Source organism: Saccostrea cucullata, unplaced genomic scaffold (assembly GCF_032062105.1).
Source record: "Saccostrea cucullata isolate Sc308-1 unplaced genomic scaffold, CSIRO_AGI_Scuc_v1 ctg2240, whole genome shotgun sequence".
In the NCBI taxonomy this organism is placed as follows: domain Eukaryota; kingdom Metazoa; phylum Mollusca; class Bivalvia; order Ostreida; family Ostreidae; genus Saccostrea; species Saccostrea cuccullata.
Window position 1 is genome coordinate 6,635 of NW_026918848.1, and position 142,809 is coordinate 149,443.

The 142,809-nt window shown below is 33.4% G+C and overlaps 4 protein-coding genes, 1 long non-coding RNA gene and 1 other non-coding gene across 6 annotated transcripts in view; 2 read left to right on the forward strand and 4 right to left on the reverse strand.

Moving 5' to 3' along the window:
- The window catches only part of LOC134272377 (E3 ubiquitin-protein ligase DCST1-like), a 19,039-nt gene extending 5,980 nt beyond the window's left edge, over nt 1–13,059 (forward strand). The window contains exons 9-17 of the mRNA XM_062754625.1: nt 1,269–1,423; nt 1,782–1,881; nt 1,973–2,068; nt 2,313–2,439; nt 5,516–5,632; nt 11,073–11,215; nt 11,534–11,647; nt 11,879–12,064; nt 12,970–13,059. Of these exons, the coding sequence (XP_062610609.1) occupies nt 1,269–1,423; nt 1,782–1,881; nt 1,973–2,068; nt 2,313–2,439; nt 5,516–5,632; nt 11,073–11,215; nt 11,534–11,647; nt 11,879–12,064; nt 12,970–13,059 (1,128 nt within the window). The remainder of the gene's footprint in view (nt 1–1,268; nt 1,424–1,781; nt 1,882–1,972; nt 2,069–2,312; nt 2,440–5,515; nt 5,633–11,072; nt 11,216–11,533; nt 11,648–11,878; nt 12,065–12,969) is intronic.
- On the reverse strand, nt 7,118–9,961 carry LOC134272389 (uncharacterized). Its single transcript, XR_009993178.1, has 4 exons — nt 9,770–9,961; nt 9,395–9,506; nt 8,908–9,070; nt 7,118–7,651 (listed from the first exon to the last, which is right to left on the reverse strand). It is a non-coding gene; the product is annotated as an uncharacterized LOC134272389 (long non-coding RNA).
- Nucleotides 13,060–51,374: 38,315 nt separating the features above from the next.
- LOC134272398 (uncharacterized) lies at nt 51,375–65,647 on the reverse strand. Its single transcript, XM_062754636.1, has 4 exons — nt 65,511–65,647; nt 56,220–56,403; nt 54,046–54,153; nt 51,375–51,448 (listed from the first exon to the last, which is right to left on the reverse strand). Exons 1-4 carry the CDS (start codon nt 65,568–65,570, stop codon nt 51,375–51,377), a joined length of 426 nt encoding a protein of 141 aa, XP_062610620.1. The 5' UTR covers nt 65,571–65,647.
- Nucleotides 65,648–84,113: 18,466 nt separating this feature from the next.
- LOC134272409 (uncharacterized) lies at nt 84,114–109,925 on the reverse strand. The gene is made up of 15 exons (XM_062754645.1): nt 109,818–109,925; nt 104,990–105,173; nt 98,333–98,440; nt 97,543–97,612; nt 96,814–96,959; nt 96,166–96,216; nt 93,493–93,762; nt 91,731–92,009; nt 90,364–90,642; nt 89,520–89,999; nt 89,088–89,327; nt 88,177–88,843; nt 87,070–87,209; nt 85,252–86,391; nt 84,114–84,209 (listed from the first exon to the last, which is right to left on the reverse strand). The coding sequence occupies exons 1-12, from the start codon at nt 109,923–109,925 to the stop codon at nt 88,287–88,289; spliced, it is 2,772 nt and encodes a 923-aa protein (XP_062610629.1). The 3' UTR covers nt 84,114–84,209; nt 85,252–86,391; nt 87,070–87,209; nt 88,177–88,286.
- An 11,099-nt stretch (nt 109,926–121,024) lies between these two features.
- On the reverse strand, nt 121,025–121,096 carry Trnaa-ugc (transfer RNA alanine (anticodon UGC)). The gene has a single exon. It is a non-coding gene; the product is annotated as a tRNA-Ala (tRNA).
- Nucleotides 121,097–123,078: 1,982 nt separating this feature from the next.
- LOC134272420 (mothers against decapentaplegic homolog 6-like) lies at nt 123,079–137,236 on the forward strand. Its single transcript, XM_062754657.1, has 5 exons — nt 123,079–123,398; nt 123,574–124,309; nt 128,272–128,313; nt 130,779–130,874; nt 135,870–137,236. Exons 2-5 carry the CDS (start codon nt 123,916–123,918, stop codon nt 136,415–136,417), a joined length of 1,080 nt encoding a protein of 359 aa, XP_062610641.1. The 5' UTR covers nt 123,079–123,398; nt 123,574–123,915; the 3' UTR covers nt 136,418–137,236.
- Nucleotides 137,237–142,809: the final 5,573 nt, after the last annotated feature.

Genomic DNA, 142,809 nt, shown 5'->3' on the forward strand with positions numbered 1-142,809 from the left:
ATGTGTGAATTGAACATAAAGGTTTAGACCAGGAAATGTTAACTTTAAATAGTAATAGGAACGGAATGGGGGGGGGGGGGGGGGTTAAATGGTGCACCCGTAAACTTTTGGTGATTTGTAGTGTAACGTGTCGGACCTGAGCAGTTAGTAGGTCCGTGCTCGGATTACCGAGTTTTACTGGGGTATGATTGAATGCAAAATATACAGAAAATATATGACACTTGCCTAGTGTGTTGAAATCAAGTGACCTAACTGCCTTTATGTCAAATATATATACAATGATACTGGCACCTTCCTGGTGCCTTATGACAATTGTCTGAATAAACAACTACCTAATCAAACAACTACCTGCTTAGCGTCTGCTGACAACTGGTCTTCTATGTTGACACCTGCCTGGTGTCTTCTGCAAACCAGTTGGTAAGTACACTGTACAGCCAAGTGGCTCTAACACAATACAACTTTGCTATCCTTGCCACAGGGTACACTTTCTTCTACCCTCTATCACACTTCAAATAACTTCGTTCGCGACTTATTCAAATTGCCCACATTAAATGGCAATCGGTTAATTAACCAAGGCAGGTATTACACGACAAGATGCACCTTCCAAGTCGTTTATACCAAATTGCAGACGCCAAGTGGTAGATGTAACAGACTGGTTGGCGTACTACCCTTTGTGCTCCAACTTGGTCAATGTTCACAAGTTTCCCAGTCTCATATTTACAAAATATACCAAACTACCTTTCTATTAACAAGACAATTCTTATAATCTGACAAAACATCATTTATCAATATTACTTGTATATTTCTTATGTCAATTGACCAATTAATTACAATATTTACATTGATTAACTATTATTAATTTATTATATACACAGTAACGGGAGATAATTCCTCCAACCACTTCAGTAGTAAATCAAAAGAAAGGTATTTTATGATTTTTTATTTCAACAAAATCAGTGACTATTAAGGGAAGATATACTTTTTTTCTCCTAAAGTAATTTTTCTTGGCAAGTGCCCCTCCCCCGTCTCTAAGCCGAAAATGTTTGGTTGTAATCTTTGACTGCTACGGGCCTGCTTTATGCTGGAAGTTTGAATCTACAGGAAAATTGTGACTTTTATAGATAATTTTATATTAATTGTTAATACTATTTTACCGTTTTGATAACCATTGATTTTTTCTCTTGATGGTAAAGCTTATACATGTACAAGATCCTTATTATATCACAAATTAAAAAAAAAATACAATTTTTGTGTTAATGCTTTAACAGATGATACAAACTCCTGAAGACATCGACTATACAATGGCAGAGGAAGTTCGGAAGGGAACGATGCACGAGTTTGATAAGAAGCAAGCTTGGGTGGACTTCTTCACGTCGATTCTCGCGAGATTTATGGCATTTACTTTTATAGTGGTGATCGTGAGGTGTGTAATTAATAACTTTTTCCGTTATACACACAATAAAAATTAAATTACTTTCAGGAGTAAAAGGTCAGTAGATCGACCTCTTAAACCGTATTTAACATGTTTGTTTTTTTCTTTGTATGTTTGTTGTTTAAAATCTCTCTCGAGAATTTTTCACTCATATAGATCGAGACACCATATCACTAACCGGTGGATAGCTTCATTTTTTTTTACCTATATACGGCTCCCAGGGCCATTTAGCATGCAGAGAGGGGTCTTTTTCCTTTTCGAAAAATTTAATAGCTACTGGTTTTTTGTTTTTTTTTTAGAATATCTGATACAAATATGCTGAATATCCACAGTGTTTGTTTTTTAACAGCTCCTATAAATACAACAAGAAGTATTTAACAGACTTTAAGTTCGATAACAACTACATCTCTAAGTACTTCCGCCATATTGATGCAAGACGCCATTACCAAGTATGTTTATCTAATATTTAAACAGAACGAACAGTTTATACAAATTAATGGAAAAACACCAACTTGTTCTTTACAAATTTTAATATTTCAGAATAAGCGTACATTATTACCCCTGAAGAATTTTGAAAAGGATAAAATGATTTATCCCGATACACTAAAAATGATGCGAGGGGAAAAAAGAAAGCTGGTACGTCTTATAATTGTATAAACATTAAAAAAAATAATTTCATATAATTTTATCTGTTTATTGACCTTCTATGAATAGAAATAGAAACAATGTTAATTTCTTTATGAGATTTGACGGATTTTATCGCAAAATTCCTGGATCCTGAAAAACCATAAACTCATTTTGAAATTCTGTAAAAGAAATAAAGGATAGTTAATTTTTTTCTGATAAAAAGAATAACATTTTAAATTTTTTCTTAAAACAGAGCAAAGGCACCTTCTTAATTTTAATGCGGGCGTTAATATCAGGACTGATCGTAATGTCCGCCAATCTACTGTATGATGTGATGGATATCATAGAGAAAAACAGTCACATAAGTTACAGACAAACAGGTAAGTCAACTTATTACAGACAGACAGGTAGATCAACTTATAACAGGCAGACAGGTAGGTCAGCTTATAACAGGCAGACAGGTAAATCAACTTATAACAGACAGACAGGTAACTCAACTTATTATGAACAGAATGGTAGGTCAACTTATTACAGTCAGACAGGTAACTCAACTTATAACAGACAGACAGGTAACTCAACTTATTATGAACAGAATGGTAGGTCAACTTATTACAGTCAGACAGGTAACTCAACTTATAACAGACAGACAGGTAACTCAACTTATTATAGACAGAATGGTAGGTCAACTTATTACAGTCAGACAGGTAACTCAACTTATAACAGACAGAAAGGTAACTCAACTTATTATAGACAGAATGGTAGGTCAACTTATTACAATCAGACAGGTAACTCAACTTATAACAGACAAACAGGTAACTCAACTTATTATAGACAGAATGGAAGGTCAACTTATTACAATCAGACAGGTAACTCAACTTATAACAGACAGACAGGTAACTCAACTTATTATAGACAGAATGGAAGGTCAACTTATTACAGTCAGACAGGTAACTCAACTTATAACAGACAGACAGGTAACTCAACTTATTATAGACAGAATGGAAGGTCAATTTATTACAGTCAGACAGGTAACTCAACTTATAACAGACAGACAGGTAACTCAACTTATTATAGACAGAATGGTAGGTCAACTTATTACAGTCAGACAGGTAACTCAACTTATAACAGACAGACAGGTAACTCAACTTATTATAGACAGAATGGTAGGTCAACTTATTACAGTCAGACAGGTAAGTCAAATTGTAACAGACAGACAGGTAACTCAACTTATTATAGACAGAATGGTAGGTCAACTTATTACAATCAGACAGGTAACTCAACTTATAACAGACAGACAGGTAACTCAACTTATTATAGACAGAATGGTAGGTCAACTTATTACAGTCAGACAGGTAAGTCAAATTGTAACAGACAGGTAAGATGTAGGTCAACTTTCTTCATACCTACCTACCTAGTCCTTGTTATGCCCGTGGGCACATAGGGCAAGGACTAGATTTCTCCACTTCTCTCTATCTTTAGCAATTTTTTCTAACTCTCCCCACGTTAGCCTGTGGTCCCTCATTTCCTTCTCAACTGTCCTTTGCCAGGTGGTTTTTGGCCGACCAGGTTTCCTCTTCCCCTCTGGTGTCCATCTAAGGGCTACTTTGGTGATGTTGTCGGCTGGCTTCCTCAACACATGCCCTATCCATCGCCATCTCCGTTTTGTTAACAATGTTCGTATATTTCTGTGTTGGCCTTCTCATGTAGTTCCACATTTGTAATTTTGTTTGGCCAGAAAATCCTCATGATCTTTCTGAGGCATCCATTGTGGAAACTAGATAGTTTGCATATGTCTCCTTCTGTCATTCTCCAGCATTCTGACCCATAGAGTAGGACAGACAGTACGCAGCTGTTATATATTCTTAATTTTGTCCTTCTACTTATGTCATTTGTTTTCCATATGCTCTTCAGGCTGATGAAGGCACCTCTAGCTTTACTTAGTCTGGCCTTTATATCTTTGTCTGCACCCCCATCCGATGTTACTATGCTGCCAAGATAGGTAAATGTTGTTGAGTTGTTCAGGTGGTTTCCATTAACCTGTATTCTTGCTGGTTGTTTGGTGTTTAATGACAAAAGGCCATGTAAAATTAATTCCTTTTTTCAAGAAATATGATGAGAGAGGGAGGCATTTTTTTTTCACTTTTTATTGCCCCCAAAACTGATGAGGCAGCTTTTTACATTGTACAAAACCTAAGAAAATGATGAGGGAGGTGATTTGTTGTTTTTATTTTATTGATTTAGCAATAAAAAGGGTCAATGAGGCACCCTTAAAAGAGATGAGGGAGGGCCTGCAAGATAATATTTTTTTATAGCCTAACTTCTGTTTTCCTGGTATTGATTTTTAATCCAATTTTTTCTGCATTTCTCTGTAATTTTTTTGTTTTACTTTGCATATGCTTTTCCAGATGTGATAGTAGGGCCAAGTCATCTGCATAGTCTAGGTCTTCAAGATTGGTAAAGAGTGTCCATCTTATTCCTGTGTTATTTCCATTTAGGGTTGATTTCATTACCCAGTCAATTGCTAGAATAAATAGGATAGCTGACATAACACATCCCTGGCTCACGCCAGATTTTACTATGAAGCATGCATCTGATGAGCTGCCTATAGAGCAATTAAACTCCACGTAAAAAGCTTTTATCAGTTCTACTATCTTTGATGGTATTCCATAATGTCTTAAGATCTTCCATAGACTTTCCCTATGGATACTGTCAAAGGCTTTTTCGAAATCTATAAAGTTTATTTTAAGCTGCCTTTGCCACTCTGTACATTGCTCTATAATATTTCGTAGGGTAAACACCTGGTCACAACAACTTTTCCTTTTCCTAACACCTGCTTGCTCTTGTCTTATTTTGTCATCTATTGCAGTTTTAATTCTGTCGATAATTATTTTGCTGAATATCTTACTAGGTATTGATAGTAATGTGATGCCCCTCCAGTTATCGCAGTTGGTAAGATCTCCTTTCTTTGGCACTTTAATGATTTTTGCTTTGGACCATGTCGTTGGTATTGTATTACTATTCCAGATCTTGGTGAATAATGAGTGTAATATGTCTGCTGCAAGGTTTGGATCTGCTTTGAATAGTTCTGCTGGCACTTGGTCATTTCCAGGTGCTTTGTTGTTCTTAAGGGCTGTTATTGCTTTGAGTATTTCAGCTTTAGATGGTACCTCTGTCTCAATTTCTAAATCAGCTTCAGCTTCCGGTATGTGTGCCAGTTCTTTAGGTTTCGGGCGATTCAACACTTCTTCAAAATGTTCTCTCCATCCAAGATGGAACTTTCTTCATACAGAGGATAAAACAACTTACTGCAGGTAAACAGGCAAGTCACTTTATTACAAACAAACAAGTAAGAAAACTTATTTAAAAAATAAAAGATAAAACATTTCGTCTTTACTACAGTATCAAGCAAAGATTGGAGCATGCTTAATTGCATGCTATATATTTTGAATTTTACAGGCTTGCATTACATTAATGTGAAGGTGGCTGGTGTGGGATTCATGAGTCAGATCATACGACTCTTTCTAAAGGCTTTCAACAGTGAACATTCTATTGATAACGTGACCACGAATTTTAGTAGGTGTCTCTTTTTAGTGAATATGTTTTACAATATTTTTATTTCCTTTTAATATACTCAAAAAAAAAAAAAAAGAAAAGAAAAACCCAAAATGCTGAAATATTAGGGATATAACGGTATATAACAATATTGTACATATTTTTCAGAGTACAAAAACGTATTTTTGTTATCAAAGCGTTCTATTTCATAATATTTGAACTCTTATCACTTTAGAATGATTGCAATGAGTAAGGACCTATCAAATATTGATTCTGAATTATACTTCTTTTTAGGGTTATTTTTACGCAATAATTTTACAAATCCCTTAAACCCCCTCCCCAATAAATGAAATGTTCTATCAAGTAAGATAAAGTATTCAAGATCTGTCAAAATATAACAATAAGTTCGATGTTATAATTTATTGAATATGCAAAATTGAGTTTTGGTAGTCTTAAAAAGAACATTAACCCCCTTCTATCTTTTTACCCCTTAACCCTTTCTCTTCCGGCGTATTTTACGTGATTTTGGAGGCCTTTTGACATGGCATTATTAAATTATTTCTAACTTTTTTATCCAAGGGGAAAGCTAGGCATAATGCATACCATTTTGTAGGAAATCTCTTACAGATGATATTTTATGACTGTTTAGGTACTCAACCACTGACCTTATTAGTAAAAATTGAGGTCAAAGGTCAATTAAGTGCAAAATTTTATGGGATTTTTTGATACTTTTTCATCTTTAAGGTAAATATTAAGTATGATGCATGTTGAAATAGGAAATTTGGGATATACCCACAAAAGAGCATTATACTGTACTACATGAAACACATAAACTTTTTTTTTCAATTCTGCATATAACTACTTAAAAGGGGTTGCTAAGCAACGCAGAATTCTTTAATTTTCGGGCAGAAATTTTCATTTTTTACTCATCCTAGACACATTTATGCATCCCAGCACATATAAAAGTTAGATGTGAGGTCATAAAATTACAAGGGACATACAACAGATAAATTGTCTTAAAGTTTGACCTCATTAGAACTATTTTTAGGAGGTCAAAGGTCAAATAAGTGCAAAAGTTTCATCAATTTTTTTCAACACTTTTCAATATTCTTGCCATAATTTTACACAATGGATGCTGAAATGGAAAATTCTGAATATACTCTCAAGAAGGGATTAGAACTGCAATATCCATGCATCATTTTAGTTCAAATATCTGTTTAATGACCTGTAAGTGGTTGCTTAGCAACATCATTTTAAAGTTTTTGGCTATATACATGTTTGTTATTTCACATTCTGGACACATTCTAGACACTTTTTGTATATTTCATGAAATTGTTTGTAAGATATATATGGGCCATAAAGATGAAAGAACATTTTTGTATTAAAAATTGACCTTGACACTCTTGTTCTTCAGGGGGTCAAGGTCATATCAGTACAGAATTCTGCTTTAAACTGTAAGTAAATATCAATTTTGAAATGCTTCAAACATGGATAAATCACCTAATAGCTGACGTAATAAAAATGGTGAATGACAAAATTTGCAAGCAAAGAATTCTGGTCTGCTTCTTACAAACCCCTAGCAAAACATGTATACAATCTTTTTGTTGAACAAGAAATCCATTCTCTTGATGCCATTAGATATAATCTTTATTTTCATGAATTTAATCTAACAAGAAAAAAAAACTAAATGATTTCATTACAAGATTTTTCTGGTATAACAGAGTTTAAGGGGTACAATAAAGACTTGACATTATCTTGGAGAGAAATAATAATAATAGATAGCATTGGCAATATTTAACCCAAAAATGTTTAGTCAATAAGTTGAAAAATTGACGCTTATATCCAAATATACAAATCCAGAAATATTGCAAGATGAATTCCAAATCAGACTGAAATCTTCAACAAAATGTTGAAGAGCACTTTTACTTTGTGTCCACCATTCTTTTATCAACTGTCGTTTCTCTGTAAGACTGGAGGAAGTTCTTTGACTTGTCCAAGACATTATTATTTGCTGTCAAGTACAAGTGATCAGCTTCTATCCTGTAAAAGATTTAAATATTTTGAAACAGATACATGTCATTGTGTATATGAATTTACATTTATAAATAAAATTAAGAGTGCTAAAATTACTACATTTATTTGATTTTCCTTTTAAAATTAAAATTGTATTATGTGATTCAAGTAGTTAAATGATATTGCTAAGTCAATGTATCAGGACTGTTAATTTAACAACCTTGTAGTAAACCATCATGGTAAAATTACTGAACTAAAACAAATAGCATATTTGGCAATCTAACTAAAGCCAGACCTCTGTTTATGCTATTGCAACATATAAATAAACCTGGCAGTGGATGGAAGATCTAATTTTAATTATGCTACGAAAGCCATGAAGGGACACGTCAATTTTTCAAAAAAGTAAAAAATGAGATCTCGAATTAGACAATCCAATCCCATGGATTACTAATTTGAAATCGTTCCCTCGATTTATAATTCGAGATCTCAAATTACACAATCCGATCTTACTGATTACTAAGTTTCCCCCTTAATTCATAATTTGAGATCTCGAATTACATAACGATAATTTTTTTTCACAGATTAATAATACGAGAACTCGATTTGTTACAACGTCAGTCTTATGATTTTGGCAATCTGTGCTCTTGAATTTCATTTGATATATGTACAGATAAATCCAACGATTTTAATCAATTAGTGCGTTCTGTTTATTTTGTTTCAGCAACCGGTTGTTACCAACCTCTTTCATAACTAATTCATCGTATATTTATTTTAGAAATATATTACACAGGACCCATATTCACTTTTACTATTGCGGACTTTTAATTATTCTAATATACACGTAACACAAAAACCCAAAAGATTTTTTGTTGTACAAATATCAGTATAAGCATATGAATTTGAAAATATTCATGTATTTTTCTCATTTTGGACCGTTATATGTAATAAAAGGTAGGATGTAATACTACATGTACAATATTCTATTCTTTAAACATGTATTACCATATCCGATATGTACGGATAAATAATTTTAATGAAACATGTGAAATCATGGGAAGGGTTTACATTCTGAGGGAACGAATCGTTTAAACTAGGAGAATGAATTATACAATCTGAGATAGCGTATTGTGTAATTTGAGGGAACAAATTGATAATCTGTGAGAATGAATTGGCAATCTGTTATAACATTGAGAGAGACCGGATTGCATAAATCAAGAACTTGGTTTACTTTTATTATTTTTTAAAAATTTTTTGTCCCTATATGGCTTTCATAGATTGCATACCTGCATGGCTGCCAAGGTTGTAAAAAGAAAGGAGACAATTGACTGCAAATGTTACTTCAGGGCAAAATTCCTGGGGCAAGGCTGTTCGTGAGAATGGGATTGTTGATAAACCATCCAATGAGTTTGACCACCCATGTATATGATGTACGATGACTGGAAAAGTCTAAAAAATTGAGAAAATGGAAATTCTAACCACATACTTTATGCAGATTGGAAATATAACATAAGTCTATAAAAACAGCTTGTTCCATATCTCGGCATTCATTCAAATAGATATTACATGTTTAAATAATGTGTTTGTTTGAATAATCAAGCATCATGAGTACACCGTATTATGTGTTTCAAACACTTATTTTTCAAAATATAAATCAAATGTTTATAAACTTGTATGAATGCAATATCATGAGAATGACACAAATGAAATTTGACTTTATTTTTTGAAATTTTAGAATATACAGAAATTTTCAACACCAAAACAAAAATTTACCTGTTCATTGGTGTCCTTACATATTAATTGGCCTTCGTAGTTCATGGTGGGCTTAGCAAGTGGGTATTCACAGATGAAAGTATTGTTGCATATGTTGCCTGCAGGCTGCACCCTAAAAATTCAATGTGAAAGTCGTACATGTACACACTGTTACACACATACTGAAAACAACTATCCATTATTATTGCAACTTTGATTTTACTTTGAACTTACGAGTGATTGTCAAAAACATCAAAGTTCAAAAGCAACACAAAATTGGTTGAACAATACGATATACGCACACTGAAACATGAAGGAAGATCTAGTATTTTCTTTTGAACGTGAACTAATGCGTTTTAAACTTAAACTATTCAGTCAATGTACACGTATTCTCACCTGCTAATACCAAAGGCATGTCCGTATTATTTGATTCATTGATGTGATGATCTTCGTCGTGAAATAATCATGAAAAATGACGTTCGGATTTCGGATCACCATCATGTTTACACCACAGCGGAAACACGTGGTTATTTCAATTCGTATCAACTCATACAGTGATGAGTCGTATTTATTTATAAATGCGATTTTTTGTATTGTGAACTTGCGTGCCAATATAGATCTAACTAAATTGCAAATTAAGTATACAGTATAATAAGATACAACAATATTAAAAATCTGATTTTTTTTAGTAAAGATCGACGATTAGGGAATCAACATTGTAACGTTATATCACTACATGAAATATATACATCATTACATGTAGATGAATAAATTAACATTTCTTATTCACAAAAGGCAGAACAATAGTATTTATTTGTTTTTTGAAATCTATTTTTTGTAGTATGAATTTATTTAAGTAAAAAATATATCTAAATGGTCAAAAAAGTCTTATAAAAGAATTTGTTGTTTCGAGTTAGACGCAACAATATCGACCTTGACGTTACATGTAAATATTGACTGATTTTTCCATAAAAACTAGGCGAAGGTCACAAATTCAAATTATCGTAATTAAGAAAATACTGAGCGTAAGAAGGCCTGTAAGGGCTTGTTGGAAAGGAAATTTTCTCTACTTTTACCAGCTTTATTTTGTTTTCCCTATTTCAATACAGAAATAAACGTAAAACTGAGCTTTGTTTAAACATTACGAATAAAATCGAGAAAAAACACATAAGTGCAAGAAAATTCTTGTTTTTAAAACATACTTTAAATTAATAACAATAATTTTTACATATTTTAAAAGCAGAGAAAATATGCTTTAAGAATATACCATGCTTTTTTTTATAAAGTTAATCAGGAAAAAAATGTCAATCGTCTGGAAAATGGGCAATTGCTTTGGAAAATTACGCCATTTTCAAAAAGTCACGTTTGTCTTCACAACGTAAAATCGATTATATACCGGCAATAAAGACAAAATCTTTTTAGATATTTTAAAAGTAGAGAAAATTTCCAAAAAGATGATATATAGTTTATATACCTTCGTGCTACCATAAAATAGATACGGAGATCTTATTTTCGCGAAGTCGTGTTTTAACGCGCCATCGGTCAATTTGACCGGTACGGAAGTGAAGGGGTTAAATAAAAATCAAAATCAAAATATGAGGTATTTTATATTCTTATAGTTTATGAAAACTGTGGAAAAACTATTGAAAAAAATAATTTATCATCATTTTATAAATTGGGTTCTACATTTTTATTTCAGAATGTTTACCTCATCCCACAAAACTAAGGTCATGGGAAGTCTACAGAATTTACGCTGTATATATTATTGTTTGGATTCTCATGTTATTTGAAGCATATGGCTTACGCATGCGCAGACTCATTTGTGCTTTCTTTTATCGAAAGGTGAAAATTAAATTCCCTTCTTTGCTTTCCTTTAAAAGCTATCATTCATGTGCTGTTTTAAATTTTTGTTGTTGTCAAACATATTATTCAGATGTCCACAAACATGCAATTCTATACACACTTTATCATATTTCTAGTGATCGATGTATAATTTGAGAACATTAAAAAACAAACTGAATGCTATTTTCACCCCCAAAAAAATACATGAGAAAAAAATAGACATTTCTCATTAAAAAAATGATGCTGAGCTGAAAAATAATTTTATCGAAAGGAAGTGATCCGTGGCCTACGTTAATTTCATTTAATCAATTTTATTAGAGGGAGAAATCACGGATATTGTTTATGTATAACGAACTATTGAAGAGGAGGAAAGGCTATCTTATTCATCTACGTAAAAAAGTTAGAAAACAGGCTAGGAAATTCCAGCTTTCTGTAAGTGTCTTTTTAATTCCTTTTATCAGAACTCAATTTTTAAGCGTTGGTCATTTCTGATCCCAGGCGAATCAAATGAGTTTAAATATATGTAAATAAAATTACCGTCATTTATGATAAAGATATAAGAAGGACAAGGGGAAGGTATATCCCCTCTGTTATTTACCACATAAATTTTTATAACATAGAATTAAATATTTGGTATTTCAGTGTGACATAATTCCATTTTAGCGGGATTCTGGTATTTTGATTGGAATAAGGCGTTCATGTCCACGTCTTGCCTCTATAGTGAAGCGTTTTAAGGCGTCTAAGACTCGGTGTCTGATTTGTGATGATCTGGAGACAGAAGGATTCGTTCTCTGTTCTACACCAGGATGTAATTTCTCTTACTGTGCCGACTGCTGGATCGATTGCAAGGTATGATCACAACCTTTCCCTTAGTTCTGAGAGAGAGGAAGCATGTATATACGGAGAGTTGATATCTAAGTACTATGCCACACTGAGCACTAACACACATGCTCTGCTGTACTCATCAGATCAGAGAGAGAAAAAAAAACCCTAGGCATATGAAGGAAACTAAGCTAATCAATTTAGTAAGAGTCCTTATCCATCGTCGGAAGAAAGGTGTTCCCTTGATAAATCATCAGGTTTATAAGAATTCATTATTTTTTTTTACAATCAGCATTAGCAAAATAAACATCAATATCTAGCTTGCATTAATATTGTCACTTGAAAAATAGCACTGCAAGGACCTGCATCAGCAAGCAAAGGATGGAACTAGCATTGACGTATTGACCTACAGGCACCGGGAAATCAAATAGTTTGTCTTCATTAAATGAAAACGGGGGAAAACTGATCAGATATTATTTACAATACTGATATATAATGAAATAATAAAATGATTATATGACACTTACTGCTTTCAGCTGCAAATCAGCATCGATATTTTAACGCAAAAAATTAGTTCCCTGCTTTGTATTTCTCGCTTATAAATGTACACAATTATGTTCAAAGTCCGAAGTTTATCAAAGTGAAATAAATATATATCACTGTTTCTGTATAATTTACACCATTATCAAATCCCCCTTTGACTAAAGGGTAAAGGAGACTTGCATGTAAAAAGTGGTGGGGCAAAAATTGCCTAATTACAGTAAATAAATACTTTTGAAAAACCAAATCGGAAGGAAAATTCAAATTGATATAAGAAAAGAAATTTAAAAAAATATATATTACTTTTTCCCTTTGAGGTAATGCTTTTTAAAGTTTTGATTAATATATAATACCATATTCGTGTACATGTATCATTATAATTTTTATTGTAGAAAAAGTGTTACGCATGCGTACCGCGTTCTACAGATTTCAGCGACAGTGACAATTCTGATGATGGGAGCACAGAAGATGATGACGTATAACATCACTTGGTATTGCTATTAATAGTTTGAACAGTAAATAGTATGATAATATCCAAGTCGTTCTTAATTTAATCCAAATTGTAATTTTACATGACTTAAAGGGGTGTATAATTATCAAGATTATGTTAACTTTTCCTTTGTTGTAATACATATTTGTATCTTGAGTAATTATTAATGGAATACAATAGAAATATGCTTATTCACCATAATATGTAAATTATTAAATTGAATGTTAAGAATTGAAAATTAAAAGGAGAATCACTTACGACAACATGTAAGCTGAAATATGAAAAAAAAAATGAAGTTACTTTTATATGTTATGTACATGTCAAATGAATAAAAAGAAAAATCCACACACATCTATTTTTTATTTATAACCCAGTTAATTTTTTTTTTATTTTTAAATTTAATCAAAACTACATGTTAATCACATTGTACATAATCTTAATCATAATGCCCTTTGAATAATACTTCGCAATACTGCTTAAAGGCTATTTCGTATCAATTGCCCCATCAAGGTTAAATTACAAAAGTTCCAATAAAGCTTAGTCACAAATGCCTCATCGAGGCTTAATTGCAACAGCCCCATTATTGTCAGCACTATAATACAATGCCCCATGACGACTAATTTACAATATTCTATTAAGGCTACAAAACAGTTCCCAGTCGAGACAAACTGCGCTGATAAAGCTGTTTCCATAATTTCCAATAAACTAAATCAACATCATGATCATTGTCTATGGATATTGATAATTACACCGTACTACTTCAAAAAAAATCATGACAGTCTGTGTAATTCACAATAATCTTCCCCTTAAACTGTGTCCCAGAAAAGAACTACTGGCTGTGTCATATTTTGTGAAATATTTCAAGCAAAATCTATATGGCAAAGAGTTCCTTGGTACAACTGATCATAGTTCCCTACGTTGGCTTATGCAGTTTAATAATCCCGAAGGACAATTTGCTCGCTAGATTGTTATGTTGTCCACAAATAACTTCCGAATTCAGCATCGTCCAGGATGGTTACATGCCAGTGCAGATGTCATGAGTAGACTACCTTTTAAGCAATGAGGGTTTGATGATAACTGGGGGTAGAAGCTATCACCCCCACTATTGGACAAATAGGTACCATCGAGTCATTCCAGTCTTCACAGAAAGGCGATGCCTACCTCCAAAAGCTGCTTTCATGGTTTGTTTCCAGATAGCGTTTCTGTTTTACGTGAGAGTTTTTATCTGAAGTCCCTGGTTTCTCTGTATAAAAATCACCTCATTTGTCGAAAATGGGAAGACATTCTACAAGTCAGATATTTATTCAATATGAAGTGCCAAATTCTGAGCGTCGTAGTGTGCAATATCATGATGAAATGTCTACAACGTGAAATACATTGCTGGTTGCGAACTATGTGCAAAGAGAAAAAGTTATTATGTTACAAAGAGTGCACCTATGAAAATAGTACGTACAGGATACCTAAGGAAAGAATAGCTACGGACATTTTGGGTGAGCTACTACTAACAAAAAATGGCAATAAATATATCTTAGTGGTTGATGATTATTTTACGAAATGGACGGAAAGTTTTGCCATGCCAAACCCGAAATCCCACAGAGTTGCAAAAATCCCGGTAGAAGATTTCTCGGTGGAAATGTGTTCTTTGTTGGGCATAACTAAAACACATACAACACCATAACATCCTCAATCTGATGGTATCTTAGAATGATTCAATCGAACATTGACAACGATGCTTAGTAATTTTTGTAACAAAAACCAAAGATTGGGACGAACATTTGCAATATGTCATGATGCCATATCGTTCTACCATACATGACCACACTGGTCTTTCACCCAATGCTTTGATGATGGGGAGGGAAGTCTATACTCCTTTTGATATGAAAACAACTAAAAAATTACAAAAGGTGACAGGGACATAGGGGAAATCTAGGACAAAAATACTCATTTTGTATTAATCATGAATGAGGGCTATTTTCAGAGATATTTAACACAGATAGTATTTTGTTTGTAAATACAGATGAAAATTATAAATGAAGAATAAGTAAAATCTTCTTATCATTCTGTTATATTTTATTCTATTTTAATCAAACGTTTACCTATTTATATTTGTCTCTGTGAAATGGAATGACATGACACCTGTTACAAGGCCACTTTGACAAATTACGCACTTTGAAAAAAAAAATTCTTTTCAAAGTGCGTTAATATAGACCATATAGACCAATTCAGGATGTGAAAGTGAGCGATTTTGATTTTTCCATATTTTGAAAATTCTGTAAATTGTAAATTATGTAAAATTGAATTTCAAAAGCTCAAAAGCTTCTCCAGATATCGCGCAGAAACAAAAGTATCATAATTACAAACAGACAGAACTACAGCTAGACGGACAACTAGACGGACTCGGACATATTGATCCATTAGATATCCCCAACTTTTAGTGGAACGAATGAATGCAATATTTAAGATTCAATTTGAAAATCGGTAAATGCATGTTTAAGCTATACCTGTGATAATTTAAAAATGATAAACATAGATACTTAAATTTATTAAATTGCTTCGAAAGTCTAAAACAAGAAGTCTTTGAAGAGACTGTAACTGTACTGGTTTATACCGGTACTAATGAAGGGAATAGAATAGTAGCAGTTTAAATAAAAACTTTGGAACATCAATATATCAAAAATGATTATTGATAACAGAAGGCCGGACGGACGAACAGACGGCGGACAATGGGTGATCAGAAAAGCTCACTTGGGCTTACAGCTCGATTGAGCTAAAACCACTTAAAAACTATTGAATAAAAGCTTTAATATCTTTGCAATTTATTGAAAACTAAGTTTGCTTAATTATACACCGAACATGCCGAAGGCAAGCGTCCCGTTGTAACAAAAAATATATACATATCGTCTGATCAACCTCTAAACATCTTAAGATATGTCACATATTGGCAGCCAGGTAAAATGTGGCTATTTCACACATCATTGAAATTATTTATAAATTATTTAGAAAATTAAGCCTCTGTAAAAACCTCGATAAGAAAAATCATAAGGGTCAATATGCAATAATGTTATATCGTATACTTCAAAGACAGATCTTGTACTGTTTTAATTTAAATAATGAACGAAAAAATCTCATTAATTTTAATATTTCTAATTAAAGTTATTTATATAAATTATCTGAAAAATGTTTTAGTTACAATGTATAAAAATGAAACATATTTTTGTGAATGTTGGTACTCATTGGCTGTACAAATTAACTCGCAAGTAAACTACGAGTATAATATTTCTCGATATAAGTTCAGTAGCATTGTGATAATTTTGTTTGAAAAAAAAAGCTCTAGATATAGGCAAACAGCAAATGTAAGTCATACAAAAATATACCGAATACAATCGCATAGGTATGTAACACGCTGTATTTTGGATGTTTTCACTCTTTATTTCATTACAGAAATTTAAACGCTGATGGCCTACAATATAATATGAAAACTTATAAAATCTAATAACAATTATCATTGTGAAAATTTCATTTACAATTTGCAATGCAAATGCACAAATAAATAAATAAATTTCATTATACTCAGGAATTTGTATAAATTGTTATTATGTCAATATTATATGTGGCAATATTATATACAAATGTACATGTATAACAATATGCATGATCTTATTCATGGATAAAAACATACCCTAAGTAAGGGAGTAAACAAAAATCCATGGATCTGGATCCGTCACATATATATAGCTATCTGTTATTAACCTAATATGATAATACAATACACCTTTAATGCATATTCTATATTACTGATCATTATTTTCCAAACTAAGTGTAACAATACATGTAACATAATTTGAAAAATATAAACTAGTTCATGGTTTATCAAGACTACACTATTGTTTTACTATTCTATAATGTGTGGTATAATAATTGTTTAACAGAAATAATAAATTTGATCACTCAGTCTGATTTCTTTTATAAGGAACAGTTTCATATGTAAACAATCACCTCGATCATTGAATATCCAGAATAAACTCTTAATATACTATAAATCAAACATGATTTTACAGGATACTGAATAGACAAATACTAACATACCTTGATACAACATCTATGGAGATAAACTTTAATTAATTTGAATTTCGATGCTTCTAGGTAGCTGTGCTTTTGATCGCAATGGCGTGTCTTATATTGAACAAAGGACGATTCAAACAAAGGAATTAAATTATTACATTAAAGAAACATTATTATTTCAATATTTTCTCATATTGAGATGGACATTTTAAATAAGGAACTTACATCAATTCAAGATTAATTTTAATATAAAATATTTATTGAAGTAATTTTTAATTAATATCATGGCTATTTAAATTATTTATGATCAATGGTCATATCACTCCGTCGTCCAGCTGATAGGCAGCTCGCCCCACAATCCAATGGACCACGGTTCAAATCAAATCATGACCACACTTTTTTAAACCAAATATAATTTGTCAGATACACATTAAATATATAAAATACATTAAAAACTATAACACCATATCACATGTATAATAGGAATGTGGGCATGTGTACACAAAATGCGACGATAATAATATGGGCTAGTTCTGTTAACAAGTTTTCCAACATTTTTTGATTCCGACGCACACTTATTTTGCTCCTTATAACCAATTTCTATGAATCATATTTGATTGAGAAAAACCTTTTACATTAGAAGGGGAAAGCACTTGCTGTGGAATTCAATTCAACATTGAAAATACATGTATATCGAAGAAGTTTTTTAACTTTAAGTATTTATTTTCATTCATATGTCAACTTGATCTATCCTTGAAAACTTGAAATGAAAGACACAGAGTCTGCCACATCTGTTTCATATTTGGATGTTTTACTGACTATAGAAAATAAGGGCCAACTAACAACTAAATTGTATGACAAAAGATGTTACATCAGATTGTCAACTTTCCATATTTATGTAGCAATATTCCATTATCACCTGCTTCTGGCGTGTCTCCGAACTTTTCGCTACTTGCTGTCGCCAACAAAGCGCAGTTGTTAGAACGTCTGCTCTAAAGTCGCAAATTAAAGAGTCAATCCTTATGTCGCAGGTTCGAATCCCATTGTGCCATGTGGAGAACGGTCCTTCGGATGAGACCGTATCCAGGCCTGATGTCGCAGTATTTGCTGACACGAAAAAGATCCCTCCCTGCCTAATTGCCGTACATGTAAGTGCCGAATATAGAAAAAAAATGAATCTCTCTACCGGCACGTGGTGGCATCTAAATACGAGTGAAAAATTCTCGAGAGGGGCGTTAAACAACAAACAAATAAACATGAGCTTGCTCTGAGTACAGTCAGTCTTTTAAGTGGGACACGCTACTCACTGATGAATTGATGTTACATGGATTTCAACAACTACTTTTAAAGTCGGCATTTCGTGAATACTATGATCGTAATAATGACTTTTTAGCATATATGTCCTATCACTTGATCAACGTTTGGATAACTTATTTCATATACCAGTTGTTAGGCCTTTGGTTTTACAATGAAATAGTTTATGGAAAGTTCCGTGTACCCGATCAATACATAGGGCTCACGGCGGATGTGATCGGTCAACATGGGATGCTTACTCCTCTTAGGCACCGAATCCCTCTTCAGGAATTTGCAGAGGTACGTGTTTTATACCCTATTCACATATTCGTGATGTCTATATATTTCTTTTGAGATTGATCACTGTTGTTATCTTCACCTTTTACACAGCAATCATTTATAGATTAAGGTAATTTATAAAACCTTCACAAAATGATATAAAAAATGACTACAAACGCAATGTTTAAAAAGAAGTGGCAAAAAATAACATGTATATATCAAAGCAAAGAATGTCAAGCGTATGCATGTTAAAAGTAAAATATATCTTATATTTATGTACGTGCGGTGTACAGTTTCTGAACAGCAAATTAAAAAAACTTTAAAAAATATATCTAACAAATAGCAAAGTATTTTTGATGAATATATATATTTATCGTTTCTGATCTTTCACAATATTCACCACAGTTGTAAAAAAAAAATGCTCTTCGTATAATAGGCCTACATATTTAATCATTTTAATCGAAAGGAATGATAGTTGCTGTGACCTCTAGGCTACTTGGATTGTAACCAGCAACCAAAGGGTAAAGCATTTCAGAACAGTCTACAGCCTCCACCACACAAATCTCCCTCTCTAACTTCCAGTCGAAGACTGTCCATTGACAAAACTCGGTGTCCAACAGAAAACCAAAATTCCTTTCCACGGAACTCCCAGCAACATTGGATGTAAGGACCTCGTGATACAACAAGTGGTTGTCATTGGCAATGTGTAAGCATATTGCATCACAATCCACGTGATGCGCACCGATCATCGACCATGCATACTTCTCTCCCTCCACAATCAGACTCTTTCCTATGACAGACTTTCTAGCGATTCCTAGTTCAAACACAAGGTTTTGCTTATCAATGGGTTTTTTGACATTGATTTCAATCTTTATAGCGTATTTATGTCTGCCAGGATACATGAAACCAGGTGAACAAATGGCACCTTTGTATTTTAACAGATGATTATTGCTTGGGAAAATAACCGTCTGCTCGAAAGGATTAATGCTCTTGAAAACCTTCCCATCGGAAGAAATGAAGACGTCTCTATGGCATGTGTTTTTATCAAACGTCAGGTCTGGTACTATATAAAAATAATAAAAATTTTACGTGAATTAAATTGCATTTTTTTGTTCAACAGCTCTAATGATATACATGTACATGTAGTACAGTCTCTGAAACGTTGTACTTTCCCACTAAAACGGTGAAAGAACGGTAAACGAACGCAGAGCGAACGGTGAGTAAACGATGTGCAAACGCTGAACGCAACTTGGTGAACGATGTGTGAACGGTGAACGGTGAGTGAACACAGAACGCGAACGCGAGCGCAAAGTGAACGGTGAACGCAAGATGAACGATTTATTCGGAATGCCTCCGATCTTTTCCTTGCATTGTAATTATTCTATTATTCTATAAATCTAATTTTATATATATGTGCTTTAATATAAATAAACAATAGATAAATACATAAATAATAAAAACATTTTTTCTGTACTTATAATTATGTACCTATGGTTTAAATCGATATTTTTATAACAGTTACACGATTTTAATTGCCGTAAAACATGTGTATTTCTTACCGAACGCGTGTAGTTTAAATATAAAAATCTATTTATATAGTAAATATGCTTTTTCTTTTCACTAATAAAATAATGTGGACTTCTGAAGATTAAACTACTACTTATAGAACGAATTAATTACATTGTACGCGGTTGAAACAACTATACATGACTACATGTATTTCCTTGCCAAGGATTCTGAGTAAAATAACGGATTTTTTTGAATTCACAATAGTCTGTTGCCGTATTGTATTAAAACTCTCGTTTTTTAAAATTCTAATGCAAAATTTTCTATATTTATGTGTCTTTTGTATTCTTTTATGATGATTATTTTAGCTAACTTCTACATGTATCTGTAGACAAGATGATGGAAAGAGGCATTCAAATTATTTGTAATAGATTAAAATTTCAAAACTAAATAAGTAATGTGCTGTCCTAATTTTTATTGAACAGAGAAATGTACGATAGAAAGAGAGAGAGAAAGAGAGATAGAGGGATACATCCTCAATTTTCAGATATTTGTTGTATCAAATAAAAATTCTTATTATTTTTCCAAAATATTCCAAGCAGTAAAGGTAATTAATTTTTTTAAAGATTAACAAATCCATTTGACAGTAATCATCGGCTTTTATTTTCTTTCATCAACTTCACACGGTTCAGAGGAAGTCCACGTGCTTGTCCTGTCAATCAAAATCATTCGACACAGTGAGGGTGTGGAAATCGCGTTTTACCGAAACCAATCGAGTTATGCCGAAGGCAAAGAGTCACTTAGTATTTTCAAGAAGTTTTATTATTTTCCCTATCATTTCTAGATCTGAATTTTTCATTCCTGCAGAAAAAATTGATAAATAATGGGAATATATACTTGGAAGGATTAAGTTTTAAATTGAATTTGAAACTTATTCCCTGCTTATGTAAAATACTACTGTCGGCACAAGTGTATTCTAAAATACTATTGTTAAATGACTGTTTGATGTTGGTTTTGAGACTGATTTTAAAGTATAAAGTAAATCAAAGTACAGAGGTTTTCACTATAGAAAATGTTTCTATAAAGATTTCATTAAGCTGCATAAATTTTAAAAAGTTTTAAGAATAGTTTTTTATTCACTTATTAAATTATTTTAATAGTTTTTGCCAATTTTATCAATTGTGGAGGGGGGAGGGGGGCTTGGATTTGTATATTTTATTTAGATTAGCTAAATAGTTAATCAAACGCAATATTTACAACTATAAATTGATTAAAAAAAAATACAAGTTTACTAAAATTAATGGAGCAGTATTTGGTTCTATATGACGAAATTCTAATTTTAATTCTAATTCATATTGTAATATTTTCCTTTCTAAATAATAATAATAAAAAACACTTTAACTATATCTTCAAAAAATAAAATGGATTTTAAAAAAATTTTGCTTATTTATAGGCGCAAGAAACAACCTTACATTAAAGAATATATTTTTTTTATGGGATGGGGTTGCATTTATAACAAGGGACCCAGGGGCCTCATCGCTCACCTGAACAACTACAGCCTACTCCGGATATATTGAAAATCAGGGGACCATGCAAATTATTTTAATATATCTGTAATTCAATACAAGCAAAATCGTGACGCCGCCATTTTTTAAGTTCAATCCCGATATAAAATAAAGAAGAACAAACCCGAACAAATTAATTTTGTCATCGTTTATCTTTTAACAGTAAACAGATTACATAGAATATAAGTCCTTGAAAGTTTAATTGAAATTATTTCTTTCTGTTACATTCAAAAGACAATCTTCCACCTCATTTTTATTCCACGATCGCTTTTATTTACGTTTTGGAGAAAAAATTACCAGACTTACACGATTGAGTACCGTCGTCAGTGTCATTCGCAGCTTGTATTTCATTGTAAGTGTACACGGGTTAATCCGTAAGCTATTTCGAATTTAGACTTATCAAGGGCCATTAACGTATTAATTTCAAAGTTCAGGTTTTTTTTTCTAGATCTTTGAGGGTTACTTCTTACATTTAGCCTCAATATCTCATTATCGTACGTGGAAACAAAGAATTTAACTGTGAATAATTTTATTTCACACAAGATGAAAATTTAATTATTCACACCTCTTATATCAACTGGTCAGTCAGGCATAATTTCTGTCGTCAACTGTAACGACAGCCACCAGGGTGTACTTCAATAGATATTGTTCTATCTGACGTATCCGTATAAGTATACGTATCCGTATCCGTATCGAGATATGAAAGGCATCTCGATCCCGATGTCTTAACCATTTAATACAATTTCCATCTCTGTTTGTTGTTAAATAAGTCACGGTCCATGCATTAGAAAATAGCAAATAGCAATTTTTGCATTAAAATTAATAAACTGCTGCACATCTGTATCATTTCGTAAAAAATATTTATTTAAAACAAGAAAGAAAATGAAATCAAGTATAAAATATTTTGTTTTAATTATATTGTTTTGAAATTAATTTCATTTTGCTTCAAAATATTTTTAGGAAATCCCCTTTCTCTTTTTCCTCTCGCTTATTATCTTTTATTGATATTGTCTGTATTTTTCATATGCCATGTAACGGCTTACCAATTACCCCCCCCCCCCCCCCCACACACACACACACATTGAAACACAAAATACGTTATCATCAACGCGATCGATAAAATGTTGTAGCCGTTTTTAAAGAGACTGTTCAAACTGATTTCATAATTAGCTTCAACAGCATTATAAGTATTGAGTATATGCATTGAAGAGCCTGTGTAACTCCCTCCTTTTCCCCTCCCCTCACTTTGGCGTCAGAATCAAATTAAAATTAGGGAGGGGGCTATTTGAAAGAGAAAAAAAATCAGCCCTGAGAAACCTTGAAAAACAAAAAAGTACTTAAATACTACTATGTGTATGTGTATATGTGTGTGTGTTGGGGGGGGTCGAACTTTTTTCATTGCCATTTTTTTTTCAAACAATAGTACTACCACTTACTCTTCTTTGACTGCAATACAACGTGCCTGTTGAAGGTGGGGAGGGGGGCATATCCTATACCCTCAATGTTCAATGCATATATTATGTCTATCTTTGCAAAAAAGTGGAGGGGGGCCCAAACCCAGTTCCGACGTCTGTCCCTCACTTCGTGCATGCCTTACCATGTACACACACAAAATTTGATAAGTTAAACGTCTTTTGACTTTCATTCATTAACATCATTTGTTGCTTGATATAAAAACTATTTCATAATACGGTATTCAACTTTCTTTTTATGCAAAGAATAAATAATTATGGCTCAAAATTTTCAAAATAATACATCTTATTTTGCTAAGCCTACATGTACTTGTCCATCGTGCTAATTTTCTTTGGCCGAGATCGAGATCAGTGTGCACAAATTATAGAATTGAAGAGAAGGAACTGCTTCAATGTAGCCAAGAAAAAAATCACACATTAAAGAAAAATTACAATGATAAAATATCAAAGTTTTTCAGAGCTATGTTCACTATAAACTTGATCATGTTCAATTCCCAAGCTCCTTGAAACAATGGATACGCAAAGGCGTCGGCGCCGAGGGGGGGGTGGGGTGTTAATCCCCCCTCCTACTTTTTTTTGCAAAGATAGACATAATATAGGCATCTAAAATTGGGGTTTAGCCCCCCCCTTTTCAATTAGCGCCCCTACTTTCTAATTGCTTTCGCCGCCCATGATACGGCTATCGACCTACAATTTAGGGAGTTTATTCAAATCGCCCCAGAATTACCAGCTATTCAATTTTTTTTTTGGGGGGGTGGGCTATGACCATCAAATATCTGATAATGAATGGCATAGAAGATGATAAAAAAGGAAAAGGGAAAAGAGGATGGACATTTTCAGTGAATCACCCATACACATTTGTTTTGCCCTACAATGTATGGTTAAAACTTTCCCAGTTAATGTACAACTATATGTATTTACAATTTACAAGTTTGAGTTTAAGATGTTTAACTGTATATATAATTATATATTATTAGAGATATGTCGTGTTGTTGTAAATGTTAATTCGAGAATGAACAATGAATACCCTAATATTGAGAAAGAGAGAGAGAGCGAGAAAGAATGAGCGAGCGAGAGAGAGAGGTGAATCTAGAAATATTTTCGAACTATTTTTTACAAATTTAAATTAAAAAAAAAACATACTTGTTTTTCGAATTTTATTTTTTAAACTTTTACCCACCCACTCCTCCCCATAAACAGGATGCATAAGGCGTGCACAGCAACTGATATGTTTTTATTAAAAATATCACACTACATATCATTTCTTAGTGAATGAGGTTAAAAACCAAACATGAAACGATGGAAATGTAACCAGATGGTTTAAGCATCGGGATCGAGATGCCTCTCATACCTCGATACGTATACGGATACGGATACTTATACGGATACGTCAGATAGAACAATCTCTAATATAACCGTTATGAAAAAAACTTATTATCACCTGTGGGGACCGATCAATGGCTTCAATATAAGCGAAATTTCAATATAGCCTATTTCAATATAACGGTTATTTTAATGCAAAGAATATAAAAGGCAAAAATTAGGGATTTATTTTCATTTCAAAATAAGGGAGTTCAATATAAGTGGAGTAAGCTGTAGCTAGGTAAAAGCAAAAATCAGTTCAGTATTGATATTTAAGCCCCTTTCACAATTGGCGCACGAGCAGAAGCGACAAAATATTCGTGCGACCGAGTAATTTTGTTTAGGATCGTAAACTGTTGCCAAAATAATCGCATATGAAAAAAGTGTTCGTACGGAATTCGCGCGATCTAGAGTGACTGTTGTGCATTAAATCCTGCGATATATCTTGCGTCTATATGCGACTGTTGTAGAATGAAAGCGAAAGTTGTAAGATAATGCGATAGGATTGCACGACTGATCAGCTAATCGGACGATTGAACGTGCGACAATACGATTGGACGTGCGGTGCTCGTGCGCTCATGCATTCCATAGTAGGAAAGTTCGTGCGAGTCAGAGGGCCTAGTATGTATACAACCCGTTTCCGACGTTCTTCAGTTGACATAGTTAACCCCCCGTTCACACAGAGCTGCGACTATACGGCGATCATCCCGACCAAGCCACGATCTGAATTTTTTTTGGATCGGGGCAGATCGCAGCCGATCGGCGTCTAAATAGAGTAATTTAGCAAATTATGGTCTTCGTTACGACCGCACTACGATGTCCGTACGTCAAACGCGCTGCTAACACGCTTCTACTACGATGTTACGCAGACCGTTGCCGACAAGCGGCCGTGTTTACTGCGTTTACGCTACGCTGCCACTAAGACATTGAAGACCATACTACGACGCTACACAGACCTAGACGACTATACTGCGATGTCGCTACGGTGGTGCCGATCATATTACGTTTGCATTACGCTTCTAGTACGATTTTGGCGATGATGTAAATATATCTTGCAACCGCAGATTTTTGTAATACAATTTTAGCGATGATGCATATCTTACGACCGCAGTTTGTTTTGGGCCTTTACCACATGGTTTAAGGACAATTTCAATTATACCTCTAACAAGATGTGAAAATGCTCAATTGTAAATGATCATCAAGTATAGTGTCCCCATTTATATGTAGTTTACAGATGATGATTGGTCAAATATCAGCGCTATAAGAACAAACTCCTGTCTGATAGGTCGTGATATGATCGGCGTAAGGTCATAATAGGTCTTCGTAGGATCATCAGGAGCGTAGAGAGATCGTAGTGAGAACGTAGTACGAACGCAGAGGGAGCGTTGTATAAGCGTGTTTGGTAAGTTCCTACGCTCTGACGGCGTTTTTACTACAATCATGAAGATCTCTCTACGATGCTTCTGCGCTGCTTGTACGATTACAGCGCTTCTACTACGCTCTTTTTACGACTTCACCCCGATTCTTGTTGGCCACGACCCCGCTACGCTTGTTTTGAACATGTTCAAAATAAGCGTGGTGAGAGCGTAGAGCTCTCCGATCATGAAGACCCTACTGCGATCATACTACGCTCATGACGACTCAACGACGTTTCTCTTGCGATTTGTCACGATCGGCCACGCTGTTGTCCACGCTTTGATCGTAGTAGAAGCGGCGTCTATGTGTGAACGGGGGGTAAGATGCTTATAATTATACACGGTATATATATACCTGTTGCAAAGCATGGCAATTGAAGGTGATTTATCAAGCAATGATAGTAAAACGTTGCAAGATTACATGAGACATGTTGAGCAACAGTCTCATGTTCGCAAAACACACGCAAAGACAGCTGCGATTCATCTTCCGATCTTTAAAAATCGTACATCACTCTTACGAGTACATAAAACGTTGTAAGACGTTCGTACTAATATTCGTGCGTTGAATTGCGATAATTTTGATCGCATTTGGTCGCGTCTGAATAGTGTGCATGTTGACTATTTTGAGGAGACTTGATGCAACCACTAAAACACATGCAATGAATGCGAGACATCGTGCAACATATGCGAGAACTCGTGCGAAGCCAAAATTTTCCGATCGCAAAGTGTTGTAAAGTGCTCGTGCACCAATTGTGAAAGGGCCTTTACATACATTATAAAAGTTGGGTCGAAGAAGGAGGGGGGATTTGAACAAACTTTTTACACTTCCTAAAACTGCTTTGAATTAAAATGACACATACTCACAGTGTATAGGCATAACGGACCCTTTTCGTTGAAACGGATACTTTCAGATGAAAGCAACGGACAATTTCCGTTGAAACTACCCTCGAACCAACACATGTTCAAGAATTCATGTGTTTTGAAACTTAAATCTTTGGCAAACCAGTAAATTAAACATTCCACGGAATGTGGCTGACGCTGATCTTGGACGTGAAATTCAGTTTTGGTTTCATTTTACGGAGATAGCCTCTAAATAACATTTTTTCTGTCGTACATTTTCAAGATATACAATTTGAAATAACACTATGAAAGGGTAGCTATATTAGAAAATAAATTAATATTTAGCGATACACCTTTGTCTCGCATTTCATGAAATAAAAGAGGACAAAAGACGGTATCAAATATTAAATTCACACTCGACACCCCCCCCCCCAAAAAAAAGGAAAACCAACTTAATTCACATGACTTCCAGTATGAAATGTTGTACATATGTTGATCCAAAGTAGACTTGGCATAATACATATAGTATGGGGTGGGAGTAGTTTCTGACATTTTACGTTAATATATTCAAAATTATTCGACACCCCCCCCCCCCTTAATTTTTTCAAAGACGCAAGTTTTTCAAGTTTTTTTTTCCCCTCGGTTATTATTTTTACTTTATCATCATTCTTTGTATGTATATCCTCCTCTTTATAGGTATCTTACATTATTAATCTATTTTTTATACCTCCCCCCCTCCCCCTTAAAAAACAATGCCACATACCCTAGCTGGATATCAAGTAGGACTGTACATAAAATAAAACCTGATATTGGAAAAATATTTTTCATCAATGTGTTCTTCATAAACAGGTCCTTATCAACGATTTTTTGAGTTGTGAAATTAAGGTACCTTTTTTTCTTTCATGTGTTCAAATTTACACGTGTATATCCCAGAGCAGCAAAAGTGAGAGGGGGAAGCATCCAGATGAAACTTTACATAATAAACAAATTTACAGTAAAAGACTATTCTCAGAAAAAAGGGGGCACTATGGTCTTATAAAGAAATTGATAAATTAAAAGCGCATGTTTCACTTCTCTCAAAGTTCAAACAACATGCAATGCAAGTATAGAAAGTATAGTTTGGTTCAAGAACTTCCTTCTCTGGATATGTAAGAGATTTTTGACAAGTCAAATAAAAGCAAATTAAAACCTTTAAAAAGGGAGTTTTAAATAAATAGTCTAAATAGTAATATGTGCGATAATTTTTCAAATGATAGCTTAACTTAATAGCATCTGAAAAGGTCCGGTGCCAGAAAATGCATATGTCAGAAAGAGGCCGTTTCCTGAACAAAAAATTCAAGACCCGCTTTTATTAAAATTACTTCAATGCTTCATGTTTCATAAGCATTGTTGGGTTTCTTATATTCACAAGAATAAATCAATATTCAATTTATATCATAATATAAACGATTTAACGCAAAAATCTACATTTGAAAGGGCCTTCGTCTGCGCGATGGCTTGTTTGATCAAATTAAAACGTTTCATGAGCTAAATTGGTAAATGCATGGCAATAAACAATAGGACTAGGACTAATCACTGGCCCCACCCTTGCCCCAGGGGTCAACATTTTAACGAACTTAAATCTTCAGTACCAGAGGATGCTTTGCTGTTCTTGAGAAGATTTTTAAATATTTTTCCTATGTGTCCCTATGTAATCTTTGATCCTCCATTGTGCCCTTACCCTCGAGCTCGAAGGTCATCAATTGAACAAACTTGATTCTACAATTTCTGAGGATGCTTCCATTTAACTATAACCAATCACGGCTTTGTTGTCTTTGAGCAAAAAGATTATTCAAGTTTTTTTCCTATGTATTCCTGTGTTAAATTGTGATATCCCATTGTGGCCCCACCCTATCCCCAGGGGTAATGATTTGAATAAACTTGAATCTTCACTTCCAAAGGATGCTTCTACATGAGTTTCATCTTTCCTGTCCCAGTGGTTCTTGAGAAGAAAATTTTGAAATAATTTTCCTATGTATTCCTATGTTAAAATTTAATACCCCATTGTGGCCCCACCCTACTGCCGTGGGTCATGATTTGAACAAACTTGAATCTTCACTACCTAGGATGCTTCTACAAGAGTTTCATCTTTCCCGGCACACTGGTTCTTGAGAAGATTTTTAAAAGTTACGATTAGTTCATTAATAATTCATAATTATCTCACCTTAGAAGAGGACGTGACCCTTTATCTCAACAAACTAAAACCCCCTTCTCTTAAGGATACTTTATGGTAAGTTTGGTTGAAATTGATCCAGTGGTTCTTGAGAACGAGATGAAAATGTGTAAAGTTTACAACAACGACGACGACAGACAACGGACAAATTTTGATCAGAAAAGATAACTTGAGCTCAGGTGTGCTAAAAAGTTCTTGAAGTTTTTATGAATTTTGCCGTGAAATATCATAATGTTTTTATTTAAAAAAAACCCGCAGGTTTTACTATCGGAAAACAAAGTATCAAAGTTTTACTATCGTAAAACAAAGTATCAAACTTTTACCATAGTAAATCAAAGTTTTAAAGTTTTGACTATAGTTTTTACTACAGTAAATCAAAGTTCCAAAGTTTTTACCATAGTCAATCAAAGTTCGAAGGTTTTCAATATAGTAAATCAATGTTCTAAAGTTTTTACTGTGATATAGTTATCTTTAGTAAATAATAGTTAACTGTACTTTCTACTGATTAAAAGCAAGAATTCCAGGGGAAATTGTTTGTCTCAGCACAATTTTTAAACACTAAGCGCATGCGCAAGCGCTTGTTTAAGGCGAGTCTTCAGATACCTGAAGTCTTCAAATCAACGACCCCTATTGGCAGTCTGTTCTATTCATGGCATCTCAAATTCCGATAGGTGCATTTTCTAAAAATAGCACAATTGAAGTGAACTAGCACAGGGCTAGATCACCGCTTAATTTTGTGAAGGATCTAGCGGTGAAGACCAGTAGACTCGCTCGCACTTCTTCCTTTAACCAGGTCTAGGCGGCCTCTATTTTTGGAGGATAGATTTTATCCTCTAAAAAGAGAGGATAGAGGTATCGCCACCTACCGGACTTTTCAAAACAAAGGGCAGTCTAAACCAAACAAATAACAGCAACTCTTGCATTTATCAGTTTATGAACTGTACTATTATAAATTTTGGAGAAATATTTCCCTTGCAATGTATAATGTCAAAATTTCTCTATCACCAAGTCTTTTTTAAAAAAAATATTTCACACAGAATCCACATGTTATATTTCGATCCAAACCATGAAAACGAAAATTCAAAGTTACGGAAAAAATCCTATGTTGGATAATTCCTGAAAACCTGTTTGCTTTCACTGCTTTTATTGTGTCCCCTTCCAAAAAGAAGTAAAGTCAATAGTTTTACGGATGCAGCATACAATAGATGAAATCCCCCACCTTTTTTCCTCTCTTCTCGTGCAAACTCATTCGAGTCCATTTTTTACCCTTTTTATAAAATTTCATGTTAAATCTTTATCGCTGACGACTGCCGTACATCTCTTTCACTTCGTTTTTAATGCCGCATTTTAATAACACAGTAAAAATTCGTGACATCAAAGGCCATTGAAGAACTGTCTTTATCGCCTGTATGTGTATCTAATTAATTAAACTGAGATTTTAAGACCCCGAAAATAAATTAGGATCAATCTCCATCTACAGACAGTGCAAGAGGTGAAGAGTTAAACCGTCCTCTTTATCAGTTAAATAACGTCTACCCGTTGTCAAACGACAAAACGAATCTGACTGAAACTTACGTTGTCCGTGGAAATATATATACTGCGGATGCATACTCCCCGTCGAGGCCTCATCTAGGAACTCTGGCGGAAGTTTGGATGCTGCATGTAGCTATAAGGAAAGTGGGCGGTGATTTTTCTTGATTTCTCTAAATAATACTTATTTTATCTTTAAATTGTTTTATTTGCTTTTAAGCTTTTAAAAATTATCAAGCTGAGTGGGTTTTTTTTTGTCTTTACAGTACATTTTCTTTTGTGTTTACTTTTTCTTTAATTCTGAATTAAAAGAAAGTATGAAAGTAATTTAATTTATTGTGCATTTAATTGCCTTTTTATTTGTCCCGATAGGGAAAAAAACATAAAAATTAAACAAAATGATGAGAAATGTTAAGTAGAAATGAAGCGCAAGAAGTGGCATCTTTGAAAGCATATTGTAAAAATTCTAGACATTGAATCTCAAATCGCCACATACAATCGATAGTTAAATGTTTGAACTTTTAATTAATTGTACTCTGGTGCTTGCACTTTTTGATTAAAGGTAGGCACGAGGCGTTTGAAAATTGACTGTGTTATCCTCTGAAATCAGAAGATAAACTATCCGACATTGCATTGCGATTTCCATATATGGTAAAAAATTTTGCCGCCATATTGAATTTAGCTATCCTCCAAAAACGGAGGCCGCCCAGACCTGTTAACAATGTTAATGAGAACGTGTGGGGTATGCTTTTCACAGAATTTTACGTGACAGAAACTCGAATTTCCAAGGACTAGTGACCTACGGCTAAGCAGATATATTATTTTATTTATTATATTAAAAAGACACTCTTTTTTCCGAAATGCGTGAAGCGTACAACTGATTAAATTTACTGACATATAGTCTGATATAGATTCGTGTAACAGTGTATATATAGATGGAATTTAATTCGAAACAGATTTGTGCATTATTATTTATTCAATAAATCTTTGAATATTTCAGAGAAGAGATGGATAGATCGAGTTTGATTAAATTCTAATATTTTATATACCAGTATATGTCTTAACTAAGTCCTAAAAACTGTATACTTTATGTTACGAAAACATTAGCTGCAGAACTGTAGCGTTATGACTTTATATATTAAGTCTTTGAACATAACCATGTGAAAAAAAAAGTACAATTTTCAGAGAAAGATTTTCTGTGCACGTTTGGGGAGAATTTCTCCACTTTCTAGCACCGTCCAATCAGCTACCATTCATTTCCTAATTCTAGATATATCTTGTAACCAACTTGTATACTTTCTCCATCTCCTAAGTTTATAGCCATTTTTACAGACCCATAAATTCGTCTGTCGTGCATTTGTTATTGGATGGCAGAAATTTCAGAACAAGCAATTTCATTGGTCTGCGGAGAAGGATAAAATATACAAGTTGATTACAAAATATATCTCGAAATAGGAAATGAAAGGTATTTGATTGAATAATGCTGGAAAGTAGAAAAAATCTCCCAAACCATGCGCAGAAAATCATGCGCCGTAAATTGCACAATTTTTTGCATTATATACGGGATCTGTAGCGTTATGTGCAAAGACTAAATATATAAAACCATAACGCTACCGTTCTGCAGCTTAGGAAAACATGATACATGTATGTTTATGCAATGTCTATATATATGACAATGGTTTGACTTAAGCTCATTTTTGTCGGCAAACTATAGACGCATGCTTCTGTGCTTCATGCAAAACATTAATAAATCAAACGTTGACTAATACTCAAAATACCTTTTTTCTTAAATTTTGTTTGATTGTTTTGGCTTTGACATTTATTTTTCCGGCTGCCTGTGTGCTTTTAAAATGGATCGAAGCGACTTTGTAAGAGGGTAAATGAAGAAATTAATTTTCTGGAACAATAGGTATTTATTTGGAAGGGTTTTTTTCATGTGACAGAAAGGTCACTTCTTATGACGTAAAGAACTTTAGAAAGTGTACGTATTAGCATTATCTTGCTCATCAGTGTACATAAATGTCCTAAAAAAGAGTGAGTATACATGAATAATGGTATAACAAAGCAATGCGCCATTCTGAACGTACTAATGTACATTTATATATTTTACTAGTATTTATTCTTGTTATCACTTAAGTACTGTATTCGATGATGGGCCAAGTCGATAGACATAAGAATTAGCGCGATAGAAACAAATTACTTACGTAGTTTGCATATTTACGCTCCAATGATCGTATCAATCTGCTCAAAGTCTGATTATGAAAATAACTCAGCAGTCGAACGTGTTTCTTAACATTAACAAAATTAACATTTTGAGACATATTAAATCGGCATTAGATTCTGAAAAAGTTTAAGTAGAACCGTGACAATTTTTAAATGAGGGCATACTTATCAAGATTGTACATGTATTAACCAGAATTATATCAAATAACTTTGCTTAGCGCTTTTCAGTACTGTCAGTACTCTGATTAAATCTGTTTACACGATTCCAAATTATATTTTATGAAGTAATAGTTACATGATTCATTTCTGCTTGTTGCACAAAGAACCAAAAGTTTTCCAAAACACGACTGACAGTGGGAATCATCATTGATTCTAACAGTCTCTGAAAAGTTCTACTTTCATTCATTTCAGATCACTGACCGTACAAAAACGTGAATCATAGACTCAATATTAACAGTTTTTCGCCCTCTGTGCAAATAATACTCGCGCTTAAAGCTCAGAAAGCGTTTAACGTTGGGTTGGCTTACCATGCAATCATCGGGCAATCAACATATTCTCACCTTAATTCAACATGTTCAATGTATACTTGTTCTTTCATTTCAATCGGATCTCGGTAGTTACAATAAAATGACTGTAATTTATATCACCCTTAATCTGTTTTTTTTTTCCATATCAAGCCACATTAATATCTTTCAGATTCAACTGAATAAAATCAAAATGTTGAAAAAAGAATTAGAGGGAACATATATAGTTAGAAATAACTATTTTATATACCGTATAACTGGATTTTTCTACGGGGTGCTATTTTTTGCGAAATTCTGCGATCAAGTCTTAATCGCAAAAAATTCAATCGCAAAAAATAAGTAAATAAAATCCGGAATTTTCAGTTGCGATCATCTAAGTTCTACTTTTACAGATACCGGAAGTATATGTAAATAATTTCATTGCACGTTTTCAATCGTATTTTACAGGTAATTTACTTGATATCAACAACAATAATTGTATTTCGAATAAATAAAACGAATTCCTTAAGATTCAATATTTATTTGTTCCTACATTGTATTTCATGACTTATTTATATGAAACCCGAATAGCAATTGTCGGTTTGGCTATTCCGCGGCTTGATCGGGTCCTTCACCAGTGTTTACAAGATTTTTCTTAATCGGTATTCTGTCCTTGAGAAAAGAATTTCTTGTGTAATATTTCCCCTACTGGGATTATATAAACTCTTTATAATCATAAATGAAAGTTCATAGTCTTTGGGAACTTACTGAAACGAACTTCTATAAATTAATTTCAAAGAATTATCGTCTCGGTTTCAATTCAAAATAATTGTGACTTTGTTTCTAATTTACCCTGTGAATAATAACCCATTAATTATAACAACACACGGACTACCTACAGGTATAGTGTCATCTATGTACACACCCAATTAACAGACCAAGGCCTTCCCTGTTTCAAGGTAAGTCCAGACTGCATCTATTTTACGCTTGATTGGCGTGTATACAAGTGCAATCAAAACTTCGAGAGATAGAGAGTAAAATTCAATGTAATATGTGTAACGGGACCCAGGTTTGGTTCGAGAGAATAAATAGTCTTTATTGTCAAAGTGAAATCGCAAAAATTAAAATCGCAAAAAATAAATATACCTATTTCAGGATCAAATAGCAAAAATTTGCACCCGCATTAATAACCAGTTATACGGTATTCTAGCGAATTATTTCTTCACGCGTTTCGTATATACATGTATTCCTTAATGCCTGTATTTACCTGTTGCTTCATCCCATATAATATCTTTGACATCCATTTTTCGTATAAATCCGCACTCAGAACAGTTGATATTGTCCTCTTCCATATGGGATTCTGCTATGAAATGGGAATGGGAGAGGTTTGATTTTCCAAAGACTTGGTTCTTGCACATGTATCCTATTTCGTATGCACAATGTACCAGTTTCTTTGTCAATCCATCAATTAGTCTTGTTATTTTTCTACGAATATCTAAAAAATCAGCTCTTAAGTGCCTAGGGAGATCAAGATATTGGATAAGTATCTTATCGTTACTGTGCATGCCTATTAAAACTTTGTTTCTTTCAACATAGAATACTGCCGCTGTTTGGTAAATACACAGACATTTCATTTTAAGTATTTTCCATTTTAACTTATTGCTACAAGCAGCAATTAAGCGATGAAATAAGTCTTTTGGGAGAAAAGTGAACTTGAAACACAGAAGAGATGAGTTCTGAAAATTTTCAAACTCTTCTGTAGGGAATGTTTGCTTGTTCATGCAAGGACAGTACCATTCATCTAGGATTGTTCTACCTGTAGATGGCGTTACCTCTGCAAGAACATTTAGTCTTATCATCATAGACACTATTTCCGTTTTCTTTGCATTGTACTTATCATTTTTTTCACACTTTTTCCAGATTGAGGATAACAAGGAACTAGTCAGAAGTCCATTATTATTAAACATCTTCCATTTCTCATACAAATCCTGTGGTATGTCCCGTTTTGCGTGATTTTCATCCGTGATAACATTTTTGAATGCGTCAACAAACCACTGAACATCTAGAATGATAAAATCTCTGAGATTCTCTTCGTCAAAAAATAGAACGACCCCCGTGTTATGCAAAAAGAGCAGGGGTGTTATAAGGTCTTCCTTCTTTTCAACTCCAACACCACTTGCACTACACCTTCGTAGTAATTCATCTGTGTTGATTATTTTGAAACTCGAAAGCTTTCTTACTAAAGTTTCTATGTAAAACCATGACAAAGGAATCCTTTTCCCCCAATTAGGAAGTGTCTTAACGATTTCTATTATGCCGTTTTTAATTTCCTCCAGGTTTGCATTTTGTCCCCAGTAACCAGTGCAAAATGCGTTGTTATAATCAATGTGGACACTCATTATCGGAATTCTGTCTCGGAGATCTCGAAAATAATCTTCCACATCCTAGAAAATATAGGTATATTTATTCAATTAATGATAGACTACCTTCACCAAGATTGGACGTCATATAAAGAGCGTCATCTAAAAATTGAAGGTTTTTTTTTTCAAAAGTGAATTTTGTCATGCTCCTTTTAACGTTCATAAAATTGTGTGAATAAAATTGTGTGTATATCCAATTTTTTATAGTGCATTTCTTATAATTTAATATTAATTACATTTTGTTTAACATAATCATGAAACGAAATCATATATTCTGGGAAACCCCGTGAATAAAAAGTATTTGACCACTTGTTAGATGCTCTATTGGCATTTACATGAAAGTACATATAATTGTTTATAGGTATGTTTAAATTGTAAAATCACTTAAAATATTTTTCCTACATTATAGTGTTTCTATGATCATATCCTTTTTTTGCCTAAAAAAATTAAACTTGATTTACTTTTTTAGTTTTTTCTTCTGCATGAGTGGCTACGAGAATAAGAGGTGCCGCTTTAGAAGGTTTGTTGTCATCTTCCATTGCTGTGGGCGTAATCCCAACGGAATATGATAAAATGGATTGAAGCCAATATTTTGTATACTCTACAATTAACAAGAGGCCCATGGGCCACATCACTCACCTGAGCACATCGGCCAGGAAAACACACAAATCAGATCAGAATTGAACAGTTTACTGAGTGGGTGGGATGGGGGTGGTTGGGGGAGGTGGCTTGAATTCTAATACTTCTTGAGAATGCCTCCATATCAATTCTGCATATAACTTCTTAAGAAAAAGATTTTTGTAGGTTTTTTAAAAACATTTTGGTTGTATATATTACTTTGTAATAATTTGAATATGACTCCCCATCATTCCCCTCCCTATCTCAAAGGGTATTCATGATTTGAACAAATTTTAATCTTCAATACATGAGGATACTTACATGTCATTATGACTTAACATAGCTTTTCTGTTATTGAGATTTCTCCCTCTATTTTCCTATGTAAAACTTTGATCCACCATTGAGACCCTAGCTTCCCTACCCTTAGAGGTCGTTATGATTTGAACAAAATTCCACACTACCTGAGGAAGCTTCCATATGAATATCACTAATCATGGCTTCGCTATTCTTTAGAGATTTTTAAAAATATATTATACACTTATCCACTGGGTGTGAGTGGGATAGCTCTTTCATCAAACCCGCGACAGAGAACTATTCCCCGAGGGCTTGCCCGAGGGAAATAGTTTCTGTCAAGGGTTTGATAAAAGATCTATCCCACTCACAAACAGTGGATAAGCGTTTTATTATACTGATGTATAATATAATTTCTGAGGTTTGAATTTTTTGGAGTAAGATAATACTGCAAGAATAATCTGAAATCCTGATGATGTCACAATGCTACTGAAGTCATTATGACATCATCAGTAAATAGATCTAGCGTTGGAAATCAAAATTGGAGGCAAAAATTGCATGAAAATTTTCCGAGGGTGGATAGCAAAAACTATACCCCGGGGTATAGCTTTGCTATGCGTGAACTATAAAAGATAGCTATTTTACCTTCTGAACTTTATATAGGAAACATTTTAACAGAAGTATAATAATTATTATTATAAAACTTGGATCTCCCATTGTGGCCCCACCCTATCCCTGGGGCTTATGATTTGAACAAACTAGAATCTACAGTATCTGAGGATGCTTCCATAAAAATATCACTAATCATGGCTTTGCTGTACTTAAGAAGATTCCCCAATATATTCCTACGTAAAACTTTGATCGGCCATTGTGGCCCCATCCTATCCACGGGGGCCATGATTTGAACAAATTTGAAAAATGTACACTACCTGAGGATGATTCAACATGAGTTTCATCTTTCCTGACTCAATGGTTATTGAGAAGAAGATTTTCAAAGATTTTCCCAAATATTCCTATGGAAAACTTTGATCAGCCATTGTGGCCTCACGCAACCCCCGGGGGTCATGATTTGAACAAACTTGTCTGTACACTATCTGAAGATGATTCAACATGAATCTCATTTTTCTGTCCTACTGGTTCTTGAGAAGAATATTTTTAAAGATTTTTTCTATACAGCTCAACGAACTTTTTAAGCTCACATGGTTTTTCGCACAAATTAAGGTCACATTGTTGTAATAAAAATTACCATTTTTGAACTGCAGTACAAAGACATAGCCCTTCGTTATATTACATATATAATGTCAAGCATAAATGTCTTTTAAAATCATTATCTTAAGTTTCCAAAGTTGATAAATAAATTGTAGGATGTTTTTACTTTAGGACTCTACCATAGGTTTTTACAAATTGTATAAAACGAGCTTTCCTTGATACCATGTAGTTGAAAGTTTGAAAGTTTATTCTACATGATGAGTATTTTTTAAAATCTTTGCTCATTTAACATAATCCTCTTGGTTTTGTCGAAATGTAGCGCCGAAAAGGGATAACATTGCAGAAGGAAACCACACTAAAGGGTAGGATAATGAAGTGGGATGAATCTCTCATGATTCTAGATTTTAGACGTTGATTCTGAAAAATTCCACCTTATTAACATAGAAAGCAGTCAAATAGATGAAAAATACTATTACCGCCCCGAGTTAAAGAGACAAAATGTACAGAAAATACAAGTTACAGTAGCTGTACTGTGCCCATCTCTATGCTTCTGCCAAGAGCTTTTGCTTTCAAAAGAACGAATAAAAAGACGGCTGCAATACGCGAGTTTCGAGATTGTAACTCTTCTACGATAGAGGCGCAAAAAGTATCCATTCAGCATGGAGGTGGGACAGTTTGATTATGTATACAAACGTGCATAAATAAATGAACGATGTTTATGGCGTTTAAAATTTATTTAATGATATAGAAAGATAAAAGTGTTAAGCAGTGATACATTTTATGATTTATCAAGCTCAACTTTGTATTTTTGCAAATCTACCTTCAATTATAGGGTATTTGAAAACGAAATAAACGTCGTGGTCTTTATTATAAGTAAAAGATTTTCTTGATTGTACAAACATTTTCTAAAAAGTTAGTGGGTTTTTTGAAGTTATAATAAGGAAAAAATCAACGTGTCATTCAGATTGCCGATATGTAAATATCAGATTTATGTTTACCGTATTTATTAGAGGTCCATATATCTCTTCCCTCGTCTGAAAAGTCTCACATCCACTATATTTTCTTTTTTGTTCCGATTTTTTTGCTTTAAAAAATGACACCTTTACTTTAATTTGGTTATTCTCGAGTTGAGCAGTGCATCCTGACAATTATGTAGTTGCGATAAACCAGTATATATCTATGATGCGATACATCCAATGTATAAATATCTGTCCCACCTGTTTGTTTACGCGGCAACCAAACTCCCCTCCTCAACGAAAGAGCGCACCAAGGGAGATAATCTCGAAACTTGCGTATTGGCAAGAACCAACATAAATTCAAATGAGGATAGTTGTTAGTCAGCCATGAATAAATCAAAGTTCTACCAATTGATTTGTGTGAATTATGCTTAAGTAAATGAAATAAAACTCAAATTATGTAAACAAATATGTTTAAAATGTATTATTTTGTCTCTATAAACAATATTATATCATAACAATGTGACTTCAATTTGTGCGAAAACCATGTGAGCTTAAAAAGTGTGTTGAGCTCTATATTCCTTAATAAAGCTTTGATCGGCCACTGTGACCCCATCCTACCCCTGGGGGTCATGATTTGAACAAACTTAAATCTACACTACCTAAGGATGATTCCCCATGAGTTTCATCTCTCCTGTCTCTTAGGATCTTGAGAAGATTTTTAAAGATTTTTCCTATATACACCTATGTGAAACTTTGATCGGCCATTTTGGCTTCTTCCTTGCCCCGGGGGTCAAGATTTGAACAAACTTGAATGAACACTACCTGAGGACGATTCAACATTAATTTCATCTATCCTGGCCCAATGGTTCTAGAGGAGATGATTTTTAAAGATTTTTCTTGCATATTCCTTTGTAAAACATCGATCGGCCATTTTGGCTTCTTCCTTGCCCCGGGGGTCATGATTTGAACAAACTTGAATCTACACTATCTGAAGATGATTCCACATGAGTTTCATCTATCCTGTCCCAATGGTTGAAAAGAATATTTCTAAAATTTTTCCTATATATTCCTATGTAAAACTTTGATCGGCCATTTTGGCTCCACCCTTGCCCCGGGGGTCTTGATTTGCACAAACTTGAATCTACACTAACGGAGGTTGATTCCACATGAGTTTCATCTTTCATGACCCAATGGTTCTTAAGAAGAAGATTTTTAAAGATTTTTCCTATATACTCCTATGTAAAACTTTGATTGGCTATTGTGGCCCCGCCCAAACCCCAAGGGTCATATTTTGAACAAACTTGAATCTACACTACCTGAGGATGGTTCCACATGAGTTTCATCTTTCCTGGCCCAGTGGTTCTTGACAAGATTTTTTTTATAATGCCATCAATTTTTCATTAATTAATAATTATCTCCCCTTGGAAGAAGGAGTGACCCTTCATTTGAACAAACTTAAATTCCCTTTACCCAAAGATACTCTGTAGCAATTTTGGTTGAAATCGGTCCAGTGGTTCTTGAGAAGAAGATGAAAATGTGAAAAGTTTACTACAACGACAACGACAGACAATGGATAAATTTTGATCAGAAAAGCTCACTTGAGCCTTCGGCTCAGGTGAGCTAAAATACATTTTAACATTGAGAACTTTAACACAACGTGATTAAATTGTAATGTATTCTGTTTCGTAGACTTCTAAAAAAAAATTGAGGTTCAATACTATGCAATTTAAGGGAATCCGACCCTCAGCCAGGAAGGACAACTCTTTAATTTATAATTTAATTCAAAAAGTCTTTAAATGAAGCTTGAAAATTAAATCTTTTCATGCAACAATTTTCATTATATGCATCTCAATGTGCTTCAAGGTTCTTTGAATTTCTCAGAAAGGCCTAATTAAAAGTAGAAATTTTTATCCCAAAAAAAGCATTTTTAGATACCAATGTTTATTAACATGATATGAAATTGGAAGTGATCTATGGAGCTTTGCAAAGAACCTTGGAGCACATTGAGAGGCATATAATGAAAATTGTTGCATGAAAATATTTAATTTTCAAGCTTCATTTAAAGACTTTTTGAATTAAATTATAAATTAAAGAGTTGTCCTTCCTGGCTGAGGGTCGGAGCCCCTTAAAATACATTTTACATTAAACAGTATTTTACATTTTACATTGGAAAAATCTGACACAGTTTGAATAAATCGTAATGCATTCTGTTTTGCTGACTTCAAAAAGCATTTGAGGCTCCTAGACTTAAGGGATTCTATTTTGACTGGAGCTGGTAAACGTGTTCTAGATATAATGCTAATGAGATTTTCTCATACGAAAAACGAATGTAATCAAATTACCTAAATAAGTCCAATTGTCATACATAGATCTTTCCATCTTAGACCGTCCATCACACATTTTTTGATGTAAATCCCCCTGTTTGAGTGTTTCAGCTGCTTTGTCTGTAATTACGCGATCATTCAAATTCTTTGTGATGTCCATTACTAAAATGTAGAAATCATTGGGAGAAAAATATAGGTGGTGACAGGCATAGTAAGCAAATTGTCCAGCAAAGTCAAAGATTGTTATAATTTTTCCATTTTCATCTACAAAAGACTCTGATAATGTTTGCGTGATAGAAAACTCAGTGGGGATATCTGTGTCAACCGATGTAGGGACATTTGAATCTACTGAAAGTATATCATCGGTCAATTTTTCGTCATCGTCTTCTTCATCCATGATGATATTTTTAAAAGTTTCCTCATTCACTCTGCTTTCTCTTTGATTTCTTATCTCTGCAACGTGTTCGTTATTTATTTCTGATAAAGTTGGAAGTATGTTTGTGGACATTTTATCGCTCTTGACATTTTCCTTTCTTGGTGTAGATCTTCCAGACAACCGGTTTGCAGAAACATTTATATTCTGGTCGTGATCATCAGCTCGATCTTTCTGATTTAAAGTTGAACGGAGACTTGCTAAACTCGGATTAGTTGTTACTGAAATCATAAAAATTCGTTGAAATGGAATTAACATGTACATCATTACTCTCTTGAGAAAACATTAATGAAAGTCAATTAAAAGTATTACAGTTCATTAGAATGAGCTGAGTAAACCATAGGCCTATAGCTTCATCTTGCCTTTTGTATCATACAATTTCAAAAATTAATACTAAATGAACAGATACAATTAAAGCTGCACGGAAACACAGTAGTTTTATAAAAGAACTTCTTACGATAGTATTGTTTTCCCCTAATGCCCCCAAGTCATTCAAACAAAATTAACATATTTAAATGATTTTCCATATTTATACAGATATTGATCAATTGCTGTGTTTAAATTTGTATGCGTTAAACATAAGAAACGATTTAAGGTTTTGCCAAAGATCAGCATATTAAAAAAAAGTTTTAATTCATTTTCCCCCAAAGCTACATGTATATGGTTTATAAAGTTAAAACTTTTACAGTTTATGAATATATAATAAACAGATAAAACAAACCATTTAACAAAATAATATTTATTGAAAAAAAATATTTACAATTGCCTTTATCTTTTTTTAATACACCTAGTTAATTCCGTACTTTCAGAGAAAGCCATTTTAACAAAAACAATATATGTTTATTAATAAAGGGCAAGTAAAATTTCAATAGCTTGTATTCTCTGTTTATTTTATCCAAACAGTCAGATCTGAAACTGAAAGTACATTGCAAATGTCGTATTTTAAAGGAATCTTTATACATGTCATGCTTTCAATAACAGCCTTTCAGAGACTATTCACGCCCAACTTGCCCAGCATTTATAAACATTTATTATTTCTGCTTTATGGTACAGAACTAAGAGGTGCATTTTTTTTAAAATATGCATTTTTTATATATATATATATATTTTGTTCTCTAAAAATATGTTTTTAAAAAATATTTGTTGAAAGTTTCCACCTGTTAATCAATGGTGTATTTATAAGCTGTCAAATTTTTAACTTCACATGGTCTTTGAGCTATAACTCTAAAAAAATAATTTTTGGACATCTTGTCCCTTGGGCCTAAGGAATTTTTATCCATAAACAAGAATATTTTAAAATATTCTGATGCTTTCAAGTCCACTTTCAACGGAAAACTTCGTCTACTCCCTTACAAAAAGAGCTGGATTTAAGAGTAACAAGCAAATTCAAAGAATTGTGGTCCCACGCTTTCAGTTTTTTTGTGGGTGAAATTTCATTTTTTATGACATATCGGATTGTAATTAAATATGAACGCCCTATCACATGTCATTTAGCTATAATCACTGAAGTTGATGACCCCATTTGACAACATAGCAAAGACTAAACTTTTCTTAAATGCATATTAAATATATTATTACCCTAAGTAGGGTCTTTTCACAATTGTGAAATACAAATCCCTAGCACCACCTGTTCAAAAGTTATGGCCAAGGATAAATTTAAGAAAAGTAGGTCAACTTCCAAGGTCAAGGTCATTTTTGATATCCAATGAAAGGTCTTGTTACTAAGGTTTAAATATGTGAAATATGAAAGTCCAAGTATCTACCGTTCAAAAGTTGTGGCCAAGTTAAAGTTTCAAAAAGTAGGTCAAACTTAAAATCAATGCCAAAGGGTCAAATTTCTTGATATCCAATGAAAGGTCCTGCCACAAAGATTAGATATGTAAAGTATGAAAGCCCTAGACCTAACCCTTCAAAAGTTATTGTCAAGATTTTTAAAAGTAGGTCAAACTCCAAGATCAAAAGGTCAAAGTTCTTGGTATCCGATGAAAGGTCTTCTCACAAGAATTACATATGTGAAATATGAAAGCCCTAGTCTTCATCGTTCAAAAGCTATGCTAAGGTTAATTATTTTACATAAGTACGAAAATCTCCAAGGTCTAGGTCAAAAGGTCAAAGTTGTTGATATCCAATAGAAGGTCCTGCCACAAGAAATATATGAAATATAAAAGTCCTAGTATTTACCATTTAAAAGTTTAAAAAGTAAAAGTTTGAGTTTTTGTTTAAAAGTGGGTCAAGCTTCAAGGTCAAATGGTCAAATTTTGTGGTACACAGAGAACGGTCTTGTCACAAGAAATACACATGTGAAATATGAAAGTCATAGCTCCACGTAATCAAAAGCTATGGGCAAGGTTCAAGTTTTTGTGATAGAAGGACAGATGGAGAGACGGACAGACGAATGACATTTGATGTCCCCTCGCTTTCGCGAAAGCGGGGGACAATAAAGTACTTAACTCGTAACATTAATATTAAATTACCATTGAACTCTTCTTTGCATCCAACAAAAGTTTATTTTATGGCCAAATTTTCATTAGTATTGAATACAAATGGGTGCAAAATGTAGGCGGGAATATTGAGTTAGCGTACCTAGTTCTTCATAAGTTACAAAAAGCATGACAAATTTGAACCTGACCCTCAATTTTTTTTCCATCCACGGTGAATAGATTAACATGGACATCTATTCCTCTAGTTGATAAAGGATTCGGGATTTCTTCTCCCCTAAGTCTGCATACAAGACTTGTTTTTCCTGCCCCTTCACATCCAACTACCATTCCCCTTGCAACATAGACTACATGTTCGCCATGAGTGAGATCTTTAAGAAATCTGGATATACTTTCGCTCCCTAAACTAAGAATACCCTTTGGAATGTTCACTGTAAAACAATACACAATATTAGGTTTCACTGGACTATTGGGAGACAATATTTATTCTCTTCTAGAAAATGTTAGTCACAATAGTCGATAAAAAATAAAATAAAACTTCACACAAAGATATGCTTCAAACTTAAAGTCTGTCTATTTTACACCAAAATTTGTTTTGCCCTTTATCTTTCACTGTAGAAATATGTCAAGGAAAGATCATTGCAAGCAAACACGTCTCTCTTTAGTTTAAACGTGTTCAAGATTAAACAATGGGGAAAAAATAAACCCATAATAAGGTTTTTGTTAAGAAATAACATCCTTTTTATATTTTGTTTTACATCTTTGTGTGAAATACTGGGAAAAGGGACCAAGAAAGTATTTTAAGCAGCACAAAGATCAGAATTCAGCCAATTTAGACTTATTTGAAAAAATGAAACATTGATAAATCATAAAAATTATGATTAAAACATTTACTATTATTATCCATTTTATAGACGTCAAAGACTTAGAGAGGAGCCCCATTGCGACATCATCCTGTATATAATGTTATATCAATATATATGACAATGCATCTTGTTTTAAGGTATGCTTTTAAACTCTCATTTCACTGATTTGTTTACTTGATTTCCCGTTAAGTTATTTTTCTCTTGGCAAATATTTGATCAACAGTTTTGACGTTATTTTTTTGGTATTTCTACATGTCCCCATTTAAAATACATAGCTACTTTTACCACCACAAGATTTAGTTCATATTATGTTTTTGAATATTTTCCTTCATTTGTATGACCTGAAATAATCAATATGTCTCAAGTTCTCTCATAAAGCTTAAAATGGCATCAAAGAATAATTAGTTACGGTTTGAGCTTTATTGTGCCCTAAAAATTTAATGTTCTTAAAAAGTTATGAAATTGGCTTTAACAAAAGTTGAGTAGGTGAATATGATCTATCATTCAAGAGTATGGCATGAAGGAGGACCTTTCTGGAAATATGACGCGATTAATTTGGTACATTTCTAAGTTTAATGCAGAAAAACTTCAAGATGACCCATTTCTGTGATAATTTTCTTTTAAAAGATAGTGTCTGCCACCATCGCTACTTTAATTTTTGGATATATTATGTAAACTCTATAAAATAATCACATACTTTTTCTAGGCGACGGTGGCAGAGTATGTTTTCTGAAAGAAAATTCCACTGAAAATTGATGTCTTCTGCAACTTTTAAAGGAAATACAGGAAAATGCACAAGTTAATGAACGCTTATGACGTCACAATTACATTTTAGGAGGCCATATGAGAAAAACGATATATGTATTCTTACTGTATATTAATCCTATGATTCAGAATGAATGAATTATGATTTTTTATATAACTTTCATATTTTAGAAAAATATAAGGCTTAATTCGTATTGAAACTGTACTTTGTTCTTGTGTAGTTATTGTTTTACTTACGAACGTCTTCGATGATTGGGTGACACGTTTTATCCTTAATAAAATCATTAGTCAGGATTTCAAATTTGAGCCGCTGTACGACAACCTTGAATTGCTCAGGAGTGAGAGTGCAGCAAATTTCAAATGGATCCTTTTTGTATCCAGGCGATCTGCAGTAGATACTAATGCTTTTTGAACAAGCGTGCTGAAGGAAGAAGTCTACAAAACCACTCTTTCGTAGGAATGACTGAAATACTAAATCGCGAGATAGCAATTTATACTCATTATTTTCACAATTAATGTGATCTTCAAGTTTTCCATTTGAAATGGCGGTTAGGACGCGCATTGTGATATTTCTTTCGTAATCACCACAGCAAAATTTCCAGGAAATTTTAAGCTTTTCTTCAAAATCATCTGGTTCATTTTTATTGGGTTGACATTTATCTAGGAGCAAACAGCAGAGAAGGAAACTTTGACATTCCCTAGAACGGCACTGTATGTCATCTACAAAATAATGGCACTATTTTATTTCCAGTGGCTGAAACAGAAATCAACGATAGAAAAAGGTTTATTAGCCATACTTCATATCAGAATGTTTTCTTTCTTATTGATTTACTAAAACTAAATCAATAATTATCCAATCCCAATATATTGTAAAATTCAATATCCTGTATGGCATGTGTCAGATCCTTAAGATAGAGTGACATCACATGTACGTTCGTTACGAATTTCGTTTGGTGCGTTCCGTTTTGTGAACACGGGTTTAGTTGAATTTTGATTCATTATTAACTAATTTTGATTTATTTTTTTTTTTTAGCTTAAATCAGTTTATGTATCATTTTACCTTCGCAAATGAGTTAATGAAAGGCTCATGCGTCGTTTCCTTGAATTAATTAAGATACAAAAGTGTTACATCGTTTACGCAGAATATTAAAAGTGAAAACGTACAGTTTAACATATTTGGCAACCATGACATCTGATAGCAAGTCCATATTAAGACCTCATAGCTCTTTAATAGACAGCATTTAAACATTAACTTAATAGTCTCGGCGTGAGGGTATATAGTAATTTATTTCAGAAAACAAGATCTGGCATCTGTCGCAAACTGGTCTATCTGTTTTTAAAAAATAATTTTGTATCCATTTCTATCAGGTTTTAGCTCTTTAATAAAAATTAAAAAGGTATAGTGTTAAAGTGCATTTGAGTGCAAGTTATCCATGTATATACTTTATTTTCTCAACGTGTATTTTTAACATTAACTTACTTCGAGGAAATATATCTTAAAATAAAATGTATGCTCCGTAATCATGATTATGATAACGCAGTCTTCTTGTCCTTTTAAACCCTTCCATGGCCAAGATTTTAAGTATTTCTAGACAAATTTATATTAAGATGTCAATGCATTTTTCTGAGCATTTCTTGTAATTTTTGAATATACCAATGTATATATATTCTAAAAGCAGGTATAGTGTAATTTCTGAAAATGATTATAAAAATATCATTTCAGTTGCCATGGCAACGAAATACACCGTTATCATGCTAGAATTTCCATTTATTCAAGAATGAGTTTCATTCAAGTTTTTTTTCTAAGTTAAATATATTAGAAAATATTTATTGTTGAGTTGAAAATTAAGAGCAAGTTGTACATTTTTTTTACAAACCAATTTTAAGCATTTTGGGGGATGTGGTGGGGTTTGGAGGTAATCACCAGAATTTAGCATTTTTACATACAACCTTTTTATCGTAAATATTTTCTCTTTCCAACAGTGCAAAATTTATTCTGATATCTGCAGTATTAACGAATTCATGAATGTTTTTTTTTTCTCATTATACTCGTTTTTCAAGTCAGATGCGTAGAAATGGGTATATGCCATGTAAGGGGTTAAGGGGATGATGAACACATGATGGCAGTCAATAAACTCGGTTAACATGTATCAACGTCATGGTCCTCAACAAATAATTAAATTTTGGTTGTAACGAGTCATTCCATTGCATGTAAAATTCATTTTCTGCGTGAAACATGTGTTGCCTACGTCACAATAACTCAAATAAAAAATATATCAATCCCTTTGACTTTAAACTTAAAAATTTGCAAAAGAACTTTATTCGGTAATAACCAATATTTGCCCCCCAAATCAAACTTTGATGGAGATATATTTAATTAAGGTCTTAAACTGGGGAGTATATACTGACTTCAAAGCACTGAATATTTTCATACGTAATGACGCCATATGTACGTAATGACGTCACAAACATGGCGTAAATTTCTGTTTTTTTTGAATTTTACAGAAAAATGTACATATTTCGTCGATATTTTGAGTGAAAGTCACCGAGCGCATATGTGTAGAATGATTATATCAATGAAATATGTCAATATTGTTCTTGAACAAACTTGCGTTCTATAAATTTTAAAGCTAGAATTGTTGAGATTTTGTCCATTTTGTCCTCTTTCTGAAAAAGGATATAAAATCGGACTAGTTTGTGACGTCATAAAAACAAAAACTGTGAATACACTGCTTTGACACTATAATATTTTCTGTTAATTTATATTTCTCATACAATTTTTTTGAATTCAGCACATTTCAGGAAGTTTTCAAAATTTGACTTTTGTGGGGGCAAATATATGCAATATACCGCATATAGTTCTTTGAAGGAATTTTGAAAGATAATGTAAATACTCCATAATGGAAAATTCCATGAAAATTATAATGTAAGAATTTAGTAGCTACCCAAGTTATACTAATGTAACCTGGGTACAACAGTTTTTTAAGGTAATTGTCTTATTCTTGTAATTAGTTTAATTTTTACGTCTATATAAAATATTTTTAAAATCTTTTGTAGGCATATCATAATTAGCTAACATGTGATGTCATAGTTGGTTTTCCCCGTATTTGAGAATTGAAAACAACATTGGTTTTTACCACGCCTATGTTTAGTTTCACTGGAGTCCTCTGCAATATTGATGTAAGCTTCACCAATCGAAATTCTTACAGTTGATTAACAATATGAAGGACTTTATTCTCAATTTATATTTTCATATAATATTTGAAAGATTTTTTCGGATATTCAGAGTTTTGTTCTTTAATCACCTGCAAAATACGATCCTATCCAGAAGCAAAGTGATTCAATCGTTTTAAATTCAAAAGTACTCGTTTTCTGAAATATTTTCAGAGATGCATGTCCACTATAACGACACATTTTATCTATAATAAAACATCAAATTGAATTCTTTTACCTAATGTGAAGTGACTTGTCATTTCCCCAAATACATTTCGAACTGTGCATTCGTATTTGCCAAAACATTCTTCTTTAATATTGCTAATTCTTAGGCAGAAATCATCCAATGTTCCCCCAGAATAATTTTCGGATTCGTCAGACAATATCAAATCAGAGCCATTTCTTTTCCAAGATATTGAAGTCATTGGTTTACAGTCTTCAGACACAGATACGGTGTACTCAATTATGACGTCTTCTCCATCAGTTTTGATTTCTCCAAGAATGATACCTGGACATTCTAAAATTTAAACAGTTGCTTTTGAAATGATCAGCTTATAAACGAGTGCATTGTTTATGATAAATATTTCTCATCAGATGCAGACTTTGTTTTATCTTTTAGGGTACCCTGACAATCGGGTTTTATTCATTTCTCTTGAAGTCATGCATGCTTCTAAATTGTTTAAAAATATGATATATGCTGTCGTGGACAATAGTATTCTTCTCTTATCTCAACAAAAATATGCTAAGAGTTGACTAAATAGTATTCTTAATAAAAAGACGTAAATTTCAAAACTTTTTTAAAGTACCGTACCATAATTGTATTCATTGAAGTAAATTAAACTTTCAATTTTTAACAATTACTAGTACAGTATAACTCAAAGTTTCAATTTTAATAAAGCTATAATAAAGCAAAAATCCATAATGTTGACGAAAACAGAATACAAATATAAAGTCACGAAAATGAATTCAAGTCTAGAGCTTTTACTACAAGAAATGATGAAAGGTGTTATAATACATGTATAATTAATCAAAGTATATTTAGCGATCAAATGGCGTATATATATGTCCTGCAGAGTGCAGACCGATCATTAAATGATGCTTATTGCTCTATGCTCCTGACAAAATCCTCATATTTAAGATGTTTGTATTGGCTATACTTACGAGACTATACCTGTATATTTCAGGGAGGTTTTATAAAAAAAACAAACCTGTTGAGGGTGCTAATATAAAAATACAGGTTAACCTTTTCTGTCGCGAAGTGTTACCTAAATTTGATTTCGGAACAACAACTTTATATACAGCACAGTTGTACAGTTTTTTTTTCAAATGAATTCAAATGAATTATTTACTGACGTGACAAACTGGCTTCGAAGCTAGCCCTTTCAAACTTAAATTTTCTACAGAGATACTTAATCTTATACATTACTAGATGAATCTTAATATTATGCAAACATAAAACAGAATACCTAGTTTGAATGTAACATTCTCATCCATCCCCATACAATTACATGAGTATTTGATACCACAAACGTATTCCCCAATATCAAGACGATTTGCATTTTCAATGACAAAGGCCTGCCTCTCCTCTGCAATACTGTACTTTTCTGTTGCGTTTTTTAAATTGATTATCTCTCCATCTTTAAACCATGTTATATGCCGTGCTTGAATGATCCTGTGATTTATAGGAAGTAAACATCGCAACACAACATTTTCGTCAACTGCTTCTACCTTTTTTCCTAAAGGAAAAGCAATTAACATTAAAACCAAAGTGATTTTATGAACTATATACAATGTTATCAACGTACACTAATATTAAAAAAATGTTTCTTTTTATTCTACGTATGCCTACCGTATTTACTTTTTTGAATAGTTTGTTTTCCATCATGAACGTATTGGAAAAATAAATTAACATTTAATAAAACGAATTTCAAATGAATGGTAGCAGTTCTTTTGAATATTTGTATAAATACTTGTAGCATCAAAATATCATAAATTGATACATCACTCAGAAAGATGAAATACATGTAACAAGTTATAGTTGCAATACAGAAAAATATATGAAAGTTTGTATAAATACCCGAAAGCAAAGATAGTTCTTCATCAGGACTACCCTCCTGGCTTTTGCAAACTGTAATTTAAAGGAAAAAGAATAATAAAAAATTTGAAGTCATAAAAAATACTTTAATCGATTTCCTGCACCCAGAAAAATGATGCTATCTATCTACAAATTTTTCTATCAATCACCCTATTATCTAGACTTTTTTGTATGCTGCCATATGCATGTACCTATTAATTTCCTTATTACAAATATTGCAAATATGACGATGACAATTATGGAAGCACCAGAAATCATCCCCCAAATGAATATTCTTGAGGAAAAAGTATCATCTATATTCCTTTTCGTAGTAGACGGTGTGGTTGTCCCTTTCCTAAAAATAAACTTGAAAATTATACAAGATGTACACATTTATCTGATCATAAACATGAAATAACGATTAATTTGGAGTTTTTACCCCAGGCTTGGGCATTTTGGGTCGGCCAAATAACATCCTTTCAACTTGTTTAGTTGTAGACATTCCTGATCTGAAAGAAATTAACAGAACAGAATATTTACTTTTCAAACATAAATACCTTTACCAATGCATTTTTTATGTTCGTATGACATCAGTATAACATAGAATAACGTATGCAAAGTTTTCATCCTACCATACATAAAGTTTTAGTAAAGGAATAACCATGAAACATGATTTCCTAATCTGAAATTTACCTTATTCATGAATATAACAAAGTGTCGTTTGAAAAATGGGGATTCAAAAGGTGTAAATAGTTAAACAAGAAGCTTGAGAGTCTTAACGGTCAGTAATTATCAGTGTAAAATGACCCATAAAAGAGAATAATGATAGCTAAAGATGTGTCACCAAACAGCAGGAGGAAAAGAAAATTCCGGAGCGGGGGTCATAATTACTTTGTCTGTTTAATACTCAATCTCCAGACCACTCAGTAATATTACGTTACGCTACAGCTTCATATCATTATTCGTAGGGATCGAAAGTAGTCCCAAAGAATTAATGTTAATGTTTCAAGAGCAGAGAAGAGAGTTGTATATTTTCACAATATATTCCATGGACCCTCTCTTCCAACATGGGCCTCGAATTTCACAAAATTATAAGACGCACATTATTAGTTATGTAGACACTTAGAGGGGAAAACATAAATATGTTGGGTCCTTGAAAAAAATGCCAACTGGGCAAGACGCAATGTGACGTCAGTTTAGGAACCCCTGTGCGGGGTCATGTGAAAACAGTACATTGATGATGTGTAGTTGGTGAATTTCATGTAAGTTTAACATATAGTGGGTAGGTCACGTGGAGGGGGGACATTAGCAATATAATGTTGGTTGACAGCATAAAATTGTTGAATACAGTATTTCTCTCAAACAATGAAATTTCAAGATTTTTATCAGAGGCAGGATAACTGCTCATTTGTTTATCATAAATACTCAGAAGAAGAGAAGATTTTCAACAATATAATGTATTTTCACAATATGTTAAATAGACCTTCATCCTAACACCAGATTTCCTTGATCAAGAGGCGCGAGACACATATGTTTTAAATAGGCACCCTTGTTTATCATTAGTATATGAATAGTTTGTTAAATAAATGCCAAGGAAATGCTCAAATAGATTATGTCTTTTTACTATATACAATTAATAAATCACACCATATCAAATGTATCAAAACAATCCCATCCTAAAGCGAAAATCCCTAACCCTGGACAATAAAATTCACATTTTAGAGAAAAACAATTGTTCATCTTGACAAGTCTTCTTTTTTCTGCTTAATATAAAAAAATACAATAGGAGAGATGTCTCTTTTAAGAATTGATTCATTTTCACAATTTCACTACATGATAATTGAGGTCTCGCCGTAATTAACAAAAACCCTGTCCCGTGTGAAAGAAATTCAAATATTTGGTAGATTGTTTTTGTTTATTACAAAAAGGAAAAATAATCGAACGTCCATCTGTCTCCTGTTTGGTATCCAGATTAAAAGAATATTTTTTTAAATATTGCATTTATTTGTTAGGGTTTTAGCCTCGCTCCTCGAGCTCAGAGTGGCATGGACCATGTTTTCCTTTGTAACAGTCATTGTAGGCCAAAAACTGGTTAAAAATGGAAAAAGTTTCAAATGGTTCAAATGTAATGCACGACGACGAACCAAAACTGATAGCAATGGGGTCACTTGAGAGAATCAGGTGACCTTGGCATTGTAAATATAAGAAATATACAAGACGTAAAATTAATTATCTTATTTAGAATATTTTGAAATTTTAATACTCTCTCTTTCTCTTTCTCTCTCTCATACACACATATATTTCATTGTAGCATATATCTACATGTATATCTGCTATTATTATGTCGCCCCGAATGAATGTTTTTGTTCTACGGGCTGTTTCTCGGAGATGGCTGGGACAATCTTCCTGAAATTATCCTCAAAAGGACGATCACTGGTTGTAGTTGTGTTGTGTGGTGATTCAGTTTCAAAATGGCTACCGTTGCCATGGAAACATGCAAAAAGCGACGAATTTTGTCCGCAAGTGTTCACTCTGGTCCCTTGGACATTCGTTATGAAACTTTGTTGATTAAATGATTTGTATCTTTTATTGTGAGTGTTGCATTTAAAAATTGCAAATTGTCATGGAAACAGGGGAAAAGTGAAAATTCGTTAACTTTTATTCTTAAATCAAAGTACCGAAAGGATTGATACGAATTGATGGTTGTCCAAGCTTAACTAATGGGTATTGTTTTAGTGATGAAAGTCTTGTCCAGTTCGGGGCGAAGTAAGCTATTGCTTGCAATGGCAGACTTTCTAGCTTGTACTTGTTACTTTTTTTTATTTTTTCCTCGAGGTAAACATTATCATCAAAATCTTTTGATGTTTTAATGCCAAACATTTTTCTCTGGATATTTGTCTGTATCAAAATAGAAAAAGGAAAACAAATCGCCCATTCAAAAAAGAAATTACATACACTTGATTCAAGATAAAACTTCAAAATAAACTCACATTTACTTGATTCAAGATTACGTAAAGACCACTAGAAAAAATGCTTATTTTGGTCATATTATTGAAAAAGCAACAACAGAATTTAGTATTCTGTACCACTAAAAATTCATACAAACATTTATAAAGCTCATTGCTTCTGTAGGTCATATGTGGACATCCCTCTTTAAATCCGGAGCAGCTGTATGTATTCGTGAAATAGGAGTCTGATATGATCCAGCAGAAGCCTACAATATAATCAATAGCAAAACAAAATCTCAAAGAAGTGATATGCAATTTTGCAATTTTGCATTTTAATAAAATTTAAAATAGAAGTTTGAACAGGACTTCATAACGCTTGCACCAGGTCCTGTAAAAAGACCTCGTCTCAAATAAAATTAACTTTTTTCCAAAATGTACACAGGTAAAGATTCCCATACAAGCAGATTGAAGTTTTCAGTGTTTTGAAAACTCACAAAGATTTAAATTTCGTGTACATTTTCAATCCACATTTTTTATCAAACATAAAAAGTAATATTTTTAAATTAATGTTTTCAAATTTTGCCACTTCTTTTATTTAAAAACCCCTATTCCTATACCTCCTGCATAAATCTAAGAATGCAAATGAATATCAAATACACAAGTATCTAAATACAGAAATTAACTTCCCGTTGTTGAGAATATGGATATAAACAAGAGGCCCCTGAGCACTGTGGCTAGGAAAAAGTAGAAATTGGATTATTATTGAAAAGTTTAAATCCAAAAGTAGTCAAATGACCAGTCATTGCTTTGTTTTTAATGATAAGATGATTTTTAAAGAATTTTCCTATATATGTCTATGTAAAACTTTGATTGGCCATTGTGGCCCCGCCCTACACTACCTGAGAATGCTTCAATATAAATATGATCATTTCTGGCTTGTTATTCCTGAGAAGAAGATTTTTAAAGAATTTTCCTATATACATGTATATCTATGTAAAACTTTGGTCTGCCATTGTGACCCCGCCCTACCCCCGGGGGTCATGATTTGAACAAACTTGAATCTACACTACCTGATGATGCTTCCATATAAATATGATCAATTATGGCTTTGTTATTCTTGAGACGAAGATTTTTAAAGGATTTTCCTATATATTTCTATGTAAAACTTTGGTCGGCCACTGTGGCCCCGCCCTACCCCGGGGGTCATGATTTGAACAAACTTGAATCTACACTACCTGAAGGTATTTCCCCATAAGTTTCATCTTTCCTGGCACAGTGGTTCTCGAGAAGAAGATTTTCAAAAGATACCACCAAATTTTCATTAATTCCCAATTATCTCCCCTTGAATTAGGGCGTGGCCCTTCATTTGAACAAACTTGAATCCCCTTCACCCAAGGATGCTTTGTGGCAAGTTCGGTTGAAATTGGCCCAGCGGTTCTTGAGAAGAAGTCGAAAATGTAAAAAGTTTACAAGGACGACGACGACTACGACGACAACGACAGACAACGGACAAATTGTGATCAGAAAAGCTCACTTGAGCCTTTGGCTCAGGTGAGCTAAAAATGAGCAAGATTCCCGGTGACCTGTTTCAGTTTTTATACTTGTGCCACATACATTTTGCGCTTCAATAAGGACACATATTAGGGTTTTTTTTTATTCTGCTATGTAACATGTTACATGTAAACAATAATGGACTTTTTTGTGATTAATGTCAAAAAAAAAGGTAGGTAATAAAATATTTTGAATTTTTATACAGTGTATCAAGCTTTTAAGACCAAGAAAAACATGAAAATTTCAAAATACATCAAACTATGCAATTTTCAGGAGAAAAACAATATTCCTTTTATATAATCCCCCTCCCCCCCCCCCCCCCAAAAAAAAAGATTCTCAAATAAAAATATGTAGAGTTCGAAGTTATTTTATCAAACAAAGGTGTAATTCGAAGAACTTTCTTCTTACATGTCTTTCAACCACAAGAAATGATATCCCTAATAAATCTCGTTTCTTTGAATTGATAGAAATATCTGATTTGATTATTGTATGTTTTGCACTGTTATATTAAATTAAATGTATGTCAAAATAATTGAATTTTAAGCGTTTATAATTTAGAAGTTATGACCAAACTTTTCTCAAAAACTGAGGAGTGTCATACTTTAAGTCTAAACAATTACATTATGGCCTAAATAAAAGTGCAACATTGTTATCAGTTTTGAAATCAAATGTAGTACATCATTCAAACCCTATTTATGGAATGTGTTCATTTGGAAAAAGTTAAATGAATATACTTAAATAATATTAAAATAAGTACCAGCTGTGCCCCCTTAAAAAATACCTTTCTCGACGAAAGTAGGTGGCTGATGATAACAGTATTCCAGTAACGCTGTTAGGTTTTCATTTGGGGTACACTGGTATCTATCTGGATTAGTGCAGTTTACGTCACGTGATGCTTTCTCCCATGATATTTGGTCTGTTGGGCAAATGTCAACTTCTTTTATTTGAAGCTTCCTTGATCCGTCCTGTTAGTGTAAGTTCAAGTCAACTTTTTACTTAAAAACAACTACATGCAATGGAACATAATCAAAAGAATCGTGGGAAAGAAAGTTTTTCTGGAGGTATATTATCGAAATCAAATATTAGGGTGATGATGTCACAAAGTTTCAGAATTTTATTGTCCTTTTTTTTCCTCATGTAGCAGATTATTCATATATATCACATTCTTGTAATAATTTACTAATTTCTCCAGAGTTACGCACATTTTCTTAATGAGTCATTATCAAAATCTGCAGCACTTTTGCACTCTTATGAAACCATTCAAGCAACTAAACAAAAAGTCTATTGAAAGGTCGCTAAATGGATGAGTACTTCTACTCAGTAACTGCCTAGACCTTTCAGTGACTCTATTTGACTGAATCGTGTGGGTTCATTGTGAAATGTAACAGAAATGAAAATTTTGCATTTAGTAAATAAGTCAATTTTGAAAGGATACATGGAACTAGCATGAATTTCTCAAAGTTATGACCAAGGTTATACATCTTCAAAGTTTATCAAACACCAAAGTTAAGGTCGACAGATAAGAACTTTTGGTGTCCAAACTTAGGTTTTGTCACAAGAAATACACCAGTGAAATATGAAAGCCTTGGTTCTGTTATGACCAAGGTCATCTCTTTTAAAAATTGGTCCAGCTGTCAGATAAATATCAAAAATATTTTAACAGAAGGGAAAAGTTTTGTTACATTAAATACACATGTGTAGTACGAAATCCATTGGACCAACTGCACCAACAAAAAGTAAGGCCAATATTAATTAAGTATGGTAACTTTTTGTAGAATAGTGTCAGATTCCAAGGTCAAGAGGTAAAATATGTTGGTAAGCAAAGAAATGTCTTGTCACTAGATGTATTTGTGACACAATGAAACTATAACCTTCGCCATAGACCGGCATACGGATAGAGTATCAGCGTTTTACATGATGTGTTTGTGAAATGCTGAAACCCCATATATCAGCCCATGACAAAGGTTAAAGTTTCGCAAATGCACATGAGACTCTAAAATCAAGAGATCAAAAATTTTGCTTTCCAAAGAACGAACGACCCAAAAGAACTTGTATTACTGTATGAATATACTTTTGCAATATAAAAGCCCAAAAACCAACCGTTTAAACGTTATGACAAAGGTTAACAAATTTTTTAAGGTGGGTAAAACTCCAAGGTCAAAGTAAAATGGTCATAATCAAAGATACACAAGGAAAAGACTTGCCACAATGAATACACTTGTGAAATATGAAAGCCCTAGTACTAACAATTATTGTACAAAAGTTATTGCAAGGGTCAAATTTGATATTTTTTTGCAAAAGTGGGTCAAACTCCGAGGTCAATGTCAGGAGGCCATTTTTTATTCATACCTAAAGAAAGGTCTTGCACAAGAATTACCATGTGAAATATTAGATTAAAGCAATAACTCCTACTAATAAAAAGTTATGGGCATGATGAAAGTTTTGCAGACAAACATATTAACAGACAAACAGGCGGAAAGGCAGACAAGCGGACCAAAGGACAGGGGCAAAACCTTTTTACACCCGAATCTTCAATATCGGAGGCATAATAATTATTGACGTCAAATATCGTGTACATTATCTATAAAATGACAATTATAGTTCTTTAAAAAGAACGAAAAGCGTGGACATTATGACAATAAATGCATATTTCCCGACTTGTCATTATGACCAAGTCCATCGGTATAATTATACTATATACCCATACAAAGTTGGAGAAAAATGAATCGAAATAAACAAATATCAAAGCCTGATTTGTTCCAGTAAGCTAATTTTTAATTGAAGTGAGATTGTAATTCGTAAAATGTTTCTCCAATTCCTACTTTCGTTTTGAATAAAGAAGGAAAAGGTCACATAAACTAAAAAAAGAGAACATACCGATGTTACATGTACACAACAGCTCCACAGAAACAGAACAGACCAGAGGACAGCCATTTCGATTAATCTTCTATTTTCTCCATTTCACATTATTTTTCAAAACACTATGTACAGCCACATTCTCTAAGACTTGCAAATCAAATATGGCGTTGGTTAGGTATGACCTTTTTGGATCAATTAGCAGGTTAAATTAAAGTTCGTTTGCATAATATTACTTCCCTGTTTGATATAAGAAATCGTTTGAAGAAGGAAATAATACGGGTAGTTTCATCTATATAGTGTTCTGACCCTCCAGTTTCCAAATACAGATTACCTGCAATTTAAATAATTAGTGTTCTATACAAAAATCTCAACAAAAACAACAAAAAAAAAAAAAATGAAGATTGAGAAACAAAACTGTATTTTAAAACTACTACATGTAGTATGTCCACATGTATGTTGATAAATTCCAAAATATTGCAGTTATGTGTTTTGTTTAACAAGAATTTAAGAAGATGCAAATTCAGACACCCTTAGTGTAAAGGATAGATGACAGCGATACGTCCCTTTTCAGGCGGATTTAGAAGGCTTTTTAATTTGTCACCAGATTATAGATATTAGCGCTAATACTTTGCATTGCAAATGACAACTACAGAACGGTTGTAAGATTTCATTGCGGCAACCACTATATAATTGAAATAACAAATAGTATTAAAACTAGAAAAGAAACTCGTTGCGAGCAACGAGAGGTCTCGTTACGAGCAACGAGAGGTCTTCCGTTCGATTCTGAAAAAGAAAAAACGCAGAAACGAGCTGAAAAAAGTGATAAAACTTTTTATGGAAACAAAGGGGATTGAACCCGAGTCACCAGCTTGAAAATCCAAAAAGCTTACTATTACACTATTGGGACCACAGGTCTAAATGTACTTGTAAATACTTCTGCAATAGTACATCTGCCATATTATATTTATGTTCTATAACATAAATCAGATCTTGATACAATAATGTTAATGTAAACTCCATTGAATGATCTTTTTTTTTTTTTTTTAAATGTTTTCTTACAATTGTCTTTTCTATCTGTTTAATATGACAGAGGTTTGCATGAGCAAAACAGTGGTTACGCGTTTGATACTTACTATATACATCGATATTGTTTCTTAAAAACATTTACTTAAAACTATGATTTAAAATCTGACTTTCCGCAAAAAGCAAAATATATTAGGTATCGTATTACGTTATCACATTTAGTTTTTCTTTTTCTTCTCTGAAAACCAGCCAAAGCAAATTACAGAAGACGTTTGAGACGAATATGGATTAAAACTTAGTTTGACACAGAATTGCATCGTAACTACGACGTGACAATCGAAGTTTTCCTTAACATTTCATTTATCCTTAGGTTACTTCCGTATAAACAAACGCTCTGCTGACCCTTATTTGCGCAATGTCGGAGTTGACAGAGACAGCCGCCATTTTGGACCCGCTTCAGATTTCTAAATGTTAATATCTAGAGTTTGGATTTATCAATATTCAAACAAATTATACAGTAAGCATTAAAAGAAAGGTTTCTATTAACATTCCAAAAATAAATGAAAAATATTGAAAAACAAAAAAGTTAGAAAATATGGACTTTTTAATTTCACTTCCTATAGCAACTGGAAGTAATAACGACGCACGAAAAGGTGATTCAGCAAATCTAGAAGTCATCATCTATCACCTCTAATAAGTCTCCAGTTAATATCTTTAGCCATTTTTTTTTTAAAAAGGGGGAACAAAAATCCATATTAAAATCAGAAAACTGTCAATATCTTGGAACCGAAGGTGAGTATTCCAAATTTTTCTTGTCATGCCACAACTTCATATAATGACGCATGATTCCAGAAAGTTTCACTGAAAACCACTGAATAGTTTTCGAGAAATCGCCTGCACAAAATTTGGGGGAAAAAAATAATAATAATAAGAAACAGTAGAATCACTAAAAGGTCTTCCGTGAAGACGGAAGACCTTAATAATTATTTTAAAAAGTTGTGAATGCATTTCAATGTATGTATGGCTTATAACTTTGACTTTGATTATGCAAGCCAAGTGTTGTGTGTATTAGTCTAATGCACACGTGTGGATGACACGTTAACTGTTTTGTGGCTGGGGTACGTTTATCCTGCACACACTCTCTAGAAATTAAATATATCCTGTACACCCTCTGTAGTTTTTTCGGCTTATGCCTGACAAAACCCTAGAGTTTAAGGGGGTTGACTGCAATGGTGGGAAACGCAGTAAAGACAGACTTACTGTCCTCGTCTGTGCTAACATGACAGGAACAGAAAATATGCCGCTTCTTGATATCGGCAAAGCTAAAAATCCCAGGTGTTTTAAAAATGTTCTGTATGAAGCAAATAAAAAAACATGGGTGACGTCTGAGATTTTCTCAAATTGGGTTAGATCTTTAGACAGAAAATTTCAACATCAGAAGCGCAAAGTGGCCATGGTTTTAGACAACTGCCCTGCACATCCAAATGTGACAGGTCTTAAGGCAATTCAGTTAGTGTTTTTGCCACCAAACACAACTAGCAAATCCCAACCCATGGACAAAGGGGTTATCCAGAACCTAAAGGTTCACTACCGGAAGGAAGTCATTTTGCGGCAGCTCAAGGCTATTGAAAAGAAAAAGTTACGATAAATGTGCTTGATGCATTGCGTCTGCTTAACAAACCATGGGCTTAAGTCAGTCAGAAAGCAATTGCCAACTGTTTTCGCCATGCTGATTTTACCGTGGCCACACAAGACCACCCCATGGCAGCAGCAGCAGAAAGTGACAAGGAAGATCCAGATGACGACATCCACCTGGCTGACCTCCGTCTCCACATTCCATTCCTAGACTACGCCCAAGTCGATGAAGATGTCAGCACATCAGAAACCCTGAACGATGTAGCCTTTGTCGACGCCATGCTAGGGAACAAAAGTCAGGAAGCAGAGAGTGAAGATGAGAAAGAAGAACGTGAGAACTAACCAACCCCACCAGTCCGACCACCGACGGCAGAAATTCAGCAGGCCATTGAAGTTATTCGGACCTCGCTCGAGATGACAGAGAAAATTAAAGTCCATTTGTCAGTACTTCAAAACATCGAACGTCTTGTGTTAGCAGAGGTTCTTAAAGCGATATTTTAGTGGCAGACCTGCATTCCATTGTTTTTTGTGAAAGACAGTGACCGTGTGTCGCAGTAAAAACTTGTGCTATAGTGCCCTGTGATTCAGTGTTGTTCTGTGCTTAGACAAAAGTGACTGTTTCTGCATTGATTTTATTATAATAAAATAATTTTTGTAACTGATTGACAAATGTATGAACATGTTTTTTTTTTAATAAAAAAAAAAAAACAACGTATTTCGTTTTTCGATATTCTGACAGCGACCGGTTTTAAATGTGCAATGCACAGACGATATCCGGTTATGTATACATGGGGAAACAACCTCTGCCATGTCTACCGGTAACCATTCAAGCAGAAAGGTCTTATTCAAGCAATTCATGCGTGAAGAATTGACGTCAAGCCAAATAAAAGTTTTGGTCAAGGTAAAAGTTTTGCGGACAAACTGACTAACAAACAAAAAGACAGGCAGATGAGCAGACAGGGAGTGAAAACTATTCACCCTTAAAATTTCAAAAACAAGTGAAAAAAGGTCTTGAGATTCAAATACCATGTACATTGTCTACAAAAAGGCAATAGAATACTTTGTAAAAAGAACTAAAACTCGGGAGAGTTATTTTAGCATGACAACAACATGGACGACGGAAGATATTCACCTATGGAACGCCGTCACTGCCTTATAGCAGAACTCTACATTTGCATTGTGTCAACTTTCCATTCCATTATGTCAACACTTTGTGACATTTACTTACAGTGCTATTGCATTGAGTCAACTTTCCATTACATTATATCAACTCTTTATGACATTTACACACACTACTATTGCGTTATGTCATCTTTCCATTACATTATGTTAACTCTTTATGACATTTACACACTCTACTATTGCGTTATGTCAACTTTCCATTACATTATATTAAGCCTTTATGGCATTAACTCGTACTTCAATTACATTGCACCAATCTTCCATTGCATTATATCAGCCTTTTATGACATTAAGTCAAAACAATTTTACGTGGTGTAAAAATGTTTTATATAATTTCAACTCATTATTACATTATGTGCACTCTCTACTATTTGGTCTAAGTAGTTCATTACATTATGTGAATTCATCTTTAATTCAATATCAAGCCGCTATAACACGATGTCAGAATTTCATTACATGATGTGAAAAATTGTCACATGTGGCCAATTCTTTACTATATTATGTCATCAATATGCTACATAACGACGGGAATCGTTTACTTGATGTCGATTTTCCCTTACTTTTTTGACAAATCATTATTATGTTATGCCACTGTATCTTTACAGTGTGTCTAAAATGCTTAGCCTCTTGTCAGTATATCTTAGAATATTTCAACTCTTTATTGTGTGACGTAAGGTTTAGGTTATGCCTAAAAGTTCGTTTTGTGTTTTCAATATTACATGCACATATGTTAAACATGCAAATAATTTAAATTAAACATATCAAATATTAAATCATATACACAAGACTTAATTAATTCTTAATTAAATATCCGGTTAAAATTTATAAATAGGATCATGTTCCCGTGAAATATTTATTGACGATTGTTTTTTTAACGTCGAAATTCAATGGCCGTTAAATCTCATAATTATCGCAAATCCAATAGTATGTGTTATTCAGCAATATTTTCCTTTTTATTTTGAATTATTGTGAAAAGTCCGAAACTTCTGATCTAACTACAAAACACTGTCCTTAGCTTTTTATCAGTCTTTAACCTCCTCTTTTTTTAAAAAAAAATAAGTGTAAAAACACATCGTATTTCATACGTGCACTAGTGGGTTGGTGGGGAGAGGGGGGATTCTGCCCTCCCATCTTTAGTGACCAAAATATGCATGAAATTAATTGATTGGTTTACTTTGTAGGACATTGCATAAGTCTCACATAAAGTATAACTGAAATAAGTTGAAACGTTTTATATAAAAAAATGAATTAAGCCTGAGAGCCTCCAGGCTTTCACCCCCTGGTCCCCAACTTAGACACCATACCGTCCCCCTATAGCTACTCTTTTCAAGAACCCAAGATCGCCACTGATATGTGCCCATGTTTACTAAGGAATGGTCAATTGATTTAAGTGAGGGACTGGTAGATTTTTGTAACAGAATTCTAGTCCTGGAATGGTTGAAAAATTACTCATTCAAGTGACGTTGCATCGTTTTTGAAAGTTTGGGGAGGTTTAATTGTCAGCCAGAAAAAAAAATAACGTACAAGAAAAAGCAAAAAAAATGTCCAAACTCGAAAATCCTTTTTCGGGTGAAATAAGGGGGGGGGGGTTCCAACTTCAATCAGTCCTAAAAAAAAATTCCAAATATGCTACATTACCCATATATTTCAGCAAAAAGTGGGGCGAATTTCAATGAACATTTTCTATGATAAAGAGGAAGCCAGACCCCCCCCCCCTCATATAAATTATTCAGGACCCCCCCCCCCCCTTCCCAGTCGTGAAAGCACGGTTATCAACGTTGACATAATGTACATGTATTTTACAGCACGTAATGAAAATATGTAATCAACATGATAAAGAATTAACACAATGTAAAGATAGTTTTAAATCACATGAGAAAGAGTTAACATAACGTAATTATATGTCCACATCATGGAATGGAGTTTTGACATAATGTAATAAAGTGTTGGTATAATATGGAACGCCGGGACTGTCTCCATAATATATGTTCACATTATGTTATAAACCTTTTTACATCACGTAATAAAGCACTGACATAAAGGTAAGATGTTTTCACCTCACATTGTGATGACCTCGGCGTAAAATAAAGATACATTAACATCACGTAATAATGCCTAGTTATAATAGAAATATAAACTCACAAAAGGGAATGGACTTTGACTTAATGTAATGATAAATTAATCATAGAACACATGTAAAACGAAATTAACTTGACGTAATGCAATTTTAACCTCACATATTAAAGAAATGAAATAGTATAAAGAAACATTCGTTTCACGTAATCAAGTTTTAACACAATGTAAACATATTTTCACTTCATATAATGAACTTTGGACTTCAAGTTATAAAATGCTGACATAATGGAAGAATGTGTTTACTTCATGTGATGCAGAATTGACATGATGTAAAGATATTTTTACATCACCCCATAAGAAATTGACATAACGTAAAGATATGTTCACATCACGCAATGATAGATTGACACAATGAATGCATAGTTTTATGCTATAAGGCAGTGATGGCGTTCCATATTCACCCTATTATTTTTATTATTGTTCAGATATCCGGTGGGCGTGGTCATAGCATTACATGGGGTGCATATTTCAAAGTTGTCATCATGACCTTGTCGCATATCTGCAGTGATTTTCATTGATCTTTCTGTGGTGATATATCCCATATCACACATGCGATAATACTTTCCACGCCCCTTCATATATCACTGCAGGAGGCGGAAATCAGGTCATAAGAAAAAAACTGATTTTATTTCACAAGTTCCTAACCACAGAAAAATGAACGTGTTTAGCTATTTCTTAACCTTTAACTAAATTAAAATACCCGGTATATGTATTTAACTCAGTTGAATGTTCCCAGTCGCTCAAAAGATCGATCCATTTTGAAAGTTACGGTAAAATATCCAAACTTTATAGCGTTCAACTACGTGATATTTGTTTATGTGATTTCATATTTGTCGAGTGCCTGGCTAAAAAATAATCGTCAAAATCTTCAAACCCAGTAAAAAAGTCAAAGTCAAATTCACTAAAAACTCCCGACATTTTTGAGAGCTAGCTTGAAATAAATCTTAAGTTCATACACGCCTGAATATTCTTTTTATTGAATTTTGACACTCTCAATGAAATTTACGTCATCAGACATGCGACAAGTTGCTTACATCATAAATGCCTCGTACTATTGGTTATATCGTTTTCATGGGGCGTGGAAATCTCGGGCGAATGTAAATGAACAAATATTATAGCTTATTTGTTCCTGTGAGCTAATTTTTAACTGAGGTAAAATTTGTAGTGTTTGTCATATACCTACTTTTCTTTCGAATAAAGAAGAAAAATGGCAAAATAAACTAAAAAAAACGCATACCAATGTTAAACAGAATCTCCACAGAAACAGAACAGACCAGCAGTAATACAGGACAGTCATCCCGGACAATCTTCCTTTATTTACAACATTTCATTTCATAAAAAAATACTACGACTACATTTTTCATGTACAACAAATATGGCGTAGGTAAGGTATGAACCTTTTCAAAATGGATTACTTAACGGGTTAAATTCAAGTTTGTTAGCATAAATTATAAAATTAAATAATAATATAATAAATCTTTTAAAAAAGGAAATAATATGCCATTGGGTATTTTCATCCATAGGCAATTGGTTTCAGGATGGAATATTTTTTGTATTGTTACTTTTTTATCACCCCAGTCATTTTATATTTGTCCTGATTTTTAAATATTGTGTAATTAAGATTGTATCATCTCATTTCTTTATTTGTCCGGTGTGCGAATTATATCACCATACTATCAATAATGATATTGTGTAAACAATCGTTGAGTTATCTGAATTTCCTCTATCTAAACATTTGAATCGTGCACATAACTATATGTGCAAGACCCGTGGGGCCATATATTTCAAAATTTTGGAAATTTTATCCGAAATTTTATTTCATCATAAAGAGGGATATATGGTAAGTGTCTCAATTTGCCCCTTAAAATGAATATCTTAATTTTACTTTATATATAGCTTTAATTTGTACAGCTATATATGCGACCTTTATTGGTCATTTTCATTTTGATCAAAATGCCGTTATTTTAGAAATATGACATCATAAAAATCACGTTTTCCCGCCATTTTAGCATATTTTGTATAAAACGACTTATTTTACAGCAATTTTTCTTACAGAAAATGTAGAGCGCAGCCTAGAACAAGCTTTATATTTTTACCAAATATGTATCTATCCAATACTGATTAGTGACAGAAAAATTATGCATGTTCTACACTGCGCTCCTTGTTTCCCAAAAGAAAAAAAAACATCAAGAAAAAGGAATATTTTTTCCTTTTATGTTAGATAGCAAAAATAGCATTATTTCTCATGTCATTTACAGCTAGAGAGTGCATATAAATGTGAAAAATATATTAGAAATATTTCTAATATAATCTATTCTTCAAAATAAATATCAATTAAACATATCTGATTGTCATTCTAATATGTTGATTTTTAGGGGGCCAAAATTGGCTCTTATCATATATACTCCTTTTTGATTTATATCAAAATGGGGGATTTCAAAGCATTGATTTATTTTCAGACTATGTACCCCCCCCCCCCCTACCTCTGGGGCCATGAAATTCACAGTTTTGGACGAGGCAGCCTTAATCAACAAAACTATTCTCTTGGTTAGTTTATTTTATGCCCAGGAGCAAAGAAGAAGAATTTCAAAGAATTTATATATGTTCAATATAATTTATATAGCCCCGCCCTAAAACTAGAACCCCTGACCCTGGGGCCATGAAATTTATAGTTTGGAAAGAGGCAACCTTATTCAGCTTAACTATGTACTTGTTTAGTTTATTTAATGCCCATGAGCAGAGAAGAAGAATTTGATTATTTCAAAGAATTTATGCATTTTCACTATATAATCTTTTTAGACCCGCCCTTGCACTAGAACCCCTGACCCTAGGGCCATGAATTTCACAATTTTGGTAGATGATTCAATGCTGATTACAATCATACCAGCAGTTTGACTGCCTGATGCCCAGGAATACAGAAGATTTTTTTTAAAGATTGAACTAATTTTAGTTGTTTTGGCCCCACCCCCCAGGGACCATGAAATTCATTATTTTTGTTCCTCTTTACCCATAGATGCTATGTGCCCAAATAGGTTGAAATTTGTTCTGCAGTTTCAGAGAAGCTGGAAATGTTCAAATGTTAACGCACGACGAACGACGACGGGCGGAAACGGATAGCAATAGGTCACCTGAGTTTACTTAAAAAAATGTGAAAGATTACAGAAGAACGGACGGATAGACGGACGGACGGACAATAGGTGATCAGAAAAGCTCACGTGAGCTTTCAGCTCAGGTGACCTAAAAGGGTCTAAGTTTTTACCAAAACACTGATTAAGTTTATTTTGTAGACCGTAGATGTCAAATATTATCACTCTACTAAAATACCGGTACAATGAATTTAATGTTCAATAATTTGAGGAACGGACAAGCACAAATTTACAAATTTTATTATGCATGAAACAATACCAATATACATATAAATATAGAAATGAAAAAAGTCAAAGTTTAATGTGTCATGGTTAAGAATTTGCATTACCAGCTGTCAGAGGAAGACTTAAGATATAAAAATGGGTATGGTAAATTTCCTGCCAACGAGAAACATAATTTGCAATTGCCGTTTGCGTGTAATTTCAGATACTGATCACAGTGAGGACCCTGTTAGAAAAGGCAGCTTGATATTCAACATTTCTGTTGAACATTTTTTTTAAATAACTTTTTTCTGATAGATTACAAAAAGCAGTTCCATAAGGCAATAATCTAATTTTCTTTCCAAAAGTTGTTAATAATATGTATTCTTAAGAAAAATTACCTTCATAGCAAAATTCAAAGCAGTTAATATAAGAACTATTGATATTCTCTATAAGCATTTTAAACAATAAAGAAGACATATCACGTACAAAAATGTATCACAGCCTTGTTAATAAATATATGTGAAAAATTAATTTCAAAAATAGCAAAGCACAAGTCAAATTTGAAAATAAAACTAAATAAAGAGCTATTTATAAACTGTTTTGAAACTAGACAATCAACTTATGTTAATATGTTCATATTTCTTGATCTTAAAATAAAACTTCACCAGGGAATGTTAATACATTTTTAGAGAAACAATGATCTAAATTTACATGTACAACATACAAGTCTAATTAATATTTCTCCTGAACACGGGTTGTATAATTGTATAAGTATCTCAGAGAATGGAAGTTCGCAATTGCTTAGACAAATTATTAAGCACGTGGCAGTACACAAAATAAGCGATACGGGATTCAAGTGGTGATGCAGGATTAAGACATATTGTCTTATTTCAAAATAAGTTTTCAGTTAAGTATAAAATTCAATTTGTATTTTTTTCTAAATGAGGACAAAATGAAACAAATTAATAAATAGCATCCGCCCCCCCCCCCCCCCCCCCCCCCAAAAAAAATGTAAGAGACTAATTGAGATAATTTGGTTAAAAATTCCATTGAGATCTTTCAATAAATAAAAAGAATCTGAATTTTCATGCATGAACTCATCTATATTTAACACACACGTATCTGAACACTTAAAGCTTGGCTTTGATCATGCAAGACAATTATATATACTGCAATTCTGGTAACTTTGTGAAAGTCTTTTAAGATTAATTGATTGATTGTATGTTGTTTAAGAAACTAAATAAAAGTATAAATATGTGAATAAAAAATCAATTAGGTGGGTAAAACAAAAACATGCTGTCTCCAAAATGGCTCTCTGACAATAAATACTTTTACAAAAAACACCATGACAATACAGATTAAACTAATATAGATGTGAATGTCATTTGTTTTATATGTTGATTTGTCAGAGTGGTGACATGTAAATGGCATACTTTTCAAATTAATGAACATACCTGGATTTAGTATATAAACTTTCAAAGTAGCTGTAATGGCCAGCTTTAGAATAATGTTTTCTTCCCCTCTGCCGACTGAGCGTAACTTTATTGGGTCGGTAGATAGAAATAACATATTTTCCGGAAAATTTGAAGATATATTTTGACGGAATAAAATTATATTTTGTTATTCGGTCGGGAGAAGGCAGCCAAACAATATTTTAAAGATGACCTACACTATGTTATATAATATTCATGAAAGTATTTATATAGTCTATGTGAAATTATGTAACTAATATTGCACGAGCCCAGATATACTACATAAATGTCTGTATATCATTTGTCATTTAGATTCAATCAACGTATTTATATAAATCAATTGTATAAAAAAGAAATTTAGGTCTGTACAAAAATTAGCCTTCCGATACAATGTAAGTTTGAGCATCGTGCTAGTGTTTTTTGTAGACATGAAAACTTAAAAAAAAAATAGCAACAACTAACGCAATTACAACTCAGTTGAAATTTTAAGCTTGTATTTGCAATATACAAGCAGTGTCACTGAGGACAGATTGAAATATACGTATCTATTGAATAAAAAATTAGGTAGTATTATTATAACCAAAGCCAATTTTCATTGGCTTCATAGCACGAAGTTTGTCAAAAATTGCCAATTTAATTGACCCTGTTTTTTCTCCGTTCATCGGATGACGGTAATAAAAGCACATGGAGTACTCCGATTTGTCCTATATTAGTATGATAACTTAAAGACTTTGATTGTAATACTACGAATTTGCCCTATGTAAATCTTGTTATTTTCATCCATACAAATGCTCATTGGGTCTTTTAAACCAAGCTGGAACAAGAGGCCCAGGGGCCACAGCGCTCACCTGAGCACATTGGCTAGGAAAAAGCAGATATCAGATCAGAACTGAAAGTTTACTGGGGGCAGGGGGCCTTGAATTTTAACCCCCGAGGGGTTCATGATTTGAACAAACTAGAATCTACACTACCTGAAGATGATTCCATATTAATATCACTAATCATAGCTTTGAAGCACTTGAAAAGATGATTTTAAAAGGTTTCCCTATAAATCCCTATGTCAAACTTTGATCGGCCATTTTGGCCCCACCCGAGCCCCGGGGATCATGATTTGAACAAACTTGAATCTACACTACCTGAGGATGATTCCAACTGAGTTTCATCTTTCCTGGCCCAGTGGTTCTTGAGAAGAAGATTTTCAAAGATTTTTCCTATATATTCCTATGTAAACTTTGGGTCGGCCATTTTGGCCCCACCCTAGCCCCGGGGGTCATGATTTGAAAAAACTTGAATCTACACTACCTGAGGATGATTCCACATGAGTTTCATCTTTCCTGGCCCAGTGGTTCTTGAGAAGAAGATTTATAAAGATTTTTCCTATATATTCCTATGTAAAACTTGGGTCGGCCATTTTGGCCCCACCCTAGCCCCGGGGTTCATGATTTGAACAAACTTGAATCTACACTACCTGAGGATGATTCCACATGAGTTTCATCTTTTCTGGCCCAGTGGTTCTTGAGATGAAGATTTTTTAAAAATGCCATTAATTTTTCTCTAATTCATAATTATCTCCCCTTGGAAAAGGGCGTTGCCCTTCATTTGAACAAACTTGAATCCCCTTAACCCAAGGATGCTTTGTGGCAAGTTTGGTTGAAATTGGCCCAGCGGTTCTTGAGAAGAAGTCGAAAATGTGAAAAGTGACGCCGGACAAAATGTGATCAGAAAAGCTCACTTGAGCCTTCGGCTCAGGTGAGCTAAAAATGGGAAAGATGAGTTGATAATAGATATTACCTATTAATACTAACAGTATTTTGTTGCAAATGTCAAAAAAGCTGAACTAGCAATCCTCACTTTTAAACTTATTCCATGTAAATGTTTTCAGTTGTGCTTTTTAAAGCCGAAATTTAAAGCATGACTCGCTTGTATGTTCAAGACGTCCACGGATATTATACTAAAAACTGAGGACAGAACTTTCCAAGAAACATTCTAGCAATCTAAAAATTGATGTTTTTACCGAAAAAAATGGGCCGATAATTTATCTGCAAAGGTATGTATTTATACCGTAATATAGCAATTTTAGAGGTATTGGGCTTCGAAAAAAAAACACTTAGTAATTAATGCCTAGACCAACCTAGACAGTGAACTTTTTTGAAATTTCACAATTTGGTAACTTTTTACATTAACTTTCATCTACTTGAATGAAAAAGAAATCCCTAGGGCAGAAATACAAAAATTATGGGGAAAATCTGATAATTTGGCGATTTTACGACAAATTCCCATAGGGTCCAATAGTAAAATTTGACAACTTTGAGATGCCCCCCCCCCCTAAGAAATCGGGGTGGTAAACATTCGATTTTTTAATCCTTAAACAATAAACATAACAGTAAAAATTGATTATCAAAATCCCTAGGGCAGAAATAATCAGACTCGGCCTCGCTAAGTTTATCAGACCATTTCAAAAACAGCAACAGGATTAGAGCAGGATGTGAAATGGGTAACTGGAAATATTTTTGGAAGTTAAAAATATTGATCGTATTTCGATTATTCAGAAAGGAAGTTTCCATATTTTCTTATAAGAAGAGTAAAAATAGTTCAAAGCTCTCAATGTTGTTATCAAGTGGTCTTCCTATCCTGATATTGTCTACCCATCCTGCGCCTCAGATTAAATTACATTTTGTGACTTCACACTAACCTACGCATCAGCAAAAAGGAATATACGCCACTGATTGTCCCACAGTCCGTATCTCTCGAGTAAACCCGGCCTCTTCCACTGCGCCATGTGGGCGACTATGATTATCAGAATAAGCGTCAAAGAGGGAAAAAATCTAGTTTTCATTCTTCAAGGGTTTATTGATACCTGACCGAAATCTGAACCAACTCCATTTAATTAAATGATTAGAGCACATTTCTATGAGTAAAACACAATTAATATGAATAGGTTATTGTACCAATTTTATTGTAAAGAAGAACACATGTAGAATGAAAACAAACAAAATATAAAACATTATTGCACCAGGATACAACATATATTTCCCTCTAAAGCAGGTCACGTGACTTAATTTAACCATCACATGATCGACTTTTGGCACTGACATGTTCTAGATTTACCCATAATATAAAAAAAAGATGAGATCAATAACAAAAATATGAAATGAAAATGGATTTCACAAGTCCTTAAAGGATGGAATGTCGATGTTTGTCCGATATCACATACACTGTAACTAGCTAGGTTTTTCTTCGGGAATGACGTCATCACGAAAAAAACTAATCCAGTTCGCAGTCTGTTTCTTCCAACATCGTTTCCTACAAAAAGAATAACTCTTAATTTATTTGGGAAAATTCTTTTTGCGTAGGCTCTTATATACAGAAAACATAGAAAGTTGAGAATAATCTATATACTCAGTAATTATCTTAAGAGCTATTTAAAGGGAATATAATAAAGATGTCCAACAGCATTTTAAGCAGACAAAACTTACCCATCCACCCCGATCCTCTACCCAGCCGGAGTAGGTCTCCTTGAAGTAGTCATAAGCCATCTGAGCGAGACCAACACTTCCCTTGGCCACGTGGACCGCCGTCCTGGTCAGATAAAAATAGAGCGCAATCTGATCCCAGCCAATGGTGCTATGTAGGGACGAATGGATGACCTTTTTGAACTGTGTGTAGTTGTGTTGCCTGGCAATGTCTAGCACAACAGGGGTGAGTGAGCCACGGTTGTACTGAAAAGGTCAATGATGGTTAGTTTCTAAACTACGTGTATTAAATTAGGGTTACAATTCATTTTATGCAGAAACATTATGTACCAATGAAAGTCGAAATATTTAGAGTAGAAAATCACCCTAAACTTACATCTTGAGACAATCGATGTCCTTCCCGGCGAAATTCTGCAATGAGTTGTTGCACAAGTTGATCATCTGAAAAAATATTGTTAAAAATTAAAAATAATACTTCAGTTACTCAAGAAAAAATTGCTAAGACTTTTAATTCAGTTGAATAATGAAGATGCAAATCTATAAAGGACTTACTAGAGCTGTGACTTCCGGCCTCCCCGTGGGGTGATTCCACAGCTGAAGACGAACTCTCGGTGTTGTACCTCTCTACTGCTTTGTCCCCAATAAACTTAAGTCGGTCTGCAACCTCTGAAATTCTATGTTCTCTTTCCTCTGCTGAAAGCTCTTCAAACGGACGGTCATCTATAATTATATTTGAAGTAAAATTGTCTTGCATGTCTATAATAAGACAAAAGCTTTGCTCCTTTACGGACAATGAAGCATGTTTTCAATTGATTGTTTCATTAAATCAGTAATTAAGTAAATTTTAGAATTTTTTCTCAAATAAGAAAAGTGCTTTTGGACACCACCTACCTTTTTTGTGTTTGTCTGTCGTTTTCGGGGAGTCAATTTCGTCTCCATGATCATCAATCTCAATGTCACTGTACAGAGATGTAACCACTGCATCCACAGGTTTCGTGTGTCCATCGACATGATCATGAGAGTGACTTGGAGAAGGTCCTTGAGCAGATTCCCGAATTCTTATAGGTTTTTCCTCACTGTGTTTGGTAGTCTTTTTGTTCACTGTTTCACTAACTTTGAGATCCTTTTCACCTTTATGGAAAAATAAATAAATCTTTTGAGTAAATACACGGAGTTTCCTGGCCTTCATGACTGTATAATATGACAGTATCGATAGCTATCTATAACTAATGTAAGTACACGATAGCACACGTATATATACAACAAATGACTTTATCACTTCTGATATGAAAGAAGTGAAAGTAGAAAAACCGAGTCGGCTGTCAAGTGACAGTCTAATGCATACGAGCAGTATTTAGATTCTATATATATATAAGCTTACGGTGTATGCATGCTCGCGCATGTCAGCCTACGTCTTCGACCAATTAATTACTAGCTAATATGTAGGACATGTAAAAGTTAAGTGACCGCGCGGATTACATTTCTATACATACGAAATCAATAACGTATAGCGTTAACGGGTACATCAGAAGCGAGTAGAACGTTTCTTGGCCAGCAGAAAATCGGTTTTAGGACTGTCTTGTATTGATAAGAACAAATTTTTAGAGGGAAAAATACGGTAGGTCGTGCAGGGGTGCTTTACACTATGATCTACAAAATGGACTTGCGGTGAAAAAATGTTCAACACTTTATGAAACATAACCCTCGTAGTATATAATCTGAAAAGTATCATTGCGGGAATCCAAACATTTTTTTCTTTATTTACTTTTGAAAACTTTAACCAAGCATTGAAATTTAAAAGATTAAGGTGCCATTTACCTCTTTGAAAGTCAAATTAATCGTATATTTTATCTATTTTACATTCATAATCTTTCAAAAATCTTTCTAATTGAAAAATTGACCAATATTAATAATATTCAATTATAAACACGATTACAAATTTTTAATAATAGATTACGCGATTTTCCTGTGGTCAATGAAATTTAAAACATGTTCAACAATCTAGCACGGTGTTGTTGATCTATAAGTGACCGCGAATGACCCCTTGTTTCGTTCTCTGTTGCAATCTTCTGCAGTGATCATAACAAGAGGCCCATGGGCCACATCGCTCACCTGAGAAGCTTTGACCATTCTGTTCTTTACCAGATTTCCCCCTTGTTATACATAATGCATCCCCACCCTACCCCACTGATCATAATTTAGACATTTTGAAATCTACACTACCCCATGATCCTTCCATGGGCACATATGTTTCAGCTTTTTTTCCCAGTGGTTCCTGAGAAGAAGATTTTCAAAGATTTTTCCTATATATTTCTATGTAAAACTTTGATTCCCTATAATGGCCCCGCCTTCCCCCGGGGGTCATGATTCCTACAATTAAGAATTTACACTACCCCAGAATGCTTCCACATAAGCTTTACTTTTTCTGACCCAGTGGTTCTTGAGAAGATTTTTCCTATATATTTCTATATAAAACTTTGATTCCCCATTGTGGCCCCGCCCTTCCCCCGGGGGTCATTATTTGAACAGTTAAGAATCTACATTATACTTGGATGCTTCCACATAAGTTTCAGCTTTTCTGGCCCAGTGGTTCTTGAGAAGAAGATTTTCAAAGATTTTTCCAATATATTTCTATGTAAAACTTTGATACCCCATTGTGGCCCCGCCCTTCACCCTGGGGTCATGATTTGAACAATTTAGAATCTACACTATACCAGGATGCTTCCACATAATTTTCAGCTTTTCTGGCCCAGTGGTTCTAGAGAAGAAGATTTTCAAAGATTTTTCCTATATATTTCTGTGTAAACTTTGATTCCCCATTGTGGCCCCGCCCTTCCCCCGGGGGTCATGATTTGAACAATTTAGAATCTACACTATACCAGGTTGCTTCCACATAATTTTCAGCTTTTCTGGCCCAGTGGTTCTTGAGGAGAAGATTTTCAAAGATTTTTCCTATATATTTCTATATAAAACTTTGATTCCCCATTGTGGCCCCGCCCTTCCCCCGGGGGTCATGATTTGAACAATTTAGAATCTACACTATACCAGGATGCTTCCACATAAGTTTCAGCTTTTCTGGCCCAGTGGTTCTTGAGAAGAAGATTTTCAAAGATTTTTCCTATATATTTCTATATAAAACTTTGATTCCCCATTGTGGCCCCGCCCTTCCCCCGGGGGTCATGATGTGAACAATTTAGAATCTACACTATACCAGGATGCTTCCACATAAGTTTCAGCTTTACTGGCCCAGTGGTTCTTGAGGAGAAGATTTTTTAATGACCCAACCCTATTTTTGTCTTTTCTTGATTTTCTCCCCTTGCGAGGGGATATGTCCCTTCATTTTTACAATTTAAATTCCCCTTCACCCGAGGATGCTTTGTACTAAGTTTGGTCAAAATTGGCCCAGTGGTTCTTGAGAAGAAGTCGAAAACCGGTAATTCTAAAACCGCAAACGCCTATGGTTGGCCGTTCTACTCACAATTATTTATTTTTACTCCACTAAAATTATTTTTACTGCAGTAAAAATAAAACACTGGCCATTGCTACATGTACTCACAATTAAATGTTTTTACTCCAGTAAAAATATTTTACTTCAGTAAAATTATTTTTACCCTAGTTAAAATCATTTTTTTTTTGTCACTGAAGTAAGAATACTTTTTGGCCACATTACTCACAATTAATTCATTTTACTGCTGTAAAAATGTAACACCCAGTGGTTCTTGAGGAGAAGATTTTCAAAGATTTTTCTATATATTTATTTGTAAAACTTTGATTCCCCATTGTGACCTCGCCCTTCCCCCGGGGGTCATGATTTGAACAATTTAGAATCTACATTACACCAGGATGCTTCCACATAATTTTCAGCTTTTCTGGCCCAGTGGTTCTTGAGAAGAAGATTTTCGAAGATTTTTCCTATATATTTCTATGTAAAACTTTGATACCCCATTGTGGCCCCGCCCTTCCCCCGGGGGTCATGATGTGAACAATTTAGAATCTACGCTATACCAGGATGCTTCCACAAAAGTTTCAGCTTTTCTGGCCCAGTGGTTCTTGAGAAAAAGATTTTCAAAGATTTTTCCTATATATTTCTATATAAAACTTTGATTCTCCATTGTGGCCCCGCCCTTCCCCCGGGGGTCATGATGTGAACAATTTAGAATCTACATTATACCAGGATGCTTCCACATAAGTTTCAGCTTTTCTGGCCCAGTGGTTCTTGAGAAAAAGATTTTCAAAGATTTTTCCTATATATTTCTATATAAAACTTTGATTCCCCATTGTGGCCCCGCCCTTCCCCCGGGGGTCATGATGTGAACAATTTAGAATCTTCACTATACCAGTATGCTTCCACATAAGTTTCAGCTTTACTGGCCCAGTGGTTCTTGAGAAGAAGATTTTTTAATGATCCAACCTTATTTTTGTCTTTTCTTGATTATCTCCCCTTGCGAGGGGATATGTCCCTTCATTTTTACAATTTAAATTTCCCTTCACCCGAGGATGCTTTGTACCAAGTTTGGTCAAAATTGGCCCAGTGGTTCTTGAGAAGAAGTCGAAAATGTGAAAAGTTTACAGACGGACAGACAGACGGACGGACGGACGACGGACAAAATGTGATCATAAAAGCTCACTTGAGCCTTCGGCTCAGGTGAGCTAAAAACCGGTAATTCTAAAACCGCAAACGCCTATGGTTGGCCGTTCTACTCACAATTATTTATTTTTACTCCACTAAAATTATTTTTACTGCAGTAAAAATAAAACACTGGCCATTGCTACATGTACTCACAATTAAATGTTTTTACTCCAGTAAAAATATTTTACTCAAGTAAAATTAATTACCCCAGTTAAAATAATTTACTTTGTCACTGAAGTAAGAATACTTTTTGGCCACATTACTCACAATTAATTCATTTTACTGCTGTAAAAATGTAACACCCAGTGGTTCTTGAGGAGAAGATTTTCAAAGATTTTTCCTATATATTTCTATATAAAACTTTGATTCCCCATTGTGGCCCCGCCCTTCCCCCGGGGGTCATGATTTGAACAATTTAGAATCTACATTACACCAGGATGCTTCCACATAAGTTTCAGCTTTTCTGGCCCAGTAGTTCTTGAGAAGAAGATTTTCAAAGATTTTTCCTATATATTTCTATGTAAAACTTTGATACCCCATTGTGGCCCCGCCCTTCCCCCGGGGGTCATGATGTGAACAATTTAGAATCTACGCTATACCAGGATGCTTCCACAAAAGTTTCAGCTTTTCTGGCCCAGTGGTTCTTGAGAAAAAGATTTTCAAAGATTTTTCCTATATATTTCTATATAAAACTTTGATTCTCCATTGTGGCCCCGCCCTTCCCCCGGGGGTCATGATGTGAACAATTTAGAATCTACCCTATACCAGGATGCTTCCACATAAGTTTCAGCTTTTCTGGCCCAGTGGTTCTTGAGAAAAAGATTTTCAAAGATTTTTCCTATATATTTCTATATAAAACTTTGATTCCCCATTGTGGCCCCGCCCTTCCCCCGGGGGTCATGATGTGAACAATTTAGAATCTTCACTATACCAGTATGCTTCCACATAAGTTTCAGCTTTACTGGCCCAGTGGTTCTTGAGAAGAAGATTTTTTAATGACCCAACCTTATTTTTGTCTTTTCTTGATTATCTCCCCTTGCGAGGGGATATGTCCCTTCATTTTTACAATTTAAATTCCCCTTTACCCGAGGATGCTTTGTACCAAGTTTGGTCAAAATTGGCCCAGTGGTTCTTGAGAAGAAGTCGAAAATGTGAAAAGTTTACAGACGGACAGACAGACGGACGGACGGACGACGGACAAAATGTGATCATAAAAGCTCACTTGAGCCTTCGGCTCAGGTGAGCTAAAAACCGGTAATTCTAAAACCGCAAACGCCTATGGTTGGCCGTTCTACTCACAATTATTTATTTTAACTCCACTAAAATTATTTTTACTGCAGTAAAAATAAAACACTGGCCATTGCTACATGTACTCACAATTAAATGTTTTTACTCCAGTAAAAATATTTTACTTCAGTAAAATTATTTTTACCCCAGTTAAAATCATTTACTTTGTCACTGAAGTAAGAATACTTTTTGGCCACATTACTCACAATTAATTCATTTTACTGCTGTAAAAATGTAACACTGACCATCTAACTCACAAATAAATTATTTTTACTTTAGTAGAAATATAACACTGGCCATTTCTACTCACAAATAAATATTTTTACTGAAGTTAAAATCAACCAATAGAAAAGTATGTTATGAAACTTAAAACAAGGAAATGGAGGCATGACATACGTAAGACATCACAAATAAACAACGGAAAATATGAAAGGGGAATAATTGTAAGAAGAAAAAAACACACCATCAATGACTGTGTGCGTTTAGCAGCTTTTTCTACTTATTTGTCTTTTCTTTCCAAAGTTATAGTATTTTAGTCCACATAATTTCGAATGTATCGTTTACAGTGTAGGTATTGTAGACATATGTTCAAACAAGAAGATATAGATCAATATATCAGTTACTCTCTGATATCTATATTCTGTGCAAAAACGAGGGGAAAATAATATAATAATGATAAAGTAAAAATTTGATCAACGATAATACACCTCTAGGCTTAGCTCACAATAATGTGTATACCTGTGATGTAAATCTAACTCGGGCTACAATGTAAATATAGTCTTTTGGAAAATTAAATAAAGAAAGATAAGTATATAAAGACCAAGTTAAACCTAAAGGATGTCTTATATGTATTTAATCCAGGATTTACCGGTAGTGGTTTCTAGTGGTTTCAGGTAAAATCTGTATTCTTACTCAATAATTCTCTCATTTACTCCAAGTGGTCTTCTTTGAGATGAAAATAAAAAAAATAATTGTAATGGTGAAATTTGTATTTGTTTATAGCTAGATTAACATGTTGAAGTATGACCTGGATGTATGTAAATGAACTATCTTCTAGGTCATGTCATATACTTAGTGCACAAAACCTATCCATTACTAAATGTCATGTTTAAGCAGTCCTAGGAATTTCCCTGTTGACCTGTGGGTCACCAATTTTCTTACATGGACTGTGATTGGTTAATTTTTACTTCAGTAAAAATATTTAATTGTGAGAAGATATGGCAGGTGTTATATTTTTACTTCAGTAATAATATTTTTACAGGAGTAAAATTTATAAATTGTGAGTTAAATGGCTACATTGCATTTTGGAATATATTATTTTTACTGGGGTAAAAATAATTTTACTGGAGTAAAAATATTTTTACTGGAGTAAAAATATTTTTACTTAAGTAAAAATATTTTTACTGGAGTAAAAAATATTTAATTGTGAGTAGCAATGGCCAGTGTTTTATTTTTACTGCAGTAAAATAATTTTAGTGGAGTAAAAATAAATAATTGTGAGTAGAACGGCCAACCATAAACGCCTAGAGTGCACTGACGGTAACATGTGCAAAAGAAATCACAACAATGAGTACATAAAACACTTCGCAGTATACAACCAACCAGAATTAAAAGCTGATGTCATTAATGGTTTCTCTGGGGAGGATAAAAGTTATTCGTCATAAAGTGATTGTTGTCAACTTAAATAACGAGATTTTAACTTAGAGTCAGGGGTATTGTTGGATGATTTTTTTTCCCATTGTAATCGGTGCACAATTTAGTAGCTCATCCGATAATATTATGAATAATGTACTTCGATCAATGGACGACACCTTACTGTGTCCGAGTAACATCAATAGTAATTCGGTTGTATATCTTGTGCCAAATGAATCACCCAGCAGTAAATTTTCAGGGAATCACCATTCTATTCCGATTTTGTGAATAGTTATATCAGATCAGCATCAAATAATAAAATATGAAATCGATATACTAGTACATCGATCTGCTTTTTTTTCTTCGCTCGATTACAATATCTGAAGTTATTGGAGCTGAAAAGTTATTATAATAGCAGAGTGAAAGAAAAACAAGAGGCCCAGGGGCCACATCGCTCACCTGAGCAATTTGCTAGGAAAAAACACATATCAGATCAGAACTGAAAGTTTACTGAGTTGGGGGGGGGAGGGGGGGGCTTGAATTTTAACCTCCAAGGGGATCATGGTTTGAACAATTTAGAATCTACAGTACCTGAGAATGATTCCATATAACTATCACTAAGCATGGATTTGAAGTACTTGAAAAGAGGATTTTAAAAGGTTTTGCTATATATGCCTATGTTAAACTTTGATCGGCCATTTTGGCCCCACCTTACCCCCGGGGGTCATGATTTGGACAAACTTGAATCTACACTACCTGAGGTAAATTTCACATGAATTTAATCTTTCCCGTCTCAATGGTTCTTGAGAAGATTTTAAAGATTTTTCCTATATATTCCTATGTAAAACTTTGATCAGCCATTTTGGCCCCACCCTACCCCCAGGGGTTATGATTTGAACAAACTTGAATCTACACTACCTGAGGATGCTTCAACATGTTTCAGCTTTTCTACCTCGGTGGTTCTTGAGAAGAAGATTTTTAAAGATTTTTCCTATATATTCCTATGTAAAACTTTGATCGGCCATTTTGGCCCCACCCTAGCCCCGGGGGTCATGATTTAAACAAACTTGAATCTACATTACCTGAGGATGATTCCACATGAGTTTCATCTTTCCTCGCCCAGTGGTTCCTGAAAAGAAGATTTTTTAAAAATGCCATTAATTTTTCTCTAATTCATAATTATCTCCCCTTGCAAAAGGACGTGGCCCTTCATTTGAACAAACTTGAATCCCCTTTACCCCAGGACACTTTGTAGCAAGTTTGGTTGAAATTGGCCCTGTGGTTCTTGAGAAGAAGATGAAAATGTGAAAAGTTTACAACGACGACAACGACAACGACATGGACGACAACAACGACAACAACGACGACAGACAACGGACAAATTTTGATCAGAAAAGCTCACTTGAGCCTTTGGCTCAGGTGAGCTAAAAAGCTGTTCTGTTCTGACTTTTGTCCGCTGTATATAAATTTGGTCTCGCCGTTTTTTGATAAAACTATAACAATGTTTTTGATGTCATCCGACACATAAATTTCCCCGCCTATGTTTTCGCATATGTATCTTGGGCAAAGAAATAACATACCACCTTTAGCATGTTTCTCAATTTCTCCCAATTTTTCACCGGATTTGTTAAATCTTTTTGTTTTATCGTATGTGTTAAATGTTTGTTATATTTTTCATTATGTTTTCTTGTGAAATACTATAGCAACATTTTAGTCAATATATTACAGTGAAAATTTTGAGACAATTTTAACTTCAAATCTGTGTTCAGGTCCCTTGAATTGTTTTTTTAAGATGTAGTTTCATAACTTCAACGGTGTTTAAAAGAGCATTGGGACGTTTGTTTACTGCTTGTAAATATTATTTATACACAAAGTATATATTTGAAAATGTAACCGCAATTTTTGACTTTTCGCTTATGACGTTGTATTTTCCCAGCGTTCTCGAGGACAGAAAAGCCATGATTAGTCATATGAATATGGTGGTAGCGTCCTAAGATAGTTTAGATTAAGTTTTGTTCAAAATATACTTTTAACACATGGGCTATGGTGAAAATACATCAGGCAACCAAAGTGCAACGTATAAATAAGAGGCCCACGGGCCACATCGTTCACCTTACATGCTTTAACCATTCCATTCTTTACCACATTTCTCCCTTGTAATACATATTGTGACCCCACCCTACCCCACTGATCAAAATTTAGACAATTTGAAATCTACACTACCATAGGATGCTTTTTGATTCCCCATTGTAAAGCTTTAATTCCCCATTGTGTCCCAGCCATACCTCGGGGCTCATGATTAAAACAATTTAGAATCTACTACCCCAGGATGCTTCCACAAAAGTTTCAGCTTTTCAGGCCAAGTGGTTCTTGAGTAGATTTTCAAAGATTTTTCCTATATATTTCTATGTGAAATTTTCATTCCCTATTGTGGCCCCGCCCAACCCCTGGGGATCATGATTTGAAGAATTTAAATTTTACACTACCCCAGGATGCTTCCACATAAGTTTCAGATTTTCTGGCCCAGTGCTTCTTGAGAAGAAGATTTTAAAAGTTTTTTCCTATATATTTCTATGTAAAACTTTGATTCCCCATTGTGGCCCTGCTTCACCCCCTGGGTTCATGATTTTAACAATTTAGAATCTACACTACCCCAAGATGCTTCCATGTAAGTTTCAGCTTTTCTGGCCCAGTGGTTCTTGAGAAGATTTTCAAAGATTTTTCCTATAAATTTCTATGTATAACTTTGATTTCCTTTTGTTTCCCCGAACTTCCCCCGGGGGTCAGGATTTTAACAATTTAAAATTTACACTATCCTAGGATGCTTCCACATAAGTTTCAGCTTTTCTGGCCCAGTGGTTCTTGAAAAGATGTTTAATGACCCCACCCTATTTTTGTCTTTTCTTAATTATCTCCCCTTGTGAGGGGCTCAGTGATCCTTGAGAAGAACTCGAAAATGTGAAAAGTTTACAGACGGACAGACAGACAGAAAGCTAGACAGACAGCTAGACGCACGGACGGACGGACGGCGGACAAAATGTGATCAGAAAAGCTCACTTGAGCTTTCGACTCAGATAACGATCAAGGAAACTATTCTTTTACACAATAGCTTATTTAAAGATAAAAGTACTATGAAAATTTAGAAGGTAGCTAAATCATCTTCTTGACAAAATAAAACAGGAATATTTTATACCAATTCATGTTATATAATTTCCTTACATTTTTGAAGTCCTGGCCATATGCAATGAGAGAACAGGAATGTAAAATCAATTATACGTCATATTATTTTCGAATTTAATAGTCTAAGTAAAAGCAAAGAAAACAATGTCAAGCTTGTTTATAGGACAAATTTAAAAGAGAGGACATTATCATGAGAAAAAAACTTTGTATTATCCACACTAAAAAGAAAAGTTTTAGGCTAGTGGTGGGAAAGTGTATGGAATTTAGTTCCACTTGCTTAAGGAAGATTCTCGATAAATATTTTTAATCAAAACTTTAAAAGCAGTTTTCTTTATTGTGGGTTGGTGGGAGGTACCCCAACAAATCCACACTCATCCAAAATTATATACTCCTTAATGTTATGTTCATCTAAATAAGTAAGTACCGAAAGAGCTATCGTAAACTGTAAGTAACAAATTGAAATTTACCAAAAATTTTTTTTTATCAATGTAGGGAAATTGGCTGAGTGGTTATTGAGAAGAAGGTGAAAATGTGAAAAGTTTACGACGACAACGACTAGAACAACGACGACGACAGACAACGGACAAATTTTGATCAGAAAAGCTCACTTGAGCCTTCGGCTCGGGTGAGCTAAAACTCCTCACTATAACTTTGAAACAATAATTATAACATTATATTCCTTTTTTATTTATCAATCCCTCTATATTTAAGTCTTTGGCAAGAGCTTGTTAGGTAATACATATTAAAATAATTTTTTCAACCTTGCAACTTGATATGAATAGAATACAATACATTTTTTCAGTATCTTTCAACTTTTAAGAATTGTTTCTGTATAAATATGTTTCCTTAAAGGTTTATCTTACTGTGAATAAGTTCCCTGCTTCCACTGTCTTGTCTCATATCCTTCAATGACTTGAAAAGAGAGTCAACGTCTCATTCTATATAAAATTTATTACATGTGTGGAAAACATTCAAGAAGTAATTATGCAGATAAAACTAGAAACAATTATTTAATAGATAATATTAATAATACATAGCGAATTTTAAAATAATTATTTTTAATAATACAAATCAATGGTCTTATTTCACATAAATTAAGCAAAATGAAACAAATAATTGAATTTAAGCAACAATGACAAGGAAAAAAAGCTAATGTTATATTGGTTATTTTTGTGAGAAAAAATTATTGTACTTATCAGCCTTGAAAAAAAAATAATTTTTAGAAAATTAATAATTTAATAAATTTAATGTAAATTGTAAAAAAAAAAAAAAATGTTTAATCGAATTTAGTTTCTTTGACGGTCACATGATAAAGCTAATATATAATGTGTACAGCGTTTAGGCAATAAACAGCTTTTCATACCAAAAGAGTGTATCCAAGATCAAATTCAAAAAATAGTTGATAAATTGTTTCTCCATAACTTGTATATTCTTGAAATTTAATTAAAAGTTTATAAATTCGGAATGAAATATGTGCGAAGGTATTTCATAACTTCATTAGCTAATACCTTCAATTTCTGGAAAGTATCTTCTTTATTTATAATTTATTAAAATAAATAATAAGTAGAATTATAATTTATATAAGAAAATAATAAAAATAGCAATTAAACCATATATAGTATCTACTTTTGCGAATTTTTTTTCTTAAAAATGCACCTCAATGTTAAACTTGAGAATCCTGTACGTCAGAACTAGGGAATTTTTCTTTGATCTTATAATTACACGAATAAAATATGTTTAAATGCATTTTCACTGTAAAAATTACCCGCCTTAACTGTATCCTAATTACATTTTTTTCTTATGACGTCGTGTTTACAAGTTCATTGCAATCGGTAACTTCTGCATACCTTTGTGTGTAGTGTAGGATTTAATATTTAAAATAATCAATATGCGATATTCCTGGACATTCTTGAAAAGGACGTTAAAGAACAAAGTAATTAAATATTAATTTTACCTCCTTCCAAATGATTTCTTCAACTATGACTTTTCTCTGAAATCCGCATTTAGGACAATTTATTCTCTCTCCAGTCATCTTAGATTCTGCTATAAAATGCGATATTGGGACATTTTCCTTTCCAAAAACGTTCTTTTGACACATATAGCCTACTTCATATGTGCAATTTTTCAACCTTTCTGCTGACATGTCAATAACTTTGGTAATTTTTCCACGCACGCCCAAGTTATCAACCATTTTTGACTGAGAAATGTCAAGGTACTGTACCACAATTTTGTTGATACTGTACATGCCAACCAACACCTTACTTCCATTTACGTCAAAAAGGGTTGCCATCTGGTATATGCAAAGATATTCCATTTTGAAAATTGTCCATTTCAGCTGATTACAGCAAGCAGCAATAACGCGATGAAACATATCTTTTGGAAGATAACTGAACTGGAAGCACAAAGGAGATGAGTTTTCTAAGTGCTCAAACTCTTTTGTTGGAAATATTTGCTTGTTCATACAAGGACAATACCATGTATCCTTTGATACAACCGTCAAGAGGTTTAGCCTCACCATGTAAGAAAGTATTTCTCTTTTCTTTGAAATGTACAAAGCACCTTCTGGACAGCGTTTCCATATCGAATGCAAAAGGTAACTAGTTAACAGACCCGTTTCACTGAATGATTTCCATTCTTCATACAATTTTTGGTCGACATCCAATTTTGCATGTTCCGCATCCGTGATTACATGTTTAAAAGCATCAACGAACCACTGGACATCTAGAATAATAACCTGTTTAAGGAATTCTTCGTCAAAATATAAAACAACCCCAATGTTACTGAGAAATCTAAGTGGTGTTTTGAGATCATTTTGACTCTGTATTCCAATATCATTTGTCATACAGTTTTCCAAGAGTCCTTCCAAAGTTATTATTTTCAACTTTTTTAGTTTTCTTATCTGGCATTCAATGTAGAACCAAGACATTGGAATATTTTTTCCCCAATTTGGAAGCGTCTGGACTACGTTCAATATGCAGTTCTTGATTTCCTGAAGATTGTCACCAAAAGCAGTACTGAACGCTTTTCCATAATCAACATGGGCACTTAACTTCGGTAATTTGTCACGAAGATCTCGAAAGTAGGCTTCGCCTTCCTACAAAGTGGATAAATCTCATTAGATTCAATATACTGAAATCATTTACCATTAATTTAAAGGGTGATGATGTTTTCAAATATAATTCTACTCAAGATATCAATAATCGTGTTATTATTTTACGAGATGTGCCATTCGCTGAATAAAATTACTCATCTTTGTATATTGTCAAAAAACATGGCTTTAAAATATCTAAATCAACAGTCCTTTTGTGAAGTTATGTTCTCGGGATTTAATATACAGTATGGGATTCACTTTTAAATAAAGTTCTCGAGTAAAATAGCTCGTAATTCCTAAAATCCGAAATCTCTAAAAGTGATCTGCTTTATTTGGAACTATTATGTTACTTTTTTTTCTCATTGTAACGATGATGTACAGATTTTACGAACAACGATCAAGCTCCAACAATACGAAAAAGAAACAGAATAAACAATTGCAAGGACCTCTAAAATGAAAAGACAAGGGAACAGGCGCCCTGGAGGATTAAGTTTTCCCTGTCGGCCGATTACATTCACCATGTGCCATGTCATGATCGGAAAATAGAAAAATCAGTTCAAAATTCAGTGCGAAATTGAATACCTATTTAGAATGATTACTTCAGCATTATAATTATTTTAAAAAAATACGCTGTATTTTATAAATAAATGAGAAAGAGACCGGTTTTAAAATTTATTTCACCTTTCTAGATATTCCTTCCGCGTGAGTTGCCACGAGAATCAGAGGCGCTCTATCCATACCATCACTGTCCTCCATCTTTTCATTCGGTGTCAGTCCAACGGTATGAGACAGAATAGATTGTAGCCAATATTCTGTAAACTCTAAAAAAAATATATGAAAATCTAAATTACATATTTTTGGGAGATCATTTCCATCATGAATTCTGTTTTTAGAAAAATGATTCAAGGGTTGAGGGACGTTCGCGGATCTCAAGAATTTGTAAGATATTTAGGAAAACAGGAAACATTTTTCAAAACTTCATCTGGCATTCAAAATTGGAATTTTGGGAATGGTGCCGGTGGTAAAATTATACTATCTATGCCCGACGAACCCTACCATTACAATCTTATGTTAATGCTAGTTTACTTCAGTATTTTCTGGTAGGTTATGTAAAAGGATTTCAGCAATTAAAAAAATGCCATAATCTTAGAAACGGATATCTATAGAGTATATTTCGAAGTGCTTAAATACAGAAAAGGTAAACGATAAATGTAATAATAATAATAGATGACTCATTTAGATAAGGTACTAGTAATCAAAACCAAAGTTCATCAAAAGAAGTGAAAATACCTAAAGCATAAGATCGACCGATGTTTCTTTTAAATTTGCGAAAGAATGCCAAAAAGATGACGAGCATCTGACATATAACGTAATACCAAATTTCCTCCAACTTAACGTTGATCTTGGTTTATAATAACACGCAAATCGTGATAAGTTTGTGGAAAGCTAGAGAATTAAATCAAACACCCCCTTCTTCACAAAGACGGGATACATACAAATTTTCATTTAAACATCTCTAAAAGAATGAAAATTGGAAAAGAAAGCTTTTGTTTGATAAATGCATTTTCTTAATATAATATTTTTTAACGATAACTTGTTTCATATTATTGCGTTTAACAATTACTATGTATTACATCAATTTTTTGTTCGTATAACATTCCTAAGAACTTGACAAACATTTATAGTATTTAACTATTTATAAGAAATACTCGTTGTTTCATTGTTTCTTGAATAACCTCCATTCAAAAAATATGTCTTTAACAAATATGATAGTAAAAGTCATTTTACCTAAGTATGTCCAACCACTATACACTGATCTTTCCATTTTATTCAATTCTTCTTCAGTTTTGTCATCTTGGTTGAGTGTTTCTTTAGCTCTGTCCTTGTACACCATGTGGTCAAATTTTTTTTTTGATATCCATAACTAAGATATAAAAATCATTCGGGGAAAAGTATATGTGATGACAGGCATAATATGCAAATTGACCAGCAAAGTCAAAAAATGTTATTATTTTTTTATCCTTGTCTGTAAAACACTCAGACAATATCTGAAATGTAATGTCAGTATCAGGGGAGATATTTGCATCATCAGTCGAGAGGGGACCAAATTCGATCGTTTCAACATCCTCGTCGTTTTCTTTACTTGGTTCAGTAGTGGTTGACCCTTTATTTCCCAAAACTGGTCCGTCTGGAATTGCATTTTCATTGAATACTTCGTTTAGTCTGGTTTTGCTATATTCAGAAACTTCTGAAACCTGTTCATTATTTTCTTGTATGTTTAAAGGGGTTTCATTGAAAGACGCAGAATTCTCAACTCTTTTTTCTACAAAAGAGCCCCCAAATCTTGTTTTTGTTAAGGGTTGATCTCCATGGTCTTGTTCTGCTTGATTTGTATTTGGATCTTCTTCAGTGTTTAAGTTGGATAGAAGACTTGGTTTATTTTGGTTGGCTGTGACTGAAATTAAAGATTAAATAAGTATGTTGAAACAAATCAATATTACAGAAAACAGTTTACAAAATCAAAAACACTTTTATAGGAAGAAATTATTTTACTCATTGGTTTAGCTATTGCTGTTTTTCACGATTTGAAGTAATTGTAGTGAAAAAAACGCCTCCCTCAAGTCTTGAAGCTAAGGATTAAATAAAAATAGTATTTCGCTATTCTAGACTGAACAATGTCCAGACCATGTGCAACTGACCATCAAGTCTATCCTCGTTTACTGTGAAAATATTGACGTGGGTATCTAATCCTCTTGTTGACGGGGGATCTGGATTATCTTTTCCTTGCAGCCGTTGGAGAAGACTTGTCTTTCCTGCCCCCTCACAACCCACTAACATACATCTGGCAACAAAGACTTTATGTTCACCACTTCTGAGATCACGAAGATAATTTTGTATACCTTCTTTTCCTAAACTCAGAATGCCTTTTGGAATGTTCACTGTCAGTGAATTAAAAAAAAAACACATATAAAATCAATCATTTAATGGAATTTTCTACTGGTTCACATTTATCTTCAATCTTTAAAAGAACAATTAACATATTTTTTGAATAAAGCTTGTTTTGACTTATCAGACAAAAAAGAACATTGATAATTGTGTTACATATTAAATATAAATTTTAAAGAACTTACATTCATCTTCAATAATTTGATGACAAGTTTCGTCTGTGATAGAATTGTTAGAGAGAATGTCGAACTTTAGTTGTTGCACAAGATTTTTAAATTGCTCAGGGCTGAGATTGCAGCATATTTCACCTTCATCCTTTCTGTATCCAGGAGATCGACAAAAGATGCCAAGGTTAGGGGGTGTAGAATACTTCACGAAAAAATCTAGGAACCCGCTTCTTTGCAAGAAAGATTGGAAAATACGGTCTGGGGAGATCAAGCAATACTCTTCATCTTTAAATTCAATGTATTCATGTAATGTTTCATATTCTATTGCGTCAAGTGCGTTTTCTGTGGTTTCTTTTTTCACCACAGAACAAAATTCCTTAGATTGATTTAACTTTTCTTTCCACTGGTCTGGTTCAAATTTAAGAAATCGAAATTCATCTAGAAGTAAACAACAAAGCAAGATACCCTGGCATTCTTTCGAGCTGCACTGTATGTCATCTACAAATAATTAAATTTTAAGACAAAAGTCAAGCATATGCATATAATAATTTTTGCATTAATATTGAACTAAATTTTAATGAAAATAAACTAATGGAAAAAAATTAAACCATTTCATGAATTTCAATCTTTTCAATATATTGTTTAATGTGATTTTTAAAAAGGATGCTGAACGTAAGTGGTTCTCATACGAAATGAAGGACAAACTATAAAGTGAATGTACAAAATTTATAAATGAAGAAAACAAAAAGTGGCATATATATATATATATATATATATATATATATATATATATATATATATATATATATATATATATATATATATATATATATATATATATATATATAAAAACTTCTATTACCTAAAATGAAGGAAATGGTCGCTTCGCCGAAAATGTTTGTAACAGTGCATTCATATTTATCAGAATTGCCACCAACAACGTTGCAAATTTTTAGAAAGGTATCTTCAAGAGTTCCACCAACATATGTATCTGGTTCGTCCGATGGTTTCAAACTACAACCATTCTTTCTCCAAGACAGGGTTGTCAATGGAATACAGTCCTTAGATACAGAAACTGTATATTCTATGACAACGTCCGGTCCTTCTGTTGAAATTCCTCCAAGAGATATTGTAGGGCAATCTATATAATTGGTAAATAGGACAATTTCAAAGTTGTAACGTGAACACTTTACATGGTCAAAGATTTTTTAGTTCATTGGTTATGTGGGTTCATTTTCATTAAAGTAATTAATAATTATATAATAATTATTATAACTGAATTAATACTTCGTTGCATTTGTGCATCCAATTTTTTCAAACATAAATATTAACAAAAGGTTCGTGGGCAAAGGCCCGAAACAAGAAATAAGAATAGGTTAATGACATAAACAATAACAATATATCTAGTAATCATTGCAATGTTGCAAAAATTTAACTGGTATTGCGGTTAATATATACATATATATTCTGCGTAAGCATGTCATGCGATATTTTTTCTGCAATGGTTGGATTTTCGAATTACCAAATAATAACAGACATTCTTAAATCATAACAAAATGATTTGCATGCACAAACATAGTTTTGTACTAAATACTAGTATAGCTTAATGTTTTGCGAGTTGCAGTTTATTAAAAACAACAAGGGGCAGCGTTGGTCACCCCATGCTGTTAATAAAAAATTGCAGAAGAATATGCGGGAAAATCAAAAGAAAGAATTCGGAATTGAAGTCTTTGGTTGCTGTAGATCAATTTAAGATATCAATCTACAACAGTTACACAGAATGAAAGTTTTATAAATGCAAACAATGTACGCAAATAAAATTTCATCAAGATAATATGTTTCAACACAACACTATCAGGAATCTGGATACCGTTCATTATTAAAAAATGAAAAAATAACTATTGCAGAAAAAAATACAAGCTACAAGCAAAATATACAAGCATTTCATGTCTTTTTCTTCATCTGCAATGGTTGAAATTTGGTATTTAAATGATTAAAGGTCCTCAATTTTTACTTTTTGTCTGCATATGTAACCTTACAAAGTAGGATGGTGTATTATTGAGCTGTGTGTCATGACTGTTTTATTGATGTAATAGCTCATTATCAAAGAGATGGCGTTAAAAAACTTGTTTTACTGTTATGAAAAGAAATGGCTCTCATATGAAATAAAGGAAAATACATTGCATTTTAATATTTAAGAATTAACGAATGGAAATAAAAAGAGATTACCTAAAATGAAGATAATTGAGGCCTCGCCGAAAATATTTGTAACGGTGCATTCATATTTATCAGAATTGCCACCAACAACGTTGCAAATTTTTAGAAAGGTATCTTCAAGAGTTCCACCAACATATGTATCTGGTTCGTCCGATGGTTTCAAACTACAACCATTCTTTCTCCAAGACAGGGTTGTCAATGGAATACAGTCCTTAGATACAGAAATTGAATATTGTATGACAACGTCCGGTCCTTCAGATGAAATTCCTCCAAGAGATATTGAAGGACAATCTGTAATATTGGAAAACAGGACAGTTACAAAGTACATGTAGTTAAATATACGTGATTAATCTTTTAGTTAAGTAGTTTCGTGTTGTTGTTTTTTCCATCAAAATAATGAAATAGAGTATATTTTCATTGCATACGTACGCGGTGGTTATAATTATAATTTTGTACAAACACAAGAGGTCCATGAAAAAAAGAACTCCATGAGCCAGAGAGCTAATCTCAGTAATTAATGGTCATATTTTTCATATTTTTTTTCCTACATATTTTATGTTTAAATTAAATCAATAAATGTAACCCCATCCTGGGGATATGATTCAACCAAACTTGAATCTGCAATACTTGTGTAGGTTTATGTAGTTTCAATATAAAGGTGGATGACTGCATGAAGGCAGTGGTTAGAGAGTTGTCTGCTTTAGAGCCGCAAAAAAAGGAGGCAATCCTCAAGTAACGGGTTTGAATCACACATTAAGACAAGAAGACCAGTCTTTCGAATGAGACCGAGGTCCAACGTCGCAGTGCTGCCACAAAAGAGATTTCTCACTGCTTAATGGCCCTGCATGCCGAGTACAGGACGAACTTTGTTGCAGCAAGTGACGGTGTCTTCATATGAGTGAAAAATTCTCGAGAGGGACGTTAAGCAACATACATTCAACCAATCAATCAATCAATATAAAGATGAATAGTATAGTTATACTATTCTAGAATAACAGTTTGTACCTAAATATGTAAACAGGGAAATTTTCACCCCTGTTTTATTTCGCCTCTTTCGCCCTACCTTCAATTGGACGAATTCAAAGAATGCAGTATATTTTTGAAAAGGGACTAAGACTGTAAGAACTTAAAAGGGGACAAAATTGTTTTCAAATTGTTCACTCTCTAACTCTAATTAAACCTGTGGACTCTCAAAGATAATGTGTTTGTGAAACAATATGCGCCCAGCAGCAAGAAACGATAACACTTTTTAACATATGCGTCATAGTCAGGATCACAAGGTCATTGACCATGGTGTCATTTGAAAGAACTTAATTATTGGAGTATGCAAACTAATAAATATGAAGTCTCTATTTTTTATGGTTCAAAAGTTATGATGAAGGTTCATATAGGTTATTTTATCATAAAGGTCAGTCAAGGTCACACGGTCATTGACCTTGGTGTCAATTGAAAAACATCTCAATTAGTGGCGTATGCATTTAAAATATACATGTCAAATCTCTGTCTCTTATGGTTCAAAAGTTATGAAGAAGGTTTGAAAAAGCTATTTTTAGCATATATGTATAGTTTACAGTCAAGGGCACAAGGTCATTGACTTGGTGTCATTCGAAAGGGCTTAATTTGTGAAGTATATGTACTAAATACGAAGTCTCTATCTTTCATGATTTAAAAGTTATGGCGAAGCTTAAAGTTTCAGACAGACAGATAAATAGACAGAGACAGGACAAAAACAATAGACTCTTCCGATCTATTGATCCAGACGCAAATAAATTACCTAGACTGCATTTAACAAACTTTTTGCAGTGGTTGTCATATTTGAGACAGCAGACGTACTCCCCAATATCTAAATGACTTGCACTTTCAATGACGAGGTCAAGTTTTTGATCTGCAAATCTGTATTTTCCTCCTGTGTCCTCTATTTTTATTTCATTTTTATCTTTAGACCAAATAATATTTGAGGGAAGTCTTCTCTTGTCCTTGGGAAGTATACACCTCAACACAACGTTTTCTCCAGCTATTTCTATCTTAAGAGTTGGGGCAGTGTCTGAAAAAAGATAATCACAATACATTTTAGCCGAAAAGTCTGACGCATAAATTTTAATATATCAGAAATCTTAATACAACAGTATATCACGTGTAGAAACGGACTAGGGTAAAGTGCGTTACCCTAGTCAAAGACGGCGAGAGAAAATATGCTTCAATCATTTTGCACTTAGTTTCAGCGTTATACAGACTTATACTATACATTTTGTTGTTAAAATTGAAATATTCCATAAAGAAGAACCCAGCTTTTGCGAAAACGTGACATGATATGCGCTTATTAAAGCCAGATTGCGGGTACAAAATTTGAGCATGATAAGATAAATTTTTGACTAGGGTAAAGATATTCTGAGCTTATTTGGTGACTAGGGAAAAGTATATGTAAAATGTCATTTTCCTTGTTTTAGGGCCTCTGTGATTCTATTTCGAGGGATATTCACGCATTCTAGGCACCTGATCCGACCTCCGGAATTACTAGGGAATTTCCATGGGTCTGTATTTATCCACCATGTCCACTGATTTATATTGTTTGTAGATTTCACTGATAAATCACTTTTCGTTATCTTCACCTTTTTCATTGAGCAGACTCGACACACACATTGTAGGTCATTTCATAAATTATTGCACAAAGCACCATAAAATTCTCATTTTAAAATGAACCAAATGAAATGCTGAAGTACTACATTTTGAAGTTAGTATACGGTCCTATTTATATCTTGATCATAATATAACAAAATGAGCAGGAAAAACGACTCTCTTTTCATTTAGATGAGGCAAATAAAAATCAAATACGTAACTATATATCAATACAAGTATACAGAAAAAGGGTAGAGAAAGATTTTTTTTTCAATTTTTTGGCACTGACATGTGCATTATGACCAGAAGTGTGGAGTGTGTATAGTATTCATACACAGGATCTAAGATCGACAAACGATGCTGAAAATTTACTTTGCTTTATATTCAGAAGTAACTGGCAAAGCATTTCTTTGAGAGAGGAAAAAGTTAATACAGCTCTATATTCTGACTTCTGATTTTTAAAATTTCAGTATTTTTTTTTAACGATGTTTCTTTAAAACTTCTATTCAACATTTTTATAGAGATAGATGTACATAAAACGATTAATTTTGCTTCCATGATTTCTATGCAGGGTACCAACGTTGAACTTTAAAAGTTTTTGTGTACACCTAGCTACGGCCCTGAACAATGTAATAATTACATGCTCGAACGCTATATAATTGTAGAAGCAATAGATACTGTAAAATCATATATTTTCGAGGGATCAAATTTTCGTGGTTTTAGAAAGATATATAAGTTTATTTGGATTTTATTTCACGATTGAAGAATTGCTCAGTAGTGATATTTATATATGATATATTGAATTTCGTGGTGGATATAAATTCGTGGATCTCTTCGAACAATCAAGAAGCTAATAAAAAAGATTTCACAGTATTAAATATTCTCCAGAAAGCCTTTCTCAACTTTATTAATTGTATATTGCAGTTGTTCTGTGTACAGTTAGTCTGTAGAATTTTACCCTAGTCTCGACAAGACTTTACCCTAATCGAAATGAAACAGTCCAGAGACTTTACCCTTATCTGCTGGAAAACTTCTTGACGCATTTTCTAGTTAATTACACAGATATGAATATATTCTCCTTGTGAGCAAGAATAATTGATGCTTCAAGACAAAATGGTGCAAAACAAAGTAAGGTTGTTTCTTAGACTTCACCGTATTTATTCATGGAGATTTGAAGGGTATAAGATTGCCGCCATCTTGGACTAAAGTGACACACTTTACCCTAGTCTGTTTCTACACAGTGGTATATGTCACAAGACTTTTTTAAAAATAATATGTAAAGTTTAACAATCAAGTAATACATGAAATATATTCAGAAATGTATTATGTATAGTTAACATTTCAATGGTATTCAGGAAGATAATTTGTATCATGTCTGTATTTAAAAAATACATTTCTATATTAAAGGATATAAAAATTATATATTGAAAAAAAAACCCTGAAAGTTTTAGATGCAAAAACGCACATAAATTAACGAAAGATAATATTTCCATATTTTGTCTCGTACATATGTATATATTCAAATTACATTAAATTATATTTATTGAATAATACTATGTTTTAATCTTACTGAAAATAAATGGACTACTGTGAAATCACAAATATTCGTAGGGGGTTACTTTTCGTTGTTTTTGAGGTATGGATAGATCCAAGAATTCATGTATACCACGAAATGTAAAATGTTACATTAATAACTACTAGGCAATACTTCATCCACGACTTCAAATCCCACGAACAAAGAGTTTCCTCAGCCCACGAAAATTTGACAAAACAAAAATATGTGATTTTACATTATGCCTTCAGATGAAAATGACAATGAATAGAAACTTACCCAAAAGGCAAATTTCTTCATCCCCATGGTCCCTTTCAGAACATTTTGAAACTGTAAAATAATACATGTAAATTACCAAATAACCTTGGCTAAGGGAAAGATGGCACATGTACTTAAACGAAAAACCAGGGTGATTTATTTATAAAAGAGCTTAGTCAAAAAGAGCTTAGTCTGAGGGAAATTTATAAACAGCATTTATTTCTCATCAACTTGAATATTTTTAAAGCATGTTAATATATTGTAAATGAATACCTTTGGTATGTAAAAGCTATTGATAAAATAGTCACCTTCTTAATTATCAAGATATGATGTCAAAATGTATGAATTGAAATTGTCATGGAATATATTTACTCTACTAATTCTAAAGCTCATCCAAAACACGTTTGAGGTAGTAAAAATTGGTATAACAAAATCATCAAACGGTGATACATGGTGTGAGAACTTGCCCCATGATTCGTGTGTACCTCAGAAAAAATATAATTAATGTAACATGATTAATCAGGCTCTGTGATATCGTTTCAAATGTTTCAGTTTGTATTTTAGTTTGTATATTACAGATCCCTTTGTTCAAATTCCTGACAGTCTTAACACAAAAACCATTGAAAATACTTGCAACTACTTTATATAAATTGGTCAATATATTTTTACCTCTAAATTTCCGGGCAACTAATGTAGCAACAGCGATGATGATGAGGACGATGATTATAGAGATAATTATACCAATTACTACGTCCTCTGAAGAAGAGTTGGGATCTGATGATTGTGATGTTGTAGATGGTAAAGGTGTCACCTTACTACAATGGGATATTAAACGGTGAATTATTTACTTGAAATATACTGAATGCAGTCCAATGTATAAAAATTTTTGATAAATCTCAAACTTTTATTAAAAGATTTTGTATTTCAAGTACGTATTTTCTTTGCTTATAAAAGAAAATATATGTACAAGTATAATGATTAACTTAGCTAATTGTTCTTTTTACCAGAACGAAAATGGAATTAAATGTGGTTAACTAATCATAAACATGTAAAATTCGATTAGTTTACAAGGCAGAAAAACCTTTCGACTTTCAAAAAATTTTTGAAAATTTTATCATTCCTCAGTTTGCTTAATATATGTCCACAGAATATTCTAATCAAATGATCAGATGAAATACTCATTCTTAAATAGATTAAATATGTTATATTTATGTCATCTTGTTTTTGTTTTGTTGTTGTTTTTTGTTTGTTTGTTTGTTAGTTTTTTTTTTGGGGGGGGGGGGGGGGGGGCAATACACCACAGCAAAAAAAAAAACAGTTTGTCAAAAATATTCTGATAAAATAATGTTTCTAATATTAAAATGACAAAGATTTTAATTTTCTTCTTTTTTTTTTCACTTTTGTCTCGAGCATTCCTCATCTGCAGTATAACATCCTTCCAGCTTGTTTAACTGCAAGCATTCTTGATCTGAAACAAAACGAATGGTTAAATTGGTTAAGTGCCTTAGATTTGTTTTACACTTTTATTAATCAATATGAATATTATCTATAGCATTATATGAAATAAGGTGTTTCTCAGAATTTTTTTTTTTGTTGATGTGCTTTATTACCAATGTAGGAGGAAAAAGTGTTTTTGCTAAAATACCTGGTATGCTGCAGCAGGTACATGCACTGCATATTCAGTTGATTTAATTCATGTACAAGTATATTTCACTTTATTGGGGGGTACTTAAAAATAAGTAGCTTAGCTCAAAAGAGAACAAAGATTTTTTTTCCTGTTTATTTCCACGCAAAACCTTTATCCTTATTTTGATTTTGTTCCAATACTATTCCCGAAGGATCATAATTTAAAGAAACTTTAACTATATCGTGTAATAATTGTGTCAAATAAGTTTCAATTTTGGCTTAATGACTCCTGATCTATGAACAACTTTTAACATTAAAATGGGTATGGATCTTCATTGAATCAAATTTGAATCATACGCTCGAGGGTCTTTAAAGACATGCATTTTTGGTTGAAAGTGGCCTAGAGGATTTTGAGAAAAATGATAGAATTTGAGAAAATAAGTCAACAGACTGACAGACAGACAGATGGAGAGACAGAGCACGCCAGACAAAATTGGATGGGAAAAGATAATTCTTTAAAGCTTCCAGCTCAGATTTACAATTTTAAAAAATGGATACTTACATTTATAAAGTTCATCACTTCTGTAAGTTTCGTTTGGACATCCATCAATAAATCCCGAGCAGTTGTATGTATGAACATAATTCGAATCCAATAAAATCCAACAGTATCCTCAAAATATAATCAATAAAAATTAGTATAAAATTCCCTCCCCCTTCAATACGCAACTCTAGAGAAAACACTCAAACCCCAAACACATATATATCGAACTATATTAAAAATACCAGTAATGGGAGTAAACTTCCATGTATCATCATTTTTTTTTCTTTTATAATTCTAAAACTAGCTTGGTTTTAGTCAGGAGTGTAACAATACATTAAAATAAATTGCTGATGATTAAATACAAGAAATTGTTGATTAGGTTATTATACCCCCCGCAAACGAAGTTTAGGGGGGGGGTATATTGGAATCACCATGTCCGTCTGTCCGTCTGTCTGTCTGTCTGTCTGTCTGTCTGTCTGTAGACGAGATTTTGTCCGGACCATTACTCAGAAACTAGTCGAAGGATTTTTCTGAAAATTTGTACAAATATTATTCACCATATGAAGTTGTGCACCTGATATTTTCATCTTGATTGGATTATTATTTTGAATTTTACAGGTGTTTTTTCATTTTTATTTTGTGGTTTTGTCTGGACCGTTTCTCAGAAACTATTGCAAGGATTAATCTGAAATTTTGTACACTTATTATTCACCATATGAAGGTGTGCACCTGGAATTTTCAACTCTTTTTGTTAATTTTTTTGCATTTTACAGGTTTTATTTTTTATTTTAATTGACTTGTTCATTTTGGGTTCATGTATAAGGTTTGAGATATAGAATCTAGAATATCTGTTCAAAAATACTACAGCTTAAAACTACTCATAAAAACTTAAAAAAAGAAACATCATAAAGTGTTAAAAACAGTTTTTTTACATTGCACAGAAGATAATGTAAGTTCATTTGTCTCTTGGGAATAATGACTGGACATGCATCCAGTTAAAGATAAATTAATGAGTTTGGTGTTGGAAGTTGTTAAGGCATATCCTTTATCAAGTGTGTGTGTTATCAATCTCCAGGGAATAAGGCACAATAATTAAAGATCTCTCTTCTCTTATTCTCTTAATTGTAATTTATTGTCTGTCAAAGCACTTCATCACTGGATGACCAGCTCTTTATTTTCAAAATGCATTTCAAATTGATATATCAAGATTAATTTGATTTTGTATAATGTTTTTTTTTTCAACAATCAGTTTGCAGAGTGACATAACACATAATTGCAATATATTTTTTAATGCAGTAATAAAAAAAAATAAAATGAAAAAATTTAAACAAAATGTTACAATGGAATTACAATGTATTAGTTTTGATGTTTCATTTGGTTGCACCTTTGTTTCATTCATTAAGAAACATGATGAGCAATTGTATTTCACTTCAAATTTTTGTAAGTAAATTGTGAACACCTCTAGATCCATAAATTATTTTTGAATTGGCACCTTCTCTGAAAAACCCAGCGGGGGGTATTTGTCCCTATTGGACAGTTCTAGTTGTGATTGTCCTGTGAAGGAAAATATCCCATAAAATATTCTTTAATACTAAAGTCAACTACCTATTATATGCTTTAAATAAAAATACTATAATTGAAGAAATAAAGCTAGGTTTTAAAACTTTCGATATGAGGTATTGCATTTAAAATACATGTATTGCACAAGTTTTAAACTGCTTGATGCTGATTGCACTCTAAATTTTCGTCTTAATAAATGTTTAATTTACTACAGCCAATTTTTTTTTGGTCATTAACTTTGAATTTAACCGAATAGTAAATGGGCCAGAGTAGATTTTTTCAAGAAAATAAGAATATAATGTAACTGTGCATGAAATCAAATGTGTCTCTAAGAAAGGCGTTTCATTTAAAGGATACATGAGATTTGCTGGAAATAGTTTTCTTGCACGTGTCTCATTTCAAAGGATTGATTGTATGTTGTTTTATCTCCCATACGAGAACTCTTCACTCTTCACCACAGACGTTCCCATATACCAGTGAAAAGCTAAAAATTTCGACCCCTCCTTAATTGGCACTCAGGGACAGTGAACAATGAGGGATTTTTATCATTCCAACACCTATTGTGACATGGGGCATCGGTTTTTAGGTCTCATCCGAAGGACCCGCAACTTTTACTTTAAAGTGCCAAACGCATGGCGAAGGAAGAGTTGCTACCCATTTCTATCGTCTGAGGTCAGTCACGGGCGAGATTTGAACTCAAAACCTCCCGATCATGGAGCAAGCTCTAATCCGATTGAGTCATTTCAAAAGAATATATTTGTTACCAAACTTAGTTTCCTTTAATAATGGTAATAGTCTAGAATTTTTTGTAAGACTTTACTCCATATGAAAACAAGATGTGTTAGTGAAACACCGATGCCCCCATATGGCAACATATCAAAGATTAAACTTTTCTTAACGACGTTCGATCCTGATATTCAAAGTCTTAAACTTTTTTGGCGGAGTATATTTTTAGTTTCTACATACATAGCTTAATTAAATCTTAAATCAAAAAATGGGGGTCAATATGCTCCTTTCAGCGCTACAGTACATTTAATATGACCTTTCTGCACTGAAATTTGTGTTTTAATTAAAAATTACATCCTTGACGTTTTCCCTCCAATAATTCCAATCTTTATTTTATTTATCGATTCCCTGTGTTCTGATTGGACGTAAACAAATTCAAGAAAAAGTTTACACATCGATGAATTCTTCAATCAGAACTACTTTCTTGACTGTTGTAAAAACAATGAAAACAGATACTTCTAGTCCGTTTTAGCTACAAGAAACTTGAAATAAAAAATGAATGAATGATCGAATGAATAAATGAAAAGGAAATAAACAGGACTGACAGACGGGAATATTATGTTTATGTCACTGTCGCATCACGAGTGTGAATTTTAAAAACTCGCTGATCATGCTGTCATTTTCTCGACGATCCATATCAGCTCAGTTGGTATCGTTGTGATAGGGAAAAGAAACGTACCTCAGACTCTTGCCTTTCTGGCATCAAATTCATATGTTTACATCCTACAGATCCCATATTCTCCCTAAATCTTTGAACGAACCAGAGCAAATCGAGGACGTCGTCGGTCTTCAACTTTCGTCATGACGTCAACATGGCCATGGTCAAGGACGAATTATTCTGGAGAATATGCGTATTTACGATATTTGTTGACTTAAACAACATTCAATGAATTTTTATAAGTTTAATTATTGATTGTTTTGACAATTTAAGTTGGATTTTATCGATATTCATCTTGTACACGTTTCTTTGTGGCATCGGTGGCATTAAAGTATTCCTACGCCGTACAAAATAACGGATTGTATGGCGGCCTCAAAAGGAAATAATTTTAATAATTTAAAAAAATTCGTAATTGGAATTATAAGAATTAAACGTTCTTTTTTCAGAATTTATCGATGTGTAAACTCTGCCTTTTTACTCACAAACTTTACATAAAAGTGCTTCGCACTTTTATTCAGTTTGTGAGCAAAAAGGCAGAGTTTACACATCGATAAATTCTGAAAAAAGAACGTTTAATCCTATAATATTTTTATTCAATTAAAGCATAAAACAAAATGAACTCTAAGTCTGTTTAAAAAAAAGACACTTAAAAATTGTGACTAAGAAAAAGTTTCAAATTGCCTCGCAAAATCAATTAATTGACCTTTCTGCACTGATAAAATTTTATTTTTCCGGCATTGAAAATATAATAAGCAAGAAAATTTTAAACTTTTTCTAATTTTAAGCAAATAGGTCAAAGTTATCTTGAATATTTAGAAAAGAACATCAAAAGTTGGGGTAAATGTTGTTCATTTTCAGATATTACTAAAAAGTGTGAATTTTACGTTAAATTTGGCTCAATTTTTTCCCAGATTTTCAGAATTTATTTACTATATTTGTCACACTTTGTTTATAGAATTCATAAGAAATAATTTAATAGATATTTCAGAACCAGCATAACATATTTCACTCCAAAAAAAAAAAAAACAGCTTTGTGTGCAACCAGCATGGAAAAATAGGCATCCAAAATTAACAGTACTGTTATACACCCCTACTAATGTTATTGTGATTTAAATTCAAGACACGTGGTTTAGATTTACCTATTCAAAGGTTATAGGGTAGATCCAGTTTTATAAATAAAATTGGCAGTAAACAGGAAATTGCTATAGTCTGTTTCTTCTGAAACATGTCCTGTGAAAAATGTGTGTTTGCACACCTTTCTGAAAGACTTTCATGATTTTCAACAGAAATAGATGGCTTAAGTGGGTTGGGGGTGGGGGGGGGGGGTGGGGGTGGTAAATAACAATTAATACATCTTATACTTAACTGCAAAAATTACAGCTCACTAGCGACCGAGATGCTTGTAAAAAATATATAATATAATTTACACTGACAAACCTTTGTTTGCCTTATATGGCTATTGCTATTAATGCGCACAGAGGATCTTACCACGAGCAACGCCAAATACATGTTTACATGTTACTTCGAACACGTGGTTCAGGTCAATCTATGATCATATCAATGGAGTGCAAAGTAAAAAAAATGTTCCTATGAAACATTAGAAACTATTAATAATATCACTGGCGTTTTTAATTTGTTAATAACTATAGAGAAAAATATGCTTAATAAAACGTATACGTAGTTCGTGTCAAGTTCAGAACACCAGCAATTCAAGGATAAGGAAAACGAGCAGCTTCTCCTATGCGTTTAAATGGACAAAACATTTTTTACATAACTATACATGTATACTCGTGATCACGTGTGTTGGCAAGGGAATCCACCTGGCAATTGTATTCACATAGTACAATAAAGGAATTTATCAAGCGTAAAATTCCTGTAGTATTCGTATAGTAACCCATAATGCAATTCTCATTCATCTGAATTGTCAGTTAAAGTCACATTGGTGCCCCATTTGCTAATCTGACGCCAAAAAATATAGTCCCGGTTCCCATGCAAAATATTTGTCTAAAAAGAAATTCTAATTCATGACAGCAGAAAATTGTATCATAGAAAAAACTTTAAAATAATTTAAACTTGAATGAATTCAAGAAAGATCGATTGAAGTACATTTCTACAGAATGATATTATAGGGTGGTGAAAACTAAAACACAACATGACTTTTCTGTTTACCATGTCTCCACGTGCTAGTCACTTCCTAGCCACATTTCCGTGAATAATTTACTCTATCTCGCTGAAGTCTCGCTAGCTCTCGCCAGAGCCAATGTCAGAGCTACTCTGAACTCATCGGGTTTTATAATATGCAGAACACCGACAAATAAAAAGTTCCAAACACATTAGTAGGGGTGTTATAGTTCAAATGGAAAAAAATTGATCATTTTCGTCTAAAAAACCTTCCGCCACAAAATAGAGTCCCTACCTTAATTCTACTTGAATGGAATTTAATCGCGGTTATTTCATTGAATATAGTTTAATTTGCATTGTAGAATTCAGTTTTAATGTTAGAACCTAAAAATGATGCTTATTTTCATGAATAAAGGACCTGCGCGAAATACGCTCAAAATATCAGGATCGAACGTCCTTAAATGCAAATTTAATTCATTGGTACCAAAATTAAGGTATTCTCAATGGAAAACAATCTTGAAATTTGAAAGTAAGCCAATTTTAAAGTTTTTTTTTCAATAAGTACAAAAATCGCGAAGGTCAAGATCAAAAGGTCAATGTAATTTGGTATCATGAAATGAAAAGTCTTGCAACATAGAATACTTATGTAGAGGATGAGAGCCCTAGCCCTAAAAGTTCAGAAGTTTTGGCAAAGGTTCAATTTTTTAAAAAGTAGGTCAAACTGCAAGGTCAAGTTCAAACGGTCAAAGTTTTTGTTATAAAATGAAAGGTCTTGTCACAAGGATTAAATATGTAATGTATGAAAGCACTAGCCCTAACCCTTTAAAAGTTATGGTCAAGGTTTACTTATTTAAAGTAGGTCAATCTAAAAGGTCAAGCTCAAAAGGTCAAAGTTTTTGTTATCCAATGAAGCGTCTTTTCACAAGGATTACACATATGAAGTATGAAAGCCCTATCCCTTACCGTGCAAAAGTTATGGCCAAGGTCAAAGTTTTTTCACAAGTACGGAAATCTACAAGGTGCAAAGTCAACGGGTCAAGGTTGTTAGTATCCAATGAAAGGTCTTTCAACAAAGATTACATATGTGAAGTATAAATGTCCTGGTATCTACTTTTCAAAAGATATTGCCAAAGTAAAAGTTTAAAATTTTTATGTAAAAGTGGGTCAAACTCCAACGTCAAGGTCAAAAGGTCAAATTTGGTGGTACCCAAAGAAAAGTCTTGTCACATGGAATACACATATTGAAGTATAAATGTCCTGGTATCTACTTTTCAAAAGATATTGCCAAAGTAAAAGTTTAAAATTTTCATGTAAAAGTGGGTCAAACTCTAACGTCAAGGTCAAAAGGTCAAATTTGGTGGTACCCAAAGAAAGGTCTTGTCACATGGAATACACATGTGATATATGAAAGTCATAGCTCCACTAAATCAAAAGTTATGGGCAAGGTTAAAGTTTTTGCGGACAAACAGAGAGACAGAGAGACGGACGGACACGACAAAAACTATATACCCCGAAACTTTGTTTACGGGAGCATAAAAATGAAGACAAAATACCTTTTAAAACAAAAGTAGGTGGTTCATCGTAACAGTATTCCAATAACGCCGTTTGATTTTCGTTCGAGGTACACTGGTATCTACCTTGTGTAGTGCAGTTTAAGTCACGTGATGCCTTCTCCCATGATGATCGGTTGATTGGACAGACATCAACTTCTTTTACATCAAGTATCTTACCTTCATTCTGTGCAATAAATTATAGTGTCGTGGCTAAATTAAAACATAACATAATTCGATTCAAAATTATTTTTCAAGTTCCTGTTTCTTTAGGAATACAGATGATGTCCGTTAACTACTTTACTCTTCAGATTTCACAACTATAAGTTGTTATAATTACATTCAATTAAAAGTCTACTCTACATGTGTTTTCAGTAAGCAAAAACGAAAGAATTTTTCTGGTTTCAGTTTGAGGATTTAAGTTGCTGGCAGTTTTTAAGTTGAAATGAGAACAAACAAAATTTGAATCAGTGAAATAATACATGTAAAGTATGCTTATTGATATGAAATATTGTATTTGTTGATGTGAAATAATTGTTAACTAAAGATTATTTTTGGAATTCTTTTTGGCTGAAAGGACGTCCTGAAGTATTCCTTATTATTATCATAACAAAAATTGCAGTAAATATAAAAATGAAACAGATTTTATGAGTTTGCACTATCCGGCTTAAAGAGATAATCTACATACATGTACATGCATTTGGTTGGAAGTAATTAAAGATGCTTACCAATAGAAATTAAACTTTTATCCCGGACGGTCCCACGAAATATATCATGCGAATGCAACTGTTCCTTTCTTGTTTATGAAGATGTATTTGATTCAAGGTAATTCTGAAATGCTGACCACTATAAGTTTAACTTTTCGCTCAGATAATTCCAAGGAATAAATCATTGGGAAGGTAGTTATTTATTTGTTGGTGAAATGATGGATTTGGTTAGGATTAATTAAAGACGCTAACTACTGGGAATTGAGCTTTGAACCTGGACGGTTAATCTGGTATAAAATGAGCGGACGACGGACATACGCCAGACAAGAGCTGGATTGTGTTTGTCTCTGTTTCATTTTATACAGGTAAGATTATTTTGTAGACTTGGGCGTTTTTGTAAAATTATTAAGTTTTAATATGGTTTAGTTTATCTACTTTAGTTTATTTACATTTTTGATAGTTTTTATTGTAACACAGTAATCTTTAACATAAGGTTTAGTATTGTGTGTAAAATTAGTTATTTTAATGTAATCGGATTTTTTATTTAATAAAAGACAAGAGCTGGATTGTGTCTGTCTCTGTTTCATTTTAAACAGGTTGAGAATTAGAGCCTGTGAGCCGCTCTTGTCAGAAAAGGTCCTCTGGTCAAAGGAACGGGATATTGAAGATAAAATAAAATACAGAAAAAACTGAATTGAGTCGGTCCCACCCAGCTCAAGGATCATTTGAGTTATTTAACTTGGCGTCTCCTCTCACAGAAATAACCAAGATCCCGGGTGTAGATGAACAAACTTATAATCGGCCCAACGTCATTCGGGACTCTGCCTCCTCAAACTTTGATGGTTGAGGTTTGGCAAAAAAGCTTCATATATGCCGGAGTCCAGGATGAGGTCAATCTGGTTATAATAAGTGGTGGAGAATCCGGTACTGGCGCAAAAGCGCGTCCGTAGAATATGATATCGCTAGAAACGCTATTCAGTTGCATCGTTACGTCATAAAACCGTTAAAAGAAGCAAGATTTACAACTGTGATAGAAAAAATATCGGCATGTATTACTAGGGTTTTTGGAAGAAATTTTTGCATTATTTAAATAAAAATATATAAAAAATTACGAAACATGATTTCAAGATTTTTTGTTCATCGAAATTTGTTTTAGAAGAGGTGTACAATTCCATATATAGACAATAAATGTATAGCACACAATTTACTGGAACTCTTTAACTCCAATTAAGGAAGCGCACAATGAAGATTTAACTATTGCGTAAGACCTTGTTCCATTTCGTTCCATTATTATACGTGTCCCTGAGTGATTCCTTCATATGTTCCCTCGGATTAGGTGGTAAATAAGATGTGCTTTTGAAATTCTGATGCCTCTGTATGAAATCATAGCGAAGATTAAAATTTTAAACGCAAATTGAATATTATGGTTCCCGAAATAATGTCTTAAGCTTCTCACAATTTTAGAAATATAATTGTAAAATATGAAAGCCCTAGTACCACCTGTTCCAAAGTTAATACCAATGATACTTTTTTTAAAGGTAGGTCACTCCAGGATCAAGGTCAAAGGGTAAAAAAAAAGCATTGAAGAAAAGTTTAATCTTCGCAATGTTTTCATACGGGGACATCAGTGTTTCATAAGCACATTTTGTGTTTATGCTCCCGTAATCGAAGAATCCGAGGTTATGGTAGTTTGTTTTTGTCGTGTCTGCCCTTCTATCTTTCAATATGCCTTTTTGTCCGCAAAAGCTTTAACCTTGCTTCACATATGTCATCCTTGTAAGAAGGCCTTGTATTTGCACATTGATACCAAGAACACTGACCTTTTGACCTTGAAGTTTGACTTTGTTTAAAAAACAAAACTTGATAATGACTTTTGAAAGGATAGGGCTTTCGTGCTTCACACATTAAATCCTTGTGACGAGACCTTTCATTTGATACAAAGAAATTTGACCTGTACCTTGGAGTTTTTATTTTATCTAATTTTTAAAAACTTTAATCTTGGCCATAACTTTTGAACTGTTATGGCTATGGCTTTCATACTTTACATTTTTAATCCTCTTGTCAAGCCCTTTCCTTAGAAACCAACAATTTGAACTTTAGACCTTGGAGTTTGACCTTCACTTCAAAAAAGTATCTTTGACAATAATTTTGGAACAAGTGGTGCTAGATCTTTCATATTTTACAATTGTATTTCTTGCGCAGAGATCCTTTTTTGGGTACCAATATCTTTTATTGCATTTAAGAAAAGTTAAATCTTCGCTTTATTGCAATACAGGGTTATCAAGGTTTCACAAACACATCTTGTTTTTTTTTCAGTAGATTTAAAAAAAAAAGTCAATCGTAAAGATCAAGTGCAATGGGTCAGAAATCATAGCATGCTTCGCAATATCTTGTGACAGGTACTGTAGTGCACATGTCAAATATGAAAGCCTTTCTCAATCAAAAGCCATAAGGAAAATTTAACATTTTGAAAAGTAAAAGAAACATCAAAGTCAGGGTCATTGGGTAAAACACATTATAGTGTATTTAGAAAGGTCACAAGTAATATATACAGCTTTAACTGAACACTGTATTTCTTCACAATAAAAGGTTATAACCAAGGTTAAAATTCTTGAAGAAACGGGTCTAACTTCAAAGGCAAGGTCTCAAAGTCAAAAATCAAAATGTTATTAAGGAAAGTTTTGTCACGTGTAATATTCACATGATTAATATGAAAAGCCCTATCTCTTCTCATTCAAAATGTTTTGGCCATTTCAAAGTATTGTCTATCTTTTTAAAAGCATGTCAAACTTCAAGGTCAAAGTCACAAAGTCAAAAATCATAGTGTATTCAGAAAGGTTTTATCACGGGCAATACACATGTATGTATACAATATAATATGAAAGTCCTATCTTTTCTCATTCAATATATCACACTGCTCAACGCGTTATCGGCAACCCGGTTGTTATCGGACACTCGGTTGATCACAATTTTTTTACAGGGTAGTAAATTATTTCAAATAAACTATGTTAAAATAGAAACAGAGAATATTCATTGTTATTTTTGTAAACAGAAATAAATATGGATGTAAAATAAAGCCTCGATACGTATTAGAATAGCATTTGTTAGCCTTGGGAAGGCTTTAAAAGTCAAATATGTTATATATTGCAAGTTTTTTTTTCCAATTGGCATTGCTGTAAATAGCTTTTGTCTTCAAAATCCTTATATTTACCTAGCGTTAATGATTGTCCACAAGAAGACATCGTCAGAATCTTGCAAATATGTTATTAAAGGACAAACATTGCCCAATTTTAACTTTCAGTATGTTATCGGAAATACGGTTGAATAATTCAGTTTGTTATCGGAAACTTCGGTTTTGGTTATCGGAAACAAAGGTTGAGATAAATTAGGAAAAATGTAAAGGAACGACAGAAATCCGCATGAAATCTAAATATATAAAGTGGCTGGCACACAATACAAATTTTTGGTTATTATTTACCTCTTTTAAGGATATGTAACTTTAAAAAATGCGTGTTTTTGGCATATCTCACTAATATCTGCATGATCTTGGCCTGTTGTTAAATGTGGTATTAGTTTCAAATTTCATTTCAAACTACCGAGGTCGCCCTTGGTTAGATCTAGAGTGTCTGCTCTAGAGCCGCCGAGTAAGGAGTCGATCCTTATACGTTGCTAGTGCGTATCCCAAAGTGGGACACCGCGATAGGTGCTAGCACAAAAAAAGATCCTTCACTGCTCAATAGCTCTAAGTGCCGAGTATAGGACAAGTATTGTAACTCTCCGCCGGCAAGTGGTGGCGTCTCCATATGACTTGAAAATTCTCAAGGTGGCGTTAAACAACACACAGGCACCTGAAGTATGGATAATACCCCCCCCCCCTTTTTTTAATGAAAAGAAATGTAAGAGTGTATAATACCTCAAAAATATATAATTAAGAATTATTATAAGAACAGTTGCCAGTCATTTTATCGACTTAGCAAAGGCGACACTGAGATTCAAACTCACAACATTTCCAACACGAATAAATTTATAAGTTTACTGGCCTTAAGCAAATAGGGCGTTAGACCAAGCTATATGACATAGAATTAAAACTTTTGAGGAGAAAGGAGATTGACATAAAAAATTACGAAATCGTAAACATGGATCTCTAAAAACATCGGAGGTTGTTTAACATACCAAGAAGGAATAAGAACCCCCTGATAAACGGTTACATCCAGCAGTGTGCTCTTCGTCATTATTGGCCAGATGCAATATGTAAATATAGAGCTCATCTCAGATAGATCGAGGGGGGATTCACATGGATAATGCATTGCTATTGGATGTTTTACTGAAGCAAAAATTCTTTGCCCCCCCCCCCCTCCACCCGCTCAAGTGTAACTGAAAACGCCAATCAATGACTGTAGGAAAAGTTAAACATATGAGGAACTGAAAATGAATCAAACTGTGACGTGATTCCGGGCACAAGACGAAAGACTACCTTTAAGCAATCGCTTAATGGTAGCTTAATGGTGACTTAATGGTGGCTTAAAGAAATTAATTCCTTTAAGCCACCATTAAGTCACCATTAAGCTAGACTTACAGGTGCTTAATGTCCAAACTTCATTAAGCTACCATTAAGCCACCATTAAGCTGAGCTTAATGGTGACTTAATGGTCAACCCCCATTAAACTTTTACGCATCTTATATAGAATCTTTTAACTTGCTTTTAGTTATTTTAATATCATTTACGCAAAATCTATTCCATCTCATAATTCTGTCTCGATCATAATATCTACGAGTTTTTTGTCAACATGCATAAACTTGATCACTGGGAACGAAGTTAGCTAATAGCCACAGGGGCTTGCTCGAGGTGTCTAATTTTTTCTTAAAATCATTTACAGTGATAATAAAACAAGACATCATGTATCAGAACTGTATATTATTTTTATTTTTTAAATTAACCATTATTACATGCGTTGTTTTTATTTTTAGTGTATATGATTTTTAAGAATAAATAATTATTACACACCGTGGGCAAGTCCTTGTGAAATATCTTAAATGTACAATACCCAAAATCAATTTGTTTTTAGAATTATCTATATTCCGAACACAAAACATATATTACTTTATTAAAATGGTCATTTTATTTCATATGTAAAAAGAAACATTTCGCTACAGAATTCACAGGAATATAACTATATGATCTCATGAAAAAAAACCTTTGTCCTTTTTTTTGGGGGGGGGGGGGGGGGGGCTACTGGTATACAAATATTTAGTTTTCAAAAATTTACTTTTACCATGAAAAAATTTTTAATGGCTTTTACATCATGAATAATTTTAATTAATTCATTATTTTGTTTAATAATGCAGCGGTAAGTATCTGTCAAAATCTAGTCGGTCTTCAATGATTGTTATTTCAAAATCGATTTTCAGAGGAACGGCCGATCAGATTAAACATGACATCCGACCAGATGTATACACATTAAGAAACGGGGTAGGATTAACAGATAATCCGTGTACAGTAAACCGGCTGGTCAGACAATAGACCTTAATTAGGTGTCCCCCGTCCCCGGTTAACTAACAGGAAACTATACATACACAACGTACACTGACAGATTTTAATGATCAATTATTTAAAAAAAAAATTAAATTTAACGCAAGCATATAACAAATCAAAAATTATGATTCATCGTAAAAAGTCAATTATTTTGATACCCATTATGATACAAAAAGAATTGAAACTGAATATGATATTCTAAAAAAAGTTTTTGTAAACGTAATTAACCAGGTAACTCTTACTCGAGGATTGTTACTAAATTGTTGACACAGAAACCGTTAATATCCGCAGTATATTAAAAATAATAGTAGAATCTGTTTTTTTCCTCTTTCTTTTTCGATGATAGACTTTTGTGTTTTATCTATAATTAATTTATCTTCAATCATGATTTAATGCTTACATTTCGAAAATTTTCGAATAACACTAACAGAGCGAAGAACTCAATCACACTACATCAAACTAAAATCCGAACTCTGTGTAGAAATATATATATTAATGTGTTAAGATCCAAAAATAAAATTGTTTATATTTTGATTAATAAACCAATTCAAGACGTTTGGAAATGTTCAACAAAATTCTAGTAAAAACCTTAACAAGTCCAATCAAATTTTGAAAAAAAATAAAGGTTAAATATTTAATATTCTCCATATTTAATCAGGAGCGGCGATAGCGTAATGGATAAGGCGTTTGCCTTCGAAACCTAAGGTCATGGGTTCGCGCCCCCACTGCGGCGATTTTTTTTTTTTTTTTGATTTTGAATTTCGGTCTTTTTCATTATTTTTACCAAATCAAGATAAAACGAACTCTACATTTATAATAATGATAACAAATCACTCTAAAAATAATTTTTCACCCATATAAACAATATAATCGACTGCGTAATGTGAATTAATGGTGGCTTAATGGTAGCTTAATGGAGTTTGGACATTAAGCACCTGTAAGTCTACCTTAATGGTGGCTTAATGGTGACTTAATGGTGGTCTAAAAGTAACCATTAAGAACCTGTAAGCCACCATTAAGTAACCATTAAGCCACCATTAAGCTACCATTAAGTTAGAAATTTGGCTTAATGGTGGCTTAATGGTTACTTAATGGAAGCTTACTGGTGGCTTATAGGTGCTTAATGGTGGCTTAATGGTGGTTTAAAGGCGGTCTTTAAGCCACCATTAAGCACCTATAAGCTACCATTAAGTCAAGCTTAATGGGAGCATTTCATCTTGTGGGGGATCATGGGGGAACTTGATTTAAAAAAAAATAATTATGTAATACTCAGTTTATCATAATACAAAAGTAATTGTTATGATAAATTAAAGATTTACGTCTGAAACCTCCTGAAGCTTAAGGAGGTTCACTTGAATGGAAAACATGAAAAAATGATTAAACAGATAGGATAGTTCTATCATTTATATTATTTATCTTATTTATAACCATTCATATCAAAACAAACTTACGAACCTTACAGACAGCCCTTGAAAATAAATTTTAAAATTACTTTAAACACATTACGTTTGCTTTTTTCAAGAATTGACAGACTATAATGGACTTTTTCCAAACTATTTATGAAGCTAAAGGAAACTTTTTAACCTGCGTTTCCAATAACATACACCCTTCAAAAACCGAATTATCCGGCTACGTATTCAACTAACGAGACATTGCAAATGACTGTTTTCTAAGCCTTAATTTAGATTTTTAATCTAAGTTTGCTGATTTAAATTAAAGGTATTTGATTGTCCAAAGAATAAATATACCAGTTTGATAGAATAAATTAAAATTTGAATTCTACAAAAGTTAAATTGTGATGACATAATCCGATTTTTTTTAAATAAAATATTATCTGAGAGAGCTGTAGATCTTTTGATTCGGTTTGTGCTTTCTGCTGCTGAAAGTATAATCAATGATCTGTCATAGATCACAAACTTCGTTTGCTGAAATTCAAATTATTGTTATCTTTTTAAGAACTGATAGCCTTGACAGCAGAATATCATGGAATTTCGTCTTTTTTTAAATCTCTCGTTTAAACAGATGGAAATTTTTTAATCTAGGTTTCCGATAACCTGCACCTGTGAAAAACCGAATTATCCGGCAACTTCAACCGTGTTTCCGATAACATGTTTTTGCCCACTGAAACATTTCAAATGCCCGTAAAATAAACCATAATTTGAATTTTGATATATGTCTGCTTATCTAAAGGTTTATGATTGTCCATATAGTTAATAAATCACTTTATTTTATAAAACAAATTGATTCTGACCTCTAAAAAGACTAAAATATGTTGACATATTCAGAAAATTTTATTAAATTTCATTTTAAAGAGCTGTAGATCTTTTGAAAGAGTGTGATTTGGATCGTGCTTTTTACCGCTGAAAGTATTATCTTTTATCTGCCAAAGATTACAAACTCTGTTTGCAGAAGTACACAATTATCATTGAATGAAGAAATTTAAAGTCACCTACGTTTTCTTTGCATTGTTTTTTCCTGCACCGAGTATCCGATAACAACCGAGTTGCCGATAACGCGTTGAGCAGTGTGTATATATGACCAAGGAAATAAAGTTAAAGATTTGTAACGGACAGACAGACGAACGAGATTGAAAGTCCTCTCACTTTCGCGGAAGCAGGGGGACAATAAACATAGTGAACATGTTAAATCTCATAGTCTCGTTCAACCAGACCCTCGGCTGTCTCCGTAAATCTCCAACCACCTAGAGGCGGCCTCTGGGTGGTTGGAGATTTACGGAGACAGCCGAGGGTCTGGTTGAACGAGACTATAAATCTCATCGTCTGAAACCTAGTTTGCAGTCTAGCTGCATCAACTCTCTCTCTCTAAGCGGCAAGAACGGAAAATGACCGTTGTGGTTGTGTTTGCGACAATTCAGGGATAAAAAAGTGCATGGTTTTAAACAAGGTTTTAATACAGTATCAAACTTTGCTCAAATATAAAAAAAAACACAACACAACCCGCTGACTTCCTCTTTATAGCGTTACTACTATGTACGAATGACTTTCCAATTTCCATATTTCAACTTTCGTTTTGTAAAAGTCAATCATTTACTGAAATAAACCTACCGAAATGGAAGAAAGGATCCAAAATGATATTTAATTTAAACAATATTTTATTATGATAAACATAATTGGATTGGACAGCAGGCACTGCCTATATAAGTCCTTTCCACAATACAAGGTCAAAATCATACATGTACAAGTAAATATTATTAATATAACATTGAAAAATATAAATATATACATGCATATATTCATTAGAAATGTATATGACAAGGCAAATTAAGGAGAACAAATAAAAAGAGAAATATATGAGCTGATAATATAATTTAAATTCATATTTTAACATATATGACTGGCAATTATATGAATAATTGTATAAATTTACAAAAAAAAATGAATAAGAAAACATAAATAGGTTTTGGTTCTGTGATTTGACAATTGAAAAACAAAAGCAGATAGAATATCATGCAAATCTCTTTGTAGTTGCAATAAATTCTTGAACAAGTTTAAATATTGCAATATTTTGGTTGTATGTAAGATTATTGTCTCCATTTAGAATAAGTTGTAAACATAAAGGCATTGGTAATTGCAAAGTATTAAAGTTTTGTATTAGGTTCTGTCTTTGCATACAGTATTTTGGACAATTCATAAAATAGTGATATGATGTTTCTGAATTAAACCCGCACATGTCACAACTTTTATCTTCCTTTAAAAAATGATTAAATAAGTCAGCATTTAAATTACTAGCATTATTTCGCAACTGACAATGCAATATATTCATTTTACGACTTCCATAATTGTAATATTTCTTAGGTTTTATGCAGTATATATTCTTTATGGCAGTCTTGAATGATGTAAGTGAAGAAAGGTTTCGGATATTAAATGGTAAATTATTCCAAAGTCTTATAGTTGAAGGGAGGAAACTTTTCATGAATGAAGTTGTTTTGGCTTGTGGAATATGAAATGTAAGATTGTCCTGATTCCTTAAGGGATAAGAATTATCTGGAAGAATGCATTGTTGTAATAAATCTTGCAAATACTGGGGTGCTAATCCATACACTATTTTATAAAATAACACTAGTTTATGTATTTTTCTTCTTATTTCAAGAGTATCCCAGCCAAGCTCTTCATAAAGCTTTGATCTTGATGAATTGATTCTTAAACCGGTTATTATTCGTGCAGCTGCAACTTGAACATCTTCAAGTAATTTTGCATCTCTTTCTGTACAATTATCCCATACAATATCTGAATATTCAAGAACAGGACGAATAAAAGCAAAATATATTTTTATCAAAGCATCCCTCTTAAGTGTGTGTTTTAACATTCTTAAGATATTTAAGCGATTACATGCTTTAGCATGAATATCAAGTATGTGGGATCTCCAATTACCATCTTGTTGAAATCTTATTCCTAAATGAGTATGTGTTTCAACATTTTTAATAGTGGGCCCATCTTCACCAAACTTAATTTTTGGATGGCAAATATTTTTCCTGCTAAAATCTAGATTGACTGTTTTACAAGGATTGAATTCTACTGCCCATATATTAGACCACTGTCTTATTTGTCCAAGATCCTTAGTTAATATGTTTGCAGAATTAATAATATCATCATCAACTATGACATAAAGAGAGGTGTCATCTGCAAAAAGCCTTACAGGACATGATAATTTTTCAGATATGTCATTAATATACAATAAGAATAAAAAGGGACCAAGGACTGACCCTTGAGGGACACCTGAATTGGTAGCTCTAGTAGTTGATGAAAAGCCATCAAGAACTACTTTTTGAGTTCTATCAGACAAGTAATTCTCAATCCAATTAACAATTTGTTCTGATATACCATAATATTTTAGTTTATAAAGGATACCTTTATGCCATACTCTATCAAATGCTTTTGAAATGTCACAAAAGACAAATCTAATATCTTTACCTTTATCAAGACTAGATATTATTGTGTGATATATTTCTAATAACTGATTAGTTGTGGAATCACCTGGTTGAAATCCAGATTGATATTTATTAATTAAATTATTTTCAAGACAATAATTATACAAGTGCTTGAATATGATTTTTTCTAAGATTTTACATACAACTGAGGTTATTGATATTGGCCGATAATTATTAACATCTTGTGCACTTCCTTTATTCTTATAGATGGGAGTAATTTGTGAATTTTTCCAAATGTCTGGAAGTTGCCCAATAGTAAGTGAATAATTGTATAGTTTGGTAAGGGGTTTTACTATCGAGTTAGTTATATTTTTAAGAATCAAAGGTGACATACAGTCAGGACCTGGAGGTTTAGTAACATTTATAACTTGGAGCTGATCCAATACTTCCTGCTCTGTGATAACAAAATCATCAAGTGAAAAGTTCAATGGTGGTCCCGGTCCATGTAATGGTACCTCAGGTTCATTGTAAAGGGTTGAAACTCCAGCAAAATATTCATTGAGTAAGTTAGCTTTTTCAATAGGATGAAAGTATGTATAATTTAAGGACTTTAAAGGTGGTGGTGGTTTGCTTTTATTATTTCGTTTGGATAAAGATTTGACTATTCTCCACCATTTTCCAGGGGGTATAGATTTATCTATTTGGTCTGAAAGTTTTTGGTTGAGTCTATCTCGTGAAGCTCTAATTTCATCAATTACTTTGTTTCTTAAAATGCGGTAGTGTTCCCAGTGTTGAGGGTTTTGAGTTTTCACTGCTTTCTTGTGTATACGATTTCTTTTCCTCATTAGTTTTCTAATAGAATTATTCATAAATGCCTTATCTCTGGGACGGATTGTTATGGTTTTTGTTGGGATATGTTTTTTAATGCATGCATTTATTTTGTTTACAAAATTTGTATTTATCTCATTGATGTTATTAGAATTAAAGACTTCAGTGTCCCAATCAGTTGCATTTAATTCATCATTAAGACCTTTATAATTAGCACTTTTATAGTCCCTTATCTCTCTTTTATAAGCATACTGTTTCAATATATGAAACTTAACTTCCACTCCAGTTACAGAATGACTACTACAACATGGGGGATAGACAAAACTCTCATTAATTATACCAGTGTTGTTGGTAATGATTAGATCTATGCATGTACCACACACTTCGAGTGAAATTAGTAGGTTCATGAATCAAATTCGAGAGACCAAACCTTTGTAAGAGAAGTTTAAACTGTGAACTTTGATCTATCAAAACATTGACATTAAAATCTCCTAATAGAATGACTGGTAAATTACATTCCAGTACCTTTTCAATATTGGAGCAAAAACTGTCCCAATAGTCTGCTAATGAATTGGGTGGCCTATACAATACACCAACAAGAATTTTTTTCTTAATAACATGTACCTCTGACCATAAGATTTCTAAATTAATAGTATTTAAATCTTGACGCTCATAAAATGCAAGTTCATTGGATATATACATTGCAACTCCTCCTCCATGCCTATTTCTGTCTAGACGAATAGGTGGATGAAATCCATTTATTGCTAATACCTCATTTTCTATGCTGTTATCAAGATGTGTTTCACTAATTGTTACAATATCAAAATGTGATAGTTCTGCAGTTATAATATCAAGTTTTGGTAATAAGCTGCACACATTGTTGTGTGCTATTTTCAATGAACTAAGTCTCATATTATTTGAAGGACCTGGGTTTGTTTCAATGCATCCAAGTATTAGAAGAATGCGAACCACAGTGACATGATAATGAATATTAGAATATTTATCACTGCAGTTGGCGACATACAAAGGGATAAATAAAAAACTACTTACTATCCATGGCTTAGATATACTATTCACAAATTCAATCATTGGTGTCAAAAATAAGAATATATTCAAGGAAGATAGCGAGCAAAGCCATGGGTCGTGGAAATCTGTATAAAACCGGATATACATAGAAGAATACTAAACACGGAACCAAATCCGCACAATTACTAGAAAAATAAGTGTCCAAAATGATAGAATGATGAAATGATAACATTGGGCTTTCATCAAGGAAAGTCTTGCTTCGGTGCAGATTTTTCATCCGTTCTATAAATAGGCCTCATCATATGATATTTACATTTACTTTGTTTGACCCTAATAAAACGCATGATAAAATTACAAATGATAAATACACATAACACACAAGACCAAATTACCGAAGTCTGCCTGGCGTATGAAAACAGGGACTACGTCATTACAGTTTAAACAAAGCGAAAACTTTAGGTCTTTTATACCATTCATTTGTATTTCTCTGTTGCAAAGTAACGTTTATAATTTTAGATTGAAAAATAATAAAACTTTGATTATTGTTATCTGTTTTATTGTGCACTATTTTCGTTTGCGGATTTTGGCTTGTGCGCAAACAAACTCTGGCGGGAAGCTTGGATTAAGCTATTCCATAAGCTGTTCTATCAATTGCAACTTACATGAAGGATAAGGAGGGAATTTTAATTAAAAAAAAATTAAAAATGTGGAAAATACAGGGGCTACAAAATGTAAATATAAGCATTGAATTATCATTTTTTGAAAGATGCAGTCTCATAACAGCAACGCGCGTTATTCAATTTGTTTGCACACACCATTGCAGTTATGAGACTGAATCTTTCAAAAAATGATAATTCAATGCTTAAATGAGCTGCAATGGTGCACACGGCAAACCTCAGCTGATTACGTCACCTACATCGAATTGGCCGAGGTGTGCCGAGTACTCAATGGAATATGGAAAGCTATGGATGTCTAATCATTCTTATAGGGTCGATTTATTGCACATTGGCGTAAATACAGAAAAAAAGTTTAAAATCATCAAATGTCCATTACGACCTATCTGCAGAACTGTAGCTCTCCGAAAATATACATTGACAGACCGGAGATATTATATATATTTTCGGAGAGCTACAGTTCAGCAACTATTACAATTAAACCTTGAAAGCAAAGTTGGGGTTACAAACTTAATTCATTACCATTTTTTTCAAAACACTGCCACTTATATCATTATTATCCCTTTTTGTAAGTATATCTTTGCAAAGAAAAGTGGGGGCTTAGCCCCCCCTCTCTCACCCCCCCCCCCCCCCCCCCCGCTCAGTTACAGTTTACCGTATTATATATACTCACCTATAGGTGGGACTTGGGGAGTTAAATTTTATTCCAAAATGCATTGTCCAACTTATAGGCGATTCATTGAAACTTTGGGATTTTTTCTGGACGACGAATAATAACAATGCAAAATGTAATAAATTGGGACTATATAACATTCTACCTTGTCACATTTTGCATCGATATCCTTGCAGAATGTAAAAATTTAACTATAGCATTATATCTACATGTATATATAAGATTATTCATTTTGTGTCAATACATATGTTCATTTTAGTGGGGATTAGAACAGAATATAATAACAGTCTTTTTTTTTAGGTTGTACAGACCCTCCCACTTTTACAATATAGATACCTATTTGGAATCCCTGTCTAGATTGCTGGGTATGACGGGGCATCAGTGGTAGGTGGAAACATGGGATAATTTGCATAACGTGCAAAGTAGAAAGTACAATGAAGTGAATTAGCAGAGTTAAAAAAATCCAAATCCTTAAACAAGCATTTATTCTCTATAATTCATATGTTTTTAAGCATTTGATTTTTAGTAACTGTTCTTACAAAAGGAGGTTCGGTTGAACTCGAAATTGACAAAGATCCCGGAAATGACATGTACTTACTTTGTAATAGAACATGATTTTGAGAAGTTTCATGCATGCAGAGAGATTTGTAGCTTTGTTAGTTTCAAAGCATAGTATGGATCGTTACGTTAATAAATCAACACAGTCATGAATTTGACAAGTTATAATATTTGAAATGAAATTCATGCATATCAAATGCCTCAGTACCACACAAGTACATGTTCTAGATGAAGGCCCAAAAATGCGCAAGCGCGGGGAAAATCTTTTTAAAGGTAGGACAAAACACCCTTAGACTAATTCTTACCCATTTCTTAAAAAGTACTGGAGAAAAAAAAGAATAATTATAAGAATATTGACAACAAAGAATGATCTTTGTAAGAAAAATAATCAGTTTTTGCATGTTTGCGTTATATTTTGCGTAAAAAAAAAATCAGAGAATCTTATATATTGGTCAGTTGGGAGCTTACATTTTGGATTAATTTTATGTTTACGTTATCTAAATGCAATATATACAAGCAGGTTTTATAACAGTCTGTTATAAAATGCAAATTAAAATTTTCGTCCTATTCTTTAGGCCAAGGTCACATCAAGAGCTCAAAGGTCAAATATTGTGACGTCATCCACTGAATCTTTTCGGTTTTTTGCCATTGAAATATCTTAATCGCCAATATATCTGAAACCACTGGTTAAATTTTCTAGGACCCATTTGAATCATTCTGTTGTTTTTTTGTTAAAATTGAATATAATACATTTTCTCTTAAGAAAACTAAAATTGTTGGCTATTTATATGTAAATTTTCCATTCTGATGCCATGCATGTTCTATTTTTACTTAATATTTTACCCAAATTTTCCAGTATCAATATGACTTACTGATTAAAAGTAACAAAAAGTTAAGGTTATCTTTATTAAAAGTATCAAACAAATTTGCAAAAGATAAATAATTATTGATAATTCTAAAAAAAGGCTTGAATGTCTGATTTCACAATCTTCTGATAGGGCATATTTCAGACTATGTGGGCAAAAAAATGTGAGGTTGAATTTGAATGATTTCTTCCCTAACCTGTAGAAAGAGATTTTAATTGTATCATAGAACAAAATATCAGTTTTAGAAAAATTGAATTTGAGGAAAAAAAAAATAAAAAAAGTTTCTGGAGATGCCGGGGATCGAACCCGGGGCCTCTCACATGCAAAGCGAGCGCTCTACCACTGAGCTACATCCCCACGTTACTAAACATTAATAAATATTGATTAGCTAAATACGACATTGAAGATCAGTGTCCAATCATTCAACGGAGAATATACAAACTTCGAAAGATTTTTTTCAGATCATACAGCCTTTTCTAATAATGAAAAGTTTGAACAAGAAAAAAATCGTCATATTTTCATGCTTATTTTTTTTAACTTCCTAAGTTCCTAATGCTTACAGGAACAAAGAAAAATAACTCTTGTCACCTTGTGTCCACTTTGATTAACTAAATTTATATAGGTCCTTACTGTTATATTGAATTATAGAGTTGAGAAAAGAGTTAGAAACTAGATAACAATTCCGCCTATTGACTTTAAAACTATTGACTTTTAATTAAGAGTATAAAAAAGGTACAAGTAGATAACTAAATTGATAATTAAATCCATTGTTTTAATTCATGTAGTGCCTATATATTCACCTATTCCTTTTTGTACCTAATAGTATCAGCTTTATATACGAGACATGCTCCTTGTCTCGTTTATTTACCTGTGTACATGTCATAATGAGACATTTCAACATTAATTTATTTCCCGTGTGTCTCTCACTCGTCGTGAATTGATTTTTTTCTCTCTTCTCGTCGTCTGCCTTACAACTTTCTCATTTCCTATGGCTGTTCCTCTGTTTTTCCCGATCGTCTGCTTTTGAACACGGGAGTTCGAAGCGTGGCGCTAGCAGTCGTTAGAGTACACAGCCGATTGGCGCCCTTGGGCTAGCCGCAGACGATCAACCGCGTCACTGAGCGCAGTTAGAAGTCTGCGCCATAATGTGTGTGTATCGAGTCAAGTTTATTGTTTGTATTGATAATAGGTCTTTATATGTTGACAAAACAGAAAATGGGCAATCCCTCGCGAGGAAAAAAAAATCTTTAGAGACATGGACAGAAATGATCACCTAACATTGCATTTCTACCGTGAGTCATTTAAATGAAATATTTAAAACTGACTGCACACTGTTCTGTGTACCACAAAATATAGCACTAAAAGTATAATGTAAAAGTAAAAAAAAAGAATTAGCATTAAAGTGATTAAATAAATTAAATTAAATTAAATTCTTTTTTCAATTTAATATACTTTCTAGAAAATAATGAGAGGGGTGATTAAGTACGTCATTTGTACCAAACTAAGATAGAATTTTATATTTATTTAATTATAAATTAATTAATTAATTAATTTATTCATATACATGTTTTTATTTATTTTCATGTTTCAAAAATCATTGAAAAGTATTGGAAAGACGGGAGATTTCCATTTCCCTAACACAATTATCTGCCACCTTTCAGCTATGATCCGCATCCCCTCTTCCAAATTGACCCACCTTTCTTTTTATGTTGTTCATGTTCTAACAATTTTACGAAAACATCAAATAAATAAATAAATAAATAAAAATAAACAAGAAAAAATTAAATTAAAAAGAATCCCATTACAATTAATCAGAGACATATAAAATCATATGGTTTAATATGTCTCTGAATTAATTTAAACGTCATTTTTTTTTTTTTTTTTTTTTTTTTAAAAATCTTAATATATACAAAGAATTAAGGTTACAATATTTGACAAATATTCTATGTTTTTCCCTTCCAATATCGAATTTCAAATTTTTTTTTTACTTTTGTAATAAGTGGATTAAATAAATGTTATTAATGTTTAAGACCTATCCTCATTAGGGTTGGTTTGAAATTCTTCGTAGCTGTAAATAAAAATACATACATGTACATAAATCTACAAACAACAGGTATTTATGTTTAATTGATTTCATGGGAACTTTTACATTAAACAATGAAACACATGTACGACCCACCCAAAATAATTTCAACCCACATTTTTAATTTATGAAATAATACAGATTTTCTCCTTTTGTATTTCTGTTTTTCTTTCAATAAAAAATATAGCAACACTGTCTGAATCCGCTCCCGTTTTTCATGCAATCGTTGGTTTTGAAGTGATCGCCTGCACGATAACATAGTTTATAACTCGCAAACAGACACGAAGCCGCGCCAAAAAGTCTAGACTCGTCACGTGGGTAGCCTTCGACCAATCAGAACGCATTTTATCTAAATAACTCGCCTCGTCGGTAAATAGTCGTACCTGTGTGTTTCAATGGAGAGACTAAGATTTCGATAAAGTAGAGACATGGTGTTTTGTTTGTTAAAATCATGACATATCTTGATATCCCGTGAACATTCAAAGAAGTTCGCCATTTTCTTCTGGAATACCTAGCCATTTCTTCATCTGTGATTGCCTGTTAATGCTAGAGTCGTGAATATTTTGGAGCAGCCAGGTAAAATATTAAAAGATATATAAGTTAATGAACGCATGTTAACAACCCCCTAAGCTATTTGAAATGGACTCGCCAAGGTTAAGTTTTTTTACTCTTCTGTTGAAAAGTTGATTGCAATTTAAACTGAATTCTTTTTTTTTTAAATACCAAAATTTTTTCTCCCTTCTGTTTTTAGTGGCTTTGATACGGGAGAGCTCTTGGATAATTTACGCACATGCAGGCAGTTCTAACAAGATAGAGAGTCGGTGTTTATGTTTTCAATGGAATTTAAAGATTCATGAGGATTTTTCTTGCTATCAACATGTGATAAATTTATACATTACACGCCGACTATTAACACAGTCCATTAGATGTTTCGCCAACAAGCGTGGATTAAGTATTCTTTGGAAAATGTGTGATTACTTTCAGAAACACGCAGGAATTTTATGCTTTGTGTGTTCGTATCCACCAAACCTTCACCATTAGTGAATATAGGACAATATCCAATGTTCCGGAAGGGGAGTATTCGGAGACTTATATGTTTCGTTCCAAGAGATCGACACTAGTACGCGAGCTCTGGAAACTACGAATAACACAAAATGACTCCGAAAGTCAAAATGAAAAAGAAGCGAGCGAAAGCAAATCAGTCCTTCATTCTATGTTGAAACGCCTCAAGGAGAAAAACTTGGAAATTTTGCTCCAAAGCGTAGAGTCGAAGGGCAGGGAACAAACTCCATGTGTGTTGCTTCCCAATGTGGAATTAAAAATGGGGAAACACACGACGGACCCTCATATTCTGTGCTGTCAGGTCTGGCGTTGGCCCGACCTGACTTTGGACACGACGTTGCGGCAATTGCCGTGTTGTGAAACGGATAAAGATCCGCTGTACGTTTGTTGCAATCCGCATCATTGGAGTATACAACAAACTGCAGGTAATAATTGTGTGTCCCAGGTAAAAAATAATGAATAAACAGGACTATCACCAGCCTCCACTGACCCTAGGAATCAAAACAGAAGTAGGACTTAAAAAGAAGGGGTTCTGGGGTGTCCAAGGTTAAAATATCGATAAACAGGGTTGTCCCTACCCCTGAGGTATCAAAACAGCAGCGGGACATAAAGAAAAAGGGGATCTGGGGTTCCTCTCTTAGCAAGGGGGGCTGAGATGGAATACAAACATGTATCAGAGTTACTAGGGGGATTATGTCATTTAATATACCTGATTGAGAAATTCCCTGGCCCCCGTGTCCCAGGATGCTGAATATAGCGCCAAGAATTGGAGAGGGTATCTACTAAGATTTTGTATGTGTTTGGTGATACTGTAAATATCATGTATGAAAGTGTGTGAAAAAACATCCTAGGATTCTGTAGGTCAACTGAATGTGTGGATGCAGAATGCATTGATCTTATCTATGTAGCATGGAATTGATCCTGTTGTTGTTATGTGAATGTTGGTCAATGGATCTATGTGGGTAATATCTAGGTCAATGATGAGCATTTGCATGTGTAGACATAGCATGTTGATGCTTTTTGAAATGTTTTGAAATGGGTCAAGTTAAGGAATTTTGGTCATTACAAGCATTGGGAGGATGGTTGTGCCATGTTGATAAGGTCACAATCTGGGTTTATTTGTGCATAAAGAAATTTAAATTTAAATTAAAATCAAATCTCTAAAGTGGCTTTTTATAGTACTGTTGTTTAACATTAAACCCATTTACAGCAGTGTTTTAGTGCTCCATGTATATATTTGCCATGGATTAACAGCTGATTAAAGCAAAACCGTGTCCACTTTCTGAGGAGAATTCTACATGTTTTTGATACACAAATCTGTTTCCATCTCTGTAGTCGAGCCAGATTTGAAAGGTTAGTCAAACCAAGAAAATCAGGCCAGACAAAGCAAAATTCCAAATCTGTCTTCATCTTCTTAGTTTGTGCTCTTAGTGATATAAAGCATCTATGCTCTTTTGGTATTCAAAGAACACCTCAAAACATGATGAACACATACAAAAGTGGTAATGCTCAGAAAATAAAGTCAGAGTTGAAATAATTTTGTCGCATACAGAGTGACCTTTGCTATAATGTGTTCATATAATTTAGAGCAAGCACACGGCTTACCCTTACCCAAAGCTTCGTGTGCACAATCATTATAATAGATAAAAATTACTCAAGTATCCACTTTTTGCATCAAGTGATTAGTGAATAGAGGAAACAACAAGAGAGGCAAGAATTAGTAAGAAACTGAAACAGTATAGAGGTAAACAAAAATTAATTCAGAATGCACCAGGCAGAACTCAGAATCTTGTTCCCATTTCTCAGTTTATAAACACTTTTCCCTCTGTAAAAGGGAGACCCCTCCAAGACACACACATCCCCTTCCAATAAACACACAATATCTAACCCCTCACCAGGGACTTAATGATAACCCCGCTCTTTTGAAGAATAATGTCAAATTTTTAACAAATTGAACCTGGAATGCTGAAATGATTGTAAAAGGAAAAGTGAAGGGCTGATGCAGTGACGAAGGGGTAAAGTCCTTGGGGGGGGGACCCGAGGGCAGTCTGCCTCCCCTTTAAACAAGGAAAGTTTTTTTAAAAATATCATCTGACATGAAAAAGGATTCAAAAAAGTCATATCAATTTTTAAAAAAAGTAGTGTTTCCATCATGTTCATTGTTATAGGAAAGAATTCACCTTTTAAAAGGAAACGGGAATGCAGTGACCACCCCGCCCCCCCCCCCCCCCCCCCCCTTCACCTCCTTTCACACATTTAAAAACACATAGATAAGTACAATTTTCATGTTTGACTATTGACCTTTTTGAAATTTTTATTCTCCTTCCAACTGAAAAAAGTATGATCCACCCCCTTCGAAGGTCACAGTTGGTTCAGTGTAGAAGGGATAATGTCATATTGCCTGTAGACACACAGGGTGTAGGGACCCTAAAATGTTGGATCCACCTCTGTGAAGGTCACGTTGAAGGGATAAAGTCATACTGCTTGTTGACACAGGATGTAGAGACCCTGGTTATAGGGGACTAGAGAGAGGAATTCTTGCTTGTTCTGTGTAAACAGAAGACAGTTTTAAAGGTCTCTCACTTGGTGTATTAGGTAGGCCTTAACTGCTGTTTAATGTTTGGGAAAGCGTATTCTCTGTGTTGGTTTAAAAGGCATGCTGATAAATGACTGTTTAGGAGAGGGGGGCACAGGTAGAAAGTTAAGACAGATATCAGGGATATGGAGAGAGGGGGGCTAAACCAGGGGGAGAGAAAGAGAGGTGGAAGAAAGACTGAGATAAGAGAGAGAAAAGACAAACAGGACAACTGAGAGAGAAAGAAAGAGAAGAGAGGTTCCCTTTGTCTCAAGGGAAATGAAATACAGGATAGAAAAAGACGAAGGTAGAAATAGAGAGAGAGAAAGGAAGAGATAAAAGAACAGGAGAGACAGCGAAATTAGAGGTTGACAGTCAAGGAGGAAAAAGAAATAAGAAAAGTCCTTAGGCAAGAGTAGCTAGAGATAAGAAAGAGAAAAGACAAACATGACAATCTGAGAGAGGGGAAGGGGGGAGGTACACATGTCTCGAGGGAAAGGCAAAAAAAAAGAAATATGATAGAACTTGTAGTTCTAAGAAGATAAAAGATACAAAACAATAGAAATAGAGAGAGAGAAAAGAAGAGACAAAACAGAGAGAGACAGAGAAATCAGAGGTTAAGATTTTTTTGGTCTTCGGAGAAAAAAAAGAAACAGTTTTAGCCCAGGGTTTGACATTAAGCTTTTGGAATACTAGACCAGTCGGGCTACTCTGGCAAATTTTTACTAGCCCTTACCCTTTAACCATTAGCCCTGACCAAACTTGAGAAAACATATTTAAAGTACAAAAAAGTGATAATTGTTTTTTCTGTGCAGATGATGAGAATCCACATTGAAATAACAACATTTTCCCGCACACGTCACATTGAAACTCGGTCATATTCATGTGGCTTGTCATGTTTAGTCCTAGTTTACTCAACTTGTATACATGTACAATAGTACTCGATGCCATTAAAAATGTTCAGAGAATTTAAGTTTAGCAAGAATAATTTTATTATTATAGTTTTATTGTTATTTACATGATTACCGATGTCGTAAACGTGAATCTTTTGACAATGACAATCGTAACTACTCAGCCATTTAAGTAAACAATATATAGCTCATTGTTTCTCTCTAGGAAAATGGCCGAGTAGTTACGAATGTCAATACATACATGTATGAACTGATAGCACTTCAGTCATGCTGTCTGTAACACATGTGGTTTTCTTTGTACTCTGCGGTTAGAAACGTTTTATTTTTTCATCGGCAATAAATAATTTATTTAAAAATATATAATAAGTTCCTTTACTTTCTTACACGATCAGTCGGTCTAGTACACAGACATTTTACCCGACCGGACCTATCTTTTACTAGACTCAGTCAGTCGGACGTGCCTTAATGTCAAACCCTGTAGCCAGACAAGAAAGAGAGTGAGAAGGGTATGAAAGTGAAGAAAATAAAACTTTGTGGAAAGCATCGAAAGCAATGGTTAGGAAAAAGACGTAAATGTATATTGAAGACTGAGGGAAGGAGAAAAGGGGAGGGATGTTGGAAAAAGGGGGCGAGAGAAAATGTTGACAATAGCTAGAATTTGAAGATGTAAAAGTCAGAGCTTAAAAATCATCATCATCTTCATACATGTAAGGGAGTCATTTCTTCAGAATTAATTTGACTATTTCTCTGCATTTATACATATATGACATGCAAGTTTTCACAATTGAAAACTGAAAAAGTAAACTAAAGGAGCTTTATTGCTTTGAACTGCAGAACTACCACAACTTCATTTGAATTGATTTAAGATGGAATTAACTGAATGTTTTTAATATAATTTCAGAATCTTCATATTGTGCTGACAAAGCAAATTCTCTTACCTCAGGTAAGCATACAAATATATAGTATAGCAGAGCTAGAAATAATGATGTTATTGCTAGTTATTTGGGCCATCTAAATTTTAACTGGCCAGTTGAGAACATTCCTAAAAATGTTTCACTCATCGTCGCAAACCACGGCCAAAATGTACGATCCTCTCCCATTCTGGCAGTGGTTGAACGAGGAGAGAATTCTTCGTAGCTCATTTAAATTTTGACCAATGCGAGTAAAGCATAGTCGGGAGATGAACTTTATCGCAACCTTTCAATATCCAATTGCAGTAAAGGAAATATTTCTTGCATACTGTTGACGTCAGTTGTTGATTTCAATTGCAATGGAAACAAAATTTGCCACTGACTGAATATGACGTCACAATAGAGAGGCGTAAATATTCAAGTTTACGACACTTTTTGTGATCAAGCAGCTACGGGTAGGAGAGAGCTATATGTGGACTCGGGACCGTGGCTTGAGACGATGTGTTTCACTGAGCAAGTACATATACAGTTGAACTTCGGTATCTTGAACTCCAATTTCTCGAATTCCATGGATATGTCGAAGTGGTGTGGAAGTGCCATCCACATATTCTTTAAGTATTTTACCCTCGATATCTCAAATTCTCAGATATTTTAAAGTTTTGTCTCAGCTCTATCAGTTTTGAGATAACAAAGTTTTACTGTATATACAGTTGAACCTCTGTCTCAAACTTGATGGAACCAAGAAAAACAAACTTGGTGAAATTTCAGTGTTCAATATACTTAGGGGAAAAAAAGTGTGACTTCTAAATCACTTAAACATATCCATGTTTGCATTTATTCTCCTATGTTAACTGAGCATGCAATCATTCAGATTTAAAACAAGACAACTCATTCTTAGAATGATCATGTTTTGTTTACATTGTGTTACTTCATAGTGCAACCTATAACACCAAAATTTTGATACGACTTGAATCATTACAATTTGGACACAACTCTCTTAATGACAGAATTTTGATACATTATGTATAGCACAACAAAACAATACTGTATACAGGGAAATTTTCGCCCCTGTTTTATTTTTGCCCCTTTTGCCCGATCCTTCTTTCGGCGAATTTAAAACGAGGCGAATTCAAAGAACACTGTATTATTTCTTAAACAAAACTGGGCGAATATAAAACGGGACAAAATTGTTTTCAAGTGTAAAAGGGCAAAAATAACATGGGGTGAAAATAACCCTGTATACAGTATCCAAGATTTTCAGACCATCTTGCTGGCTATGATTTCAAGTCCAGATCTAGATGCTTTTGATTCTATTTATGAACAGGACTGCAGATTTAAAAAGTGTACAGATTCTTGAAATGGACCTGTATACATGTACTCATATTATCACTCTGTTCCCCCCTAATTTTTTTTTCTGGGAAAAAAAAGTTATTGGCTATTTGGCTTCCATATTTATGGAGATTGGATTGTCCAAGGGAAATAATGGTAGTAACCATTTCAAAAAAGTAAAGTTGAATTTTGATATCTATGATTGATTGTATATTGTTTAACGTCCCTCTTGAGAATCTCAGGGCCATTGAGCAGGGAGGGATCTTTTTTTGTGCCAGCATCATCTACTGCGACACAGGACTTCAGCTTATACGGTCTCATCCGAAGGACTGGTCTCCACATCCCACAGTGGGATTCGAGCCAGCGACGTAAGAATCAACTTCGCGATTATAGAGGAGATACTCTAACCACTACACCATGTGCCAGAGTGGGTGACCATTTTAGATAAATCCTGTCTTGTCCCTAGTCAGTTGGCAGTTGAGTACCTAATTTTGGTATCTTGAACATGCAGATATCTTGACTCTGACGCTCTAACAACTGCGCCACATGGATGACTATCAAAATTAAGTACTCTATTGCCAACTGACTATTGCATAAGACAGGATTCAATCGCCACATATGGTATATCTGCCACAAGAAGCATTTTACAGCTTAAAAATTATTTAATGAAAATTATATGGAAAAGACTTTTGTGTGGAAAAGTTACATGTACACCCAGATAAATGGGATATTATGAACTAATTGCAAAGTTTGCATCTAAACAAATTAAAAAGTATATGTGTTTGTAGTAAGGTCATCAGAGAATATTTGCCTATACCTCCACCTAACCCTTTACTCAAGGAATAACTGTCTTATTTTTTGATTTCATGATGTGATCAATCGATTGGCTTGCGTGATAACTTGCATAGGCATTTATGCATAAAATTATCATGCAAGCCAGTCGATTGAGCATCATCATGAAATCGAAAAATCTGACAGTTATTCCTTATATTTACATGCTCTCGATTCTGCCAATCCACATGCTACAAGCCCTACTTCTGTCTAGCTATTTGTCCTGCCCTGCATGCACATGATTTTTTTAACCGCGCCTATTGATGAACCAGTACATTGATGGAGAAATAAAGTGCATTAGCTATTTGTAATGTTATTTTCTTTTCTTTAATTTCAGGAATTGATTGGCCCAGTGATATTTCTATGGAAACAGTTTCCACGGAAACAGGTCTCACACCTTCATGCAGAAAACATTTTGACGGTGATATATCAGGTAACGAAAACACTTTTTTTTTCTGAGTGGTTTTCCTTATAGAAGAATTGTAGCTTGTCTATTATGGCTTTCCTTTGAGTAGGTGGATCCCAGAATTTTTCTTCTTGCGAGTGGGAATCTTGAAAATGAGAGTGTACAATTGTACATCAATTTTAAAAACCAATTCAGCTCCCTGTAAGCTAAATCCATCAATGCATTATGCCCCTTTGGTCTTTCCCTTTTGGAAGTTTTGCCTAAATGTTAATTTTTCTACATTAATGATTCCCTCATCAAATCAGAAATTGCTCAGTTTTTTTTGTTGTTGAGAAATTGTCTTACAGTCGCAGAATATATATATATTTTCTTTAGGTTGTGATCAGAGAATTGATTAGAAATTAAGGTATTTTTTACCCTTGAAAAGATAAAAGTGAAGTAGTCTCATATACACAGGTCTATTTTTGACCTATTATTGTCAATTTGTCTATGAAATGATCATTGATAATTTTTAAGGGCCCTCACATAGCCCATGACTATTTTGAGAGATATCTCCTAATTATTGACTCAACATTCACAAATATTTTCTCTCCTAAATGCAGTCAAGTCTGTGTTAAGTATTTTTTTAAAAAGACAAGACCCCAAGATTTATTCCCAATATAAACCGCTAGCTCTTTAAGTTGATAATACACCACGAAATCCAAATATTTTTCTTGACGGAACAGTCAAGAGCGAGGTATTGTGTCGTTTGCCCTCGCGAGCGATTTAAATATTTGATCTTTGTTCTGCTCCAGGATGACCTACAATTGTAGTGTCTTCTTGTTAAACTGTGCCGTGAAGCGTGTCCTGTCTTTTTTTCTATCTCTCGAAATCTTTTTAGCCTGCCCAGGTAGAGAGAAGGAGAGAGAGAGAGGATCCCGTTTTATTTATTTTTTTCTTTCACTTTTCTGATATAAAAGATTTGTCATTCATGACTACACGCTTCAGTCGTTAAGGGTTTTTTTGGCATTGTACCTACATGAGGCGATAAGAAGAGAATTTTTTGGGGGCGAGTCCCTTAAACGTTTACTTCTGAATCAATGTCATTTTAGTGCAGAAAAAAATAATTATAGAAGTACCTTGCAATACCTGCTTTTCAAATTATCTTAAAACAACAATCTGTTTCATCAGAAATGTAAACAGATTTTCACATTATGTACTTAAAAAAAAAAAAAATTAACAGGTGAATATATCATAGGTTTGCTAAATGTTATTGAAATGTCATAAAATTTACATGTGTACTTACATTTCTAGAAGTTGCAAATAAAAGGGGTATCAGAAATGCACATGAAGCTGGATGTTTTGAACTTTCAATTGTGAAATTTTTTGCAAGAAATATGTCTGCTTAAAAAGCACTAGAAGCTTCACTGACACCTTTTCTACATGTAAAGTCTTTAAATTCCTCAAATCTGATATTTTAGTCATTTAAAAATTCTTTTGAAAACATTTGATCATGTTTATATCTTAATTTTTTATTATAAGCACTTTTTTGTAAACATTGAATTTTTTTTTTTTTTTTTTTTTTTTTTTTAAATTATTTCATTATTAACTTGGTTATATATAACAGAAATGCTGCTGTGGAACCCCAAAAACCCTGACCTGAAAACCCTGAAACTTAAAAAAGGGTTATGTATATTGCTATGTTTTGTTATGGCGATATGAATTTTTCAATCTGTTTGCATATTTGTATTAGGTGAGGGTGTTTTAATAACACGGAATCAAGTCAAGTAGTCTTAAGGCTATAGCAGTTTAATTCCTATTTAGCTGTTAATACAGTATTGTTAACAATGGATTAAAGTTGTGTTTCGTGTGTGAAGAGTTTGCTGTTTATCATGTTCCATATGAAACACAACTATAAAAGTTCTAGCATTCCTATATTCATTATGTTCAACATATATTGTATGAAGTGAAATGACATTGGGTTCCCAGTTATGAATGTAATAGAAAGTTTATAAAGAGAAAGTGATTGATACATGTATTAAAAAAATAAATGATTTTAGAAAAATTTAAAGACAGATCCAGCACCAGAGTGAAAAAACCCAACCTCCCCACCCCCTAACCCCCCACCTCTCTTTGACAGTGTGTTTTGTCACATGACAGCTTTGCTCTGGACAGATCAATACTGTAATACAGACCCCCACCCCCCTCCCCCGACCTCCTGCTTTTTACTGCACTTACTATCATGAAATTCCTTTATCCACCACTGAAATCTATATTTTCTTTCGATTTTATGAGGAAAGGATTAATAATTTTAAATATCCATCAGTTTTCTACCTAAAGAGATTTTTTTTAAGTCACCAAGGTACTGTAAAACTTTATGTTGTAAACAAATGTGGAATTAGTTTAGTCTTAATTGACTTTGGTCTCTGGACTAAGTTGGAGATCTAGCTATTTTATGAAAATATAGTATCTTAACACTTCAGTAGAGATCTAAACATATTTATATATATATATTTCTTAAAGCATATTTTTCTCCGATACATTATAATTTTTTACTTATTAAATTGTCCTGTCATTCAGTGCACAAAACTTCCTGTTCACATTCTTTTATTTCTAAGTCTATTGTTTTTAGAGAACATATATATTCTGTAAAATTAAAAAAATAATGGTTTTCCTGCTATCCTAGACTCAAAAAAGGAGCGTTTTCTAAAATTGGAAAAACAAAAAAATCAGTTTCTCCCAGGAACCTATATACTATGTATAAAGATAAATGTCTGTCAATCCTGGTGTCTATTTAGCATATTTTGAAATTCAGTAGCACCCAAGAGGAAGTTTGGAATCTAAACTTGTCAGAAAACGCTGAAATGATCCTGATAGCTCAAACATGGATTGTACCTTTAGTTAAGTAATGTCGGGCGACAGACGGGCTAACGAGAGGGTTCATTATCAGTTTATTATAGTACATATGCATATTATATTGACCGTCTCTAATCTTCTTCTTCCAGTCCCTTTTGAAATTGTGTCATTTTTTTTTACTCGTGTCTCTAATCTTCTTCTTCCAGTCCCTTTTGAAATTGTGTCATTTTTTTTTACTCGTGTGTGTGTGTGTTGAGTTCGGATGTAAAAGTGCATTGCGTTCGTTTGGGGAATGTTTGTGGCAGATGTTTGTCGAGACTTATTGGTGTCTTGATTAGACTTTATAAAATATGATTTGTCTGTAAGAAGTAAAAGTGTGCTTCATTACATCAATCAGTTGTCGCATAAAAGGTCAACACGGATCATAAGACCAAGATAAAAGACATACATATTTTCATTCAAGAAGATAATTTTTTGATAGCATCAGTGCATGTACAGTCTTTTTGACATGTACTTCAAGTTTAAATATATGCTCCTTCCATTTATATACATACATTTAATTAAATAACCTTAAAAAGAACTTTTGAAGGTAGTACAAATGCACCGTATACTAGTGTGTAACTTACACTATCAAAAACTGAATATACATGTAAATGACTTTTCTTTTCTTTTTTGTTGTCTGAAGCAAAAAAAAAAATCTATTAGCAAAAAGTATATATCATTTATTGGATTCAAAGGTATGCGAGACGTAAAAAAAGAGTTTTTAAAGACTACGAGATATTAAATGTGGTATGTAATAAAAACGTGGCTGTCTAATAACAAGACCCATTATGTCATAATATGTGCAGTCGGTGTATGTATATACGCCGTGTAAGTCGGCGGCGAGATCAATCAATTTCCTCTAAGGTGGAGACACCGTGCTCTCGGGAATAAAAGGGGAGAATGATTTACATTTTTCATTTTGGGACCAATCAATAACTCGTTACAGAACTTTACCTGTAAAACGACCTGCCCGCCCCTCGCTAATGGACCGCTCCAGTTGGAGCCAGCCATTCTGAAGTATGAGTAGTATATATATTGGAAGGAATGCGTGCAAATCTAACCACTGACGACCTACAACCGAGCCGAGAGGCCACAAAGGGGTTATTGTCTCTCAAACAATTAGAGAAAAAAATGCCAGTAATTATAGGGATGGGTTTTTTCTTTCTTATTCATACTCGCTGTCTCTTTCCCATAGACCGTGCAATAGGTCGACAGTCATAACTGATTGAATGACTTTGTTCTGAAATTTTTTTGAATGAAGGTATATAATTTATTGTGCCCGGAAACAATTGACGGTTGCAATGAAGTATAGACTTGTTGCCTGAAAGAAATCGGATATATATATACTCCCTGAAAGTAAATTAATTAAAGAGAGGGAAGCTAATTGAGTAAACATAATCCAGGTTTTATTAGAAATGAAATAAATGAGATGACGGACAAAAAAAAAAAAATTACAATTCATGCATGCCATATTCTTTAAGTTCAAACTGAATATTAGTAAGGACAACGCAATATCTAATTTGATACATGTAATGTTTATTACATGTTAAGCTATTTGGATATTTGATTAATGTTCTCTATAGGTCATAAAATTTTCGATCGAGAGAGAGAGAGAGATTTGAATGAAAGATTGAATGAAAAAACGAATACATACCACAGACGGTGAGTCCTTGGAAATTTGAAAAGCAGCTGTTTCAGTACCCGGTAAATTCAAAATTTTCATGACCGTCTGCACATCGTAAATTAACGTTTGTATAATAAAGAATTGATTTCCCATACTCTTTATGTAACATTGTTTGTTGCAGCATTCAAGTATTATACTTTACATTCGAAAATAAGATGTATGACACTGTACGTTTTTATGATGCAGATTTACATGTATAGTTCACTGGTAGGAAAACATTGGGCTGGACAGCCTACAACGTTGCAAACCACCGCAAAAATGTAAGATCATCTCCCATTCTGTAGGAGAGAGGTAAAAATTATGCGGACTCCGGACCGCGGCTTGAGACGATGGACAGCCTATCAATATTTGTTTTCGCAGATGAGCTTCAGTTCTGCAGCTAACTTCGCATTAGTTAAGATCTATAAGCACATGTGTATGTTTACACATTTATTAATAACTTGGTGTGTTTCTATTTTTAGACTCCTCTGTGGGTGAGGACTGTGGGTCGGGGATGTCGGACCACTGGTGTTCCGTGGCTTACTGGGAACTACGACAACGGGTGGGGCGACTGTACATAGTACACGAACCTTATCTCAACATATTTCAAGATCTACCTCACGGGAACGGTTTCTCCTTGGGACTAGTCCAAGGCAAAACGGATGTGGACTGTGTGAAACGGACGCGGGAAAAAATAGGGCTCGGCCTCGTTTTGAGTCGGGAAGCAGACGGAGTTTGGTTGTACAATCGGTCAAATTTTCCGGTGTTTGTGAACTCTCCGACGTTAGATAACCCTAGTTCTCGAACGTCTGTGGTGATTAAAGTGAATCCGGGATATTCCATGAATATTTTTAATTACGATATGGCCAGTGTTTTTAGTGCTGTGAAAGAGAGAAGCTGCCTGGATGGGCCGTATGATCCCACGTCCATACGGATTAGTTTTGCCAAAGGATGGGGACCTTCGTATCACAGGCAGTTTATTACGTCATGTCCGGCATGGTTAGAAGTACTACTCAATGTAAACAGGTGACGTCACGCCCATCGTCACGTGACGTCAGTTGCCATAGAAACATTTTATGTTCATTTATATATTTAAATGAATTTTCAAAGAGATCATGTTATTTATAATGTCATAACACACTGAATTGTAGTTAGGGAACAAATCTATAAAGAATCATCGGTACTGTGTAGTGAAAAACCTGGTTTTTTCTTTTAATTAGTAATATGATTTTAATTAGAAAAAAAATCCGAGGACCTTTTGATTTTAAGAAAGAAATTCCCCTTAAATTTTGCAGTTTTAATTAAATCCCTCATCCTATTTTGTTTCAATTTTTGATCTGTTTTTTACCTTTACCAAAAATTGTATTCAGTTCATAACTCCTCTACTAAAATATTTTTTTGCAGTATATTATTCTTTTTTTTAAAACGACATTTTTTCATCTGCAGTAAATGTTAAGATTTTAAATCTGTTTTGACGAAGACCATCGTTTTTAAATAATGAACAAAGAGGGATAACTCTATATGACGTTTCAACATTTTTCTGATAATATTAAGCTGACGAAAGGAGAAATATTTTTCATGACCTGTTATACTGTTTAACATTGATTATATGTTACAATTATGTGTATGTGTACTGTTATAGATATATACATGTACTTTGTGAATGTGGTGCATTTCAGCTATGACATTTCTTCATGTTTTACCCACAAAATACATATTTTTTAAAACAAAAAAGGCAAACGTGAGGATCCATTAAAACAGCGTTTTACGTTGACTGTCTAGCCATATGATGAATAAAATGAGAGAAAATGTTGGATCTGTTTGAAATAAATGTTAAAGATTTTGAAAAGGTCTTTATCATTTCTTCAGGAATTTTGCAAAAGGAAATTAGTGTAACTAAAGAAGAAGAAATAAGTTTTTTACCGATATTTTTAGCTCACCTGAGCCAATGGCTCAAATTTATCATATTTCTGTGAAAGCATCGCCAGTAGATGTAGATTCAGGTTTGTTTAAATTATGACCCCTGGGAGTAGGGTGGGGCCACAATGGACAATCAAAGGTTGGGAATATATAGGAAATTAAAAATATATATATAAAAATCTTCTCTTCATCAAAGCCACGGTTGGTCATATTTATATGGAAGCAATGTCAGTTGGTGTAGATTCAAGTTTATTTAAATTAGTGTAGAATCAATTTTGTTCAAGCATATCCTCTCACTCTCCCTTTGAAAGGTAGGTGGGGACCACTTATACATTTAAGCTTTTCAATACAAAGCATATTTTTTTGTCCAGTGCTCAGGTGCCTATGAAGAGTAAGTATCCCCTGTCCACTGACAAGTCATTCATGCTGCGAGCTCTATTTTGATCTGGTATTCCATAGTCCAAATAATAATAAAACCAATGATCTCGTAATTCATAAACATGTATACTCAACAAAAAAGAACGCATCTTGTTTTACTCATCAAACAAATATTGAAAAAGTACATGTATATGGAACAACTTTCTTTTTTAATCATTGGATACAAGTGACCTATTTAAAGTACAACATGGGCTTTTAAACCCCAATTGTGGAACTATTTCCCTTGATTAATCATGTTTATGAAAATAGTGTTTTACACGATTTCTTGTAAATCGGGGGTCTATTTTCAATGAAATTTTGGATTTAGGGAAACAATAAACACTCCTATTAAACCCATATTTATGCTATGATTGCAATGTTGATGTTGCATTGCCACACCTAAACAAAGATGAACGCAACAAAGCTGTAACAATGATAATAACAAGAGCTACACAACGGGATCGAAGTTGCAACTGCATTTGGTGTACATAAATGGGCTTTGCAGCAGTTAAACGCACGTCTCCACCAGCTAGGAACATGGTTGTTCGCAAGAGACTGAGGGGAGCTGGTATTCGTGCACGACGTCCGCACATTGAAAATCAACAAGCGCTGAGATTGGTCTCTTGCATTTGGAGGTGATGTCAATGATATAAACTTAACATAGGACATGTTTGATTTTCATCACACCACACTCTAAATTCACTTATAAAATTAAGGTTTAAACTTAAAACTTAGATTATTATGTTTTATCTGAATATGTGTTTCTTTTTTTTTATTGAGTGTATGAAACATGTTATCCAAGAATAGATTGTATTTGCAAACAAGATCATATAAGAACCATAGAAATTGCGAAATGCTTTCCTGGAATGAGAATGTTCAAAGCACTGTAACATCAATTTGTTAGTTAGTGGCGTACGTGGGTTAAAAAAAATTATCGTACCATAGCCAAAACCGAATCATTACGAAGACTAAACACTGTATGCAATTGGTGTTCGGACATATAAAATATGAACAAAAATTTGAATACTCATACCCTCCGCCTGGAACAAATCTCAAGGCATGCCAATTAAAATAAGGGTAGGGTTCCAAAAGATCGATTTTTACGCAGGTGGTACATTGGAACTAAAAATATTCTAATCTTAATTGTATTGTTCTGACTCGTTGTAGATAAAAAACAAAAATCAACAATCATAATGTTATTTACGTGTTATGGATTCTAAGTAATTTCAAAGGTTATATAAAAACTATTAGAGTTTAGTGGAAAAAAAAAGAATAAGTAGATTTTGCGACTGACTTTCTTTTGTTTTATTTTCTTAGACATGATAACGAAATGTGATCAACTAAAAAAAATATACAAGCAATACAAATTTGTAAACAAGGCATAAAACACAGAACCCTAGATATCCCAGAGGTTGGGTCAGGTGCGTGAGAGGAATAAGCATCTCCTGTTGATTTTTCACACCCGCCGTTAATCCTATGTACTGGTCTCGTAGGTGGAACACACGCTAGTTGAATTTATTATAAAAACAAAGAACCAGCAATTGGTACAATATAAAACATGTCAGCCAGAAACAATGATAAGTTAATACATGTATATAATTATGCTAACGAGACTTTTTTTTGCAATAAAATATGTTTATATGTTATGGCACCACAAATTAAACGACTGCTCTAATAATCCCTTGTTTTTCCTGATTTTAATATACATTATTTTATAAGCCCTTTTTTGTAGTTATTGTTTACCAAGTTCACAATGTTCTAAAACTTAGTTGAAAAGACTTCACTCTAAGGAGTAGATTCTGGAGAAGATGGATACTCCTGAAGAGAGTAAAATTACTTATCCCGTTAGATATTGCATAAGGCAGACCAAAAATGTTCCAATTTTCAAATTAACAGAATAAGCTTCTCAATTATATAGTATTTGAATTTAAAATAGTATTACGTTCATTATGATCACAGTTTATTAATTGCTTTGTTTTACTGTGGAATTTCCGTGGTAATTTATTCATCTTTACAAATTATTTAGAGTTCAAAAAAATGAATCAATTTTGAATATATTGATCGGTGCTAATGGATGAATTACATTTCTATGAACATTTAGATGTAACAGTTCCCCTGTAGATACTTCTAAATAGCTTAGTCAAATTTGAGATAACAACTCACATCTTGGAAGGCATTTTCACTTCCAAATTCAACCATCACAGGTGCAACGCATTTTATTTTAATGTCGGATACGTTTTCTCCATTTTCGTTCCAACACGTTTCTTTCTCTTTACGATTTATCGATAATTGAGAGTATTCTATTTTTCGTGTGCAAAATTTCTTCCCACAATTGAGCGTCTCCTCAAGGGAGATGTCGGATTCCCGTGGATGTACCCCTGCCTCCCATAATGTCTTCACTAGTTTCGGTCTACCAAGGTATACTGCCACGTGTAATGTTGTGGGGAGCTCACTGTTATTACGCTGGAAAGCAAACTCTTTGTTATATTCAAGGAACACATCAAGGATATCGTTATAATTATGAATCACTAAGTAATGGGCAATGCTATTTCTGAACTTGTCAATTTCCATTACAATGTCACTGGTAGTACACTTAGTTTTGTTCTTTAGTAAAATACTAATAACTCTCTTAAATTCATTTTCTCCTGGAAATAAAAAAGTGTAATACTGTAAAAATTTATAAGATATGCCTTCAGGTAAAATCTCTTCTAACATATATTGCCATATAGAAACAATCCTAGATCCAAACCTCAGTCCTAATAGTGCTGTCTGGAGCATAGAATATCCTTCAACTGTTCGTTCCGTTACATCCTGTCCAAGATTAATAAACCTCTGTAACAAGGCTGACCGTCCAGTAAACGCAGCAAAATGAGCGCATGTCCAGTCATTCCATGTATTCGTAGGTATTTGGATCTTAAGAATCATATCTACCGTGTCTTCCCATCCATGTAAAACACAACCATGAAGCGGGGTTTCTTTGTTATCTCCACAAAAGGGTAGAATTCTACTTGGCAGAATAGGAGATAGCGAAACGACGTGAAGAATACCAAGAAGGTCATGTAAATCTTCATGTTCTATTATATATTCAAGAATAAACATCACTCGGGATTCATTTTTATAGTCAGACAGAAATTTTGATAGAAACTCTGAGAGACGGTGACGTGTTATCAAAAATGGTGCAATAAACTCTTGTCGAAAAAGATAATTTTGGATTACGTATGGAAACATTGGAGTTGATAATTCTGCTTCTGTTAAAACAATAAACGTTAAAACCCTTACAGCTTGATAAGTTTTTAAATTGATAAGCGTTGCACCCACTGTATGTTCATACGTTTGCAATGGCTCCGAATTAATATAATGAGGGCCATGATATTGCAACAGCGTTTTCAAAAAAACATCCTTTATCAGTATACATCCGTTCATATCACAAAACAAAGAAAGTATAGAAGCCATTCTGACAGACAAATCACGCTTTAACAATACAGACACAAAGGTGGAATCCTCAGTTGCAGGATGCAGCAGAATGTCATTTGCAACTTTGCGTATATTTTCGTTTTCCACACCGTCACCATCATCACCACGTAACATTCTCTGAGCCAGGTCTTCAAAGTGCCGCTGTGGAAGTTTTAGAACGATCTCACCTGGTTTAGAGTCATAATTTTCCGTACGAATCAATTCAAAAACTGTATCCCTTTTGGACCGTTTTATCACGATATCCGGAGCTAGCTGTCCAAATGACACCATAACAGATTCCAAAATTGTTTCATGTGAGAATTCGTAAACATTTTTTAATTTCACATCAGAGAGATACAGTCCATTCAAATCCTCAATGGCATCCGAAATATCCATTTCATGGACATTAGAGAGTCTCACTTTTTCACAGATGTTTTTGAACAAATCGTAATTTACAGAAGCCTTCATTATATTTCCTTGTATGAATACATAGCATAATACACAATATGACACCTTTTCACTGTGGGCAGATTTCGACTTTCGCATTTGTTCTATTGCTTGGTATAACTTTTCATCTGGATGTGAAAAATAAGAATGACCAAGTTGGTAGAATTTGCGTCTGGAAAAGAATTGGTAACATGTCAGGGGGAAACCATAGTATGGATCAGAAAATAGTATAAGCTTTGATTCAAAAAAAGGCAATTCCATTGAATCTTTAAAAGCGCACTTTTTATCATAAGCTGCGAATATTTTCTCTTTATCTTGTATTGTAAGATTCTGCTCCAAGGAAAGGTCAATTATAGCTTTTCTGTGAAAAAATCCTTCACTATCATACATTTGGGCTTCATCCAATATGTTTTTTCTTATTCCAATCAACACTATAATATTACCAGTTGTAGTGCATTGTAGCAACCTCTAATGATAAAATGCCGCTTAATGATAGAAATAGCAATAAGCGTTGCAATTGCAACGCTTACTGCCAAAAATTATTGCATTAATAGCTGACATCATCAACCGCTAATGCTCAATCGCCGCTTAATGATAGAATTATATCATTAAGCGTCACAAATGCATTGCAACATCGACGCTTAATGAAACAAGCGAATATCGACATATTCGACGCTTAATGATACACACTTGTGTATTATTAAGCGTTGCAGTTGCAACCCTTAATTATATAAAATTTAGAAATCGCTTGTAATATCTAAGAGAAACACACATCCACCTTTCCTGAACATTGAGATATCACTTGTCAAAATGTTTATATATATATACCCTTGTGCTATATAAATGGTTATTATTGAAGTGTGTTTTCTATCTAGTCAAGGGAAGTCGTTAAGTGTTTAAAGAGACAGATGGTCAGATAGTTAGAAGAAAGAGATACAAACAAAAGGATAAATAAAATAATATTCAAGTCCTTTTAAAAGAACAATTTTTAAAAATAAAAATACAGAAGCAAACATGCAATTAAATTTCCTTTTAATTTGATACAATGATTTTAATACTCATCCTAAAATAAAATATATTAAAATATTCCAAACTTTGTATTTTAGATTTGATACAGCTTAACACATGTCACTGTTAACGTTTCAGATATACGTATCGAGAAATAAATTTACAATTTTCACTTCA

Bases quoted from the DNA above. Each gene is read 5' to 3' on its own strand.
- LOC134272398 (XM_062754636.1), bottom strand. From the start codon at position 65,570: ATGACTGTCCTGTATTACTGCTGGTCTGTTCTGTTTCTGTGGAGATTC. The intron at 56,404-65,510 runs GTATGCGTTTTT...TTACACTAACAG, and splicing joins GGAGATTCTGTTTAACATTG to GACGGATCAAGGAAGCTTCA. The intron at 54,154-56,219 runs GTATTTTTTAAG...ATTATATTGTAG, and splicing joins ACCTACTTTCGTCGAGAAAG to GCTTCTGCTGGATCATATCA.
- LOC134272409 (XM_062754645.1), bottom strand. From the start codon at position 109,925: ATGACGAAGAGCACACTGCTGGATGTAACCGTTTATCAGGGGGTTCTT. The intron at 105,174-109,817 runs GTAATTTTTTAT...TTTATTGCACAG, and splicing joins AGATCCATGTTTACGATTTC to AATGAAGGTAAGATACTTGA. The intron at 90,000-90,363 runs GTAATAGAAGTT...AATTATTTGTAG, and splicing joins GACCATTTCCTTCATTTTAG to ATGACATACAGTGCAGCTCG.
- LOC134272420 (XM_062754657.1), top strand. From the start codon at position 123,916: ATGTTTCGTTCCAAGAGATCGACACTAGTACGCGAGCTCTGGAAACTA. The intron at 124,310-128,271 runs GTAATAATTGTG...ATATAATTTCAG, and splicing joins GAGTATACAACAAACTGCAG to AATCTTCATATTGTGCTGAC. The intron at 130,875-135,869 runs GTAACGAAAACA...TTCTATTTTTAG, and splicing joins TTTTGACGGTGATATATCAG to ACTCCTCTGTGGGTGAGGAC.